The 144,179-nt window shown below is 40.2% G+C and overlaps 1 protein-coding gene across 2 annotated transcripts; it reads right to left on the bottom strand.

Annotated features, from left to right (window-relative positions):
• Positions 1-54,584: 54,584 nt before the first annotated feature.
• On the bottom strand, positions 54,585-136,604 carry sh3pxd2b (SH3 and PX domains 2B). 2 transcript variants are annotated; one of them, XM_084075148.1, is made up of 14 exons: positions 136,216-136,604; positions 129,953-130,033; positions 113,139-113,214; positions 102,403-102,479; positions 88,775-88,866; positions 76,968-76,993; positions 75,079-75,114; positions 72,140-72,271; positions 70,860-70,961; positions 65,422-65,539; positions 63,950-64,167; positions 62,477-62,523; positions 61,621-61,746; positions 54,585-61,058 (listed from the first exon to the last, which is right to left on the bottom strand). In XM_084075148.1, exons 1-14 carry the CDS (start codon positions 136,285-136,287, stop codon positions 59,535-59,537), a joined length of 2,727 nt encoding a protein of 908 aa, XP_083931274.1. In that variant the 5' UTR covers positions 136,288-136,604; the 3' UTR covers positions 54,585-59,534. The 2 variants fall into 2 exon arrangements, with proteins under 2 accessions (XP_083931274.1, XP_083931275.1); XM_084075149.1 differs by lacking the exon at positions 75,079-75,114.
• Between the last annotated feature and the right edge of the window lie 7,575 nt (positions 136,605-144,179).

Raw genomic sequence — 144,179 nt, 5'->3', positions numbered from 1 at the left:
TCGTCACCAGCATTTTTCGTCATTTTTCGTCACCAGCATTTTTTCGTCACCAGCATTTTTCGTCATTTTTCGTCACCAGCATTTTTCGTCATTTTTCGTCACCAGCATTTTTTCGTCACCAGCATTTTTTCGTCACCAGCATTTTTCGTCATTTTTTGGTGACATTTTTCGTCAGCAGCATTTTTTCGTCACAAGCATTTTTCGTCATTTTTCGTCACCAGCATTTTTTCGTCACCAGCATTTTTCGTCATTTTTCGTCACCAGCATTTTTCGTCATTTTTCGTCACCAGCATTTTTCGTCATTTTTCGTCACCAGCATTTTTTCGTCACCAGCATTTTTCGTCATTTTTCGTCACCAGCATTTTTTCGTCACCAGCATTTTTCGTCATTTTTCGTCACCAGCATTTTTTCGTCACCAGCATTTTTTCGTCACCAGCATTTTTCGTCATTTTTCGTCACCAGCATTTTTCGTCACTAGCATTTTTTCGTCACCAGCATTTTTCGTCATTTTTCGTCACCAGCATTTTTTCGTCACCAGCATTTTTCGTCACCAGCATTTTTCGTCATTTTTCGTCACCAGCATTTTTTCGTCACCAGCATTTTTCGTCATTTTTCGTCACCAGCATTTTTCGTCACCAGCATTTTTCGTCATTTTTCGTCACCAGCATTTTTTCGTCACCAGCATTTTTCGTCATTTTTCGTCACCAGCATTTTTCGTCATTATTCGTCACCAGCATTTTTTGTCATTTTTCGTCACCAGATTTTTTTCTTCACCAGCATTTTTCGTCATTTTTTGTCACCAGCATTTTTCGTCATTTTTCGTAACCAGCATTTTTTCGTCACCAGCATTTTTTCGTCACCAGCATTTTTCGTCATCTTTCGTCACCAGCATTTTTCGTCATTTTTCGTCACCAGCATTTTTCGTCATTTTTCGTCACCAGCATGTTTTCGTCACCAGCATTTTTCGTCATTTTTCGTCACCAGCATTTTTTCGTCACCAGCATTTTTCAACATTTTTCGTCACCAGCATTTTTTCGTCACCAGCATTTTTCGTCATTTTTCGTCACCAGCATTTTTCGTCATTTTTCGTCACCAGCATTTTTCGTCATTTTTCGTCAACAGCATTTTTCGTCATTTTTCGACATTTTTCGTCACCAGCCTTTTCTCATCACCAGCATTTTTCGTCATTTTTCGTCACCAGCATTTTTCGTCATTTTTTCGTCACCAGCATTTTTCGTCATTTTTCGTCACCAGCATTTTTCGTCATTTTTCGTCACCAGCATTTTTTCGTCACCAGCATTTTTTCGTCACCAGCATTTTTCGTAATTTTTTGGTGACATTTTTCGTCACCAGCATTTTTTCGTCACAAGCATTTTTCGTCATTTTTCGTCACCAGCATTTTTTCGTCACCAGCATTTTTCGTCATTTTTCGTCACCAGCATTTTTCGTCATTTTTCGTCACCAGCATTTTTCGTCATTTTTCGTCACCAGCATTTTTTCGTCACCAGCATTTTTCGTCATTTTTCGTCACCAGCATTTTTTCGTCACCAGCATTTTTCGTCATTTTTCGTCACCAGCATTTTTTCGTCACCAGCATTTTTTCGTCACCAGCATTTTTCGTCATTTTTCGTCACCAGCATTTTTCGTCACTAGCATTTTTTCGTCACCAGCATTTTTCGTCATTTTTTTGGTGACATTTTTCGTCACCAGCATTTTTTCGTCATTTTTCGTCACCAGCATTTTTCGTCAACAGCATTTTTCGTCATTTTTCGACATTTTTCGTCACCAGCCTTTTTTCGTCACCAGCATTTTTCGTCATTTTTCGTCACCAGCATTTTTTCGTCACCAGCATTTTTCGTCATTTTTCGTCACCAGCATTTTTTCGTCACCAGCATTTTTCGTCATTTTTCGTCACCAGCATTTTTCGTCATTTTTCGTCACCAGCATTTTTTCGTCACCAGCATTTTTCGTCATTTTTCGTCACCAGCATTTTTCGTCACCAGCATTTTTCGTCATTTTTCGTCACCAGCATTTTTTCGTCACCAGCATTTTTTCGTCACCAGCATTTTTCGTCATTTTTTGGTGACATTTTTCGTCAGCAGCATTTTTTCGTCACAAGCATTTTTCGTCATTTTTCGTCACCAGCATTTTTTCGTCACCAGCATTTTTCGTCATTTTTCGTCACCAGCATTTTTCGTCATTTTTCGTCACCAGCATTTTTCGTCATTTTTCGTCACCAGCATTTTTTCGTCACCAGCATTTTTCGTCATTTTTCGTCACCAGCATTTTTTCGTCACCAGCATTTTTCGTCATTTTTCGTCACCAGCATTTTTTCGTCACCAGCATTTTTTCGTCACCAGCATTTTTCGTCATTTTTCGTCACCAGCATTTTTCGTCACTAGCATTTTTTCGTCACCAGCATTTTTCGTCATTTTTCGTCACCAGCATTTTTTCGTCACCAGCATTTTTCGTCACCAGCATTTTTCGTCATTTTTCGTCACCAGCATTTTTTCGTCACCAGCATTTTTCGTCATTTTTCGTCACCAGCATTTTTCGTCACCAGCATTTTTCGTCATTTTTCGTCACCAGCATTTTTTCGTCACCAGCATTTTTCGTCATTTTTCGTCACCAGCATTTTTCGTCATTATTCGTCACCAGCATTTTTTGTCATTTTTCGTCACCAGAGTTTTTTTCTTCACCAGCATTTTTCGTCATTTTTTGTCACCAGCATTTTTCGTCATTTTTCGTAACCAGCATTTTTTCGTCACCAGCATTTTTTCGTCACCAGCATTTTTCGTCATCTTTCGTCACCAGCATTTTTCGTCATTTTTCGTCACCAGCATTTTTCGTCATTTTTCGTCACCAGCATGTTTTCGTCACCAGCATTTTTCGTCATTTTTCGTCACCAGCATTTTTTCGTCACCAGCATTTTTCAACATTTTTCGTCACCAGCATTTTTTCGTCACCAGCATTTTTCGTCATTTTTCGTCACCAGCATTTTTCGTCATTTTTCGTCACCAGCATTTTTCGTCATTTTTCGTCAACAGCATTTTTCGTCATTTTTCGACATTTTTCGTCACCAGCCTTTTCTCATCACCAGCATTTTTCGTCATTTTTCGTCACCAGCATTTTTCGTCATTTTTTCGTCACCAGCATTTTTCGTCATTTTTCGTCACCAGCATTTTTCGTCATTTTTCGTCACCAGCATTTTTTCGTCACCAGCATTTTTTCGTCACCAGCATTTTTCGTAATTTTTTGGTGACATTTTTCGTCACCAGCATTTTTTCGTCACAAGCATTTTTCGTCATTTTTCGTCACCAGCATTTTTTCGTCACCAGCATTTTTCGTCATTTTTCGTCACCAGCATTTTTTCGTCACCAGCATTTTTCGTCATTTTTCGTCACCAGCATTTTTTCGTCACCAGCATTTTTTCGTCACCAGCATTTTTCGTCATTTTTCGTCACCAGCATTTTTCGTCATTTTTCGTCACTAGCATTTTTTCGTCACCAGCATTTTTCGTCATTTTTCGTCACCAGCATTTTTTCGTCACCAGCATTTTTCGTCACCAGCATTTTTCGTCATTTTTCGTCACCAGCATTTTTTCGTCACCAGCATTTTTCGTCATTTTTTTGGTGACATTTTTCGTCACCAGCATTTTTTCGTCACCAGCATTTTTCGTCATTTTTCGTCACCAGCATTTTTTCGTCACCAGCATTTTTCGTCATTTTTCGTCACCAGCATTTTTCGTCATTTTTCGTCACTAGCATTTTTTCGTCACCAGCATTTTTCGTCATCTTTCGTCACCAGCATTTTTTCGTCACCAGCATTTTTCGTCACCAGCATTTTTCGTCATTTTTCGTCACCGGCATTTTTTCGTCTTTTTTCGTCACCAGCATTTTTCGTCACCAGCATTTTTCGTCATTTTTCGTCACCAGCATTTTTCGTCATTAGCATTTTTTCGTCACCAGCATTTTTCGTCATTTTTCGTCACCAGCATTTTTTCGTCACCAGCATTTTTCGTCATTTTTCGTCACCAGCATTTTTTCGTCACCAGCATTTTTCGTCATTTTTCGTCACCAGCATTTTTTCGTCACCAGCATTTTTCAACATTTTTCGTCACCAGCATTTTTTCGTCACCAGCATTTTTCGTCATTTTTCGTCACCAGCATTTTTCGTAATTTTTCGACATTTTTCGTCACCAGCCTTTTCTCATCACCAGCATTTTTCGTCATTTTTCGTCACCAGCATTTTTCGTCATTTTTTCGTCACCAGCATTTTTCGTCATTTTTCGTCACCAGCATTTTTCGTCATTTTTCGTCACCAGCATTTTTTCGTCACCAGCATTTTTCGTCACCAGCATTTTTCGTCATTTTTAGTCACCAGCATTTTTTCGTCACCAGCATTTTTCGTCATTTTTCGTCACCAGCATTTTTCGTCATTTTTCGTCACCACATTTTTTCGTCACCAGCATTTTTTCGTCACCAGCATTTTTCGTCACCAGCATTTTTCCTGTCCAGAGCTCGATGAATGTTAGGGACGAAAAAAAAAAGTCACTAAAAAGTACTACCAATCAACTCTAAATTGCCTGAAACGTACTCCTAACAGGTTTTTGGGGGGACGATTTTCCAAAACTTTCGTTTCGGCAAAACGTTTCGATAAAAAGAAAATTTTTCGTCACCAGCATTTTTTCGTCACCAGCATTTTTCGTCATTTTTCGTCACCAGCATTTTTTCGTCACCAGCATTTTTCGTCATTTTTCGTCACCAGCATTTTTGTCACCAGCATTTTTCGTCACCAGCATTTTTCGTCATTTTTCGTCACCAGCATTTTTCGTCATTTTTCGTCACCAGCATTTTTGTCACCAGCATTTTTCGTCACCAGCATTTTTCGTCATTTTTCGTCACCAGCATTTTTTCGTCACCAGCATTTTTCGTCACCAGCATTTTTTAGTCACCAGCATTTTTCGTCATTTTTCGTCACCAGCATTTTTCGTCATTTTTCGTCTCCAGCATTTTTTCGTCACCAGCATTTTTCGTCATTTTTCGTCACCAGCATTTTTCGTCATTTTTCGTCACCAGCATTTTTTCGTCACCAGCATTTTTCGTCATTTTTCGTCACCAGCATTTTTCGTCATTTTTCGTCACCACATTTTTTCGTCACCAGCATTTTTTCGTCACCAGCATTTTTCGTCACCAGCATTTTTCCTGTCCAGAGCTCGATGAATGTTAGGGACGAAAAAAAAAGTCACTAAAAAGTACTACCAATCAACTCTAAATTGCCTGAAACGTTCTCCTAACAGGTTTTTGGGGGGACGATTTTCCAAAACTTTCGTTTCGGCAAAACGTTTCGGTAAAAAGCATTTTTCGTCACCAGCATTTTTCGTCATTTTTCGTCAACAGCATTTTTCGTCATTTTTCGACATTTTTCGTCACCAGCCTTTTTTCGTCACCAGCATTTTTCGTCACCAGCATTTTTCGTCACCAGCATTTTTCGTCATTATTCGTCACCAGCATTTTTCGTCATTTTTCGTCACCAGCATTTTTGTCACCAGCATTTTTCGTCATTTTTCGTCACCAGCATTTTTCGTCATTTTTCGTCACCAGCATTTTTCGTCATTTTTCGTCACCAGCATTTTTTCGTCACCAGCATTTTTCGTCACCAGCATTTTTCGTCATTTTTCGTCACCAGCATTTTTTCGTCACCAGCATTTTTCGTCATTTTTCGTCACCAGCATTTTTCGTCATTTTTCGTCACTAGCATTTTTTCGTCACCAGCATTTTTCGTCATTTTTCGTCACCAGCATTTTTTCGTCACCAGCATTTTTCGTCACCAGCATTTTTCGTCATTTTTCGTCACCAGCATTTTTTCGTCACCAGCATTTTTCGTCATTTTTCGTCACCAGCATTTTTCGTCATTTTTCGTCACCAGCATTTTTCGTCATTTTTAGTCACTAGCATTTTTTCGTCACCAGCATTTTTTCGTCACCAGCATTTTTCGTCATTTTTTTGGTGACATTTTTCGTCACCAGCATTTTTTCGTCATTTTTCGTCACCAGCATTTTTCGTCAACAGCATTTTTCGTCATTTTTCGACATTTTTCGTCACCAGCCTTTTTTCGTCACCAGCATTTTTCGTCATTTTTCGTCACCAGCATTTTTTCGTCACCAGCATTTTTCGTCATTTTTCGTCACCAGCATTTTTTCGTCACCAGTATTTTTTCGTCACCAGCATTTTTCGTCATTTTTCGTCACCAGCATTTTTCGTCATTTTTCGTCACCAGCATTTTTTCGTCACCAGCATTTTTCGTCACCAGCATTTTTCGTAATTTTTCGTCACCAGCATTTTTTCGTCACCAGCATTTTTCGTCATTTTTTTGGTGACATTTTTCGTCACCAGCATTTTTCGTCATTTTTCGTCACCAGCATTTTTTCGTCACCAGCATTTTTCGTCATTTTTCGTCACCAGCATTTTTTCGTCACCAGCATTTTTCGTCATTTTTCGTCACCAGCATTTTTTCGTCACCAGCATTTTTCAACATTTTTCGTCACCAGCATTTTTTCGTCACCAGCATTTTTCGTCATTTTTCGTCACCAGCATTTTTCGTCATTTTTCGTCACCAGCATTTTTAGTCATTTATCGTCAACAGCATTTTTCGTCATTTTTCGACATTTTTCGTCACCAGCCTTTTCTCATCACCAGCATTTTTCGTCATTTTTCGTCACCAGCATTTTTCGTCATTTTTTCGTCACCAGCATTTTTCGTCATTTTTCGTCACCAGCATTTTTCGTCATTTTTCGTCACCAGCATTTTTTCGTCACCAGCATTTTTTCGTCACCAGCATTTTTCGTCATTTTTTGGTGACATTTTTCGTCAGCAGCATTTTTTCGTCACAAGCATTTTTCGTCATTTTTCGTCACCAGCATTTTTTCGTCACCAGCATTTTTCGTCATTTTTCGTCACCAGCATTTTTCGTCATTTTTCGTCACCAGCATTTTTCGTCATTTTTCGTCACCAGCATTTTTTCGTCACCAGCATTTTTCGTCATTTTTCGTCACCAGCATTTTTTCGTCACCAGCATTTTTCGTCATTTTTCGTCACCAGCATTTTTTCGTCACCAGCATTTTTTCGTCACCAGCATTTTTCGTCATTTTTCGTCACCAGCATTTTTCGTCACTAGCATTTTTTCGTCACCAGCATTTTTCGTCATTTTTCGTCACCAGCATTTTTTCGTCACCAGCATTTTTCGTCACCAGCATTTTTCGTCATTTTTCGTCACCAGCATTTTTTCGTCACCAGCATTTTTCGTCATTTTTCGTCACCAGCATTTTTCGTCACCAGCATTTTTCGTCATTTTTCGTCACCAGCATTTTTTCGTCACCAGCATTTTTCGTCATTTTTCGTCACCAGCATTTTTCGTCATTATTCGTCACCAGCATTTTTTGTCATTTTTCGTCACCAGATTTTTTTCTTCACCAGCATTTTTCGTCATTTTTTGTCACCAGCATTTTTCGTCATTTTTCGTAACCAGCATTTTTTCGTCACCAGCATTTTTTCGTCACCAGCATTTTTCGTCATCTTTCGTCACCAGCATTTTTCGTCATTTTTCGTCACCAGCATTTTTCGTCATTTTTCGTCACCAGCATGTTTTCGTCACCAGCATTTTTCGTCATTTTTCGTTACCAGCACTTTTTCGTCACCAGCATTTTTCAACATTTTTCGTCACCAGCATTTTTTCGTCACCAGCATTTTTCGTCATTTTTCGTCACCAGCATTTTTCGTCATTTTTCGTCACCAGCATTTTTCGTCATTTTTCGTCAACAGCATTTTTCGTCATTTTTCGACATTTTTCGTCACCAGCCTTTTCTCATCACCAGCATTTTTCGTCATTTTTCGTCACCAGCATTTTTCGTCATTTTTTCGTCACCAGCATTTTTCGTCATTTTTCGTCACCAGCATTTTTCGTCATTTTTCGTCACCAGCATTTTTTCGTCACCAGCATTTTTTCGTCACCAGCATTTTTCGTAATTTTTTGGTGACATTTTTCGTCACCAGCATTTTTTCGTCACAAGCATTTTTCGTCATTTTTCGTCACCAGCATTTTTTCGTCACCAGCATTTTTCGTCATTTTTCGTCACCAGCATTTTTCGTCATTTTTCGTCACCAGCATTTTTCGTCATTTTTCGTCACCAGCATTTTTTCGTCACCAGCATTTTTCGTCATTTTTCGTCACCAGCATTTTTTCGTCACCAGCATTTTTCGTCATTTTTCGTCACCAGCATTTTTTCGTCACCAGCATTTTTTCGTCACCAGCATTTTTCGTCATTTTTCGTCACCAGCATTTTTCGTCATTTTTCGTCACTAGCATTTTTTCGTCACCAGCATTTTTCGTCATTTTTCGTCACCAGCATTTTTTCGTCACCAGCATTTTTCGTCACCAGCATTTTTCGTCATTTTTCGTCACCAGCATTTTTTCGTCACCAGCATTTTTCGTCATTTTTTTGGTGACATTTTTCGTCACCAGCATTTTTTCGTCACCAGCATTTTTCGTCATTTTTCGTCACCAGCATTTTTTCGTCACCAGCATTTTTCGTCATTTTTCGTCACCAGCATCTTTCGTCATTTTTCGTCACTAGCATTTTTTCGTCACCAGCATTTTTCGTCATCTTTCGTCACCAGCATTTTTTCGTCACCAGCATTTTTCGTCACCAGCATTTTTCGTCATTTTTCGTCACCAGCATTTTTTCGTCTTTTTTCGTCACCAGCATTTTTCGTCACCAGCATTTTTCGTCATTTTTCGTCACCAGCATTTTTCGTCATTAGCATTTTTTCGTCACCAGCATTTTTCGTCATTTTTCGTCACCAGCATTTTTTCGTCACCAGCATTTTTCGTCATTTTTCGTCACCAGCATTTTTCGTCATTTTTCGTCACCAGCATTTTTTCGTCACCAGCATTTTTCTACATTTTTCGTCACCAGCATTTTTTCGTCACCAGCATTTTTCGTCATTTTTCGTCACCAGCATTTTTCGTCATTTTTCGTCGACAGCATTTTTCGTCATTTTTCGTCAACAGCATTTTTCGTCATTTTTCGACATTTTTCGTCACCAGCCTTTTCTCATCACCAGCATTTTTCGTCATTTTTCGTCACCAGCATTTTTCGTCATTTTTTCGTCACCAGCATTTTTCGTCATTTTTCGTCACCAGCATTTTTCGTCATTTTTCGTCACCAGCATTTTTTCGTCACCAGCATTTTTTCGTCACCAGCATTTTTCGTCATTTTTCGTCACCAGCATTTTTGTCACCAGCATTTTTCGTCATTTTTCGTCACCAGCATTTTTCGTCATTTTTCGTCACCAGCATTTTTTCGTCACCAGCATTTTTCGTCATTTTTCGTCACCAGCATTTTTTAGTCACCAGCATTTTTCGTCATTTTTCGTCACCAGCATTTTTCGTCATTTTTCGTCTCCAGCATTTTTTCGTCACCAGCATTTTTCGTCATTTTTCGTCACCAGCATTTTTCGTCATTTTTCGTCACCAGCATTTTTTCGTCACCAGCATTTTTCGTCATTTTTCGTCACCAGCATTTTTCGTCATTTTTCGTCACCACATTTTTTCGTCACCAGCATTTTTTCGTCACCAGCATTTTTCGTCACCAGCATTTTTCCTGTCCAGAGCTCGATGAATGTTAGGGACGAAAAAAAAAGTCACTAAAAAGTACTACCAATCAACTCTAAATTGCCTGAAACGTACTCCTAACAGGTTTTTGGGGGGACGATTTTCCAAAACTTTCGTTTCGGCAAAACGTTTCGGTAAAAAGCATTTTTCGTCACCAGCATTTTTCTTCATTTTTCGTCAACAGCATTTTTCGTCATTTTTCGACATTTTTCGTCACCAGCCTTTTTTCGTCACCAGCATTTTTCGTCACCAGCATTTTTTCGTCACCAGCATTTTTCGTCATTATTCGTCACCAGCATTTTTCGTCATTTTTCGTCACCAGCATTTTTCGTCATTTTTCGTCACCAGCATTTTTTCGTCACCAGCATTTTTCGTCATTTTTCGTCACCAGCATTTTTCGTCATTTTTCGTCACCACATTTTTTCGTCACCAGCATTTTTTCGTCACCAGCATTTTTCGTCACCAGCATTTTTCCTGTCCAGAGCTCGATGAATGTTAGGGACGAAAAAAAAAGTCACTAAAAAGTACTACCAATCAACTCTAAATTGCCTGAAACGTTCTCCTAACAGGTTTTTGGGGGGACGATTTTCCAAAACTTTCGTTTCGGCAAAACGTTTCGGTAAAAAGCATTTTTCGTCACCAGCATTTTTCGTCATTTTTCGTCAACAGCATTTTTCGTCATTTTTCGACATTTTTCGTCACCAGCCTTTTTTCGTCACCAGCATTTTTCGTCACCAGCATTTTTCGTCACCAGCATTTTTCGTCATTATTCGTCACCAGCATTTTTCGTCATTTTTCGTCACCAGCATTTTTGTCACCAGCATTTTTCGTCATTTTTCGTCACCAGCATTTTTCGTCATTTTTCGTCACCAGCATTTTTTCGTCACCAGCATTTTTCGTCATTTTTCGTCACCAGCATTTTTTCGTCACCAGCATTTTTCGTCACCAGCATTTTTCGTCATTTTTCGTCACCAGCATTTTTTCGTCACCAGCATTTTTCGTCATTTTTCGTCACCAGCATTTTTCGTCATTTTTCGTCACTAGCATTTTTTCGTCACCAGCATTTTTCGTCATTTTTCGTCACCAGCATTTTTTCGTCACCAGCATTTTTCGTCATTTTTCGTCACCAGCATTTTTCGTCATTTTTCGTCACCACATTTTTTCGTCACCAGCATTTTTCGTCATTTTTCGTCACCAGCATTTTTCGTCATTTTTCGTCACCAGCATTTTTTCGTCACCAGCATTTTTCGTCATTTTTCGTCACCAGCATTTTTCGTCATTTTTCGTCACCACATTTTTTCGTCACCAGCATTTTTTCGTCACCAGCATTTTTCGTCACCAGCATTTTTCCTGTCCAGAGCTCGATGAATGTTAGGGACGAAAAAAAAAGTCACTAAAAAGTACTACCAATCAACTCTAAATTGCCTGAAACGTACTCCTAACAGGTTTTTGGGGGGACGATTTTCCAAAACTTTCGTTTCGGCAAAACGTTTCGGTAAAAAGCATTTTTCGTCACCAGCATTTTTCTTCATTTTTCGTCAACAGCATTTTTCGTCATTTTTCGACATTTTTCGTCACCAGCCTTTTTTCGTCACCAGCATTTTTCGTCACCAGCATTTTTTCGTCACCAGCATTTTTCGTCATTATTCGTCACCAGCATTTTTCGTCATTTTTCGTCACCAGCATTTTTCGTCATTTTTCGTCACCAGCATTTTTTCGTCACCAGCATTTTTCGTCATTTTTCGTCACCAGCATTTTTCGTCATTTTTCGTCACCACATTTTTTCGTCACCAGCATTTTTTCGTCACCAGCATTTTTCGTCACCAGCATTTTTCCTGTCCAGAGCTCGATGAATGTTAGGGACGAAAAAAAAAGTCACTAAAAAGTACTACCAATCAACTCTAAATTGCCTGAAACGTTCTCCTAACAGGTTTTTGGGGGGACGATTTTCCAAAACTTTCGTTTCGGCAAAACGTTTCGGTAAAAAGCATTTTTCGTCACCAGCATTTTTCGTCATTTTTCGTCAACAGCATTTTTCGTCATTTTTCGACATTTTTCGTCACCAGCCTTTTTTCGTCACCAGCATTTTTCGTCACCAGCATTTTTCGTCACCAGCATTTTTCGTCATTATTCGTCACCAGCATTTTTCGTCATTTTTCGTCACCAGCATTTTTGTCACCAGCATTTTTCGTCATTTTTCGTCACCAGCATTTTTCGTCATTTTTCGTCACCAGCATTTTTTCGTCACCAGCATTTTTCGTCATTTTTCGTCACCAGCATTTTTTCGTCACCAGCATTTTTCGTCACCAGCATTTTTCGTCATTTTTCGTCACCAGCATTTTTTCGTCACCAGCATTTTTCGTCATTTTTCGTCACCAGCATTTTTCGTCATTTTTCGTCACTAGCATTTTTTCGTCACCAGCATTTTTCGTCATTTTTCGTCACCAGCATTTTTTCGTCACCAGCATTTTTCGTCATTTTTCGTCACCAGCATTTTTCGTCATTTTTCGTCACCACATTTTTTCGTCACCAGCATTTTTTCGTCACCAGCATTTTTCGTCACCAGCATTTTTCCTGTCCAGAGCTCGATGAATGTTAGGGACGAAAAAAAAAGTCACTAAAAAGTACTACCAATCAACTCTAAATTGCCTGAAACGTACTCCTAACAGGTTTTTGGGGGGACGATTTTCCAAAACTTTCGTTTCGGCAAAACGTTTCGGTAAAAAGCATTTTTCGTCACCAGCATTTTTCTTCATTTTTCGTCAACAGCATTTTTCGTCATTTTTCGACATTTTTCGTCACCAGCCTTTTTTCGTCACCAGCATTTTTCGTCACTAGCATTTTTTCGTCACCAGCATTTTTCGTCATTATTCGTCACCAGCATTTTTCGTCATTTTTCGTCACCAGCATTTTTCGTCACCAGCATTTTTTCGTCACCAGCATTTTTTCGTCACCAGCATTTTTCGTCATTTTTTGGTGACATTTTTCGTCAGCAGCATTTTTTCGTCACAAGCATTTTTCGTCATTTTTCGTCACCAGCATTTTTTCGTCACCAGCATTTTTCGTCATTTTTCGTCACCAGCATTTTTCGTCATTTTTCGTCACCAGCATTTTTCGTCATTTTTCGTCACCAGCATTTTTTCGTCACCAGCATTTTTCGTCATTTTTCGTCACCAGCATTTTTTCGTCACCAGCATTTTTCGTCATTTTTCGTCACCAGCATTTTTTCGTCACCAGCATTTTTTCGTCACCAGCATTTTTCGTCATTTTTCGTCACCAGCATTTTTCGTCACTAGCATTTTTTCGTCACCAGCATTTTTCGTCATTTTTCGTCACCAGCATTTTTTCGTCACCAGCATTTTTCGTCACCAGCATTTTTCGTCATTTTTCGTCACCAGCATTTTTTCGTCACCAGCATTTTTCGTCATTTTTCGTCACCAGCATTTTTCGTCACCAGCATTTTTCGTCATTTTTCGTCACCAGCATTTTTTCGTCACCAGCATTTTTCGTCATTTTTCGTCACCAGCATTTTTCGTCATTATTCGTCACCAGCATTTTTTGTCATTTTTCGTCACCAGATTTTTTTCTTCACCAGCATTTTTCGTCATTTTTTGTCACCAGCATTTTTCGTCATTTTTCGTAACCAGCATTTTTTCGTCACCAGCATTTTTTCGTCACCAGCATTTTTCGTCATCTTTCGTCACCAGCATTTTTTCGTCACCAGCATTTTTCAACATTTTTCGTCACCAGCATTTTTTCGTCACCAGCATTTTTCGTCATTTTTCGTCACCAGCATTTTTCGTCATTTTTCGTCACCAGCATTTTTCGTCATTTTTCGTCAACAGCATTTTTCGTCATTTTTCGACATTTTTCGTCACCAGCCTTTTCTCATCACCAGCATTTTTCGTCATTTTTCGTCACCAGCATTTTTCGTCATTTTTTCGTCACCAGCATTTTTCGTCATTTTTCGTCACCAGCATTTTTCGTCATTTTTCGTCACCAGCATTTTTTCGTCACCAGCATTTTTTCGTCACCAGCATTTTTCGTAATTTTTTGGTGACATTTTTCGTCACCAGCATTTTTTCGTCACAAGCATTTTTCGTCATTTTTCGTCACCAGCATTTTTTCGTCACCAGCATTTTTCGTCATTTTTCGTCACCAGCATTTTTCGTCATTTTTCGTCACCAGCATTTTTCGTCATTTTTCGTCACCAGCATTTTTTCGTCACCAGCATTTTTCGTCATTTTTCGTCACCAGCATTTTTTCGTCACCAGCATTTTTCGTCATTTTTCGTCACCAGCATTTTTTCGTCACCAGCATTTTTTCGTCACCAGCATTTTTCGTCATTTTTCGTCACCAGCATTTTTCGTCATTTTTCGTCACTAGCATTTTTTCGTCACCAGCATTTTTCGTCATTTTTCGTCACCAGCATTTTTTCGTCACCAGCATTTTTCGTCACCAGCATTTTTCGTCATTTTTCGTCACCAGCATTTTTTCGTCACCAGCATTTTTCGTCATTTTTTTGGTGACATTTTTCGTCACCAGCATTTTTTCGTCACCAGCATTTTTCGTCATTTTTCGTCACCAGCATTTTTTCGTCACCAGCATTTTTCGTCATTTTTCGTCACCAGCATTTTTCGTCATTTTTCGTCACTAGCATTTTTTCGTCACCAGCATTTTTCGTCATCTTTCGTCACCAGCATTTTTTCGTCACCAGCATTTTTCGTCACCAGCATTTTTCGTCATTTTTCGTCACCGGCATTTTTTCGTCTTTTTTCGTCACCAGCATTTTTCGTCACCAGCATTTTTCGTCATTTTTCGTCACCAGCATTTTTCGTCATTAGCATTTTTTCGTCACCAGCATTTTTCGTCATTTTTCGTCACCAGCATTTTTTCGTCACCAGCATTTTTCGTCATTTTTCGTCACCAGCATTTTTTCGTCACCAGCATTTTTCGTCATTTTTCGTCACCAGCATTTTTTCGTCACCAGCATTTTTCAACATTTTTCGTCACCAGCATTTTTTCGTCACCAGCATTTTTCGTCATTTTTCGTCACCAGCATTTTTCGTAATTTTTCGACATTTTTCGTCACCAGCCTTTTCTCATCACCAGCATTTTTCGTCATTTTTCGTCACCAGCATTTTTCGTCATTTTTTCGTCACCAGCATTTTTCGTCATTTTTCGTCACCAGCATTTTTCGTCATTTTTCGTCACCAGCATTTTTTCGTCACCAGCATTTTTCGTCACCAGCATTTTTCGTCATTTTTAGTCACCAGCATTTTTTCGTCACCAGCATTTTTCGTCATTTTTCGTCACCAGCATTTTTCGTCATTTTTCGTCACCACATTTTTTCGTCACCAGCATTTTTTCGTCACCAGCATTTTTCGTCACCAGCATTTTTCCTGTCCAGAGCTCGATGAATGTTAGGGACGAAAAAAAAAAGTCACTAAAAAGTACTACCAATCAACTCTAAATTGCCTGAAACGTACTCCTAACAGGTTTTTGGGGGGACGATTTTCCAAAACTTTCGTTTCGGCAAAACGTTTCGATAAAAAGAAAATTTTCGTCACCAGCATTTTTTCGTCACCAGCATTTTTCGTCATTTTTCGTCACCAGCATTTTTTCGTCACCAGCATTTTTCGTCATTTTTCGTCACCAGCATTTTTGTCACCAGCATTTTTCGTCACCAGCATTTTTCGTCATTTTTCGTCACCAGCATTTTTCGTCATTTTTCGTCACCAGCATTTTTGTCACCAGCATTTTTCGTCACCAGCATTTTTCGTCATTTTTCGTCACCAGCATTTTTTCGTCACCAGCATTTTTCGTCACCAGCATTTTTTAGTCACCAGCATTTTTCGTCATTTTTCGTCACCAGCATTTTTCGTCATTTTTCGTCACCAGCATTTTTTCGTCACCAGCATTTTTCGTCACCAGCATTTTTTAGTCACCAGCATTTTTCGTCATTTTTCGTCACCAGCATTTTTCGTCATTTTTCGTCTCCAGCATTTTTTCGTCACCAGCATTTTTCGTCATTTTTCGTCACCAGCATTTTTCGTCATTTTTCGTCACCAGCATTTTTTCGTCACCAGCATTTTTCGTCATTTTTCGTCACCAGCATTTTTCGTCATTTTTCGTCACCACATTTTTTCGTCACCAGCATTTTTTCGTCACCAGCATTTTTCGTCACCAGCATTTTTCCTGTCCAGAGCTCGATGAATGTTAGGGACGAAAAAAAAAGTCACTAAAAAGTACTACCAATCAACTCTAAATTGCCTGAAACGTTCTCCTAACAGGTTTTTGGGGGGACGATTTTCCAAAACTTTCGTTTCGGCAAAACGTTTCGGTAAAAAGCATTTTTCGTCACCAGCATTTTTCGTCATTTTTCGTCAACAGCATTTTTCGTCATTTTTCGACATTTTTCGTCACCAGCCTTTTTTCGTCACCAGCATTTTTCGTCACCAGCATTTTTCGTCACCAGCATTTTTCGTCATTATTCGTCACCAGCATTTTTCGTCATTTTTCGTCACCAGCATTTTTGTCACCAGCATTTTTCGTCATTTTTCGTCACCAGCATTTTTCGTCATTTTTCGTCACCAGCATTTTTCGTCATTTTTCGTCACCAGCATTTTTTCGTCACCAGCATTTTTCGTCACCAGCATTTTTCGTCATTTTTCGTCACCAGCATTTTTTCGTCACCAGCATTTTTCGTCATTTTTCGTCACCAGCATTTTTCGTCATTTTTCGTCACTAGCATTTTTTCGTCACCAGCATTTTTCGTCATTTTTCGTCACCAGCATTTTTTCGTCACCAGCATTTTTCGTCACCAGCATTTTTCGTCATTTTTCGTCACCAGCATTTTTTCGTCACCAGCATTTTTCGTCATTTTTCGTCACCAGCATTTTTCGTCATTTTTCGTCACCAGCATTTTTCGTCATTTTTAGTCACTAGCATTTTTTCGTCACCAGCATTTTTTCGTCACCAGCATTTTTCGTCATTTTTTTGGTGACATTTTTCGTCACCAGCATTTTTTCGTCATTTTTCGTCACCAGCATTTTTCGTCAACAGCATTTTTCGTCATTTTTCGACATTTTTCGTCACCAGCCTTTTTTCGTCACCAGCATTTTTCGTCATTTTTCGTCACCAGCATTTTTTCGTCACCAGCATTTTTCGTCATTTTTCGTCACCAGCATTTTTTCGTCACCAGTATTTTTTCGTCACCAGCATTTTTCGTCATTTTTCGTCACCAGCATTTTTCGTCATTTTTCGTCACCAGCATTTTTTCGTCACCAGCATTTTTCGTCACCAGCATTTTTCGTAATTTTTCGTCACCAGCATTTTTTCGTCACCAGCATTTTTCGTCATTTTTTTGGTGACATTTTTCGTCACCAGCATTTTTCGTCATTTTTCGTCACCAGCATTTTTTCGTCACCAGCATTTTTCGTCATTTTTCGTCACCAGCATTTTTTCGTCACCAGCATTTTTCGTCATTTTTCGTCACCAGCATTTTTTCGTCACCAGCATTTTTCAACATTTTTCGTCACCAGCATTTTTTCGTCACCAGCATTTTTCGTCATTTTTCGTCACCAGCATTTTTCGTCATTTTTCGTCACCAGCATTTTTAGTCATTTATCGTCAACAGCATTTTTCGTCATTTTTCGACATTTTTCGTCACCAGCCTTTTCTCATCACCAGCATTTTTCGTCATTTTTCGTCACCAGCATTTTTCGTCATTTTTTCGTCACCAGCATTTTTCGTCATTTTTCGTCACCAGCATTTTTCGTCATTTTTCGTCACCAGCATTTTTTCGTCACCAGCATTTTTTCGTCACCAGCATTTTTCGTCATTTTTTGGTGACATTTTTCGTCAGCAGCATTTTTTCGTCACAAGCATTTTTCGTCATTTTTCGTCACCAGCATTTTTTCGTCACCAGCATTTTTCGTCATTTTTCGTCACCAGCATTTTTCGTCATTTTTCGTCACCAGCATTTTTCGTCATTTTTCGTCACCAGCATTTTTTCGTCACCAGCATTTTTCGTCATTTTTCGTCACCAGCATTTTTTCGTCACCAGCATTTTTCGTCATTTTTCGTCACCAGCATTTTTTCGTCACCAGCATTTTTTCGTCACCAGCATTTTTCGTCATTTTTCGTCACCAGCATTTTTCGTCACTAGCATTTTTTCGTCACCAGCATTTTTCGTCATTTTTCGTCACCAGCATTTTTTCGTCACCAGCATTTTTCGTCACCAGCATTTTTCGTCATTTTTCGTCACCAGCATTTTTTCGTCACCAGCATTTTTCGTCATTTTTCGTCACCAGCATTTTTCGTCACCAGCATTTTTCGTCATTTTTCGTCACCAGCATTTTTTCGTCACCAGCATTTTTCGTCATTTTTCGTCACCAGCATTTTTCGTCATTATTCGTCACCAGCATTTTTTGTCATTTTTCGTCACCAGATTTTTTTCTTCACCAGCATTTTTCGTCATTTTTTGTCACCAGCATTTTTCGTCATTTTTCGTAACCAGCATTTTTTCGTCACCAGCATTTTTTCGTCACCAGCATTTTTCGTCATCTTTCGTCACCAGCATTTTTCGTCATTTTTCGTCACCAGCATTTTTCGTCATTTTTCGTCACCAGCATGTTTTCGTCACCAGCATTTTTCGTCATTTTTCGTTACCAGCACTTTTTCGTCACCAGCATTTTTCAACATTTTTCGTCACCAGCATTTTTTCGTCACCAGCATTTTTCGTCATTTTTCGTCACCAGCATTTTTCGTCATTTTTCGTCACCAGCATTTTTCGTCATTTTTCGTCAACAGCATTTTTCGTCATTTTTCGACATTTTTCGTCACCAGCCTTTTCTCATCACCAGCATTTTTCGTCATTTTTCGTCACCAGCATTTTTCGTCATTTTTTCGTCACCAGCATTTTTCGTCATTTTTCGTCACCAGCATTTTTCGTCATTTTTCGTCACCAGCATTTTTTCGTCACCAGCATTTTTTCGTCACCAGCATTTTTCGTAATTTTTTGGTGACATTTTTCGTCACCAGCATTTTTTCGTCACAAGCATTTTTCGTCATTTTTCGTCACCAGCATTTTTTCGTCACCAGCATTTTTCGTCATTTTTCGTCACCAGCATTTTTCGTCATTTTTCGTCACCAGCATTTTTCGTCATTTTTCGTCACCAGCATTTTTTCGTCACCAGCATTTTTCGTCATTTTTCGTCACCAGCATTTTTTCGTCACCAGCATTTTTCGTCATTTTTCGTCACCAGCATTTTTTCGTCACCAGCATTTTTTCGTCACCAGCATTTTTCGTCATTTTTCGTCACCAGCATTTTTCGTCATTTTTCGTCACTAGCATTTTTTCGTCACCAGCATTTTTCGTCATTTTTCGTCACCAGCATTTTTTCGTCACCAGCATTTTTCGTCACCAGCATTTTTCGTCATTTTTCGTCACCAGCATTTTTTCGTCACCAGCATTTTTCGTCATTTTTTTGGTGACATTTTTCGTCACCAGCATTTTTTCGTCACCAGCATTTTTCGTCATTTTTCGTCACCAGCATTTTTTCGTCACCAGCATTTTTCGTCATTTTTCGTCACCAGCATCTTTCGTCATTTTTCGTCACTAGCATTTTTTCGTCACCAGCATTTTTCGTCATCTTTCGTCACCAGCATTTTTTCGTCACCAGCATTTTTCGTCACCAGCATTTTTCGTCATTTTTCGTCACCAGCATTTTTTCGTCTTTTTTCGTCACCAGCATTTTTCGTCACCAGCATTTTTCGTCATTTTTCGTCACCAGCATTTTTCGTCATTAGCATTTTTTCGTCACCAGCATTTTTCGTCATTTTTCGTCACCAGCATTTTTTCGTCACCAGCATTTTTCGTCATTTTTCGTCACCAGCATTTTTCGTCATTTTTCGTCACCAGCATTTTTTCGTCACCAGCATTTTTCTACATTTTTCGTCACCAGCATTTTTTCGTCACCAGCATTTTTCGTCATTTTTCGTCACCAGCATTTTTCGTCATTTTTCGTCGACAGCATTTTTCGTCATTTTTCGTCAACAGCATTTTTCGTCATTTTTCGACATTTTTCGTCACCAGCCTTTTCTCATCACCAGCATTTTTCGTCATTTTTCGTCACCAGCATTTTTCGTCATTTTTTCGTCACCAGCATTTTTCGTCATTTTTCGTCACCAGCATTTTTCGTCATTTTTCGTCACCAGCATTTTTTCGTCACCAGCATTTTTTCGTCACCAGCATTTTTCGTCATTTTTCGTCACCAGCATTTTTGTCACCAGCATTTTTCGTCATTTTTCGTCACCAGCATTTTTCGTCATTTTTCGTCACCAGCATTTTTTCGTCACCAGCATTTTTCGTCATTTTTCGTCACCAGCATTTTTTAGTCACCAGCATTTTTCGTCATTTTTCGTCACCAGCATTTTTCGTCATTTTTCGTCTCCAGCATTTTTTCGTCACCAGCATTTTTCGTCATTTTTCGTCACCAGCATTTTTCGTCATTTTTCGTCACCAGCATTTTTTCGTCACCAGCATTTTTCGTCATTTTTCGTCACCAGCATTTTTCGTCATTTTTCGTCACCACATTTTTTCGTCACCAGCATTTTTTCGTCACCAGCATTTTTCGTCACCAGCATTTTTCCTGTCCAGAGCTCGATGAATGTTAGGGACGAAAAAAAAAGTCACTAAAAAGTACTACCAATCAACTCTAAATTGCCTGAAACGTACTCCTAACAGGTTTTTGGGGGGACGATTTTCCAAAACTTTCGTTTCGGCAAAACGTTTCGGTAAAAAGCATTTTTCGTCACCAGCATTTTTCTTCATTTTTCGTCAACAGCATTTTTCGTCATTTTTCGACATTTTTCGTCACCAGCCTTTTTTCGTCACCAGCATTTTTCGTCACCAGCATTTTTTCGTCACCAGCATTTTTCGTCATTATTCGTCACCAGCATTTTTCGTCATTTTTCGTCACCAGCATTTTTCGTCATTTTTCGTCACCAGCATTTTTTCGTCACCAGCATTTTTCGTCATTTTTCGTCACCAGCATTTTTCGTCATTTTTCGTCACCACATTTTTTCGTCACCAGCATTTTTTCGTCACCAGCATTTTTCGTCACCAGCATTTTTCCTGTCCAGAGCTCGATGAATGTTAGGGACGAAAAAAAAAGTCACTAAAAAGTACTACCAATCAACTCTAAATTGCCTGAAACGTTCTCCTAACAGGTTTTTGGGGGGACGATTTTCCAAAACTTTCGTTTCGGCAAAACGTTTCGGTAAAAAGCATTTTTCGTCACCAGCATTTTTCGTCATTTTTCGTCAACAGCATTTTTCGTCATTTTTCGACATTTTTCGTCACCAGCCTTTTTTCGTCACCAGCATTTTTCGTCACCAGCATTTTTCGTCACCAGCATTTTTCGTCATTATTCGTCACCAGCATTTTTCGTCATTTTTCGTCACCAGCATTTTTGTCACCAGCATTTTTCGTCATTTTTCGTCACCAGCATTTTTCGTCATTTTTCGTCACCAGCATTTTTTCGTCACCAGCATTTTTCGTCATTTTTCGTCACCAGCATTTTTTCGTCACCAGCATTTTTCGTCACCAGCATTTTTCGTCATTTTTCGTCACCAGCATTTTTTCGTCACCAGCATTTTTCGTCATTTTTCGTCACCAGCATTTTTCGTCATTTTTCGTCACTAGCATTTTTTCGTCACCAGCATTTTTCGTCATTTTTCGTCACCAGCATTTTTTCGTCACCAGCATTTTTCGTCATTTTTCGTCACCAGCATTTTTCGTCATTTTTCGTCACCACATTTTTTCGTCACCAGCATTTTTCGTCATTTTTCGTCACCAGCATTTTTCGTCATTTTTCGTCACCAGCATTTTTTCGTCACCAGCATTTTTCGTCATTTTTCGTCACCAGCATTTTTCGTCATTTTTCGTCACCACATTTTTTCGTCACCAGCATTTTTTCGTCACCAGCATTTTTCGTCACCAGCATTTTTCCTGTCCAGAGCTCGATGAATGTTAGGGACGAAAAAAAAAGTCACTAAAAAGTACTACCAATCAACTCTAAATTGCCTGAAACGTACTCCTAACAGGTTTTTGGGGGGACGATTTTCCAAAACTTTCGTTTCGGCAAAACGTTTCGGTAAAAAGCATTTTTCGTCACCAGCATTTTTCTTCATTTTTCGTCAACAGCATTTTTCGTCATTTTTCGACATTTTTCGTCACCAGCCTTTTTTCGTCACCAGCATTTTTCGTCACCAGCATTTTTTCGTCACCAGCATTTTTCGTCATTATTCGTCACCAGCATTTTTCGTCATTTTTCGTCACCAGCATTTTTCGTCATTTTTCGTCACCAGCATTTTTTCGTCACCAGCATTTTTCGTCATTTTTCGTCACCAGCATTTTTCGTCATTTTTCGTCACCACATTTTTTCGTCACCAGCATTTTTTCGTCACCAGCATTTTTCGTCACCAGCATTTTTCCTGTCCAGAGCTCGATGAATGTTAGGGACGAAAAAAAAAGTCACTAAAAAGTACTACCAATCAACTCTAAATTGCCTGAAACGTTCTCCTAACAGGTTTTTGGGGGGACGATTTTCCAAAACTTTCGTTTCGGCAAAACGTTTCGGTAAAAAGCATTTTTCGTCACCAGCATTTTTCGTCATTTTTCGTCAACAGCATTTTTCGTCATTTTTCGACATTTTTCGTCACCAGCCTTTTTTCGTCACCAGCATTTTTCGTCACCAGCATTTTTCGTCACCAGCATTTTTCGTCATTATTCGTCACCAGCATTTTTCGTCATTTTTCGTCACCAGCATTTTTGTCACCAGCATTTTTCGTCATTTTTCGTCACCAGCATTTTTCGTCATTTTTCGTCACCAGCATTTTTTCGTCACCAGCATTTTTCGTCATTTTTCGTCACCAGCATTTTTTCGTCACCAGCATTTTTCGTCACCAGCATTTTTCGTCATTTTTCGTCACCAGCATTTTTTCGTCACCAGCATTTTTCGTCATTTTTCGTCACCAGCATTTTTCGTCATTTTTCGTCACTAGCATTTTTTCGTCACCAGCATTTTTCGTCATTTTTCGTCACCAGCATTTTTTCGTCACCAGCATTTTTCGTCATTTTTCGTCACCAGCATTTTTCGTCATTTTTCGTCACCACATTTTTTCGTCACCAGCATTTTTTCGTCACCAGCATTTTTCGTCACCAGCATTTTTCCTGTCCAGAGCTCGATGAATGTTAGGGACGAAAAAAAAAGTCACTAAAAAGTACTACCAATCAACTCTAAATTGCCTGAAACGTACTCCTAACAGGTTTTTGGGGGGACGATTTTCCAAAACTTTCGTTTCGGCAAAACGTTTCGGTAAAAAGCATTTTTCGTCACCAGCATTTTTCTTCATTTTTCGTCAACAGCATTTTTCGTCATTTTTCGACATTTTTCGTCACCAGCCTTTTTTCGTCACCAGCATTTTTCGTCACTAGCATTTTTTCGTCACCAGCATTTTTCGTCATTATTCGTCACCAGCATTTTTCGTCATTTTTCGTCACCAGCATTTTTCGTCATTTTTCGTCACCAGCATTTTTTCGTCACCAGCATTTTTCGTCATTTTTCGTCACCAGCATTTTTCGTCATTTTTCGTCACCACATTTTTTCGTCACCAGCATTTTTTCGTCACCAGCATTTTTCGTCACCAGCATTTTTCCTGTCCAGAGCTCGATGAATGTTAGGGACGAAAAAAAAAGTCACTAAAAAGTACTACCAATCAACTCTAAATTGCCTGAAACGTTCTCCTAACAGGTTTTTGGGGGGACGATTTTCCAAAACTTTCGTTTCGGCAAAACGTTTCGGTAAAAAGCATTTTTCGTCACCAGCATTTTTCGTCATTTTTCGTCAACAGCATTTTTCGTCATTTTTCGACATTTTTCGTCACCAGCCTTTTTTCGTCACCAGCATTTTTCGTCACCAGCATTTTTCGTCACCAGCATTTTTCGTCATTATTCGTCACCAGCATTTTTCGTCATTTTTCGTCACCAGCATTTTTGTCACCAGCATTTTTCGTCATTTTTCGTCACCAGCATTTTTCGTCATTTTTCGTCACCAGCATTTTTTCGTCACCAGCATTTTTCGTCATTTTTCGTCACCAGCATTTTTTCGTCACCAGCATTTTTCGTCACCAGCATTTTTCGTCATTTTTCGTCACCAGCATTTTTTCGTCACCAGCATTTTTCGTCATTTTTCGTCACCAGCATTTTTCGTCATTTTTCGTCACTAGCATTTTTTCGTCACCAGCATTTTTCGTCATTTTTCGTCACCAGCATTTTTTCGTCACCAGCATTTTTCGTCACCAGCATTTTTCGTCATTTTTCGTCACCAGCATTTTTTCGTCACCAGCATTTTTCGTCATTTTTCGTCACCAGCATTTTTCGTCATTTTTCGTCACCACATTTTTTCGTCACCAGCATTTTTTCGTCACCAGCATTTTTCGTCACCAGCATTTTTCCTGTCCAGAGCTCGATGAATGTTAGGGACGAAAAAAAAAGTCACTAAAAAGTACTACCAATCAACTCTAAATTGCCTGAAACGTACTCCTAACAGGTTTTTGGGGGGACGATTTTCCAAAACTTTCGTTTCGGCAAAACGTTTCGGTAAAAAGCATTTTTCGTCACCAGCATTTTTCGTCATTTTTCGTCAACAGCATTTTTCGTCATTTTTCGACATTTTTCATCACCAGCCTTTTTTCGTCACCAGCATTTTTCGTCACCAGCATTTTTCGTCACCAGCATTTTTCGTCATTTTTCGTCACCAGCATTTTTCGTCATTTTTCGTCACCAGCATTTTTGTCACCAGCATTTTTCGTCATTTTTCGTCACCAGCATTTTTCGTCATTTTTCGTCACCAGCATTTTTTCGTCACCAGCATTTTTCGTCATTTTTCGTCACCAGCATTTTTTCGTCACCAGCATTTTTCGTCACCAGCATTTTTCGTCATTTTTCGTCACCAGCATTTTTTCGTCACCAGCATTTTTCGTCATTTTTCGTCACCAGCATTTTTCGTCATTTTTCGTCACTAGCATTTTTTCGTCACCAGCATTTTTCGTCATTTTTCGTCACCAGCATTTTTTCGTCACCAGCATTTTTCGTCACCAGCATTTTTCGTCATTTTTCGTCACCAGCATTTTTTCGTCACCAGCATTTTTCCTCATTTTTTTGGTGACATTTTTCGTCACCAGCATTTTTTCGTCACCAGCATTTTTCGTCATTTTTCGTCACCAGCATTTTTTCGTCACCAGCATTTTTCGTCATTTTTCGTCACCAGCATTTTTTCGTCACCAGCATTTTTCGTCATTTTTCGTCACCAGCATTTTTTCGTCACCAGCATTTTTCGTCATTTTTCGTCACCAGCATTTTTTCGTCACCAGCATTTTTCGTCATTTTTCGTCACCAGCATTTTTTCGTCACCAGCATTTTTCAACATTTTTCGTCACCAGCATTTTTTCGTCACCAGCATTTTTCGTCATTTTTCGTCACCAGCATTTTTCGTCATTTTTCGTCAGCAGCATTTTTCGTCATTTTTCGTCAACAGCATTTTTCGTCATTTTTCGACATTTTTCGTCACCAGCCTTTTCTCATCACCAGCATTTTTCGTCATTTTTCGTCACCAGCATTTTTCGTCATTTTTTCGTCACCAGCATTTTTCGTCATTTTTCGTCACCAGCATTTTTCGTCATTTTTCGTCACCAGCATTTTTTCGTCACCAGCATTTTTCGTCATTTTTTTGGTGACATTTTTCGTCACCAGCATTTTTTCGTCACAAGCATTTTTCGTCATTTTTCGTCACCAGCATTTTTTCGTCACCAGCATTTTTCGTCATTTTTCGTCACCAGCATTTTTCGTCATTTTTCGTCACCAGCATTTTTCGTCATTTTTCGTCACCAGCATTTTTTCGTCACCAGCATTTTTCGTCATTTTTCGTCACCAGCATTTTTTCGTCACCAGCATTTTTCAACATTTTTCGTCACCAGCATTTTTTCGTCACCAGCATTTTTCGTCATTTTTCGTCACCAGCATTTTTTCGTCACCAGCATTTTTCAACATTTTTCGTCACCAGCATTTTTTCGTCACCAGCATTTTTCGTCATTTTTCGTCACCAGCATTTTTCGTCATTTTTCGTCGACAGCATTTTTCGTCATTTTTCGTCAACAGCATTTTTCGTCATTTTTCGACATTTTTCGTCACCAGCCTTTTCTCATCACCAGCATTTTTCGTCATTTTTCGTCACCAGCATTTTTCGTCATTTTTTCGTCACCAGCATTTTTCGTCATTTTTCGTCACCAGCATTTTTCGTCATTTTTCGTCACCAGCATTTTTTCGTCACCAGCATTTTTCGTCATTTTTTTGGTGACATTTTTCGTCACCAGCATTTTTTCGTCACAAGCATTTTTCGTCATTTTTCGTCACCAGCATTTTTTCGTCACCAGCATTTTTCGTCATTTTTCGTCACCAGCATTTTTCGTCATTTTTCGTCACCAGCATTTTTTCGTCACCAGCATTTTTCGTCATTTTTCGTCACCAGCATTTTTTCGTCACCAGCATTTTTCGTCATTTTTCGTCACCAGCATTTTTTCGTCACCAGCATTTTTTCGTCACCAGCATTTTTCGTCATTTTTCGTCACCAGCATTTTTCGTCATTTTTAGTCACTAGCATTTTTTCGTCACCAGCATTTTTCGTCATTTTTCGTCACCAGCATTTTTTCGTCACCAGCATTTTTCGTCACCAGCATTTTTCGTCATTTTTCGTCACCAGCATTTTTTCGTCACCAGCATTTTTCGTCATTTTTTTGGTGACATTTTTCGTCACCAGCATTTTTTCGTCATTTTTCGTCACCAGCATTTTTCGTCAACAGCATTTTTCGTCATTTTTCGTCATTTTTCGTCACCAGCCTTTTTTCGTCACCAGCATTTTTCGTCATTTTTCGTCACCAGCATTTTTTCGTCACCAGCATTTTTCGTCATTTTTCGTCACCAGCATTTTTTCGTCACCAGCATTTTTCGTCATTTTTCGTCACCAGCATTTTTTCGTCACCAGCATTTTTTCGTCACCAGCATTTTTCGTCATTTTTCGTCACCAGCATTTTTCGTCATTTTTCGTCACTAGCATTTTTTCGTCATCAGCATTTTTCGTCATTTTTCGTCACCAGCATTTTTTCGTCACCAGCATTTTTCGTCACCAGCATTTTTCGTCATTTTTCGTCACCAGCATTTTTTCGTCACCAGCATTTTTCGTCATTTTTTTGGTGACATTTTTCGTCACCAGCATTTTTTCGTCATTTTTCGTCACCAGCATTTTTCGTCAACAGCATTTTTCGTCATTTTTCGACATTTTTCGTCACCAGCCTTTTTTCGTCACCAGCATTTTTCGTCATTTTTCGTCACCAGCATTTTTTCGTCACCAGCATTTTTCGTCATTTTTCGTCACCAGCATTTTTTCGTCACCAGTATTTTTTCGTCACCAGCATTTTTCGTCATTTTTCGTCACCAGCATTTTTCGTCATTTTTCGTCACCAGCATTTTTTCGTCACCAGCATTTTTCGTCACCAGCATTTTTCGTAATTTTTCGTCACCAGCATTTTTTCGTCACCAGCATTTTTCGTCATTTTTTTGGTGACATTTTTCGTCACCAGCATTTTTTCGTCACCAGCATTTTTCGTCATTTTTCGTCACCAGCATTTTTTCGTCACCAGCATTTTTCGTCATTTTTCGTCACCAGCATTTTTTCGTCACCAGCATTTTTCGTCATTTTTCGTCACCAGCATTTTTTCGTCACCAGCATTTTTCAACATTTTTCGTCACCAGCATTTTTTCGTCACCAGCATTTTTCGTCATTTTTCGTCACCAGCATTTTTCGTCATTTTTCGTCACCAGCATTTTTAGTCATTTATCGTCAACAGCATTTTTCGTCATTTTTCGACATTTTTCGTCACCAGCCTTTTCTCATCACCAGCATTTTTCGTCATTTTTCGTCACCAGCATTTTTCGTCATTTTTTCGTCACCAGCATTTTTCGTCACCAGCATTTTTCGTCATTTTTCGTCACCAGCATTTTTTCGTCACCAGCATTTTTTCGTCACCAGCATTTTTCGTCATTTTTTGGTGACATTTTTCGTCAGCAGCATTTTTTCGTCACAAGCATTTTTCGTCATTTTTCGTCACCAGCATTTTTTCGTCACCAGCATTTTTCGTCATTTTTCGTCACCAGCATTTTTCGTCATTTTTCGTCACCAGCATTTTTCGTCATTTTTCGTCACCAGCATTTTTTCGTCACCAGCATTTTTCGTCATTTTTCGTCACCAGCATTTTTTCGTCACCAGCATTTTTCGTCATTTTTCGTCACCAGCATTTTTTCGTCACCAGCATTTTTTCGTCACCAGCATTTTTCGTCATTTTTCGTCACCAGCATTTTTCGTCACTAGCATTTTTTCGTCACCAGCATTTTTCGTCATTTTTCGTCACCAGCATTTTTTCGTCACCAGCATTTTTCGTCACCAGCATTTTTCGTCATTTTTCGTCACCAGCATTTTTTCGTCACCAGCATTTTTCGTCATTTTTCGTCACCAGCATTTTTCGTCACCAGCATTTTTCGTCATTTTTCGTCACCAGCATTTTTTCGTCACCAGCATTTTTCGTCATTTTTCGTCACCAGCATTTTTCGTCATTATTCGTCACCAGCATTTTTTGTCATTTTTCGTCACCAGATTTTTTTCTTCACCAGCATTTTTCGTCATTTTTTGTCACCAGCATTTTTCGTCATTTTTCGTAACCAGCATTTTTTCGTCACCAGCATTTTTTCGTCACCAGCATTTTTCGTCATCTTTCGTCACCAGCATTTTTCGTCATTTTTCGTCACCAGCATTTTTCGTCATTTTTCGTCACCAGCATGTTTTCGTCACCAGCATTTTTCGTCATTTTTCGTCACCAGCATTTTTTCGTCACCAGCATTTTTCAACATTTTTCGTCACCAGCATTTTTTCGTCACCAGCATTTTTCGTCATTTTTCGTCACCAGCATTTTTCGTCATTTTTCGTCACCAGCATTTTTCGTCATTTTTCGTCAACAGCATTTTTCGTCATTTTTCGACATTTTTCGTCACCAGCCTTTTCTCATCACCAGCATTTTTCGTCATTTTTCGTCACCAGCATTTTTCGTCATTTTTTCGTCACCAGCATTTTTCGTCATTTTTCGTCACCAGCATTTTTCGTCATTTTTCGTCACCAGCATTTTTTCGTCACCAGCATTTTTTCGTCACCAGCATTTTTCGTAATTTTTTGGTGACATTTTTCGTCACCAGCATTTTTTCGTCACAAGCATTTTTCGTCATTTTTCGTCACCAGCATTTTTTCGTCACCAGCATTTTTCGTCATTTTTCGTCACCAGCATTTTTCGTCATTTTTCGTCACCAGCATTTTTCGTCATTTTTCGTCACCAGCATTTTTTCGTCACCAGCATTTTTCGTCATTTTTCGTCACCAGCATTTTTTCGTCACCAGCATTTTTCGTCATTTTTCGTCACCAGCATTTTTTCGTCACCAGCATTTTTTCGTCACCAGCATTTTTCGTCATTTTTCGTCACCAGCATTTTTCGTCATTTTTCGTCACCAGCATTTTTCGTCATTTTTCGTCACTAGCATTTTTTCGTCACCAGCATTTTTCGTCATTTTTCGTCACCAGCATTTTTTCGTCACCAGCATTTTTCGTCACCAGCATTTTTCGTCATTTTTCGTCACCAGCATTTTTTCGTCACCAGCATTTTTCGTCATTTTTTTGGTGACATTTTTCGTCACCAGCATTTTTTCGTCATTTTTCGTCACCAGCATTTTTCGTCAACAGCATTTTTCGTCATTTTTCGACATTTTTCGTCACCAGCCTTTTTTCGTCACCAGCATTTTTCGTCATTTTTCGTCACCAGCATTTTTTCGTCACCAGCATTTTTCGTCATTTTTCGTCACCAGCATTTTTTCGTCACCAGTATTTTTTCGTCACCAGCATTTTTCGTCATTTTTCGTCACCAGCATTTTTCGTCATTTTTCGTCACCAGCATTTTTTCGTCACCAGCATTTTTCGTCACCAGCATTTTTCGTAATTTTTCGTCACCAGCATTTTTTCGTCACCAGCATTTTTCGTCATTTTTTTGGTGACATTTTTCGTCACCAGCATTTTTTCGTCACCAGCATTTTTCGTCATTTTTCGTCACCAGCATTTTTTCGTCACCAGCATTTTTCGTCATTTTTCGTCACCAGCATTTTTTCGTCACCAGCATTTTTCGTCATTTTTCGTCACCAGCATTTTTTCGTCACCAGCATTTTTCAACATTTTTCGTCACCAGCATTTTTTCGTCACCAGCATTTTTCGTCATTTTTCGTCACCAGCATTTTTCGTCATTTTTCGTCACCAGCATTTTTAGTCATTTATCGTCAACAGCATTTTTCGTCATTTTTCGACATTTTTCGTCACCAGCCTTTTCTCATCACCAGCATTTTTCGTCATTTTTCGTCACCAGCATTTTTCGTCATTTTTTCGTCACCAGCATTTTTCGTCATTTTTCGTCACCAGCATTTTTCGTCATTTTTCGTCACCAGCATTTTTTCGTCACCAGCATTTTTTCGTCACCAGCATTTTTCGTCATTTTTTGGTGACATTTTTCGTCAGCAGCATTTTTTCGTCACAAGCATTTTTCGTCATTTTTCGTCACCAGCATTTTTTCGTCACCAGCATTTTTCGTCATTTTTCGTCACCAGCATTTTTCGTCATTTTTCGTCACCAGCATTTTTCGTCATTTTTCGTCACCAGCATTTTTTCGTCACCAGCATTTTTCGTCATTTTTCGTCACCAGCATTTTTTCGTCACCAGCATTTTTCGTCATTTTTCGTCACCAGCATTTTTTCGTCACCAGCATTTTTTCGTCACCAGCATTTTTCGTCATTTTTCGTCACCAGCATTTTTCGTCACTAGCATTTTTTCGTCACCAGCATTTTTCGTCATTTTTCGTCACCAGCATTTTTTCGTCACCAGCATTTTTCGTCACCAGCATTTTTCGTCATTTTTCGTCACCAGCATTTTTTCGTCACCAGCATTTTTCGTCATTTTTCGTCACCAGCATTTTTCGTCACCAGCATTTTTCGTCATTTTTCGTCACCAGCATTTTTTCGTCACCAGCATTTTTCGTCATTTTTCGTCACCAGCATTTTTCGTCATTATTCGTCACCAGCATTTTTTGTCATTTTTCGTCACCAGATTTTTTTCTTCACCAGCATTTTTCGTCATTTTTTGTCACCAGCATTTTTCGTCATTTTTCGTAACCAGCATTTTTTCGTCACCAGCATTTTTTCGTCACCAGCATTTTTCGTCATCTTTCGTCACCAGCATTTTTCGTCATTTTTCGTCACCAGCATTTTTCGTCATTTTTCGTCACCAGCATGTTTTCGTCACCAGCATTTTTCGTCATTTTTCGTCACCAGCATTTTTTCGTCACCAGCATTTTTCAACATTTTTCGTCACCAGCATTTTTTCGTCACCAGCATTTTTCGTCATTTTTCGTCACCAGCATTTTTCGTCATTTTTCGTCACCAGCATTTTTCGTCATTTTTCGTCAACAGCATTTTTCGTCATTTTTCGACATTTTTCGTCACCAGCCTTTTCTCATCACCAGCATTTTTCGTCATTTTTCGTCACCAGCATTTTTCGTCATTTTTTCGTCACCAGCATTTTTCGTCATTTTTCGTCACCAGCATTTTTCGTCATTTTTCGTCACCAGCATTTTTTCGTCACCAGCATTTTTTCGTCACCAGCATTTTTCGTAATTTTTTGGTGACATTTTTCGTCACCAGCATTTTTTCGTCACAAGCATTTTTCGTCATTTTTCGTCACCAGCATTTTTTCGTCACCAGCATTTTTCGTCATTTTTCGTCACCAGCATTTTTCGTCATTTTTCGTCACCAGCATTTTTCGTCATTTTTCGTCACCAGCATTTTTTCGTCACCAGCATTTTTCGTCATTTTTCGTCACCAGCATTTTTTCGTCACCAGCATTTTTCGTCATTTTTCGTCACCAGCATTTTTTCGTCACCAGCATTTTTTCGTCACCAGCATTTTTCGTCATTTTTCGTCACCAGCATTTTTCGTCATTTTTCGTCACTAGCATTTTTTCGTCACCAGCATTTTTCGTCATTTTTCGTCACCAGCATTTTTTCGTCACCAGCATTTTTCGTCACCAGCATTTTTCGTCATTTTTCGTCACCAGCATTTTTTCGTCACCAGCATTTTTCGTCATTTTTTTGGTGACATTTTTCGTCACCAGCATTTTTTCGTCACCAGCATTTTTCGTCATTTTTCGTCACCAGCATTTTTTCGTCACCAGCATTTTTCGTCATTTCTCGTCACCAGCATTTTTCGTCATTTTTCGTCACTAGCATTTTTTCGTCACCAGCATTTTTCGTCATCTTTCGTCACCAGCATTTTTTCGTCACCAGCATTTTTCGTCACCAGCATTTTTCGTCATTTTTCGTCACCAGCATTTTTTCGTCTTTTTTCGTCACCAGCATTTTTCGTCACCAGCATTTTTCGTCATTTTTTTGGTGACATTTTTCGTCACCAGCATTTTTTCGTCACCAGCATTTTTCGTCATTTTTCGTCACCAGCATTTTTTCGTCACCAGCATTTTTCGTCATTTTTCGTCACCAGCATTTTTTCGTCACCAGCATTTTTCGTCATTTTTCGTCACCAGCATTTTTTCGTCACCAGCATTTTTCAACATTTTTCGTCACCAGCATTTTTTCGTCACCAGCATTTTTCGTCATTTTTCGTCACCAGCATTTTTCGTCATTTTTCGACATTTTTCGTCACCAGCCTTTTCTCATCACCAGCATTTTTCGTCAGTTTTCGTCACCAGCATTTTTCGTCATTTTTTCGTCACCAGCATTTTTCGTCATTTTTCGTCACCAGCATTTTTCGTCATTTTTCGTCACCAGCATTTTTTCGTCACCAGCATTTTTCGTCACCAGCATTTTTCGTCATTTTTCGTCACCAGCATTTTTCGTCATTTTTCGTCACCACATTTTTTCGTCACCAGCATTTTTTCGTCACCAGCATTTTTCGTCACCAGCATTTTTCCTGTCCAGAGCTCGATGAATGTTAGGGACGAAAAAAAAAAGTCACTAAAAAGTACTACCAATCAACTCTAAATTGCCTGAAACGTACTCCTAACAGGTTTTTGGGGGGACGATTTTCCAAAACTTTCGTTTCGGCAAAACGTTTCGGTAAAAAGAAAATTTTCGTCACCAGCATTTTTTCGTCACCAGCATTTTTCGTCATTTTTCGTCACCAGCATTTTTTCGTCACCAGCATTTTTCGTCATTTTTCGTCACCAGCATTTTTCGTCATTTTTCGTCACCAGCATTTTTCGTCATTTTTCGTCACCAGCATTCTTCGTCATTTTTCGTCACCAGCATTTTTCGTCATTTTTCGTCACCAGCATTTTTTCGTCACCAGCATTTTTCGTCATTTTTCGTCACCAGCATTTTTCTTCATTTTTCGTCACCAGCATTTTTCGTCATTTTTCGTCACCACATTTTTTCGTCACCAGCATTTTTTCGTCACCAGCATTTTTCGTCACCAGCATTTTTCCTGTCCAGAGCTCGATGAATGTTAGGGACGAAAAAAAAAAGTCACTAAAAAGTACTACCAATCAACTCTAAATTGCCTGAAACGTACTCCTAACAGGTTTTTGGGGGGACGATTTTCCAAAACTTTCGTTTCGGCAAAACGTTTCGGTAAAAAGCATTTTTCGTCACCAGCATTTTTCTTCATTTTTCGTCAACAGCATTTTTCGTCATTTTTCGACATTTTTCGTCACCAGCCTTTTTTCGTCACCAGCATTTTTCGTCACCAGCATTTTTTCGTCACCAGCATTTTTCGTCATTTTTCGTCACCAGCATTTTTCGTCATTTTTCGTCACCAGCATTTTTTCGTCACCAGCATTTTTCGTCATTTTTCGTCACCAGCATTTTTCGTCATTTTTCGTCACTAGCATTTTTTCGTCACCAGCATTTTTCGTCATTTTTCGTCACCAGCATTTTTTCGTCACCAGCATTTTTCGTCACCAGCATTTTTCGTCATTTTTCGTCACCAGCATTTTTTCGTCACCAGCATTTTTCGTCATTTTTTTGGTGACATTTTTCGTCACCAGCATTTTTTCGTCACCAGCATTTTTCGTCATTTTTCGTCACCAGCATTTTTTCGTCACCAGCATTTTTCGTCATTTTTCGTCACCAGCATTTTTCGTCATTTTTCGTCACTAGCATTTTTTCGTCACCAGCATTTTTCGTCATCTTTCTTCACCAGCATTTTTTCGTCACCAGCATTTTTCGTCACCAGCATTTTTCGTCATTTTTCGTCACCAGCATTTTTTCGTCTTTTTTCGTCACCAGCATTTTTCGTCACCAGCATTTTTCGTCATTTTTCGTCACCAGCATTTTTCGTCATTAGCATTTTTTCGTCACCAGCATTTTTCGTCATTTTTCGTCACCAGCATTTTTTCGTCACCAGCATTTTTCGTCATTTTTCGTCACCAGCATTTTTTCGTCACCAGCATTTTTCGTCATTTTTCGTCACCAGCATTTTTTCGTCACCAGCATTTTTCAACATTTTTCGTCACCAGCATTTTTTCGTCACCAGCATTTTTCGTCATTTTTCGTCACCAGCATTTTTCGTCATTTTTCGACATTTTTCGTCACCAGCCTTTTCTCATCACCAGCATTTTTCGTCATTTTTCGTCACCAGCATTTTTCGTCATTTTTTCGTCACCAGCATTTTTCGTCATTTTTCGTCGCCAGCATTTTTCGTCATTTTTCGTCACCAGCATTTTTTCGTCACCAGCATTTTTCGTCACCAGCATTTTTCGTCATTTTTAGTCACCAGCATTTTTTCGTCACCAGCATTTTTCGTCATTTTTCGTCACCAGCATTTTTCGTCATTTTTCGTCACCAGCATTTTTTCGTCACCAGCATTTTTCGTCACCAGCATTTTTCGTCATTTTTCGTCACCAGCATTTTTTCGTCACCAGCATTTTTCGTCATTTTTTTGGTGACATTTTTCGTCACCAGCATTTTTTCGTCATTTTTCGTCACCAGCATTTTTCGTCAACAGCATTTTTCGTCATTTTTCGACATTTTTCGTCACCAGCCTTTTTTCGTCACCAGCATTTTTCGTCATTTTTCGTCACCAGCATTTTTTCGTCACCAGCATTTTTCGTCATTTTTCGTCACCAGCATTTTTTCGTCACCAGTATTTTTTCGTCACCAGCATTTTTCGTCATTTTTCGTCACCAGCATTTTTCGTCATTTTTCGTCACCAGCATTTTTTCGTCACCAGCATTTTTCGTCACCAGCATTTTTCGTAATTTTTCGTCACCAGCATTTTTTCGTCACCAGCATTTTTCGTCATTTTTTTGGTGACATTTTTCGTCACCAGCATTTTTTCGTCACCAGCATTTTTCGTCATTTTTCGTCACCAGCATTTTTTCGTCACCAGCATTTTTCGTCATTTTTCGTCACCAGCATTTTTTCGTCACCAGCATTTTTCGTCATTTTTCGTCACCAGCATTTTTTCGTCACCAGCATTTTTCAACATTTTTCGTCACCAGCATTTTTTCGTCACCAGCATTTTTCGTCATTTTTCGTCACCAGCATTTTTCGTCATTTTTCGTCACCAGCATTTTTAGTCATTTATCGTCAACAGCATTTTTCGTCATTTTTCGACATTTTTCGTCACCAGCCTTTTCTCATCACCAGCATTTTTCGTCATTTTTCGTCACCAGCATTTTTCGTCATTTTTTCGTCACCAGCATTTTTCGTCACCAGCATTTTTCGTCATTTTTCGTCACCAGCATTTTTTCGTCACCAGCATTTTTCGTCATTTTTCGTCACCAGCATTTTTCGTCATTTTTCGTCACCAGCATTTTTCGTCATTTTTCGTCACCAGCATTTTTTCGTCACCAGCATTTTTCGTCATTTTTCGTCACCAGCATTTTTTCGTCACCAGCATTTTTCGTCATTTTTCGTCACCAGCATTTTTTCGTCACCAGCATTTTTTCGTCACCAGCATTTTTCGTCATTTTTCGTCACCAGCATTTTTCGTCACTAGCATTTTTTCGTCACCAGCATTTTTCGTCATTTTTCGTCACCAGCATTTTTTCGTCACCAGCATTTTTCGTCACCAGCATTTTTCGTCATTTTTCGTCACCAGCATTTTTTCGTCACCAGCATTTTTCGTCATTTTTCGTCACCAGCATTTTTCGTCATTTTTCGTCACCAGCATTTTTAGTCATTTATCGTCAACAGCATTTTTCGTCATTTTTCGACATTTTTCGTCACCAGCCTTTTCTCATCACCAGCATTTTTCGTCATTTTTCGTCACCAGCATTTTTCGTCATTTTTTCGTCACCAGCATTTTTCGTCATTTTTCGTCACCAGCATTTTTCGTCATTTTTCGTCACCAGCATTTTTTCGTCACCAGCATTTTTTCGTCACCAGCATTTTTCGTCATTTTTTGGTGACATTTTTCGTCAGCAGCATTTTTTCGTCACAAGCATTTTTCGTCATTTTTCGTCACCAGCATTTTTTCGTCACCAGCATTTTTCGTCATTTTTCGTCACCAGCATTTTTCGTCATTTTTCGTCACCAGCATTTTTCGTCATTTTTCGTCACCAGCATTTTTTCGTCACCAGCATTTTTCGTCATTTTTCGTCACCAGCATTTTTTCGTCACCAGCATTTTTCGTCATTTTTCGTCACCAGCATTTTTTCGTCACCAGCATTTTTTCGTCACCAGCATTTTTCGTCATTTTTCGTCACCAGCATTTTTCGTCACTAGCATTTTTTCGTCACCAGCATTTTTCGTCATTTTTCGTCACCAGCATTTTTTCGTCACCAGCATTTTTCGTCACCAGCATTTTTCGTCATTTTTCGTCACCAGCATTTTTTCGTCACCAGCATTTTTCGTCATTTTTCGTCACCAGCATTTTTCGTCACCAGCATTTTTCGTCATTTTTCGTCACCAGCATTTTTTCGTCACCAGCATTTTTCGTCATTTTTCGTCACCAGCATTTTTCGTCATTATTCGTCACCAGCATTTTTTGTCATTTTTCGTCACCAGATTTTTTTCTTCACCAGCATTTTTCGTCATTTTTTGTCACCAGCATTTTTCGTCATTTTTCGTAACCAGCATTTTTTCGTCACCAGCATTTTTTCGTCACCAGCATTTTTCGTCATCTTTCGTCACCAGCATTTTTCGTCATTTTTCGTCACCAGCATTTTTCGTCATTTTTCGTCACCAGCATGTTTTCGTCACCAGCATTTTTCGTCATTTTTCGTCACCAGCATTTTTTCGTCACCAGCATTTTTCAACATTTTTCGTCACCAGCATTTTTTCGTCACCAGCATTTTTCGTCATTTTTCGTCACCAGCATTTTTCGTCATTTTTCGTCACCAGCATTTTTCGTCATTTTTCGTCAACAGCATTTTTCGTCATTTTTCGACATTTTTCGTCACCAGCCTTTTCTCATCACCAGCATTTTTCGTCATTTTTCGTCACCAGCATTTTTCGTCATTTTTTCGTCACCAGCATTTTTCGTCATTTTTCGTCACCAGCATTTTTCGTCATTTTTCGTCACCAGCATTTTTTCGTCACCAGCATTTTTTCGTCACCAGCATTTTTCGTAATTTTTTGGTGACATTTTTCGTCACCAGCATTTTTTCGTCACAAGCATTTTTCGTCATTTTTCGTCACCAGCATTTTTTCGTCACCAGCATTTTTCGTCATTTTTCGTCACCAGCATTTTTCGTCATTTTTCGTCACCAGCATTTTTCGTCATTTTTCGTCACCAGCATTTTTTCGTCACCAGCATTTTTCGTCATTTTTCGTCACCAGCATTTTTTCGTCACCAGCATTTTTCGTCATTTTTCGTCACCAGCATTTTTTCGTCACCAGCATTTTTTCGTCACCAGCATTTTTCGTCATTTTTCGTCACCAGCATTTTTCGTCATTTTTCGTCACTAGCATTTTTTCGTCACCAGCATTTTTCGTCATTTTTCGTCACCAGCATTTTTTCGTCACCAGCATTTTTCGTCACCAGCATTTTTCGTCATTTTTCGTCACCAGCATTTTTTCGTCACCAGCATTTTTCGTCATTTTTTTGGTGACATTTTTCGTCACCAGCATTTTTTCGTCACCAGCATTTTTCGTCATTTTTCGTCACCAGCATTTTTTCGTCACCAGCATTTTTCGTCATTTCTCGTCACCAGCATTTTTCGTCATTTTTCGTCACTAGCATTTTTTCGTCACCAGCATTTTTCGTCATCTTTCGTCACCAGCATTTTTTCGTCACCAGCATTTTTCGTCACCAGCATTTTTCGTCATTTTTCGTCACCAGCATTTTTTCGTCTTTTTTCGTCACCAGCATTTTTCGTCACCAGCATTTTTCGTCATTTTTTTGGTGACATTTTTCGTCACCAGCATTTTTTCGTCACCAGCATTTTTCGTCATTTTTCGTCACCAGCATTTTTTCGTCACCAGCATTTTTCGTCATTTTTCGTCACCAGCATTTTTTCGTCACCAGCATTTTTCGTCATTTTTCGTCACCAGCATTTTTTCGTCACCAGCATTTTTCAACATTTTTCGTCACCAGCATTTTTTCGTCACCAGCATTTTTCGTCATTTTTCGTCACCAGCATTTTTCGTCATTTTTCGACATTTTTCGTCACCAGCCTTTTCTCATCACCAGCATTTTTCGTCAGTTTTCGTCACCAGCATTTTTCGTCATTTTTTCGTCACCAGCATTTTTCGTCATTTTTCGTCACCAGCATTTTTCGTCATTTTTCGTCACCAGCATTTTTTCGTCACCAGCATTTTTCGTCACCAGCATTTTTCGTCATTTTTCGTCACCAGCATTTTTCGTCATTTTTCGTCACCACATTTTTTCGTCACCAGCATTTTTTCGTCACCAGCATTTTTCGTCACCAGCATTTTTCCTGTCCAGAGCTCGATGAATGTTAGGGACGAAAAAAAAAAGTCACTAAAAAGTACTACCAATCAACTCTAAATTGCCTGAAACGTACTCCTAACAGGTTTTTGGGGGGACGATTTTCCAAAACTTTCGTTTCGGCAAAACGTTTCGGTAAAAAGAAAATTTTCGTCACCAGCATTTTTTCGTCACCAGCATTTTTCGTCATTTTTCGTCACCAGCATTTTTTCGTCACCAGCATTTTTCGTCATTTTTCGTCACCAGCATTTTTCGTCATTTTTCGTCACCAGCATTTTTCGTCATTTTTCGTCACCAGCATTCTTCGTCATTTTTCGTCACCAGCATTTTTCGTCATTTTTCGTCACCAGCATTTTTTCGTCACCAGCATTTTTCGTCATTTTTCGTCACCAGCATTTTTCGTCATTTTTCGTCACCAGCATTTTTTCGTCACCAGCATTTTTCTTCATTTTTCGTCACCAGCATTTTTCGTCATTTTTCGTCACCACATTTTTTCGTCACCAGCATTTTTTCGTCACCAGCATTTTTCGTCACCAGCATTTTTCCTGTCCAGAGCTCGATGAATGTTAGGGACGAAAAAAAAAAGTCACTAAAAAGTACTACCAATCAACTCTAAATTGCCTGAAACGTACTCCTAACAGGTTTTTGGGGGGACGATTTTCCAAAACTTTCGTTTCGGCAAAACGTTTCGGTAAAAAGCATTTTTCGTCACCAGCATTTTTCTTCATTTTTCGTCAACAGCATTTTTCGTCATTTTTCGACATTTTTCGTCACCAGCCTTTTTTCGTCACCAGCATTTTTCGTCACCAGCATTTTTTCGTCACCAGCATTTTTCGTCATTTTTCGTCACCAGCATTTTTCGTCATTTTTCGTCACCAGCATTTTTTCGTCACCAGCATTTTTCGTCATTTTTCGTCACCAGCATTTTTCGTCATTTTTCGTCACTAGCATTTTTTCGTCACCAGCATTTTTCGTCATTTTTCGTCACCAGCATTTTTTCGTCACCAGCATTTTTCGTCACCAGCATTTTTCGTCATTTTTCGTCACCAGCATTTTTTCGTCACCAGCATTTTTCGTCATTTTTTTGGTGACATTTTTCGTCACCAGCATTTTTTCGTCACCAGCATTTTTCGTCATTTTTCGTCACCAGCATTTTTTCGTCACCAGCATTTTTCGTCATTTTTCGTCACCAGCATTTTTCGTCATTTTTCGTCACTAGCATTTTTTCGTCACCAGCATTTTTCGTCATCTTTCTTCACCAGCATTTTTTCGTCACCAGCATTTTTCGTCACCAGCATTTTTCGTCATTTTTCGTCACCAGCATTTTTTCGTCTTTTTTCGTCACCAGCATTTTTCGTCACCAGCATTTTTCGTCATTTTTCGTCACCAGCATTTTTCGTCATTAGCATTTTTTCGTCACCAGCATTTTTCGTCATTTTTCGTCACCAGCATTTTTTCGTCACCAGCATTTTTCGTCATTTTTCGTCACCAGCATTTTTTCGTCACCAGCATTTTTCGTCATTTTTCGTCACCAGCATTTTTTCGTCACCAGCATTTTTCAACATTTTTCGTCACCAGCATTTTTTCGTCACCAGCATTTTTCGTCATTTTTCGTCACCAGCATTTTTCGTCATTTTTCGACATTTTTCGTCACCAGCCTTTTCTCATCACCAGCATTTTTCGTCATTTTTCGTCACCAGCATTTTTCGTCATTTTTTCGTCACCAGCATTTTTCGTCATTTTTCGTCGCCAGCATTTTTCGTCATTTTTCGTCACCAGCATTTTTTCGTCACCAGCATTTTTCGTCACCAGCATTTTTCGTCATTTTTAGTCACCAGCATTTTTTCGTCACCAGCATTTTTCGTCATTTTTCGTCACCAGCATTTTTCGTCATTTTTCGTCACCAGCATTTTTTCGTCACCAGCATTTTTCGTCACCAGCATTTTTCGTCATTTTTCGTCACCAGCATTTTTTCGTCACCAGCATTTTTCGTCATTTTTTTGGTGACATTTTTCGTCACCAGCATTTTTTCGTCATTTTTCGTCACCAGCATTTTTCGTCAACAGCATTTTTCGTCATTTTTCGACATTTTTCGTCACCAGCCTTTTTTCGTCACCAGCATTTTTCGTCATTTTTCGTCACCAGCATTTTTTCGTCACCAGCATTTTTCGTCATTTTTCGTCACCAGCATTTTTTCGTCACCAGTATTTTTTCGTCACCAGCATTTTTCGTCATTTTTCGTCACCAGCATTTTTCGTCATTTTTCGTCACCAGCATTTTTTCGTCACCAGCATTTTTCGTCACCAGCATTTTTCGTAATTTTTCGTCACCAGCATTTTTTCGTCACCAGCATTTTTCGTCATTTTTTTGGTGACATTTTTCGTCACCAGCATTTTTTCGTCACCAGCATTTTTCGTCATTTTTCGTCACCAGCATTTTTTCGTCACCAGCATTTTTCGTCATTTTTCGTCACCAGCATTTTTTCGTCACCAGCATTTTTCGTCATTTTTCGTCACCAGCATTTTTTCGTCACCAGCATTTTTCAACATTTTTCGTCACCAGCATTTTTTCGTCACCAGCATTTTTCGTCATTTTTCGTCACCAGCATTTTTCGTCATTTTTCGTCACCAGCATTTTTAGTCATTTATCGTCAACAGCATTTTTCGTCATTTTTCGACATTTTTCGTCACCAGCCTTTTCTCATCACCAGCATTTTTCGTCATTTTTCGTCACCAGCATTTTTCGTCATTTTTTCGTCACCAGCATTTTTCGTCACCAGCATTTTTCGTCATTTTTCGTCACCAGCATTTTTTCGTCACCAGCATTTTTCGTCATTTTTCGTCACCAGCATTTTTCGTCATTTTTCGTCACCAGCATTTTTCGTCATTTTTCGTCACCAGCATTTTTTCGTCACCAGCATTTTTCGTCATTTTTCGTCACCAGCATTTTTTCGTCACCAGCATTTTTCGTCATTTTTCGTCACCAGCATTTTTTCGTCACCAGCATTTTTTCGTCACCAGCATTTTTCGTCATTTTTCGTCACCAGCATTTTTCGTCACTAGCATTTTTTCGTCACCAGCATTTTTCGTCATTTTTCGTCACCAGCATTTTTTCGTCACCAGCATTTTTCGTCACCAGCATTTTTCGTCATTTTTCGTCACCAGCATTTTTTCGTCACCAGCATTTTTCGTCATTTTTCGTCACCAGCATTTTTCGTCACCAGCATTTTTCGTCATTTTTCGTCACCAGCATTTTTTCGTCACCAGCATTTTTCGTCATTTTTCGTCACCAGCATTTTTCGTCATTATTCGTCACCAGCATTTTTTGTCATTTTTCGTCACCAGATTTTTTTCTTCACCAGCATTTTTCGTCATTTTTTGTCACCAGCATTTTTCGTCATTTTTCGTAACCAGCATTTTTTCGTCACCAGCATTTTTTCGTCACCAGCATTTTTCGTCATCTTTCGTCACCAGCATTTTTCGTCATTTTTCGTCACCAGCATTTTTCGTCATTTTTCGTCACCAGCATGTTTTCGTCACCAGCATTTTTCGTCATTTTTCGTCACCAGCATTTTTTCGTCACCAGCATTTTTCAACATTTTTCGTCACCAGCATTTTTTCGTCACCAGCATTTTTCGTCATTTTTCGTCACCAGCATTTTTCGTCATTTTTCGTCACCAGCATTTTTCGTCATTTTTCGTCAACAGCATTTTTCGTCATTTTTCGACATTTTTCGTCACCAGCCTTTTCTCATCACCAGCATTTTTCGTCATTTTTCGTCACCAGCATTTTTCGTCATTTTTTCGTCACCAGCATTTTTCGTCATTTTTCGTCACCAGCATTTTTCGTCATTTTTCGTCACCAGCATTTTTTCGTCACCAGCATTTTTTCGTCACCAGCATTTTTCGTAATTTTTTGGTGACATTTTTCGTCACCAGCATTTTTTCGTCACAAGCATTTTTCGTCATTTTTCGTCACCAGCATTTTTTCGTCACCAGCATTTTTCGTCATTTTTCGTCACCAGCATTTTTCGTCATTTTTCGTCACCAGCATTTTTCGTCATTTTTCGTCACCAGCATTTTTTCGTCACCAGCATTTTTCGTCATTTTTCGTCACCAGCATTTTTTCGTCACCAGCATTTTTCGTCATTTTTCGTCACCAGCATTTTTTCGTCACCAGCATTTTTTCGTCACCAGCATTTTTCGTCATTTTTCGTCACCAGCATTTTTCGTCATTTTTCGTCACCAGCATTTTTCGTCATTTTTCGTCACTAGCATTTTTTCGTCACCAGCATTTTTCGTCATTTTTCGTCACCAGCATTTTTTCGTCACCAGCATTTTTCGTCACCAGCATTTTTCGTCATTTTTCGTCACCAGCATTTTTTCGTCACCAGCATTTTTCGTCATTTTTTTGGTGACATTTTTCGTCACCAGCATTTTTTCGTCATTTTTCGTCACCAGCATTTTTCGTCAACAGCATTTTTCGTCATTTTTCGACATTTTTCGTCACCAGCCTTTTTTCGTCACCAGCATTTTTCGTCATTTTTCGTCACCAGCATTTTTTCGTCACCAGCATTTTTCGTCATTTTTCGTCACCAGCATTTTTTCGTCACCAGTATTTTTTCGTCACCAGCATTTTTCGTCATTTTTCGTCACCAGCATTTTTCGTCATTTTTCGTCACCAGCATTTTTTCGTCACCAGCATTTTTCGTCACCAGCATTTTTCGTAATTTTTCGTCACCAGCATTTTTTCGTCACCAGCATTTTTCGTCATTTTTTTGGTGACATTTTTCGTCACCAGCATTTTTTCGTCACCAGCATTTTTCGTCATTTTTCGTCACCAGCATTTTTTCGTCACCAGCATTTTTCGTCATTTTTCGTCACCAGCATTTTTTCGTCACCAGCATTTTTCGTCATTTTTCGTCACCAGCATTTTTTCGTCACCAGCATTTTTCAACATTTTTCGTCACCAGCATTTTTTCGTCACCAGCATTTTTCGTCATTTTTCGTCACCAGCATTTTTCGTCATTTTTCGTCACCAGCATTTTTAGTCATTTATCGTCAACAGCATTTTTCGTCATTTTTCGACATTTTTCGTCACCAGCCTTTTCTCATCACCAGCATTTTTCGTCATTTTTCGTCACCAGCATTTTTCGTCATTTTTTCGTCACCAGCATTTTTCGTCATTTTTCGTCACCAGCATTTTTCGTCATTTTTCGTCACCAGCATTTTTTCGTCACCAGCATTTTTTCGTCACCAGCATTTTTCGTCATTTTTTGGTGACATTTTTCGTCAGCAGCATTTTTTCGTCACAAGCATTTTTCGTCATTTTTCGTCACCAGCATTTTTTCGTCACCAGCATTTTTCGTCATTTTTCGTCACCAGCATTTTTCGTCATTTTTCGTCACCAGCATTTTTCGTCATTTTTCGTCACCAGCATTTTTTCGTCACCAGCATTTTTCGTCATTTTTCGTCACCAGCATTTTTTCGTCACCAGCATTTTTCGTCATTTTTCGTCACCAGCATTTTTTCGTCACCAGCATTTTTTCGTCACCAGCATTTTTCGTCATTTTTCGTCACCAGCATTTTTCGTCACTAGCATTTTTTCGTCACCAGCATTTTTCGTCATTTTTCGTCACCAGCATTTTTTCGTCACCAGCATTTTTCGTCACCAGCATTTTTCGTCATTTTTCGTCACCAGCATTTTTTCGTCACCAGCATTTTTCGTCATTTTTCGTCACCAGCATTTTTCGTCACCAGCATTTTTCGTCATTTTTCGTCACCAGCATTTTTTCGTCACCAGCATTTTTCGTCATTTTTCGTCACCAGCATTTTTCGTCATTATTCGTCACCAGCATTTTTTGTCATTTTTCGTCACCAGATTTTTTTCTTCACCAGCATTTTTCGTCATTTTTTGTCACCAGCATTTTTCGTCATTTTTCGTAACCAGCATTTTTTCGTCACCAGCATTTTTTCGTCACCAGCATTTTTCGTCATCTTTCGTCACCAGCATTTTTCGTCATTTTTCGTCACCAGCATTTTTCGTCATTTTTCGTCACCAGCATGTTTTCGTCACCAGCATTTTTCGTCATTTTTCGTCACCAGCATTTTTTCGTCACCAGCATTTTTCAACATTTTTCGTCACCAGCATTTTTTCGTCACCAGCATTTTTCGTCATTTTTCGTCACCAGCATTTTTCGTCATTTTTCGTCACCAGCATTTTTCGTCATTTTTCGTCAACAGCATTTTTCGTCATTTTTCGACATTTTTCGTCACCAGCCTTTTCTCATCACCAGCATTTTTCGTCATTTTTCGTCACCAGCATTTTTCGTCATTTTTTCGTCACCAGCATTTTTCGTCATTTTTCGTCACCAGCATTTTTCGTCATTTTTCGTCACCAGCATTTTTTCGTCACCAGCATTTTTTCGTCACCAGCATTTTTCGTAATTTTTTGGTGACATTTTTCGTCACCAGCATTTTTTCGTCACAAGCATTTTTCGTCATTTTTCGTCACCAGCATTTTTTCGTCACCAGCATTTTTCGTCATTTTTCGTCACCAGCATTTTTCGTCATTTTTCGTCACCAGCATTTTTCGTCATTTTTCGTCACCAGCATTTTTTCGTCACCAGCATTTTTCGTCATTTTTCGTCACCAGCATTTTTTCGTCACCAGCATTTTTCGTCATTTTTCGTCACCAGCATTTTTTCGTCACCAGCATTTTTTCGTCACCAGCATTTTTCGTCATTTTTCGTCACCAGCATTTTTCGTCATTTTTCGTCACTAGCATTTTTTCGTCACCAGCATTTTTCGTCATTTTTCGTCACCAGCATTTTTTCGTCACCAGCATTTTTCGTCACCAGCATTTTTCGTCATTTTTCGTCACCAGCATTTTTTCGTCACCAGCATTTTTCGTCATTTTTTTGGTGACATTTTTCGTCACCAGCATTTTTTCGTCACCAGCATTTTTCGTCATTTTTCGTCACCAGCATTTTTTCGTCACCAGCATTTTTCGTCATTTCTCGTCACCAGCATTTTTCGTCATTTTTCGTCACTAGCATTTTTTCGTCACCAGCATTTTTCGTCATCTTTCGTCACCAGCATTTTTTCGTCACCAGCATTTTTCGTCACCAGCATTTTTCGTCATTTTTCGTCACCAGCATTTTTTCGTCTTTTTTCGTCACCAGCATTTTTCGTCACCAGCATTTTTCGTCATTTTTTTGGTGACATTTTTCGTCACCAGCATTTTTTCGTCACCAGCATTTTTCGTCATTTTTCGTCACCAGCATTTTTTCGTCACCAGCATTTTTCGTCATTTTTCGTCACCAGCATTTTTTCGTCACCAGCATTTTTCGTCATTTTTCGTCACCAGCATTTTTTCGTCACCAGCATTTTTCAACATTTTTCGTCACCAGCATTTTTTCGTCACCAGCATTTTTCGTCATTTTTCGTCACCAGCATTTTTCGTCATTTTTCGACATTTTTCGTCACCAGCCTTTTCTCATCACCAGCATTTTTCGTCAGTTTTCGTCACCAGCATTTTTCGTCATTTTTTCGTCACCAGCATTTTTCGTCATTTTTCGTCACCAGCATTTTTCGTCATTTTTCGTCACCAGCATTTTTTCGTCACCAGCATTTTTCGTCACCAGCATTTTTCGTCATTTTTCGTCACCAGCATTTTTCGTCATTTTTCGTCACCACATTTTTTCGTCACCAGCATTTTTTCGTCACCAGCATTTTTCGTCACCAGCATTTTTCCTGTCCAGAGCTCGATGAATGTTAGGGACGAAAAAAAAAAGTCACTAAAAAGTACTACCAATCAACTCTAAATTGCCTGAAACGTACTCCTAACAGGTTTTTGGGGGGACGATTTTCCAAAACTTTCGTTTCGGCAAAACGTTTCGGTAAAAAGAAAATTTTCGTCACCAGCATTTTTTCGTCACCAGCATTTTTCGTCATTTTTCGTCACCAGCATTTTTTCGTCACCAGCATTTTTCGTCATTTTTCGTCACCAGCATTTTTCGTCATTTTTCGTCACCAGCATTTTTCGTCATTTTTCGTCACCAGCATTCTTCGTCATTTTTCGTCACCAGCATTTTTCGTCATTTTTCGTCACCAGCATTTTTTCGCCACCAGCATTTTTCGTCATTTTTCGTCACCAGCATTTTTCGTCATTTTTCGTCACCAGCATTTTTTCGTCACCAGCATTTTTCGTCATTTTTCGTCACCAGCATTTTTCGTCATTTTTCGTCACCAGCATTTTTTCGTCACCAGCATTTTTCTTCATTTTTCGTCACCAGCATTTTTCGTCATTTTTCGTCACCACATTTTTTCGTCACCAGCATTTTTTCGTCACCAGCATTTTTCGTCACCAGCATTTTTCCTGTCCAGAGCTCGATGAATGTTAGGGACGAAAAAAAAAAGTCACTAAAAAGTACTACCAATCAACTCTAAATTGCCTGAAACGTACTCCTAACAGGTTTTTGGGGGGACGATTTTCCAAAACTTTCGTTTCGGCAAAACGTTTCGGTAAAAAGCATTTTTCGTCACCAGCATTTTTCTTCATTTTTCGTCAACAGCATTTTTCGTCATTTTTCGACATTTTTCGTCACCAGCCTTTTTTCGTCACCAGCATTTTTCGTCACCAGCATTTTTTCGTCACCAGCATTTTTCGTCATTTTTCGTCACCAGCATTTTTCGTCATTTTTCGTCACCAGCATTTTTTCGTCACCAGCATTTTTCGTCATTTTTCGTCACCAGCATTTTTCGTCATTTTTCGTCACTAGCATTTTTTCGTCACCAGCATTTTTCGTCATTTTTCGTCACCAGCATTTTTTCGTCACCAGCATTTTTCGTCACCAGCATTTTTCGTCATTTTTCGTCACCAGCATTTTTTCGTCACCAGCATTTTTCGTCATTTTTTTGGTGACATTTTTCGTCACCAGCATTTTTTCGTCACCAGCATTTTTCGTCATTTTTCGTCACCAGCATTTTTTCGTCACCAGCATTTTTCGTCATTTTTCGTCACCAGCATTTTTCGTCATTTTTCGTCACTAGCATTTTTTCGTCACCAGCATTTTTCGTCATCTTTCTTCACCAGCATTTTTTCGTCACCAGCATTTTTCGTCACCAGCATTTTTCGTCATTTTTCGTCACCAGCATTTTTTCGTCTTTTTTCGTCACCAGCATTTTTCGTCACCAGCATTTTTCGTCATTTTTCGTCACCAGCATTTTTCGTCATTAGCATTTTTTCGTCACCAGCATTTTTCGTCATTTTTCGTCACCAGCATTTTTTCGTCACCAGCATTTTTCGTCATTTTTCGTCACCAGCATTTTTTCGTCACCAGCATTTTTCGTCATTTTTCGTCACCAGCATTTTTTCGTCACCAGCATTTTTCAACATTTTTCGTCACCAGCATTTTTTCGTCACCAGCATTTTTCGTCATTTTTCGTCACCAGCATTTTTCGTCATTTTTCGACATTTTTCGTCACCAGCCTTTTCTCATCACCAGCATTTTTCGTCATTTTTCGTCACCAGCATTTTTCGTCATTTTTTCGTCACCAGCATTTTTCGTCATTTTTCGTCGCCAGCATTTTTCGTCATTTTTCGTCACCAGCATTTTTTCGTCACCAGCATTTTTCGTCACCAGCATTTTTCGTCATTTTTAGTCACCAGCATTTTTTCGTCACCAGCATTTTTCGTCATTTTTCGTCACCAGCATTTTTCGTCATTTTTCGTCACCACATTTTTTCGTCACCAGCATTTTTTCGTCACCAGCATTTTTCGTCACCAGCATTTTTCCTGTCCAGAGCTCGATGAATGTTAGGGACGAAAAAAAAAAGTCACTAAAAAGTACTAAAGTAGTACCCTCATGTGCAGTTGGGGTGAAGAAACACAACCATTTCACTCCTAATAATACCTATTTGATTTGACATCCTGACTTGCTGCTGTAGCTGAGGCTTGAACCTGTTACCTGCGGCTCACTAGTCAGTGACTCTATCCATTCACCTACAGCTGTTTCCTTGGAATCTGTGGTTCTGAAACGTTTTGTTGTCAACCCCCCAAATTGACATGTATTTGGGCAGTGGACCCCAATGTGAAAAGATGTATATTTATGCTGTAACACATTTTTTTAAAAGTTATTTGTCTTGTTTGTTGTTCAAGTCAAAGCACCAGGAAGGCTGTACTTGTCAGCCATCTGTTAGCTCAATGGGTTGAGACGCAGTATTCATGATCCAGAGGCCATGAGTTCAAATCCCATTGATGTCTTTCCTATGATTCTTTCCTTTGCAGACTGGCTTCCAGAAGATCAAGTGAAAACTACCAGGAAGGCTATATTTGTCATCCAACTGTTAGCTCAATGGGTTGAGACGCAGTATACATGATCCAGAGGCCATGAGTTCAAATCACATTGATGTCTTTCCTATGATTCTTTCCTTTGCAGACTGGCTTCCAGAAGATCAACTGAAAACTACCAGGAAGGCTGTACTTGTCAGCCATCTGTTAGCTCAATGGGTTGAGACGCAGTATTCATGATCCAGAGGCCATGAGTTCAAATCCCATTGATGTCTTTCCTATGATTCTTTCCTTTGCAGACTGGCTTCCAGAGGATCAACTGAAAACTACCAGGAAGGCTGTACTTGTCAGCCATCTGTTAGCTCAATGGGTTGAGACGCAGTATTCATGATCCAGAGGCCATGAGTTCAAATCCCATTGATGTCTTTCCTATGATTCTTCCCTTTGCAGACTGGCTTCCAGAAGATCAACTGAAAACTACCAGGAAGGCTGTACTTGTCAGCCATCTGTTAGCTTAATGGATTGAGACGCAGTATACATGATCCAGAGGCCATGAGTTCAAATCCCACTGGTGTCTTTACTGTGATGCTTTCCTTTGCAGACTAACTTCTAGAAAAACAAGTTAAAACCACCAGGAAACCTGTAACTCTCAGCCAACAGCTTAGCTCAACTGGTAGAGCGTCTGTCCAATAACATGACTTGACCTGACTTGAGTGGGTTCGATTCCCACTCGAGTCAAGTGTCCCCGGTATCTTGGGGCAACGGATAAATTGACTGATATCCTTAGTGATGCTTCCCTTTGCAGACTAACTTCTAGAAAACAAGTTAAAACCACCAGGAAACCTGTAACTCTCAGCCAACAGCATAGCTCGACTGGTAGAGCGTCTGTCCAATAACATGACTTGACTTGACTTTAGTGGGTTCGATTCCCACTCGAGTCAAGTGTCCCCGGTAACTTGGGGCAACGGATAAATTGACTGATATCCTTAGTGATGCTTCCCTTTGCAGACTAACTTCTAGAAAAACAAGTTAAAACCACCAGGAAACCTGTAACTCTCAATCTACAGCATAGCTCGACTGGTAGAGCGTCTGTCCAATAACATGACTTGACTTGACTTGAGTGGGTTCGATTCCCACTCGAGTCAAGTGTCCCCGGTATCTTGGGGCAACGGATAAATTGACTGATATCCTTAGTGATGCTCCCCTTTGCAGACTAACTTCTAGAAAACAAGTTAAAACCACCAGGAAACCTGTAACTCTCAGCCAACAGCTTAGCTCGACTGGTAGAGCGTCTGTCCAATAACATGACTTGACTTGACTTGAGTGGGTTCGATTCCCACTCGAGTCAAGTGTCCCCGGTAACTTGGGGCAACGGATAAATTGACTGATATCCTTAGTGATGCTTCCCTTTGCAGACTAACTTCTATATAACAAGTTAAAACCACCAGGAAACCTGTAACTCTCAGCCAACAGCATAGCTCGACTGGTAGAGCGTCTGTCCAATAACATGACTTGACTTGAGTGGGTTCGATTCCCACTCGAGTCAAGTGTCCCAGGTAACTTGGGGCAACGGATAAATTGACTGACTCCTACGGATATCAGTCAATTTATCCGTTGCCCCAAGTTACCGGGGACACTTGACTCGAGTGGGAATGTAACCCACTCAAGTCAAGTCAAGTCATGGGACAGACGCTCTACCAGTCGAGCTATGCTGTCCGTTGCCCCAAGATACCGGGGACACTTGACTCGAGTGGGAATCGAACCCACTCAAGTCAGGTCAAGTCATGTTATTGGACAGACGCTCTACCAGTTGAGCTAAGCTGTTGGCTGAGAGTTACAGGTTTCCTGGTGGTTTTAACTTGTTTTTCTAGAAGTTAGTCTGCAAAGGAAAGCATCACAGTAAAGACACCAGTGGGATTTGAACTCATGGCCTCTGGATCATGCATACTGCGTCTCAATCCATTGAGCTAACAGATGGCTGACAAGTATAGCCTTCCTGGTAGTTTTCAGTTGATCTTCTGGAAGCCAGTCTGCAAAGGAAAGAATCATAGGAAAGACATCAATGGGATTTGAACTCATGGCCTCTGGATCATGAATACTGCGTCTCAACCCATTGAGCTAACAGTTGGCTGACAAGTACAGCCTTCCTGGTGCTTTGACTTGAACAACAAACAAGACAAATAACTTTTAAAAAAATGTGTTACAGCATAAATATAAATCTTTTTCATGGGGGAGCCTGACACTACATCTTTTCACATTGGGGTCCACTGCCCAAATACATGTCAATTTGGGGGGTTGACAACAAAACGTTTCAGAACCACAGATTGCAAGGAAACAGCTGTAGGTGAATGGATAGAGTCACTGACTAGAGAGCCGCAGGTAACAGGTTCAAGCCTCAGCTACAGCAGCAAGTCAGGATGTCAAATCAAATAGGTATTATTAGGAGTGAAATGGTTGTGTTTCTTCACCCCAACTGCACATGACAGCAGTTTTATATCAGTTTACATGTACGTTATTTTCAGTGATGAAGACAAACCGCACAGACGTTCACTGTACTTTAGTACATTTTGTAAACTTATGACTCTGAGTAGAGTATAGCCTGACTTAAACAAACAAATAACAACTTAGTATAGTCAGATTATTTTTTACACAACTTACATTTTGTAATCAAACTACCGAAACGAAAGTTGGTCACCACCGAAACGAAAGTTAAATCCGAAAAAATCACTAAGTGTGGAGGCCAAAATCGTCCCCCCAAAAACCTGTTAGGAGTACGTTTCAGGCAATTTAGAGTTGATTGGTAGTACTTTGTAGTGACTTTTTTGGTCCCTAACATTCATCGAGCTCTGGACTTAGTAAATTTATTTTTTCACCATTGTGTCACTACCGAAACGAAAGTTTGTCACTACCGAAACGAAAGTTAAATCCGAAAAAATCATTAAGTGTGGAGGCCAAAATCGTCCCCCCAAAAACCTGTTAGGAGTACGTTTCAGGCAATTTACGTTTCAGGCAATTTAGAGTTGGCAATGGACATTTAAAGGGGGAAAAGTACAAACTTTGGCTTTTATCTTTATCTAATCTTTCATTGAAGACCATGCAAGTGAACAGATTGAGTAAGAACCACTGTGGTGCAGTGGTTTAGATACAGGGCTTGTAACCAGAAGGTTCACAGTTCAGAACCAACTAGGACATTTTTCCAACTTTTACCTGACTCTTGCACCTTTATCTAATCTTTCACTGAAGAATGTGCAAGAGACCTAAAAAAGTATTAACCATGGTGGAGCAGTGGTTAAGATACAGGCCTTGCACACTTAAATTTCTCTTTTGGGCCTTGAGTCCCAAGACTCAAGGCCCAAAAGAGAAATTTGATGTCTCCGCGGGAGTAATTGGTTCGACTCAAGACCCAAAAGAAGGTGAACTGACTGTAATGATTCAAAATGTCACATATAGAATAGAAACCCCATTCAAACTTTAAAATGTTCATCCTAATATGGACATTTTTGCCTGAAAGGGGATCTTTGAAATGTTTCATTGTTTTAGAATAGTACTCCTTTAAAAGTTCAGAGATTTATAATGGAGGTCGATGGAAGATTTTGGGACCTCAAAAAAATACTTTCACCTAGAAACTCCATTCACAGTTCAAAAATTCCACCTTAGTGTGGGCATCCATCCTTGAGATGTTTTACTTGCTTCATTGCTAGAAAGAAACATTACAAGCACCACATGATGACAGAAATGTTGAATATTCAATTGTTCAATCATATATATATATATATATATATATATATATATATATATATATATATATATATATATATATATATATATATATACACACACACACACACACACACACACACACACACACACACACACACACACACACACACACACACACACACACACACACACACACACACACACACACACACACACAGTGCTGACGCCTTTGCGAATGTCATCCAGTCTTTCACTGATTCAACTGAAAAGTAAAAGCAGACATGCTATACACTAGATACCATGTTTACCATGAAGAAACTTTGGTTCTTTGAAAATCATTTATTTAAGACTGGTAGTAGCAGGTTAGCGAGTAGCTCAGCAACAGCATACAACATATCTCTCAGTCCATACTAGATCCACATTGTTTGTTGGGTGTGGCTTGTGTAGACTAGTAAATGGTTCCATCTAGTGGTCGTTATAAATCATCACATATCATAACAGTGCTCAGTAAGAAAAATATAGAGCAACATTATGTAGTATGCAACAAGATAGTTCATTGCTGCATGCCTTGAATATTCAACATTTCTGGCATTATGTGGTGCTTGTAATGTTTATTTCTAGCAATGAAGAAACTTTGGTTCTTTGAATATCATTTATTTAAGAATGGTAGCAGGTTAGCGAGTAGCTCAGCAACAGCATACAACATTTTGTTTGTTTGGGTGTGGCTTGTGTAGACTAGTAAATGGTGGCATCTAGTGGTCGTTATAAATCATCACATATAACAGTGCTCAGTAAGAAAAATATAGAGCAACATTATGTGGTATGCATACAATGATCTCTAAATATGAATACTATGTGATGCTGACCATTGCCAGTCATAGCCCTATATTGCACGATGCCTTACCCCATGCCATTTTTAGCCGCATGCGCCAGCGAGCGGCTCTGTAAACAGCACTAGTCCTAGTCGACACCCGAGTGAAAAGTGTCGACACCTGAGTGTCATTGGCTGTCCTGGCTGTCCATCACACTTCCCCCTTTTTAAGCCCCCCTTTTAAGCCAATGGGGAGACGAAAATGTAATGGACACGTTAGTCAACGAATTAGACAAGATGAAAATGTTAGGGCGGGACGAATGGAGAAGAGATCCAATCAGAATTACTCTTTTTGAGGGACTAGTTGGGAAGGGATCCAATCAGAACGATCCTCATTGTTAAGTTCGGTTGAACCACCCGGAAGCAGACCATATTAGGGGCCAGCATGGACGAACACACATCACCACAAGGCAACGCACGGAGTTACACAGCAGAGAGAGAGAGAAAGGGAGACGGCTTCAGCCAGGAGGGTTAGCCTAAATGCTAGCGTGCTTCATTAGACCTAGTTTGGCTATTAAGTTATTATTTGCCCATGTTCACACTGACTTCAATCTCAGCTATTGTTGGGAAGACCCGTGTGGTGTCACAAAATGTTGCCACCACTTATATAAAAAACATTCGAGCGTTAATCTGCGACGCTAAGGCTAATGTTGCCAGGTTTGGCGAGAGAAACAAGCAATCCAAAAAACAAGTAATCAGGTCTATGAAAAGATTGGGGCCAAAAAAGCCTGCCCCATGCGGCTTTATTATGACTTAGGTCATTCTTGTTTATTATTTTGAAAAACATTGTAGAATAGTTCAAATAGCTGATCTATCACTATTGTCAAATGTTTTTCAAAATAGAAAATAATGACAAAATAAAAAATAGCGTAGGTTAGATAGGGTCCTCACGGTGTTGTTTGGATAAAAGAAAATCATCATAAACTTGAAAAAATTGAAATGTTTATTCACTTTATATGAAAGTAAAGGAAGAATCAGAATCAGAGGAAAGTACATGAGCAAAAAAAGTATTACAAATAACACATAGTACTGAGGAAATTCTTCCAATAACCGTCCCATTTGTTTCATGCATTGTAGTGTCCACATGCCCCAATTTTGCCTCATTAAGCATTTAGTCCAGGGGCCAAGGCAGATTTTGGTACCACCTAAGGTGGCCGTACATTTTTGGTATTTTTGTATTCCTACATGTCTCTAGTTTATATTTTGATATGATATATCTTCCAATTCAGTAGCTTAATGACAGTAATCACTCTAAACCGGCTAATGTATCCGGTAGGAGACACAAAGTAGAATTTTTGTGTCTCCTACCGGAAATACACCCGGGCATCAAATTATTGCGACAAAAAAACAAAATATATCCATGTATTCAAGGCTTCATGGGGTGTGCAATTGACAGAAAATAATCATTTTTTGGGTGAACTCCTCCTTTAAGTTTCCCAGGGGGACTCTCTACCCATTCAGCTATGACCACCCTAGACCGAAGGAGGGTCAACTTTTACAAGCTTATGGAAAGCAGTCTTTTTGCATACACCAAAAATCTGAGAAGTTATCAATTGCACACCCCATGAAGCCTTGAATACATGGATATATTTAGTTTTTTGTCGCAATAATTTGATGCCCGGGTGTATTTCCGGTAGGAGACACAAAGATTCTACTTTGTGTCTCCTACCGGATACATTAGCCGGTAGATAGTGATAACTGCCATTAAGCTACTGAATTGGAAAATGTATCATACCAAAATATAAACTAGAGACATGTAGGAATACAAAAATACAAAAACTTTACGGCCACCTCAGGTGGTACCAATTTGTGAAAATATCAGTGTTGGCCCCTGGACTAATTATGCAAATAAGTCGATCAACATACATGTGTAGACGCACAAAAGTCAGCAAAAATGGGGCACCAAGGGGCATATTAAAATAGTTTTTTGTAGTTTGTGGAGGTTGATACAAAATTATAGCAACTGGGGGGCAGAAAATTAATCTTTGAGCAGTAACACCCAGCCTTGTCAATAACCCACTGAAGACATAGTTATTTTTAAAAATTCAATAAATATTAAATTTGAAAATAAAATTGTCTAAAATGCAGAAACCAATGTGGAGGATGAAAATCTAAGTATCGTCTCTGTCGGGTGGAAACCTCGTATGTCCAAAACTGTTACTTTTCAGGATTCAAATTCAAAAATAGCAAAAGTAGCAGCTCTACAAGCTCGAAAAAAAACCAAAAGTTAGAATATGGAGATAAGAGGTTTCTGCCTGATAGCAACGATATAAAATGGGTGTCCCAATACATTCTTCCAAATGCTTAATGCATTTCTGCAGTGGTGGACAAAGTACTCAACCACAGTACTTAAGTCAAAGTATACTGTACTCCTGATCCAATATTATTCAATTACAAGTGAAAGTTGCTCTGTCAAATTTGTACTTGCGTTTAAGTACTGGTGTGCTTGCTTTTACAAATACGTATGTATTAAAAAGAACATACTTTTAAAAATACTTAAAAAGTACACATTACAAAGTAACGTTTCTTTTTATTATCATATCATTATACATTATGTATTGAAAATTACATATTGTCCCCTCAAAATTGACAGATTTCAATTTCCAACTTTCAAAAAATACTGCTAATAGTGAAAATAGCCAATGTACATGCTCACAACGTGTCGGACCGTGATGCGTTGTGAGCTCACAGATCAGCTATTTTCAATATATTTGAAACTGGGCTTAAGTGGTCAATTAATAAAGTACTTTTTCCCGTCCTAGAAATGTAGTGGAGTCAAGAGTACACTATTTGTCTTTGACTGGAGTGATATTCAAAAAATAAATCATCTCTGTCGGGTGGAAACCTCATATGTCCAAAACGGTTACTGATCAAGATTCAAATTCAAAAGTATCAAAGTGCCGCGTTTCTAGCTGATGGATCTGCTACTGTTGTGTGACGCTGTAGTATTATTTACGAAACACAAAAAGTTAGAATATGGAGATAAGAGGTTGTACTTACTGTCCACCAGTGGTGGAAAGTAACTAAGTACATTTACTTAAGTACTGTACTTAAGTAAAATTTTGAGGTATTTTTACTTTACTTGAGTATTTCCAATTTCCAATACTTTTACTTCTACTCCACTACATCTCAGAGGCAAATATTGTACCTTTACTCCACTACATTTACTTGAAAACTTTAGTTACTAGTTACTTTTCAGATATAAACTATGATATAATGAAACCTACATTAACTACTTTAGCCCTATTTTATACCTAGGCTATTTGAAAATAGCAGATCTACAAGCTCACAACGCGTCGCAACGTGAGCTTGTAGATCGGCTATTTTCAAATATTTAGTACTTTTACTTTTGGTACTTTAAGTACATTTTGATGCCAATACTTTTGTACTTTTACTCAAGTAAATTTAGAATTCTGGACTTTTACTTGTAACAGAGTATTTTTATATTGCAGTATTGGTACTTTTACTTAAGTAAAGAATGTAAGTACTTTTTCCACCACTGCTGTCCACCACTGCATTTCTGAACAACGCACAAAGTGCGTTTATGAACAAGTCTCTTGGGAGACAAAACGTGTTTTCTCCAGTAAGCATTTTCCATTCAAACTTTCTTCCTGTACCTTTTCCCCATAATACCATCATCACAACACAATAAGACATAGTGGATGGGCCGTCACAACATTTATGATTGGAACCACACATTACTGTACAATTACAACTATTTTAGCTATAATGACCAAGCTTGAGACCAGTCAAGCCTTAATGTAAAATTTTTTTTTTTTTATACATTGGTCATATTCCGCTGTCATCAGAGCACCAAAATTCGGTTTGTAAAAAGCAGACTGTACACTTACAATACTGTAAATCATTGCACAAACCACCGTGTCTTACTCCAAGGTTAGATGTCTGCTGGAGTAGGCATGCAAATGTGCAAATCAAGATAATTGTGATTCGATTAGCAGTGTGAGAGCTTTGTGAAGGTCAAATATGTTGACAGCAAATGTTTCTTTACAATCCCTCCTTTTTTGTGTTTTTCTTAATCCTCACTTGGTATTAAGTGGTTCTCAAACTTTGTCCTGTCAAGTACCCCTAAATTAATATGTATTTGGCTGCAGACCCCCATTTTGTGCCAGGGACCCCCACACAAGATTTGTGTTGCTAGAATGTTTTGAAATTTCCCCACGATTTTCATATCTTTTCAAGATTCATCTACAAGCTCACAACGCATCGCAGCGCTGTGTGAGCTTGTAGATTGGCTATTTTCGAATAGCTGGTGTATATAGGGGCTAAAGTGGTTAAACAGATTTTGAAGCTATATCAACTCATTTTGCTGGGGACCCCCCGGAACTCCGTCAAGGACCCCTGGGGATCCCCCGGACCCCACTTTGAGAACCACTGTATTAGTGAATGCCTCTTGTATTGAGTCTACAAAACAAATGAACTGCTCCATGAAATTCTCCCACACTTCAAGCACATGCACACGTTAAACTCATAAACACCAACCTTAACAGTAATGACAGGAAAGAAGCACATCTGCAAAAAAATCACTGCAACATTATACATTTTAAGAATAGTAAAAAAAAACAAGAACATTGTGACGACATGAAAATACCAGTAAAAATGTTGCTCATTATATCAGCACTACAGTCGCGATTCTGTTAATGAAAACGTTCTCAAAACTTTGAAGAAGTTCTTTCGGTTTGTTGATGTGTCCAAAGAGACTAAATCTAATGGATTCCCTGGCTTTTTTTTTTTTTTTTGTGTATTATATTGACATGAACGCGAATATTCATTTTTAATTTGAGCACTATTTAGGATCCAAAACGGACAATCACATTGCAGATCTAAGCACTGAAGCAGTTTGCATATTATTACATTGAGGCACATTATCATAGAAGGCGATAGGCGTAGATAAGACGCTCTGCTGCTCGAGGCTTTTACTAAATGAATGTCAAAGGCTTTGTTCAGACGGCAGCCAAATCTGATTCGTTTCTCGAATGTGATCTTTAGTACTGACTGTCCTCACTGACATGTGCAAGTGATCAGATCCGATTTGTGTATTCAGACATCGTCGACATATCTGCATTGGTTGCTGTGGTAACGGCATAACAACGTATGTGTGAGTGATGCTTATCATCTCTGTCCAGGATTCAAATTCAAAAACAGTAAAAGCAGCAGATCCACAAGTTCGACAAACGCGTCGCTTTGTGCCGCGTTTCGAGCTTGCGGATCAGCTACTTTTGATGCTTTTGTGACACTGTAGTGTGATCAAGTAGGGTATTAATTTAGGAAAAAACACAAAACGAGATACTGCCCGACAACAACGTTATACTCTGTCATACGACGATATGACGACACTTGCTAAAAAATAACCAATCTAAAAGCTCACAATGCAAAGCGAAGCACTATAGTGTGTAGGTTGGCTATTGAGAGTCCAGTCTGAGGCACATCTTTAGAAATTGCATTTTAAACCACCTACGAATGTGGTTATAATCTGATTTGCAAAAAGTTGTTTCCATGTGTTTATTTATTTTTTTGGCTGTTCAGACTGGATGGGCCAAAAAATCGGATTTGGGCTGCCAGTCGGAACATGACAGGGGCCTAAATGACGGGGGTTTTGAGTAACATATGGCACGAAAAGTTTATGAAAACATCTGAATAAAATGCAAATGTAAACATTACAAAATAAACAAAACAGTGATATTGCTGGTTCATACTCTCTATAATACTATAAAAATGGAATGTAACAAAAATGCCTCAATTAAAAAAAGGGTACCTAAAAAAATTTAAATACAAAATAGCGATATTTATTTTTATAATCCTTTTTCTATTTTTATTTTTTTAAGGGCTACACCGTTGGGAAGACATTCAGTACCTAGGGTTTCTTACTCAGGTAATTGGAGGGGATCCAGCCCTCCATGTCTCGTCCTCCTACATTTTTACAGAACCACCAGCCACTGCTGTTTTTCTCCATCACCTCGAACACGGTGCCAATCTTGAAGCTGGACGTTTGTTCATCGCCCTCGAAGTCTGCCACCGCCAGGTACAGCTCATCCTTACTGGACTCCTTGATTAAAGGTGGAAGCTTGTCCCTAGGAGGTCCCGGCTTGTCGCTCTTTGGCTGGGGCTTGGGAGGGATGGGAACTTTATTGACCTTGGGTTCCTCTTTCTCCTTGTCCTTAGGTGGGGGCTGTGCGAAGGCTTTGGGTTTAGGGGGAGGGGGTCTGCTGAGCGGGGGCGGTGTGGGCTTGGGCGTGTCCTCTTTTAGAACCGGTGGGGGTTTGGTCTCGGTCGGGCTGGATGGGTCCGTCTTCTTGGGAGGGGGAGGTCTCTTTGGAATCATAGCTGGGGGTCTTTGGGGGGGCTCCTTGTGGGGAGGCACCGCTGGTTTTGGGGCCGAGTTCTCGTGACCGTTGAGCTGTTTTGGGGGGAGCTTTGGCTCATCTGCTGACTTGCCGTTGTTGAGGAAAGGGATGTGGATGGGGGGAGAGCTGGGAGGTGATCTGGGCCGGGAATTATTCGCCGCTGGGGAGGTATCGTTGTGGTGATTGGCTTCCGCAGCTTCCGCCGGCTTCGAAGGCCTCAGCTTGCTCCTCAGGTTTGTGATATCTAGTTTGTTCTCTGCGGGGGGGTCTGGTTTGGCAGCTGGGACGGGTTTTGGCCGGATCATGGGTTTGGGCTTCATGAACACTGCAGGTGCGACTGTCTCTGGTTTATCCTCGGGCTGGTCAGGTTTGGGCTTCGGCGGCTGCTTGGGCACGGGCTTCAGGTTGAACTTTTTCACCTCTTTGGCCGAGACTTTGTGGCCACACTCAAGACCCATCTCATTCTTCAGGTGCAGAGCCTTGTTCTTGTCATCCTTCTTGGGTTCAGGTGGTTTCTCTGGTTTGAAAGGAGCCACCTTCGGGGGCAGCATTGGCACAATGACCCCCGGAGCCGGTGGCTTGGGAGGCAACGGTTTGGAGGGATCGGATCTCGGTTTCTCTGCCACCTCTATGTCAATACTCTTATTGATGGATTCCCTACGAGGAGGCAGAGCCGGTTTCTCCTCCACCGGAGGGGCAGACGGAGCCGGAGGTAAGGGCCCTGCGAAAGTAGGAGGAACCTTACTAGCGCTGGACTTCCAGTCTCTTAGCTTGGGCCGGGCAGACGACTCTGAAGTGACGGTAGGCTCATCTGGCAAAGGCTTGGACCAGTTGTCGTCGGTTGCCGAGAGGCTGGATGAAGTATTGCCGTCCTCCAGCCTGAGCTTCTCCATCTCATTGGGCAGAGGGGCCAGGAAGTTGGGTCGCAGGGCGCTGCTGGTCTTCTTGTATTTGTCGATAAAAGTGACCGGGGCCCAGCCCTCCTTGTCCTCTATCTGGATGTACCACCAGCCGCTCGAATTCTTCTCGATCACCTGGCAACCATGAATTCACGAGTTTTATAGTAGTTAGCCATAAATATCGATAACATAAAATATAAGCATTTTTCAATTATCTAAAGCAGGGGTCTTAAACAGGAGGTCCGGGACTCCTAGGAGGGGGTCAGAGTTACTACAGGGTGGTTGCCAAATCTTTGTGTGATAGGAACGCCAAAACAAACCCCTCATAACATGGGGTCGTGGTATAAAAAAGAACCCCGGGTGTAGAGGGAAAAAAGAGCAGACCAAGTACAAAGTTTACTTAGTACTGAGGGTTTAAGTGGTTTAATGTCTGAAATAAACAAAAACATTAATTCACACAACACTGATAGTCAATGAAGCTATCTATGAAATCTACTAAAGTTTCATCTGCAACACAATTGTAGCGGGGGGGTCCCGGCTTCATCTCTCTCTCAGCTAAGGGGTCCTTGGTCTGAAAAACGTAGGAGACCCCTAATCTAGTCATTAAGAACACATTTTCTTTGATATGCTGAGTTAAACAAACCCATACCTGACACTAGCGTGGAGGCTCATTAATGCAAGGAAAACACATTCTCACCTCTACTTTAACTCCAGCCTGGAAGCTGATACCATCAGGGATTGTGGTCTGGAAGTCTGCTATGGTGTAGAATTCTTCCTCAACCTGGGGAGGGACGGGTGGCTTGGGCAGGTTCACACCGCGTGGCTATGGGGTGGGGGAGGGAGGGAGACATAGGAATATGAAGGACAGAGCGAGAAATGGAGAAAGGAAAGGATGGTGATAAAATAAGGACAGAGGGGAGGGAGGGAATGTTTGAACAAGAGGCACACATGAGGCCCCCACCTTCACTTAACGCAGCCCGCAGGTTAATATCTGAATATTGATATATTATTGATTTCAGCTGTTACAATTCCAAACATGCAAACATGACCCACTTTAATTACTTCACTCTATATTAGTAGCTTAATGACTAGCATTACAATTCTATTGTCTTTTTATGTCCAATGTATTTGTATTTAAGTTCATAAGGTTAACATAAGTATAACTAAATGCATTTGAAATTAAATTAAAATGTTACTTCCAATTCCAATTCAAAAGTAGCAAAAATAGCAGATCTAAAAGCTCAAAACGCGTCGCAGTGCGACGCGTTTTGAGCTTGTTGATCGGCATTTTTTGCTACTTTTGTGTGACATAGAATGGCGAAGTACGACATTCATTTACGAAAAAGGTTAAACTACGGAGATAAGAGGTTTCTGCCCGACAGTACATGCAATGTGGCCCTCTGGAGTGAGTGTGGAAATATAGTGGCCCTCTCCATAATCAAAGTTGCCCACCCCTGCTGTAGCCTGTAGTGGAGGGGGACTATAAGAGAGGGTCAGACAGGACCAACGTTGTCTTATGGAGGACAGTTAATGAACGTGCGATCAGTACTCACGATGGTGAGATCCCTGCGTGGTGGAAGTCTTTGTCTTAATCCTGCTTCTGTAGAAGGAAAGGATAGTGGTTAAAAAGATGAAGACTCTCTGTCCCCTGCTTTCTTAGAACTCAGCAATTCCTCAACCACAAAGTTTCATGGTGCTTATTCCGACCTTGCACTTTATAAAGTGCTTTGGAGCTGTTCATGGCTTGTGGTGAATGACATTAGCAAGACAGCTTGAATCATTGCCGTCTTGAATTCATCGTTGAATAAATTGAATTCCTGACTTATCGTTAGGAATTTACACAGGGCCGGATCATAGCTTGTGCACGTTGGAGCCAAGGGGGCCCTTGTTCTGCCACCTGAAAATCAACATTTCGATTAGTCAGTCCCCTCGTCCGTTTCATCTACTTCCACTAGGCAGATTTAAATAATAAAACCTGTGTTGTCTAATGACATTACACATTTCCAATTGTGTAAAATAAAATACACTCTTATTTTGAAAGCCTCCCAGTTGTAGGAGGAAATCCGATTTCTATTAAAGCCAATTGATAAGCAAAACAAGTTACAAAGGACCTGGATTAAACGCAAGCAGCATGTGGCAAAACGTAATATTTCCGATAAGAAAACCATGTGCTTGTGATTTACACAATGAAGACACTTTGGAAGTGCGTTCTCTTTTTTCGACCGCCTCTCCGTGGCAGCAGGTGAGTCTAATCATCTCATCTGGCTAACTTACAGTAGAGCCTAGACTTGTGCTCAGAACTACAGTCCACAATCTGCACACAGTCACAGATCTTGTGCACAGGGCCCATTTTCACTTTAACCCGTCTATGAATTTACAACAATACAGTCTTGACATTGAAAACAAAGAAGCTAGCCTTACTCTTTCCTGAAGCACAGTCTAGCATGGTGTAGTGTATCATGCATGATGTACAGTAGGTGGTGGGAAAAAAAAACTACATTTACTAAAGTACAATTTTGAGGTATTTGTACTTTCCAATTTCCAATACTTTTACTTCTACACCACTACATCTCAGAGACAAATATTGTACTTTTACTCCACTACAATTATTTGAAAACTTTAGTTACTAGTTACTTTTCAGATATAAATTATGATATTGTGAAACATACATTTACCACTTCAGTCCTATTTTATACGTAGGCTATTTGAAAATAGCAGATCTACGAGCTTGTAGATTGGCTATTTTCAAACATTTTTGTACCTTTACTTTTGGTACTTTAAGTACATTTTGATACCAATACTTTTGTACTTTTACTCAAGTAAATTTTGTCCGGACTTTTACTTGTAACGGAGTACTTCTACATTGCAGTATTGATACTTTTACTTAAGTAAAACATTTGAGTACTTTTTCCACCACTGAGTAGGCCTATAGCCTGCATTCAGTGCTCGGATTGTACACGATGTAATGATTCACTGATGAATTGATTAAATATGACTGTTGTGGAACTACCACGTCATACACCTACTGAGTCGCTTGTTGTTATCGGAGAAAGGTGTGAGTTTGTTCTCTCTCGGGCTGTTGTCTCGGTTGTCCTTGGCTGCGTTGTTCTGTTGGTTCTGTCTGGAGAAGCCGTCCAGGTCGTTGGTACTGGCGTGGGTAGCCGCACCCGCTGACTGTTTCTGGGCCAGGATGTCGGCCTTCTTCAGGTAGGATGCCGGGGCCCAGCCCTCACGGCCCTGGTACCTGGGTGAGTGGAGGAGAAATGTGACATCCAGAGCTTTGGTGAATACATACAGTAGAATATAAATACAATTGACTTAATAGAATGGAAAGGAACAGAGATATATAGCTATATAGTTCAATCAATTAAGTTATATACAGTCAAATCAACGAAGTCCCACACAGTCAAATCACTTAAATCCTTTGCATCAAATCAATTAAAGGGATATTTCACTTTCAAAAAAACTTTTGGTCATTTTATGGTCTACTCAGGCTTTTGTGAACCCCCCAGACCGTTTTTAAGTTGCTTGATTCAGTATTTAGATATTTGATATTAATTTTATCAGCCACGCCCCCTTCCCATACAAACCCATTATAACTTCAAACTCCATTTTTAACCCGTTTAACCATCAAAAACACCCGTCCTTGGTTCTGGTGACTCACCCTGCCCTCCTAATGCGTGAGAGGGCCGTGTTTTTTTTATAACTTTTTTCATTTATTTTTAATATTTCTTTTTGGAAAATGAAAAAATTAAATACAAAAAAGAATTATTAAAAATAAATGAAAAAAGTTATCAAAAAAACACGGCCCTCTCATGCATTAGGAGGGTAGGGTGAGTCACCAGAACCAAGGACGGGTGTTTTTGATGGTTAAACGGGTTAAAAATGGAGTTTGAAGTTATAATGGGTTTGTATAGGAAGGGGGCGTGGCTGATAAAATGAATATCAAATATCTAAATACTGAATCAAGCAACTTCAAAACAGTCTGGGGGGTTCACAAAAGCCTGACTAGACCATAAAATGACCAAAAGTTTTTTTGAAAGTGAAATATCCCTTTAAGTCTCACACAGTTCAATGAATTAAGTCCTATACAGTGAAATCAATTAGTCCCATGTAGTCAAATCAATGAAGTCTCACACAGTTAGTGAGTCAATTAGCCAAAGCAATACAATTATCTGTATCAGCAAATGTCCTCAAATTGATTTTGAAAACACATTTAAAACACACACACGCCCACTTAACCACTTAATGTGGTGGCCGAAAGGCACAGATAGGCTGATGTCATGGGCTGGGCTGGGTGGGTGAGCTGGGTCAGTGTTAAGTGGTCAGATGGGGTGGGGTGTTTTCAAGATTTTCAAGTGGGCCTTGATCTAGAAAATGTTGGGAACCACTGTTGTAACTATCCTCTGTAAGCATCCCAGCAGCAGGATATCCTGGGAGGAACGCCCAGCAAACTGAGAGAATAAACCCTGTGTGCTTTCCTGGATCCTTCATTTACCTGATCTTCCACCAGCCCTCCAGGTTCTTCTGAATCACCTCAACGATCATACCTCTCTCCAGGTCAATCTCGTCTTGGTCTCTAGCAGAGTACTGGTAGATCACCGTGTACTTCTCCTCTGAGACGGCACAAAACATAAAGAGTACTGGTTAACATGAGGTCCTAGCATTTGTGTTCCAGCTCACAGATACACATGGGGAGGCTGGTTTGCTATCGTTGCTGTCAGGCAGAAACCTCATATGTGCAAAACTGTGCATTTTCAGGGAATGAAAAAACAAACAAACAATGGATCCAATGTAGTCATTATTTAGTCACAAGCTCTTGTTAATACTTTTCATTGGTTAAATATTTATAAAACCCACAGACAGACACACTTTCAAAATGTTTCAAAAATAGGTGATCTACAAGCAGGGGTGCACATAACTTTTTAGGTCTAGTACTCAGAAGAGCACCTGGAGATGTGACTTGGTGCGCACCAAATAAATGGTCCCCCCCCGCCCCGCCGTTTTGTCAACGGGGGTGGGGGATGAACCCCCCAAGGTTGGTGCCCTGTGCTGCGCTGCTTTTATCCGCCAGATTGGGACGTTCACGGCATATTTGCGTGTCTGTGTGTCAGGATGCGAGGCAACACTCACACAATCACGTGCAGCATGCGTCCCCTCCCCCTGCGCCTAATGGCTGTACATGGGGCCGACGCGTGCTTTAGCGTGATTGTGTGAGTGTGGCTTCAGGAAGTAAATTCCTAGCCTCGATCTCCAGGCTTTTATTTTTTATTTTTGCTAAATAATAAAAGCTTGGAAATTCCTGTCCCAGCTGTTGGTACGCAAAAGCGCCTCGCGTCGTCTGATGTGCTGCGCATTATTTATTTTGGGTGCGCATGCGCACCTGCGCACCAGTTATGTGCACCCCTGTCTACAAGCTCATCAACGCCTTGCGATGCTACGCGTTGTGACCTTGCAGATCACCTATTTTTGCTACCTCTTGCGGGACACTCTTGTATGACAAAGTATAGGGCATGAATTTACGAAAAAAAACTAAAACATAATTAAAATATGGATATACAAGGTTTCTGCCTGACAGTGGCACTATGCTATGTGCCAGCTTATGCCCAGCTGGTCAACTCCTCTGAGATATGGAGCTTGTTGGCGAGCAAAATCGACATGCTTATTTTAAAATGCTGGTCAGCCTGTGATGATGACAGAGACTGTTTGGCTGCCTCTGCTGTCCAAGAGGCTGTGACGACCATTTTCAACCTATCTTCATATAATTGGTCCTCACTAATGCTCAAGATAAAATGGTACGATTCTTTTGTACTCGGTCTCTGTCTCATAGGACGGCTGTAGACACTTCAGAAACCCGTCTACTAGCGACATCATCGTTAGGCAGGTTTTCTTTTTTTAAACACAATTTCAAATTTCTTATTTAGATTTGTATTAACGCGAATACAAATCTCAGGAATAGAAAGCCTGACGTTTCTATTAGCTTGGAATCCCCATCGATGATGTCACTGGTAGGCAGGTTTCTGAACTGTCCACAGCCCTCCTCTGAGACACAGACCGAGTAGACAAAAATGGCACCATATTATAATAAGCATTATTGAGGACCAATTATATGAAGATAGGTTGAAAATGGGTGAAGTTGTCCTTTAATAATGTTGTAAGAGGCATGAAGGTAGTTTGATTTAGCAATGCTAGCGAGTTAGCTGTATCTCACAAGTGCCCAGTATCTGTCCATGTGTATCTAACGTATATACATTCACAACAACACTTCAGGGGTCCAAATGCAGCACATGTACATAGGAAACAGCTCGGCAGTCAAGGCACACAACAGCACGGTTAGATCCAGCTTTAGGCTCTTTGTTTTTCCTCTCCTAGTGCTTGATGTGCTCGGCATCTCTGAATAATAATCCTACAACTCTGACTGATCAAGATCTGAGTCATTGGGCGCTGCCCATTGCACATGTTGTTTTGGTTGACATCTGGGACAGGATTTGAACTATCGCATTTTCTGGAGTAAGAAAAAAAGTGGAATACTGTATCATGGGTGGGCAACATTTTTGGGCACACTACTTTAGTTTTTACACTTATAGAATAAGTCCATAATTAAAAACAAACAACCCAAAAAACAAATAACAAAACAGTAAATGGAAAAATTGCTAATATGAATAAAACAGGCAAGATAAATTCTGGAAAAAAGCGTTCAAGCAAATCAAATCAAACAATAATGCAAACACAATTTAGAGGACTTTTAAAATACTGAAGACAGCACTTCATGTACAGTAAATAATAAACCTATGGTTGAGATTTCAATTCTTTCCTTTTCTCAGTTCACTGTCGGCTGGACAAGTCTGCAGTTATGGCTCATGAGAAAAGAAAACACATGTTCCATTCAACATTATGAAAGACTAATCATCTTTCCATTCTGCGTGGACATTGTACGTCTTTTGTCTCATGGTGTCTCTTCCAGACCTCATTGCCAATACTGTCTCATCTCATCTCATCTCGTAGCTGTGGTTGAAAAGCCTAGTACTAAACAGGTTGGACCATTGATATGCTGCCACGGTCAATCCTGTGTTAACACACTCAATCTGGGAACGCAGATCCGTGTTATTTTAGATTTGAGTCATATTTTATACTTTGGCTATTAAAAAATATAGCAGATATACAAGCTATAGCGCAGCACTGAGTGCCACGCTACGAGCTTGTAGATCTGCGGCCAAATACATATAATTTTGGGGGTCCTTGACATGAAAATGTTTTGTTCCAGGGACCCCCAGAAGCAGAGATTTGAGTAAAAAAGCGAGAGGGTCTATCGATCCTTTTAGTAGTCACGAGTAGAGCAGTTTTCTGAAAAACAAAGTCCACTCTGCATGCAAGGGTTTTTAGATCAGTGGTTCTCAAAGTGCGGTCCAGCGACCCTCAGGGTTCCTTGAGGGCGTTCCACATGGACCATTTACAGGTCTGTAACTCTGAGAGTGCACATACGGGGTCCATTTGGTTCCATTTATACACCCTCTATCAGTGGTTTAAGTAACTAAGTACACGTACTCAAGTACTGTACTTAGGTACACTTTTGAGGTACTTCTACTCTCTCAGAGGGAAATATTGTACTTGTACTCCACGACAATTATTTGAAAACTTTAGTTAATAAAAACTTTGTAGATTATGATTATTATTACAAAACATGCATTAACCACTTCAGCCCTGTATTCATTTCAGCTATTTGAAAATAGCCGATCTACAAGCTCACAATGTGTCGCCTTGCAGCGCATTGTGAGCTTTTAGATCTGCTATTTTCAAAAGATTCTTATGCATTTGAAAACTTGAAATGGGACACTCTGCACTTTAAGTACATTTTGATACCAATACTTTTGTACTTTTACTCAAGTACATTTTGAATTCCAAACTTTTACTTTATTACTTTCTAGTATTTCTACAGTGCAGTATTGATACTTTTACTTAAGTAAACAAATTGAGTACTTTTTCCACCACTGACGTCTATGCGGGTCCTTGACATTAAAAAAAAAGATTTGAGAACCACTGGTTTAGTTCACAGGCTCAGGTCATGCAACAAGACATGCATATGATTACAAATGCAGGCACGCATTCACACAGTATAGGAAAGGGGGAGAAAAAAGGCGTGCTGTCCACCTTGCCCAAAACCCGTGCCGAACAGATCCCCTAAAGTTCTGCGACGACCCATGTGCCTCGGTAGCGACCAAAACCTCCGAGGCACTGGCGGCGCGGCAAAGTGGGCGGGGCAGGAAGTCATCAAACAGGGAGTGAACCATTACATTGTATTGATATATTGATCATATGACTGTTACCCTGTATTACATTTAGCATTCATTCATATATTCCTGAAAACACGTCATTTTTGTCAAGCTTACGTTTTGTGTGACATGATTTTTTGTTTTGTTGCAAAAGCATAAAATAGGTCACATTTTAACCCATTGAAACCGGGAACACGTGTCTGTCATTTTAGATTTCTTTGGCTATTCAAAAATAGCAGATATACAATCTCATAGCGCGGCACCGAGTGCCGCCCTATGAGATTGTAGATTGCTATTTTTGAAAAAAAATGTGAAAATATAGTTTTTTAACCCATTGCATGCCAATCACGTAGATCTACGTGAACCTATTTATAGCCGCCACGTGCCAATCGCGTAGATCTACGTGAAGTGAAAAAAAATTCAAAATATATATATATATTTTTTTTTTGGTCCAATTTGACCCAAAGACCAAGGATATATGATTTATCGAAGATATAGGGGTCTATCCACTTCCTTTTTAACTTAAAACTTAAAAAATATTCATCTCTGCTCCTAAGTACTTTTTTGTTTTTCAATGAAAAATCTCTGGCACTGGCTAGACATTTTCAGAAATAATCTCTGGCAGTTAAAGGGTTAAAGCGAACATTTGTAAAATATGTTGTTCCGGGGACACCCAGAAGCAAAGATTTGAGTTACAAATGTTCGCTTTAAAGAATATATAGGCCTACTCAAAAGATTTGCACAACTTTTCAAGGATTTTTTCAAAAATAGCAGATCTACAAGCTCATAGCGTGGCACTCATGCCGCACTATGAGCTTGTAGATCTGCTATTTTTGAATAGCCAATGAAATCTAAAATGACAGAGATGTGTTCCCGGACGGATTGAATGGGTTAAAGTTGGTGGCTATTACTGTGGCCCTGCACTGAAAGTGTTCTAATTTCATCAGCACTGAATAAAACATTTAATCAGTTATGTACCCTTGATGGCTATTGTTTTTTAAAAATCGTGTAGAGATTTAAAAAGGTTGCCATAGTTAGCTTAGTGATTAGAAATGATTGCTTAGGCAGAAGGTGACAGGTTTGATCCCTGCAAGAGCCAACATGTCCATTAATGGCCACATGTCCCATTAAAGCAAGCCAACACACTGGATCCCCAATAATGTTACACACTCACACTTTAGGCCACAGGGAAAAAAGCATAAGCTGAATCTAAGAGGAGATGATGTTGCATTTTTCTTACATTTCTACTTAGGTCTACAGAATTTAATCAACATAGATAAAAGACTACGTCAAGATTCCAGGCATTTCGTTGCTGTCGGGTGGAAACCTCTCCAAACATTTTTTTTTTTAATTATTATTTTAAAAACAGTTTAAAGAAGTGAAAATAGCCGATCTGCTAGCTCACGACGTGTCGCATCACGATGCGTTGTAGAGCTGCTATTTTCATTACTTGTGTGCGATACTCTGGTATGATGAAGTAGGGCACTATTTAAAAAAATATACAAAATATGGATATACGGTACGTGTCATATGGCGATACAATACGTTTCTGCCTGACAGCAAAGATTTCCTCGAAAAATGGCTTCCTAAAAGGCATCTAAAAATGTTGAACCTTTCCTTTCAGAAGTCCTCGCAATAAATAATAAGCCAGAAATCCATCACAAACCTTCTTCTCCAGGTAGAGAGAAATCGTCTGGGTCATCCTGAGCCTCCAGGCAGGTGGCAGGAACCCAGCCCTGGGCGTCCTCTGAGCTCACAAACCACCAACCTGAGCAAACCAAGAGGAAAAACAAGTGAAGGACATTACTTTTTTAAAGGTGGTACACAGATCCATTTAAACATTCATATCTCCCACGCATTACGATGATGCGTGTAAAACAACTCTTCTCTAAACGTGGGAAGGATATACAAAAGACAACTGTGTGACCAACAGTCTGCGTAGTTAGCAGTGGTGGAAAGTAACTAAGTACATTTACTCAAGTACTGTACTTAAGTACAATTTTGAGGCACACTTTAATGTATTTCCAATTTTCTACTTCACTACATCTCAGAGGCAAATATTGTACTTTTACTCCAGTACAATTATTTGAAACTTTTAGTTACTAGTTACTTTCTACTTGTGGTACCTTACGTACATTTTGATACCAATACTTTTGTACTTTTACCCAAGTACATTTTGAATACCAGACTTTTACTTGTAATTTCTACATTGCAGTATTGATACTTTTACTCAAGTAAAAATGTGAGTACTTTTTCCACCACTGATAGTTACTTAAGCCTAATTCTGAAATTATTTTCGGATATTTCTGGAAGATGCTTCTGAACATGTATTCTATTGCTAGTTTGACCACTTAAAATCTTGAAACGAATAACCGAAAATAGCCGATCTGCAAGCTCACAACGTGTCACTGCGCGACACGTTCTAAGTTTGTAGATCGGTTTGTAGACTCCAAAATTAGTGGTGGAGACTGAGAACTTTAATCCATGTGTGCGGCCTTACTAGGCCTGTCACAATTATTACATAATCATCTAATCACAATTATTTGAGAAAATCACAATTATTTTTGCATAATCGTCATAATTGTCAGCATGTTGAAGATTTTTCACACATTTTCAAATATAAAAAAATAGCAGAAATAGCTGTATCTACAAGCTTACAACGTGTCACTTGTGACGACTTTGTAAGCTTGTAGATCAGCTATTTCTGCTATTTTTACATGTATAAAATGTAAATACATATTAAATATGTTAATAATGTGTTAAGTTATGTCATATCTGCCTCTGTGATTTTCGATTACGAAGCCTAAAAGGCAAACAGAATTATTCATTGTATTAATATGTTCCAATGTGCAATGCCAAACACACAATTACATTGAATCGCAATTATTTGAGCGACAACTAATCGCCAACTTAAATTGGTAATCGTGACAGCCCTATAGGCCTTACCTGACTCGTTCTTCTCGATGACCTCCACCACTTGGCCAGCGTGCAGGCTGATCTCAGAGCTCTCCTGCTTCTCGTAGTCTGTGACCGCTACGTACTGCTCCAGGAGGAGAGGGTCCGCCGACGTGGAGTCTCCTGTCACCACAGCAGACCAGAGCACAGTCAACCTTTCTGGCCTTTAACTTGGCTTTTTGTCCCCGACCCTGGATCTCAATATTGTAAAAGAAAAGGCCTCCTCTCCCAATCAAAAGTATACTACTGCAACACTATTGTGGATGACTTGTTGCAATGGTGGAGGGGGGTGACTGTATAAGAATAGGCTCTATGCACAGCAGCCATATTATCACTTCCTTCACAGGTGTTACCAATGAGTGGTTTCCACGAGCCCCATAACTCTGAGAGTGTACAAATGGAACAAAATGGACCCTTACGGGTCCATTTGGTTCCATTTCGTACACTCTCAGAGTTACACACCTGTAAGGGGCCATTTGGAAGCCCATGAGGGTCCCTGGACCCCAACTGTAGACCCACTGGTGTAACAGAGTGTTTCCAGTGGGCCAACATGCACAACATCAGCACCCTGACTCTGTTTGACCAGAATGGAAAAGAGCCTTCATTAGTAGTATCATTGGTAACACCTGTGAATGTCTTCATAATATGGCTGCTGTGAATAGAGCCTATTAATGATAAAGTACCACCTGCTTTAAAGGAGAATTACGGCCAACGTTATTCTCACCTTTATTATGACGTTATGATATCCTAGGACAAGTGGTACAGTACAGAAATTCCATAACTCCATAACGGATCCGCCACAGTTAAAAACCCGCGCCTATAGGTCTTGCTTTAAATCGCATATGTTAATAGCTTTTTAAAAAGTGTTTTCTGGAGAGATCTCGTGTTTACAGTGAGAGAACGTTATGCAACCTGTTGTTCTTGAATGCGCTCGCGCCGCAAGCCGAGCTTTCACGACACGTCTGGCGCCTGACCGGATATGTCGCGAAAGCTCACCTTACGGTCGCGCCTTATAGGCGCGGGTTTTTAACGTCATAATAAAGGTAAGAATAATGTTGGCCGTAATTCTCCTTAAGAGTGGTCTCCAAATGACTCTCAAAATAGATTTACATCATCACAATGATCAAAGGGCAACCCCAGCGATTTTTAACCCGAGTTCTACACTGTCCTGCTATGTACAGTAAAACATAGGTAGGTTTGATGTGTTTTAAATAGGCTGGCAGAGATGACCATGCCTTCTGATTGGTGAAATGCATTGGGAAGTATTGTGTCAGAATTTAACCTGCTCTCTTGGCAACAGAACGATATGATTCAAGTGAAGAATTGGTGGCGTCGCAGCAGGTGATGAGAGGGGCCTTATCGACAGTATTGAGATTCAGCGAGCGGACGGGCAGAGGAAGAGGTGGCAGGCATGATTGAAGAAAAATGGTGAGCAGAAAGAAAGGAATGGATTGATGGCACATTGGAAGTGGATGGCAGGTGTTAGCAAAGAGGACAGGAAATGGAACGAAAAAAGAAAAAAAAAAAAGTTATGTCAATCATCAACATGGCTGTGACATCAGCATAGAGGACAAACCAGCACCCATAGAGCCCACCACCAATGTTAGCACCAAGCTAGCAATACAAACAATTAAACAACAATCCGGAGACTAAACTAATAGAACTGATTGACACTGATGACTATAGAAGATGACGTCTTGCTGATTTCTCTACGTGTGAATATAACTAAACATTCTCCCTTGTCATTCTACTGTGGGATTTCTTATACAAATCAAAAAAGAGGAAAAATCAACAGGACAGTGTCAACCCAAGGCCACTAAAACAGCATGAGCATTGCATTTATCACATTTCTGGTTGAAGAGCTAAGCTGAAAGATACTGAGGAACCCATGTTGTGAAGGTCGAGCTACAGGGACTGGGAAGGGGGGGAGTTATGGGTCCAAGCCAAACCATCACTCAAGGTAGTGATGGATTAATGGTCCACCATCACTCAGCTGCATGCACCGCAGCACACAGTGACATCACACCTGTCTTATGCTACATAGCTTGAGGAACCATTCCATGGAGTTCAATGGACAGGTGGCGCCATCTTGAGAGGTTTTCGCTATTCCATTCAATGTGATGACGTCACGTTCTCTTTCTAGATACTAGGACACTGGTTCTCAAAGTGGGGACCTCCAGGGGTACTTGGGTAGGTCCAGGGGGTTCCTCAGCTAAATGAATGATAGTTAGGAACCAAATGGATCGTTACGGGTCTGTAACTCTGCCAGAGTATTTGGTGGCAGAGGTTCCATTTAGTTAAATACAAATTTGGAAGTGCACGGAGAAGTCATAAAAAGTGACTATAAAAAAAGTGGTATAAAAAATAAGTGAGTCAACATCGCGACACGTTGTGAACTTATCAGCTATTTTAGCTATAGAACAAATCATCACCACAACCCAAAAAAACTTTTCCTGGTAGATAACACCGGCAGCCTCACAGTGGAGCATTGACTCTTATTTCTGGAAGAACAGGACACTTATGATAATGTTATTGAATATTAGAGACATATATTATTTTGATCTAAATATACACAGGTTGACAAACAAGACATAGCTAGTGTTCTGGATACTTTATTTTATAAAGTGTAAATATCCATAGACATTCTACACTGGAAATACCGCCCTAAACACGTTTGTTTACAAACATTCTGAGTATACAGGATTTAAGTGGTTGAGCTCACAAACGGTCTAATATTGTCTGTGTTTCTCTTAAGTACCAAAGCAAGCCACCCAAGACTTCCACAGAGCCGCATCCCACCTGCCCAGGTCAGGGGAGAAGGGGGGGAGGGGATTGGGGGCGGGGCAGGGCGGGGAATCTGGCCGCTAGCAAACCCAGGGGTCTTACACACACAGCATGAGGGCCAAAAGCATGACATCGTCTGTTACTACCTCGCTTTAGGAAAGAAGTCGCTCTCTCCACAAGGCCTGGTGGGAGGGAAAAAAATGAATGGAGAAGAGAAGAAGTGAAAAGAAAGAAAGAAAAAAACTAAATGACATGGGTGAAACTTAAGGATGTTAGACGAATAGAGTAGGCAGGGGGGAATAAAAACATGAAGGAAACTGTGAAACAACAGGAACTGGGGGTTTGTTCCTGTGTTGCTGCTGGTGTGAAAGTCTCAGCACCACCAGCATAAAGCATCATCAACACAAATCATCCAAGGTTTAAGAGAAAAGAACAAATAAATACATTTTTAATCATAACATTTAACCCTGTTATTTAGTTACAAAACAAAACATAACAGCCACAGACGTACATTACTGTCGGAGCTATACAAAATAAAAACAAAATAAAAAATGTATTTGGCTTTACCAGACGTTTTATAGCAATAAGGAGTACATGAGCAATGCAATGTTACCACTAGATGGGGACGAAGTGAACCTTTTTGAGATTTTTGAGCAGAGTAATGACAGAGCTGTTGTGTACAACTAAGCCTATGGCCCAAATATAACTTCAGAAGCTTTTTTTTAATAGACTGCCTTAGCCTACTTAAAAGTCAAAAGGAGGAGCCAGGACACATAATCTGTGTTCCTAATGTTCTGGGGCCACAGCAAAAGTTAAAACTGGCATAGAACAATGTGCCACACCACCCGATATGCGATAGATATTTAATAAGCAAATATTTTGACTTAGGACACCATGCATACTTATGGTGCCAAATGTGGGGATCATGGCACATAGTTCAAAGCGATGAATTAAGTTTGGACAATCACAACTGTTTGAGTGGTACCGAAACGTTTTGGAATATTGCTCATTAGTATCTGTAGGGTTCAGATTTTGAAAATAATGTAAAGTCCCTGCCCACCACCACAGAGGTTGTGGGTTCGAATCCACCGGCTTTGTCGGGTGTCTACTACGCGAACACAATTGGCCCGTGTTCGGGGGAGGGAAGACAGGCGGGGAGGGTGATATTGGTCATTGCACGTACTCCTACGGGCTGGGGGCGGCACCTGTCAGCGGGGAGTGTTGGGCGGGAGGAGTAGGACGAAGGCCAGTGAGGGGGCTTCTCACTGACAGGTGAGTCAGTAGGATACAACAGCAGTGACAACACAGAAATGTGTGTGGGGCGGAATAAAAAGGCTCTATTCACAGCAGCCATATTATGAAGAAATGCACAGGTGTTACCAATGATACTAATGAAGGCTCTGTTCCATTCTGGTCAAACAGAGTCAGGGTGCTGATATTGTGCATGTTGGCTCACTGGAAACACTCTGTTACACCAGTGGGTCTACAGTTGGGGTCCAGGGACCCTCATGGGCTTCCAAATGACCCCTTACATGTGTGCAACTCTGAGAGTGTACAAATGGAACCAAATGGACCCGTAAGGGTCCATTTGGTTCCATTTGTGCACTCTCAGAGTTATGGGGGTCCTGGAAACCACTGTGCTACACTAAATGGAACAGAGCCTTCATTAGTATCATTGGTAACACCTGTGAAGGAAGTGATAATATGGCTGCTGTGCATAGAGCCTATTGGCACTATGACTAAATTGGGGATAAAAAATAATTAGCAACTAAATTGAAAATATATAAATAAAGAAAATATGCACCAAGTTGATACTGTGTAGGCAGGTTAAAATTCCTACACATGGTGATGCCTATACCAGCGTTCTCTGAATAGATTACTAGTATTGGTAAAACAGCAATTGACTTAATAGCACGTCTCAGTGTCTTTCTCTTCAGTTGTTAACCTTTTATTTCAAAGACAAACTACAATTGTGAGCCACGGCAATCACCACCTCCCCTCATATTAAGTTTAAACACATACACACAGCTCTTACCTGATTTCTTCTTTCCAATCGGTTCCCTGGGAAAGAAAGAAAATGACCACATTTAAATTCATTCTGCAGAGCTGAAGAAAATGTTCCATCCTGACCTAAAAAAACCCTCTCTTTTGAGGATCTTCAGTGACTTAATTATGAGCATTTACTTATAGGCAGTGGTGGAAAAAGTACTCAAATGTTTTACTTAAGTAAAAGCATCAATACTGCAATATAGAAGTACTCTGTTACAAGTAAAAGTCCGGAATTAAAAATTTACTTGAGTAAAAGTACAAAAGTATTGGTATCAAAATGTACTTAAAGTAAACGTACAAAAATGTTTGAAAATAGCCTAGGTATAAAATGGGACTAAAGTGGTTAATATATGTTTCATAATATCATAATTTATATGAAAGTAACTAAAGTTTTTAAATAATTGTAGTGGAGTAAAAGTACACTATTTGCCTCTGAGATGTAGTGGAGTAGAAGTAAAAGTATTGGAAATTGGAAATACTCAAGTAAAGTACAAATACCTCAAAATTGTACTTAAGTACAGTACTTGAGTAAATGTACTTAGTTACTTTACACCACTGATCATAGGTGAATAAGTGGTATATATTTCCGCCGCAGTGTTTTACAAACATGTTTACATGCGTACTTTTAACACGTTAGGGCACTCACTGTCAAATATCAATAATGGCGCGACTCCTGTACAGTAAAATCCTCTGAAGAGTGCATAAATGTACACTGGTATTTCACTGTGTGGTTATTCTATAGCCAGGCACTTAAGATAATGGTAGGTAATGTGTAAGATCTATTACAATGAATGATACAATGCAAATGAGTTATGGCCTGATCATTTTCTTTCTCTCTCTGTCTTCCCTTTCTCTCTCACACACACACACACACACACACACACACACACACACACACACACACACACACACACACACACACACACACACACACACACACACACACACACACACACACACACACACACACACACACACACACGATAGATAACTGCTCTCTGAAAATTGAGTCTGCTGTTAAATGGGTGATCCAGCATCTGCCGTGTCTGGTTTGGACATTAGCAAGACAAATGCTCCATCAGCTCCAAGCAGCAGCCAGGAGCTGATTCCATGTCCAGATGCATAAAGAAGCAATGACGGCTAGCATAAGGCATTTCGCTCTTTCAATCACAACAGTACACATGCATACAGTATTCATCATCTCAGTCTCTCTCTCTCTGCCTATCTTTCTCTGTAACTCTATCCCTTTTCCACATCTTACACATTCCTTCCCTACCGTAAGCACTTAAACCGCAGCATCCGTATTTAGCTTTAGCAGAAAATAGCAGATCGACAAGCTCACAACGTGTCGCGACACGTTGTGAGCTTGTCAATCGGCTATTTTCAGCGAAAGCTTTCCCCACAATAACAGAAAAAACTGAAAAGACACTACCATAGACTCCACTCGACCATATGTGGTTTGAAAGGCCCTTAATACACACCGGGGGTATGGCGAATAAACAATCAGAATATTTCACAGCAGACTATTCGGTAACACTTTACTTAAAGGTTGGGTCTATAATGCATTGTGATCGTGTTTATAAGGTATTATAACACACATTATAAAGGCTTATAATTATGCATAACAACGTTTATAACGTATTATAAGTGCTGCTCATAATGCATTATTATGCTCAATGGAACAGCACATTATAACTTCGCCTGGTAAACCCCTCCCTCCGGAAAACTAATTTCCATTCGTTTTCAGAAGTGAGTCTGGCCTACAGGCCTGTCTGGGACGTTTCTCCGGAGTTCATAACATGAACTCTCCTATCAGCGTCCTCGCTCAATGTTCTGTGATTGACAACGAAGGTTGGCCAATCAGGTGGCGAGTTCGAGTGAAACCGAATAGAACCGAGTCCAGCCTGAGTGCACCCGACCAAAAACTGAGCGGCAGCCATCTTGTCTCTCCGCTATTTTTTGTTTCGGTTTTAAAAACTTAAAACGCTCTCAAACTTCTTTATAGAGGCACAGAATTTACTTTTCAGATATCGTTTGGATAGAATTTAGTTGTTTAACTTAATATATGTGGTCAATTAATCATGACAGAGCCTATTTAAAAATAAAAATTCAGAGAACCGGCAGGGGCGAGCAGTGGCACGTACATGTATGCATCCGAATAAAGCAACCTATTTCCAGCATAGCCCCTTCAAAAGTCCCCTTGGGTCATACTTGGCTGGGGATGGGGAAAATGAGCTGCTGATTGGCTGAAGGGGAACCAACTGCTGATTGGCTGAAGGGGTTGTCAGTCAACTGTACTAATCCAGCCCAGCTCCCAAATTGCCCATGCAGGCAGACGCGTCGCTAGGTCTCTACTAGGTCGGGGGCTTAGCCCCGCAGGCAACGGGCACATGCACGCGCGCGCAGCGCGCGTGCATGTGCCCCTCCTCCCGCGCGCGCGCGCAATTTTTTTCGCGTATTTAGCGGATTAGGGTGCTTTTTTCCCCGTTTTTTGTTACTTTATTTCGGTTTTAGGGTTAGGGGTAGGGTTAGGTTAGGGTGATAGATATATAATTAAAAAAAAAAAATAATAATAATATTTTTTTAATTTTAATTTTTTTTTAATTGGTGGCTTTGGACAAAACATTGGTGGCTATAGCCACCGAAGCCCACCCCTAACGACGCCACTGCATGCAGGCCTGTAGACCAGACTCCTTCCTGAAATCAAATGCAAATGAGATTTCCAGAGGGAGGGGGGTTTACCAGGCTTATTATAACTACCATACCGTAGTTATTTATAAAGTGTCTTTGTTATAAGTTGTTATGCATACTTATAAACATTTATAACAAGTGTTATGAAGCCTTATAAGTGCATTATATGCATTATAGACCCGACCTTTAAGTAAAGTGTTACCTGGTAGTTATAATGTGCTGTTCCACTGAGTTTATAATGCATTATGACCAGCACTTATAAATTATATTATTATAAGTTATAATACTTCATAAACCTTGTTATAAGTTGTCATGCATAATTATAAACAGTGTTATAATGCCTTATAAGTGCATTATTTTGGCCGAAAAACCACGGCCCCCTCGCGTATTAGGAGGGCAGGGTGAGTCACCCGAACCAAGGATGGGTGTTTTTGATGAATCTAACATGTTAAAAATGGATAAGGATAAGGATAAGGATAATTCCTTTTAACAGGTCGTTCATGAAAGTCCTTGCGGTCTTGTTTCCAATGAGAACCTGTGAGCAATTTGGGGTTAAGAGTCTTGCTCAGGGACAAATTTCATTTCATCGACACATATGCTGGCCTGGCCGGGAATCGAACCTGCGGCAACTAGGGCCTCTGGCTCCTTAGGCGGACTCACTAACCACTCAGCTATGGCCGCTATGGCCGGAGTTTGAAGTTATAATGGGTTTGTATAGGAAGGGGGCGTGTCTGATAAAATGAATATCAAATATCTAAATACTGAATAAAGCAACTTAAAAACGGTCTGGGGGGCTCACAAAAGCCTGAGTAGATGATAAAATTACCAAAAGTTTTTTTTAAAGTGAAATATCCCTTTAAGCCCTACAGTTCACCCCCTTGCACTCATCTGAATCGCCATATGCTGGGCAAAGCAGTAAACGCAAGCGTTTCAGTGCTGATTTGACCATGTTACATAGTCAAGTGCAACAGAGCCATATGAATATCTTTTTGCGCATTAAACATTTATAAATCCATTAAGACAAGTACATATGACGGCAGATGCTTTATTCTACTTGTACACAATACATCAGATTGTGTGTGTATTGTAGTATTCTAGCAATGCTACTGTAGCCAGCATGAGATAATCAACGACTCACATACCACTATAGAGCACCAAAGTCTGACGTCACTGCCACTAGAGGGCGCTGTTCCACTGGTTTGTGGCTTTATTTTTTGTGTTGAAATCCCCATTGGGGGATCATGTCATATAAGAACTGTGTTCCAAACATAAGCACACCACCCTGGCGTTTCTGTCAGGGGGATGGCTCTGCATTAGGGATGTCCGATATTATCGGCCTCCCGATATTATCGGCCGATATTAGCATAAAAATTGATATCGGGAAAATATCGGTATCGGTTTTTGAAAACAAAAAAAAAAAAATTTTTTTTTTGCTTTATAAATAAGTTACAGGAGTTCTTACTGTATATGGTGTGTGTGATATGAAATTTGAGCTTACCCTAATCACAATAATCCCCGCATATATCGGTATCGGTTGATATCGGTATCGGTAATTAAGAGTTGGACAATATCGGTATATCGGTTATCGGTAAAAAAGCCAATATCGGACAACCCTACTCTGCATCATTTATGATTAAATGATTAATTAAAAGTCTTAAGAACTACTACTTCTGGGTCTGAAATCACTGTCCCTACAGCAGCCGCGTTCATGGGAAATGTAGTCTTTGGGTTGTTTGACTCGTTTCTAGTGTTTATATTGTGTTACTCATTGGGTAAATGTGTACATTTACCCCTTCAGTCGATGCTTCATATCCATATGAGTAAAATCGCTGGGGTGGTATTTATTTTTGGAACACAGTTCTTATATGAGGCGATCTAAGATTCCCCAATGAGGATATCAACACAAAAAGTAAAGCCACGAACCAGCGGAACAGCGCCCTCTACTGGCAGTGACGTCAGGACTTCGGTGCTCTATGGAGGTGGAAACTAGAGAACGCACTTCCAAAGTGTGTACATTGTGTAGGTCACAAGAGCATGGTTTTCATACTGTAAATATGACATTTTGCCAAAATCTTGCATTTAATCCATGTCCTTTGTTTTGTTTACTTATGAAGTCAAGATGGCTTCAAGCAATAATGATAGAGAAAGACAATTCAAAATATTACAGACTCCATTATACACCTCTACAAGTGTTTTGGAACGAGGTGAAGAATGAGCTGAATACCTTGATTGGATATAATTTGGACTTGTGACCTCTCCAGTGTGTACTGCCAGCTAAGGTGTCCAGTGCAAGGAACAGTCACAACGTTAAATTGATCTGAATACTCTTATATAGCAAGAAATACCATAAGGAGGTAATGAGCGTGGTACCTCTGGAAAAACGGACTTATGTCCTCCGTGACAACATGGAAGGGTTCACAAGGGTATTAGGCAGCTAGTCTTGTCCAATGTACCTTATTGAACAGTATATGTACAAAAGGAAAAAAGACGTAGAATATGCAATCATGTCAAACCGGTGGTGTACTTGTTTGACAAATTTATTTTACTTTATATTAAATAAATTGTTGTTGTTGTTGTTGTTGTCTAACATAATGTCTGTGTATTGTGGTGCCTGCTATATTCTTTGTGTTTGTTATGATTAAGGTAGTCAAGCTGCCAAGAAAATGGGTGGTTGTACACAAATTGTATATTACAACAAATGTGAACTGTCAGAATCTTAATAAAAAAACATTGAAAAAGAAAAGATGGCTTCAAAAGAAATCAATGTCCTCAAAAACTGGCCGGATTTCAAATGAATCAAGAGCCACTTTTATTTACACTATTGGAAACTTGTAATGTGATTAGTGAACACAGGTTTTACTAATCAATTCAATGGATTAGTAAAAAGTCTATGTGAAGGATGTGGATAAACTAACTTAAAATTAGGTGAAACTAACTTGAGGGGTCTTCGTCTTAGCAATCACATCATCTCGTTCTCGTGACATCGGCCAAACTCTGTTTTCCGCAAGAAGCTACGCTACAACCTTTATGGGCCCTCATCTCCTGCCTCATTTCCTCTATGTCTCTCATTTCCTTCGCAAGACTTTCTCTTCCTCTCACTCCCTCGCAATTAGTCGCCCCTGTTCATTTTGCCTTGGCAGCCGTTCACTTAATTTTCCCACGTCGACATGAATGCTCTCCATCACACAACGCATTGTTCCATTGGCAGAGTCTCAAAACGGCGTAGGCCACCCATAAATCTTTATTCATAAGTGCACCCATTAACGCGCTATAAATAGAAGCCCTGACTTGGCCAGTGGTCGCCCCACCAGTGAGCTGGACTATCAAAGGGAAGCAGTGTGTGTGTGCGTGCGTGTGTCTCCATAGGTGTGTCTGTGTAAATGTTTTACAACTTAGTGAGGACCATGCATGAATGTAGTTAATTGCTAGTCCTCATAAGTATGGTGAATATGAGAGAGAGAGAGAGAGAGACCAAAGCAAGTTAGTGACATTGAGCTCTCCTCTCCTCTCCTCTCCTCTCCTCTCCTCTCCTCCCCTCTCCCAGGGAGACAGGCAGAGATGCCGGCTGCCCCTCTCTGGGGCAGTAGATATACAGCCCATGATAAATCTTGTGTGTCTGAGGACCGGCCCTCGCTGTCAGTCAGCCAACCAACGGGCCCCCCTGCTGTCAGTCAGCCAACCAACCAACAGGCCGCATTAGCAAGAGTAGCCGTAATCCAATTTCAATAAAGACAAACCAAGGTCTTCTGTGTATTCATCTCATCTGCCTCCAGTAAGCGCTCTCTCTCTCCCTCTCCTTGGAGCGGCTCAAGGCTCAGTATGGGAGCTAATGAGGTATGTGCCCTTGGCAGGGATCTCTCAGGGACGAGGGAAGGCTGCATGTGTGCGTGTGCCTTTACAGATACCTGTCTAGCTTCTTATGGCCTCGAACCTCAAACTTGCTCACAGCCACAGACTGGGGAGGAATGAGAGGAACACCTCGTCGTTACCTTTGTCCAAAACGGTTACTTTTCAGGACATGGAAATAATAACATAACCTGTGTTCCAATGAATCCAGTGTAGTTATTCATTAGTCCTTAACTCTTCTTAACACTTATCATTGGTTAAAAAAAAAACGAACAGGCAGACTTTTCAATCTTGCTTCCCTATTTTGATCATGACATGTCATCTAAAAATATGGGAGATCTTCAAGCCCACAACGTGTCAATGATGTGACGTGTTGTGAGCTTGTAGAGTGGCTACTTTGGCTGACACTGTCATTCAACGAAGTGTAAATCAGGGCATTAATTTATGGGAAAAAAACATACAAAACCATAAGTATGGGGATACAAGGTTTCTGCCCGACAACGACTACCATACATACTAATTCCTAAGGAATTCCTCTAACTGCAACTGCTGTTGACTTGGCTATGGTGAATTTGGTATCAGTTGTAAGTTAGTGCCATAAAAACCTCTCCACAAATCACACCGTTGTGGAATTGTGTGTTTGGCCGGCTAACTGTAACTGTAGAGCCACCAGCTGCCAAGCAGGAAGGAAACAAGTTGTTTCTCCTTTACTTTAAAGGGACACACAGTGAATGGTGGACTGTCAGCCATGTTAAATGGAGACACTATGAGATGTTAACGCTGTTGTTAACAAGGGCAGCACAATATATTGCAGTTATATTGTCAGACTTGCTATATTGACCGATATATCCATGCTGCATAATTTCTTCTTTTTCGTTTTACCACTTTCAACCTGGTGTCCTTTGGTCATAATTGTTATAGACGGATATTTTCAAACGTTTTTTTTATTTGAAATAAAAATAGCAGAGCGGCTATTTTCACTGTGCAACATTATCATACGACAAATTATAAACAGGGCTTTCGGTGGCAAAAGAAAGGAAAACGTCCATTTCCTAATTTAATTTCAGTTGTGACAACTCATGTATTGACATTCATTCATGATTTTGATATGACAACAGGCTTGATTTGTGTAAACTAGCTTTATGACTCTTTGCTGAATGTGTGTGCATAGACGTTTGTTAGGAGTAATATAATCCTAACAATGGGTTGATGACACACAGAGGGGCTCCATCAGGAGAGCAACCTGATGACTGGGGTTGAGTACATCATATAAACATTGACATTCGGGTGGGTGACTGATGACTGGTCTTCTTGTAAATGCACACTATTGAGTGTAGAGACCAGGCCTGGAATTTCGTCAGGGCAGGAAGGCCATCAAATAAAACAAGAGTTTAGTCAATTGAAATAATTGATTGAATTTAAGGGTTAAGGAAGATTTTTAATTATATATGTAGACTATCTGCAGTGAAATAAATACATTATGGTATTTACAATCTGATCCATGCTCAGCCTGCACCATTTAAAGTCACTGGATTGGTTTAAATATGAGAACTCAGGGGAGTTAATCATTAAGAATCTCAGCAAAAGACACTGGTGTCTACATATTGACAAGAAATAGACACTGGTGTCTACATGACAAGAAAGAGACACTGGTGTCTAAAAATAAGCAAACACATGAATAAAACTAAACACAAATACCTTTTTTGATAGATACAAATATAAACAACAAACTACATTTCTTCACACTGCTTGTTGAGCCTCTATTCTTTTAATGTTTGGAAACATTTTGAAATGTTTTGCCTATGATGACATGCCCAAAATAGGGATGCAATGTAAAAAGAAAAGAAAAAAGGCTGATATCTGGTCTGGCTTTAGTTTCCTAACTGACCTTGTATTGCTCATTCACTTTAAGAAACTTGACACATCAATACTGCTTAAAGGGAAATGACACACTCGGCCGATTTTGTGGTTTGTTTTCTTGTACAGGTTAAAAATGACTTAAGGGTAAACACATGGCCTTTAGTACAGCGTGAGGTAAGCAATGCAGCTGCAGCTAATAAAATGAATTGACTACTGTCAATGCTTACACATTGGCACACCTAAATCTAACACACCCATTATGTAATGTATTAGCTGCAGCTGTGTTGCTTACAGTTGCTTAAAGCACACCATGAATTAAAGTATGAGGTGCATATCGTTGCTGTCGGGCAGAAACCAGCTAACTCTATTTTGATGCTTTTGCATTTTTTCCCCATAAATCAGTGCTATTGAACACCCTTTACGTCTGTGTGTTGGTAAAAACAAATATTGAACGAACGAAAAGTATTAAAAAGCGCTTCCAAAGGGGGGTGGAGACTCCAGGCTCCACCCCCTTTTGACCTCCAACCTCATTGTGAGCTTAGAGGTCCATTCAGCTGTTCTTATCAATGATGAACAAAACCTCCTAACTTTTTTTTTCATTTCCTGACAAATTAGCAGGAGTTAGCTGGTTTCTGACCAACAGCAGAGATATATAATATAATGGCATGCCCAAAATATGTATGCACGCACAAATGCACACACACACACACACACACACACACACACACACACACACACACACACACACACACACACACACACACACACACACACACACACACACACACACACACACACACACACACACACACACACACACACACACACACACCTTCATATCCTTAAGTATTGTTCATCATTTGCCACTTCTAATAATATTAAAATTATATGATTTTCCACTTTAGCCTAACCCTAGGTAAAAATAGCCAATGTACACGGCTGTAGAATACTATTTCTACTATTTCTGAAATCATCATTTAATAATGACATTCCCCAAAAAAGGGATGTCAGGGTTAATGTGGTTAGAATGCCCTCGCTCAAGGGCTCACCAATTAACAAAGTTGACGGGAGATATGTGTGCCTTTTAAAGCTCAATCTTCAAAACTCAAGCCCCCGGCCTCCCCCTGACCTTACGTGCACTCATGGGCGTATACGTCACAGAGCGCAATGTAACTCAATTTCCTGTCAAGTGACCTGACCTCTCGGAGAATGGGAAGCCACACATCATCAGCGTGCGATGACAGACTGGTTAAGGTCAACACACTTTACTGTGACAGACCCTGGTGTTGGAAAACATCTCAGGGGTCAGAGTGAAAAGAAGTTATGAGCAATGAAAGCAGCCACGCGTAACCTCCGCTGCCCTGAAGGTGACGCTAACCTTAAAAAACAACACATTCATACATATGTCTGCCTGCGTGTGCAGTCATGTGCCCGTGCGCCTCTATATTGTGTACGTTGGCAGGCCGCTTGGTCATGGCCACTTTTATGACTCCGTCTTGACACGTTGTAACTGTCAGCGCCGGATAGAAACTATAATGTGTTGCGTGAGATTTTACAACAGAATAGCGGCCAGGCAGGTGCTGTGTACTTAGGGCTGTCACGATCATTACATTCTAGTTGACGATTAACCCATTAAGACCTGAGGCGATTCTTAAAAATGTTTTCTAAATCTAATAGTTTTTTGAAAATTTTGAATTATTTTTTTCAAGATTTTCAAAAATAGCAGATCTACAAGCTCATAGCGCGGCACTCGGTGCCGCGCTATGAGCTTGTAGATCTGCTATTTTTGGATAGCCAAAGAAATCTAAAGTGACACAGATTTCAGGTCGTTCCAGGTCTTAATGGGTTAAGATATGTGATTAATGATTTAATTGTGTTTTTATTGCCATTGAACATTGGTAATATAAATACAAATTACATTTATGTTTGTCTTCATGGCCCAAAATGATGTACTAGCCAAAACTAGCCAAAAATGTTCAGCCGATCTACAAGCTCGCAACGTGTTGCATCGTGACACATTGCGAGCTTGTAGATCTGCTATTTTCGCTATTCTCTGAGCAAGTGTTTTTTTTAAATGACACCAGGTTGAAAGTGGTTGAAAGAGCATGCACAGCGGAAATAATAACGATGGAAATATGACATTCCTGTTTCATTTCATCCAGCTGTTTTTATACAGACGAACGCTAACGGTGCTAACGATAATGCAAAAAAAAATGATTGCGATTAGCTGAAATATTATGATCTGGCGATTATGTCACAACCGCGACAGGCCTACACGTGCCCCCGGGAGAGGCCATTGTGCAGCCTCAGCAGAAAGGAGGCTTGAACAGCGAAACGGAATGGCTGCCGCTACATGTTATAACTGCACACTCAGGCATCTAACAACTCGTTAAATGCCCTTTTCTCTAAGCAGGCGTTCCCTGGGGGAAGTACGGAGAGGGAGTGACATCATAGCCATTAGAGGGTGTAATGATCGTGGCAGTGATTGCTGATGGGCCTCTGCTAACTTGCTGCTGGAATGTGACACAGCATGACATCAGGGTCCAGCGTCTCCTTGTGAAGCATGGGTTTGGTTGGTGGCGTTAGCAGTAAGCCTGAGGATTGTGATTGAATTGACTGAAAGCTCAACTTCTGTACCTTAGTTCTGTACTTAATCCTTTATAAGACCGGGAATGCATCTGTGTCATTTTAGATTTCTTTGGCTATTTTAGAAAAATCTTGAAAATGTGTGCAAATCTTTGAATACATATATTTTTAAAGCAAACATCTGTAACTCAAATCTTTGCTTCTGGGGGTCCCTGGAACAAAAAAAAAATGAGATGGGGGTCCGCGGCCAATACATATCTAAAAAATGTTTTCTAAATCCTAACAGTATATGTTGTTCCAGGGACCCTCAGAAGCACAGATCGGAGTTAAAAATGTTCGCTTTAAAATATATTTATATATTCAAAGATTTGCACCAATTTGCACGATTTTTCAAAAAATAGCAGATCTACAAGTTCATAGCGCGGCACTTGGTGCCGCGCTATGAGCTTGTAGATCTGCTGTTTTTAAATAGCCAAAGCAATCTCAAAATGACACAGATGCGTTCCCGGTCTTAAAGGATTAAGTTCAGTTTTCAGGTACACCTACTTTACTTGAGAGATGGCAATACTTTTTGGACTTTTACTCAAGTCCATTTTTTGAACACAGGCCTTTTAGTTGTGTGTCTCTCTTCCACCACTGGTTGTGGGGGTATAATTTAGCTCCGGAGGGATAGTGTGTGTGTGTGTGTGTGTGTGTGTGTGTGTGTGTGTGTGTGTGTGTGTGTGTGTGTGTGTGTGTGTGTGTGTGTGTGTGTGTGTGTGTGTGTGTGTGTGTGCTGCTGCTGCAGAGACGTTTGTATTGTATACTCACTCCTTGGGTGGGTTGAGGTCTTCAGGTCTGGTCTCAAAGAACACTCTGACCTCCTCACACTGTGAGATGTAGACTGGCAGCTGAATGAGGGCCTGCGGGCACACAGGAGCACATAGAATAAATACACACACGCTGACAAGACACACTAACAAATGCAACAAGACCAATATGGTTGGGAGAAGGGGTTTCACGACTGCCGACTTTGTGCTTAGCTGCCTCGTTTTTCACGATAGTTGTCAAATAGTTGACACGTTGCCTTTCACCTTTCCGACTTTTTAATTTCAAGGACCCCCATAACTCTGAGAGTGCATTCTCAGAGTTACAGACCTGTAAGGGTCCATTTAGAACCCCTTCAAGGAACCCCCGAGGGTCCCTGGACCCCACTTTCAGATCCAATGCCGTAGTGTTACTATGATAATAATCTCTCAAGGACAGAACGCTGGGGGGGCGCTGTTTTTCCTTTTTATTTGACCATGGGTTCCGAGATCGCTATAATAATAGCCTCGATCTCCAGGCTTCTATTGTTTTGTTTTGCTAAAAAAATAAAAGCCTGGACCAGCACGTCGGTGTACCCGGTATAGGAAGTGTTTCATTTCCCCAACCAACCAGAGTGCAGTGGGCGTCGCTCGTAATGTTGTGTTGACGGGGCGGGGGCTGACGGACAGATCGGTGAACCAATGGGATCAGGCGCATTCTCTCCACGCTGATTTTAAACCCGCCCCTCTATACACGAAAGCAGGAGCGCTAGTGCAGCCTACTATAATAAGGACACAGTGAGAGTTCTGAGTAACAATGACGATTGTATTTCCAAAGCAGGAAGCATTCTGATGCAGCAAGACAGGACCACAGTTTATAAACTTAAAAAGAAAATGCATAGTCATTTTGGTTACTCTAAACACAAGATAAACAAAAATAAGCAGTTGTCATCGAGAGATGTATGTTCTGTTTGTAATAATGTATGTATTTTAAAAGGGGGGGAAATGTACACGGTGACTGTAATCTAATACTTATCTTGTGACAGTGGTTCTCAAAGTGGGGTCCAGGGACCCTCAGGGTTCCTTTACAGGTCTGTAACTCTGAGAGTGTACACATGTGTACACTCTCAGAGTTACGGGGGTCCTTGACATTAAAACGTTTGAGAACCACTGCTGTAGCACATCATTAGAAAAAAGGAACAGTGTCGAATTGTATAAGTTATAGTAGTCTAGTATTGAGTATCATCAAAGCACACAATAGACCTATTCACAGTATTCAGCGACATCTGATGTCCTCGTTATTCTAGATTTTGTTTTAAGAAAAGATGTAGTCTTTTAAACCTGCTCCAATTGACTTTTAATGATTTTATCAACATTTCGATCCCCTAAGGATCTTTGCGTGTGCGTGTGTTTCTATTCTAGGTATTGTTGTTGTTTGTATGGAAGACAACGGCTCACACATCAGCATGTGATGTGAATGGTTCACAAGTAAACAGCCCACACTGGCAACAAGTCAAGCTAATAAGATCACCAAGCCCTTAGAAAAAAACACTCAATTCATTCATCATCTGGCACTCGGCTCCTTTACGATTCAAGCTCAGTTCATCGGTCCCCTTCCCTCCCTCCCTCCCTCCCTCCTTCCCTCTCTCCCTCCTTCCCTCTTCCTCCCTCATCTCATCTCATTGCTCTCTCTCTGGGGGTCTGTCGATCATCACAAGGGAGCGGGGGATACGAGCTCGGAAGATGAAAGACAAAAAAAAAAACACACCACCATGCTCAGTTCTCTCTTTAGTGGTCTGAAAGTCGGTGTGTGCAAAGGGCAGTCGAGAGGCAGATAATCATCTCTGCAAACTGACGGCTCCAACGAGGCGAGACGGAATGACTGACGCCGGGCCCGGTCCGTTTTGTTTGGACCACACGGCGATTATCACTCCGAGGAGCAAGGGGACTAGGGAGCGAGGGAGCACCCTCCCTCCCTTTTCAGGCTGCCAGCAGGCGTAGCACGGCGCTATCCATCAAGGCCCCGCTACCTCCAACCTTATGTCTCTGACTTTAACCCTTTCAATCCGGGGTACGCATCCGTGTCATTTTAAGATGTCTTTGGGCTATTAAAAAATAGCAGATATACAAGTTCATAGCGCGGCACCGAGTGCCGCGCTATGAACTTGTAGATCTGCTATTTTTGAAAAATCGCGAACATTTGTGCAAATCTTTGAATCTATATATATTTTTAAGCGAATTCCTTTAACTCAAATCTTTGCTTCTGGGGGGGCTCCCTGGAACAGAATCTTTTAAGATGGGGGTCCGCGGCCAAATACATATCATACATATCACTGTTAGGATTTAGAAGACGTTTGTGGAATCGCCAGAAGCAAAGATTTGAGTTACAAATGTATACATATTCAAAGATTTGCACACATTTTCAATTTTTTTTCAAAAAATAGCAGATCTACAAGCTCATAGCGCGGCACTCGGTGCCACGCTATGAGCTTGCAGATCTGCTATTTTTGAATAGCCCAAAGAAATCCTAAAATGACACAGATGCGTTCCCGGTCTAAATGGGTTAATAATCCTAAGTGCTTCAATACTGTCCTCGGAGAGAAAGGGAGTCTCCCTCCTCCCTTCTCTCTCTCTCTCTCTCTCTCTCTCTCTCTCTCCTTCTCTGTCCTTCCTCCGCTCTCTCCTTCTTTCCATCACAAGCTGAACAGATATCAGATATGACATCAGGGCTCGACAGCTCGGGAGCCATCATCGTTGCTCTCGTCTCCATACTGGGAACCGCCGTGGCTCCGTGCCAACAGAGCAGTGGGCCCGCTGCCACGTCCAGAGCCCCGCCGTTCTCCTCCCGTCGAAAGACAAGGTCAAGGAGAGTGACGTGCGTGCTGCGTACCCCTCCCATTATGTGTTTTGTTGATCTGTGTATGCGCGTACGATCTCCTCCAGCGATCAATTCCCATGATTGAAACTGCACTTTTAAGAACCTCCACGTTTTCCAGGTAAATTCCACACAGCTACAGTATATTGCTCTCGTCCCTAGGTAATTATAAAATGTTTAAACTGGTGACCTTAACCGGAGACCCCCCCCACACACACACACACACACACACACACACCCCCCAACCCCATCTGACGCTGACATGATTCGGTTCAGTGGTGGAAAAAGTAATCACATTTTCTTTTTCTACTTAAGTAAAAGTATTAATACTGCAATGTAGAAATACTACATTGGCCCGTGTAAAGTAAAAGGCCCGTGTTCAAAATGTTACTTGAGTAAAGGTACAAAAGTATTGGCTTCAAAATATACTTAAAGTAAAAGTACTAAGATGTTTGAAAATAGCAGATCTACAAGTGTGAGCTTGTAGATCGTCTATTTTCAAATAGCCTATGTATAAAATAGGGCTAAAGTGGTTAATGTATGTTTCATAATATCATTTTGAAGCGGACTAAGAAAGGGGAGGAGCCAAACCGAGTTGCTGTTTCTACACAAAAAAAGGAGGCCAAAACAAATGGGTTGCTAGACCAGTGGTTCTCAAAGTGGGGTCCAGGGACCCTCAGGGGTCTTTGCGGGGGTTCCAGGTGCTCTCCAACAAAATGAGAAAAAAAACACCATATTTTATACTTAAGCTATTCGAAAATAGCCGATGTACAAACTCATAATGTGACGCATTGTAAGCTTGTAGATCGCTAAAATCTGATTGTTTTTGAAACATTTTGGAATACTAAACAAATCTTCTCTTATGGGGGTCACCTGGCATGAAATATTGTCTGATGGGGGTCCGCGGCCAATTACATATCAAGTTGGTGGGTCCTTCACGTGAAAATGTAAGAAAAATCACTGCGCTAGACGTATCGGTGGGCAGAGATCCCTGATGGCTCGGCTACATGAGACTAGAGTGGTCCCAGCCATGAATTCAGCAGTCAGCTTGTGACCTGTTCACTCATTAGAATTCTCCCCAGGGACGAGACAAGAGACCTCCTCCAGGGCCCATTACAGCAAATGGACTTTATGGGTGTTCTTTACTGCACACAGCATTAAGGTAATTGGCGTGTGTGTGTGTGTGTGTGTGTGTGTGTGTGTGTGTGTGTGTGTGTGTGTGTGTGTGTGTGTGTGTGTGTGTGTGTGTGTGTGTGTGTGTGTGTGCGTTTCAGACAGAGGACAAATATGTCAGGAACAGAATAGAACTGTTTGTACATTCCCATAAGCATAAGGCACAGGGGGACCAAGCCCAAACGTGACTGTACTGTATTTGCCCGCAACAACACAGTGCGTCTTCCAAAACCAACCTCTTTCCAAACAAAAAACGGGCGTTATTTTGTTTTGTGGCTAGACAATATTGCCAAATGAGAAGATTTGAGATTTGTCCCCCCCCCCCATGTCTGATGACTCAACATATCGACCTTTCCCTGACTAACCTAGAGAGAGAGAGAGAGAGAGAGAGAGAGAGAGAGAGAGAGAGAGAGAGAGGGTGTGTGTACGCATAAACTCTCTTAGAAATGGAGAACTTATCTTGAACTAATTTGCAACTCAAGTCTGTTGTGGTTTAGATTGCAGATATTTGTCCTTATCTATCTGTGGAGTCCATGTATGGGCTCAGCATCTAGCAACAAACAACACGTTGACAGTATGATGCTGTGGGCATCAGACCTGTGTCCCTTCAGTAACAGGACAGGATTGGAATGAAAACTGAAAACATATATTTGAGTGACCTGACTATAGTGATTCTAGTCCAGGAACCACTCTTCCTTACTACACACAGTGCAGGGCCTCCATATTGTTTCAGATTGTGTTTCCTGGTTTGAATAAAAAACATCAGATTTCACAACCCGGGGGGGGGGGGGGGGGGGAATTCCATATGAGTCAGGCTGAGGCCTCAGCTGTTTGACAGAAGGGCTGACACAGCTTTCCTCTGAGGACATTTTGCAAAACATCAAAAGGACCAAAAGAACTCTCCGGTTTCACCGTGTCAACCTGACTGTGCACAGGAGGTGAGTGAAACCCACCACCTAGTCAGCTCCGGCAGAACCACATTGGCTTTGAACATGTGGCTAAAGGGTCCTGGAGGAGTATGGTTGCTAACCTAGAGTCCCCCCCCCCCCCCCATGAGGCCTCGTCTGTTTGGAGGTATAGGCCAAATTGTTGTAACACAGGGGTCTTCAACGTTTTTCAGGCCAAGGATCCCTTAGCTGAGAGAGAGAGAGAGATGAAGCAGGGACCCCCACTACATATTGAAACAAAAACGTTTTCATAGATTTCATAGACAGCTTCGTAGACTTGTTTGGTGTATTTTCAGACATTTAAACTCTCAGCACTTAGTAAACTTGACCTTAGGCTCTGTACTTGGTCTGCTTTTTTCCCCTCTACAGTCTACAGCAAACCTCTTTGCCGAAAATAGCCGATCTACAAAGTTTGAGCAAGTAGATTGGCTATTTTCGGCTAATGTTCCACTCAGAATATAGGGATGCTAGTGTTCAAGTGGTTAATGTAAATAAAAGAAAACATTCCTAAGGAACAAAGATTTGGAGAACCCCCTGTAGTAACTCTGAGGACCCCCTAGGGCTCCCGGACCCCCTGTTGGAGACCCATTGTTTATCATTTTGCACTAAATAATAACTTGCTTTCATCCACTGTCTGCCTGTATGTTCTCAATGTGATATCAATCCACACAGCTTTTGTCAGGTGTAATAAAATTGTGGGGGCTCTGAGGAAACGGTTGAGGCAGTGGTGGTGAGGGGGCACGGAGATTGACCTGACCCCAGGACGCTGTGTTGTTGACCTGTTAATCAGCGGGATGTGTCATCCAGTGAACAGTGAGAGGAACTTTCACCTGCCTGAACCAGGGGGGCAAAGCCACGAGGATGGATCATAGACCATATTCACACGGCGGCCATTTTGCTATTAAGTTAATGAAATGCCACCCCGTTGCCACCCCGTTTTTTCAATGTAAAGTGCCAACATGGCCGCCATGTGTATATGGTCCATGGCACAGTGCACACATAGTAAAGCCAGGAGTTAGTTTTACATTCAACAGTAGTGTTTCATAGCACCTTAAAACAGTGGTCCATTTGGTTCCATTTGTAAACTCTCAGAGTTACAGACCCGTAAGGGTCAGGTGGTCGGGACTATGAGAAACAGTGCCTCGAAGGGTTCATCTGTTTTATTATTTGAGTTTGATATACTGGTGAGCGGACCCCATTTGTTCCCATTAGCATTTCTGCAAAATTCTAAGCAAGTTTACATTGAACATTTCTCAGTAACCATAATGCTGAAATTATGAATTTGAAAGAACCTTGGGATGTGCCACATCCCTTAAATATAATAGAATGCCATTAGTTTGAAGAACGCAATGAATATCATTGAAACATGGATGTATTCTAGCCAATGTCTTGTCCCTGCCTGTCTGCACATGTAAGCTGTGTTACTTTGTTATGTGTATATGGGGATGCCACTTTCACCACACTTAAAACACACAGTTTTTCATCCTACTAGTGTTGCGTGCCTCTTACACGGTACAACATTTCTCAAATGTCAAAAGAGTTTAAGCCCACACAAAGAAATGACAATCCTGAAGGCACTACAAATGGTGGCATGAGGTCAGGGAGGAATGACATCTCAAGCACTTCGACAACATGCAACGCCAGGCTGAAACAACCCCTGCTGACTGCATCCATTCCACACCCACAGTGGTGTACTGTATAAAGTAACTAAGTATGTTTACTCAAGTCCTGTGCAATTTCACGGTACCGTTACCGTACTTGAGTATTTCCATTTCTTTAAACTTTAAACTTTGTACTACTCCACTACATCGCAGTACTTTTTACTCCACTACATGTTTGAGGCAAATACTGCACTTTTTACTCCATTACATCTCAGAGGCAAATACAGTTATTTTTACTCCATTACGTCTCAGAAGCAAATACTGTTCTTTTTTACTCCATTACAATTATTCGACAGCTTTAGTTACTAGTTACTTTTCATATTTAGATTAGTTTACAAAACTTACGTTCACAACTATTAAGCCCTATTTTATACTTCTTTCACCACTGCACACCCACACAGACGCAAACCCAACAACACAACTCCTCCTCCCACCCCTGAACTCCTAGTTTTCACATAAGTGGTAAAAGATGTTGCCTACACCAGCTGTACATTCCTCTAACCCCACACGACCCTCCGAGACACACAGGAGGCAAAAAAACACTCCCACAGCCAATGTCATGCACTTATTTCACCCCTAAAGCCTCAGAAATGCTTAGTTGTGTGCCGGTTTTGGTCTCAGTAAATAGCAGATCTACAAGCTCACAACGCGTCACGTTCGTGATGCGTTGTGAGCTTGTAGATCTGCTATTTATGGCATGCAACACCAACGTGAAACTAAGTATAAATCAAGCTTAAATGTCACACACATAAACACATGCTCTCGCTCATTTACTCAAGTACTGAACATTAGTGCAGTTTTAAGGTATGTTTAGTTTACTTGAGAATTCCCATTTTGATATACTTAAAACTTCCACTCCAGTACATCTCAGAGGAAAAATATTGTACTTTTTACTTCACTACAATTATCTGACAACCCTATTTTATCTATAAGCTCAAAACGCATCACATCATGACATGTTGCGAGTGTTGTAGATTGACAAATGTTTGTATTTTTACTTTGGTACTGTAAGTATATATTTTGATGCTATATATATTTTGAATACTTGAGTACATTCACTCAAGTCACATTTTGAAAACAGGCCTTTTACTTCCGTAAAACATCCGAGTGCTTCTTCCACCAATGGTCTCGCTTAATGGCAACAAACCTTGAGATACTTTGTTTTCTTTAGTTGAGGAGGTCAGAAGTGACAACAACATCTTTCAGCAAGTGTTTTACTTGGCTGTACAGTCATTTTGAACTGCATTGTTTTAATGACTTGTTCTCTCTCTCTCGTCTTGGATGAAAACATCTGCTCAAATGCAAACAACGAGTGAACACAAAAGGAGGCATGTTGGAACTACCTTCCAACAAACAAGCTCAATCCCCCCACGTCAGTCAGGCTGAGAGACGAATGTTTTACAGGCCCTTAAGGAGGGGCCTTTAAAAACAAACAACAACACGGGCTGTGGGCTGTGGACATTATGCTGACTGGAGCAAGCTCAGCACTAAGCAAGTTCTTTGCCTTTGGCCAAGCTCATGGAGAACCAGATAGTCAAATCACAGCATGACAAACCAACTGAGACAAGGCCCCTAACCAGTGTTGATTTTGACAGCAAATTTTGATTTAGTTTAAGTCATAGTCTTTTGAATAAAAGTCCATTTCCTTTTTGTCATATTTGAGTCATCTGAAATGTTTTACTGTTAGTCTACTTTTAGTCGACTAAATATCATAAGATTTTAGTTGACTAAATCTATAGTTGATTTAGTCGACAAAAATGTATTTTGGCGATGCCTTGATGGCGTTGTAATGGTTGATTTTACACTTGGTTGTATGCTTAAAATAGACAATATACAAGCTCACAACGCGTCGCACAAAATCAACACTGCCCGTAACCTCTGCAGATGTAGCACCCAAAAACAAAGAAGCATCTAAGACCTGTTGAGGTGGATGCACAGATTACACATAAATATATATATATAAATATATATATGTATAAATGTAATATGTATATAAATAACACAATGATCTTGAAAAAACAAAAAAACAATGGGATTGTACATTCCCGGAAATCTTACAGCAGAGCTACTGCAGACCTCAGTCAGCAAATTCCGGGCACAAAATTAAGTCTACTTTGCTCATTATCCAGAGCACATTCTGAGGTGGTCAAGCTTATATGATTTGGATTGTACAGTGTGCATGTAACCCTGTCAGAATATGATTGGAGATGGAGAGGAAGACCAGAAAAAAAATAATGCAGACAAAGACTTAAACCATGCTTAGTCTATACTGGTGACTTTCCGGTTTTCGTTACATTAAATATTTGCTTCTGGGAGAACTTTCCCCAGATTACCGATGCTGGGGTTTAAGTGGTTACGCCGTTTTATACTTCGTCACACGACAGTGTCACGGGCCGATACTAGCCGATCTACAAGCTCACGACGTGTCACGGATGTGCCACATTGTGAGGTTGTAGATGAGATAATGTTTTTCTGCTATCCACAGATCATTAAAAAAAGAAAAATCATTGTATTTTCAGGCAAGCTCTTGATCAAATATCAGTTATCAAAAATCACAGTATACCAAAGTTAGTTCCGAGAGGCTTTCTAAAGAGTGCTAATATCTCATGATAACTGCACTCCAACACATCCATTATTTAGCTTACCCGTGCCCTATGCACAGCCACCTAAAACTGTAATGAAGTGGTTTTGGTTGTTTAAATTTTGATAACACACAACTGTGACTCTTCTCCCTCCTAAACTGCCCATTGCAGTCAGAACTGGAGGAGATTCACTCCAACTCTTCCGCCGTAATCTGAAGACTGACTTCTTCAGACTCCACCTGACCCCCTGCAGTGGTGTAAAGTAACTAGGTACATTTACTCAAGTACTGTACTTAAGTACAATTTTGAGATACTTTTACTTCACTGGAGTATTTCCAATTGTCTATACTTTTACTTCTACTCCACTACATCTCAGAGGCAAATATTGTACTTTTACTCCACTACAATTTTATACCTAGGCTATTTGAAAATAGCCGATCTACAAGCTCACAACGCGTCGCATCGCGACGCGTTGTGAGCTTGTAGATCTGCTATTTTCAAACATTTTAGCACTTTTACTTTTCGTACTTTAAATACATTTTGATACCAATACTTTTACTCAAGTAAATTTTGAATTCTGAACTTTCACTTGTAACAGAGTACTTCTACATTGCATTATTGATACTTTTACTTAAGTAAAACATTTGAATACTTTTTCCACCACTGACCCCCTGGCACTTCACTCTCCCTGTACCTCTTCCTACCACCTTCTGCCTTCATTCATGCTAGCGACTGACCAAGATACCGCTACTATGCAGACATTGGTGACTTGTTCTCGTGTTTTTGTTTAGGTTTGTTTTCTTGACCTGTTAAGCATGTAATTTAGATAGCATGATATTTAGACAGAAGCCAGGTTCCTTGTTTACCTGGTATCCTATATGTTCAATGTACAGCTTGTTACTCAGATATCTTATTGTTAAGACAGATGCTAGGTTCATGGTTTACCTCTATACTATCCTAGTTTCTTGGAGCACTACACTGTTCTCTCTGCATTCTATGTGATTATTTACCTTGTTGTCACTCTGGATAAGAGCATCTGTTAAAGACCCACTAAATTGTGGGTTATCTGCCTGCATCACAACGGTGGCAATATCTCATGCTATGCATGTACCGCTCTCTCTCATACAGGTTACTGTTGCCTAATTGAACTGTCAAAGTGATAACATATTACAGAGCATACGCACAGTAAAGTATGGTTTCATTTCCACACGCAGTACAACTCGTGGAACTTCAAGTCCATTCTTTCGCCACGACGGCATTAACCCATTAAGACCTGAAGCCGATTCTACAAATGTCTTCTAAGTTCCAACAGTTTTCTGAAAAACGTATGTTTCTATATCAGTGGTGCTCAAACCTTTTCATGTCAAGGACCCCCTAAATGATATGTATTTGGCCGCTGACCCCCATCTCAAAATATTTTGTTCCAGGGACCCCCAGAAGCAAAGATTTGAGTTAAAAATGTTCGCTTGAAAACAATATATATTCAAAGATTTGCACACATTTTCACGATTTTTCAAAAATAGCAGATATTGTACATCTGCTATGTTTGAATAGCCAAAGTGTAAAATAATGCTTTTTAGCTCAAATCAAGAAGTGACACAGATGCGTTCCAGGTCTTAATGGGTTAAAAATATATATACAAACAATGGGCAAGAAATATATTGTAGGATGCTCTTATAAGGGAAGGCCAAAATATACCTGAAGTATATGTGCAGACAGGAATTTTCCAAAGCCATTTTCAACCAAAATGTGTATATTTTAAAACATACAAATGAAATTATATTTCACTCGGCTATAATATGGTGAAACATGGTGAAAATAGCCGATCTACAAGCGCACACCGCGACCCGTTGGAGCTTGTAGATCGGCTATTTTTGTACATTTTTGGTAAATTTGTGCTTAGAATGACATGCCCCGCTTGAAACAGACGTGAGACCCTTTGATCTTGCAGAGCCTGTGGAACTTGAAACAAGGCTAACTGAATGTCTCTGTTTGACAGATATAATATCTGTGAGGAGAAGCAGAGCAGGTGATGTCTGCCGTTCACTGAGACGGGGCAATGGACACATCTAGAATAGACACAGCTCAATGCGTGCAGCAGTGGTGGTTACCAGATTTTCCTGGTCACTCTCAATTTAACTTATCGTGCTCTCAATGGCCACAGTTACATGGACAGTTGTATTCGGAATGAATACACTTCTATTCGGAATGGATGAATGGATGAATTCATTCCGAATAGATTTGCTCATGTAAACACCCCAATTGGAATAGAATATTCCATTCCAGTCTGACCCGAATGCATTTTCATTCGGAATAGGAGGGGTGGTATAGACCGTTTGAATCGGGTTAAATCAATCGGAATTGACCATGTAAACACTTTATTCCAAACGCTCCTGTCCGTTTGGAATACATGCATTCCTTTGCGCATGTCTGTGCTTAGTAGGGCTGTCAGAATTGTCCAAAAATGACCTATCAAATCTCTAATTCAGCCACGGTTGGTGCTGAGAAGCGCTCGCTCCTGCGGGATAAAATTAATGATTCTAATAGCGTCATTTAATAAGCCTGTAATGGTTAAGCCCAGACTTGTCCAGGAGAACGGACGCTCTGAGGATTGCTGGGATCTTTTTCTAAACAGGTATTTTAGTCCTCAGTTTTTAAAAAGAATCCCTGGCCACATGACAAAGATTTTTGTTTTAAAATCCCTATCCACACGTAAACGCAGAAACGCATTGATCATAGACTGTAGTGTTTCTCTCTCTCTCTCTCTCTCTCTCTCTCTCTCTCTCTCTCTCTCTCTCTCTCTCTCTCTCTCTCTCTCTCTCTCTCTCTCTCTCTCTCTCTCTCTCTCTCTCTCTCTCTCTCTCTCTCTCTCTCTCTCTCTCTCTCTCTCTCTCTCTCTCTCTCTCTCTCTCTCTCTCTCTCTCTCTCTCTCTCTCTCTCTCTCTCTCTCTCTCTCTCTCTCTCTCTCTCTCTCTCTCTCTCTCTCTCATTATAATGACCATGTGCGAATGCGCGATGACATCATCGTACGGTACCTACATGAGAAATGTGACAAATACTATAGGCTAGCCTACGTTTTACCGTGTCTGGTACCAATACAAAAAAAGAAACTGGTCTGAACTTGTAGATCTGCTACTTTTGCATTAAAACGGCGATGACAAAGGAACACGGGCTTGCACCGCATACAACGCTGCCTGGCCAGGAGTCGGTGCGTTGCTTACCGGCCTGCCTACGACCGATAGACCTCCGCCGCCGCGGAGGCAAAAGGGGGCTATTGCCTCCTCCCATGCCCACCAGGGGAAGCTCTGCTCCGGGTAGTGGCCCCTGGTCCATGCCCGGGCGTAGGCGGGAACCACTTTGCGCATGTCAAAAGTTATATTCTGAATGAATGCTTTGGTCGTGTAAACGAGGAATACTTTTATTCAGGTCCCATGTAAACAGGTGAGTGGATCAGATTCCTCCATTCAGAATGAGTTCATTCGGAATGAATTCATTCTGAATGAATACATGAGTGTCCATGTAACTGTGGCCAATGAGAAACAGCCAAACAGGGGTCATTTTTTCCATTTCCCTACGCAATACAAAGCTAGAATTGGATCACTGGATGCTATACGTAACTGTCGCTTTTCCAGCGAGATCAGCAGCACTGTGTTTCTCGTGTTCCTTTACTTCTAGTAGCTGATCATGTAATAGGCTCTATTCACAGCAGCCATATTATGAAGACATTCACAGGTGTTACCAATGATACTAATGAAGGCTCTGTTCCATTCTGGTCAAACAGAGTCAGGGTGCTGATATTGTGCATGTTGGCCCACTGGAAACACTCTGCTACACCAGTGGGTCTACAGTTGGGGTCCAGGGACCCTCATGGGCTTCCAAATGGCCCCTTACAGGTGTGTAACTCTGAGAGTGTACGAAATCACAGGGAGTCACAGGGACTTACCCCCAAATGCAACCCTTGATGCAGACTCTTGCAGAATGCCAAGCAGGGAGACATTGGGTCCCAATTTTATAGTCTTTAGTACATTGGTTCTCAAAGTGGGGTCCGGGGACCCCAAGGGGTACTTGAGGGGGTTCCAGGGGGTCCCCAGCTAAATGATGGACAGGAACCAAATGGACCCTTATGGGACTGTAACTCTGAGAGTGTACAAATGGAACCAAATGGACCTAACCTGACGCTACCAGATCCAAACAGCTTGCTCCACACATTGTTTCACAGCTTGAGGAACCTGGTTACTCAATACCGCCACCTCTGGCATGGTCAGGTTAAAATGGACCCTAACGGGTCCACAAATGTAACCAAAAACGTGGTCCGTTCGGTTACATTTGCAGACACCCAGTTGATTAACACTGAGTTTTTTCATTCCAATCTACTCTGCAGTACCCATTGATTAATTTCAGTGTACTCTACTCACCCCGCAGTACTCATTGATGGGCCTCAGCCGTTTCATGGCGACATCCCTGATGTGGCTCCTTCTGAAAAGGATTTTTCCTGGAATAAAATCAGGGACAAAAGTCATTAGGTACTGTACTGTACTATAGGCCTATGCATGCAGGAACATAGCAGCCATTCTTATAAGCAGTTTCAGCTGTCAATACAGTTGCTTTTCGTTGGGCTTTTTGAAAATAAATATATAATGGGAACCCACGCGATCATAATCTGCTCATAAGGGGTTCATTGTTTGTAATATTGCCTCACGAATAACAATTTTTGTGAACAAGCGTTCACAAAAATATCTATAAAAGTCAAACGACACATCACGTCATTACAATGCAAAAAAGAATTACAGCTTTGGCATTTGGCTGACGCTCTCCCTCATCCAGAGCTTCTTAATGCGTTGCGAGAACTTCCAACGGGGGGTCGATGAGGGCACGATGCCGGTCCTGGACAACATCAGTCCATTAGAATGCAGACAGAGGCTGATACGGTATAGGCCCATCAATAATGTCAGTCTGACAGCGCCGAGAGCTGTGGGAGACGCTGGCCTTTTCTCGCTTATGAATAAATGATTTTGGGAACCCAAATTATGGCCATTATGTGTGACTATCTAAAAACCACTTCCCCGCCATGCTTATCTTCAGTCGCATACAAGCGCTGGTATGTGGGGGTTCTGGGGCAGCCATAACAATAACAAGAAATGACTACAAATAGGCCTCTTAAAAAGAAAAGGGGATAACTTTTTTTTTTGTGTTACTTTTATGGTCAAGCAGGAAGTTACAACAGCCAGCATACCATTTTCTACTTGGTTTGTAGCTGGTGAGGGATCTCTCGAGCGGTCAGACAGCCACAATGTACGCTTGTGAACTCGACATTAAGTCGAGGCTGTAAAACATTGATTCCCGACCTGCGGGGCGGGGCCGACTGGTGGGCTGTGAGGGTATGCCAAATGGGCCCCCAAATAATTGGCGACACATTAAGATTGTAATGACAATATAACATTAATATTTAAAAAAAACATATGAAAAAAAAATTATGGTATTTTTTCTTAAAAAACTTGAAAAATACGTTTTTTCTTTGTGATGGATGCCGATAAATATGAACTGAAAGTATACTACGTTAGTTCCACTGATCCAAGCCGGAACACACTCGATTGATTGATCATTCAAATAAACATGCTCTTGTAAAATGCACTGATGGCCGAAAGGCTGCCTTTCTGAGTGGTCAGGCGGTTGGGTTAGCAAACGCTTTTGGGATTTTCAAGCAGGCCCCGATCTAGGAAAAAGGTTGGGAACCACTGCTGTAAAAAGAACAAAAGGGCACAAAAGGTGACATGGTTTTTCAGAGGTTACGGTACCAACGGGCTTATGGTATTTGTTAAGAGAGCCTTTAAGGCGGACTAAGTGAAACATGACTATCACTGTGGAGATCTCATTGGAGAGGTCTCTCTCTCTCTCTTTCTCTCTCTCCAGGCCCTCCTCCTTAGAATCCATGCTGCCTGAAATGGCTTCTTCTCTGCAGACTTGGCTCGGCTCTCAGGGCTCCCAAACCGCAGGATACACGTGTCTGCTTTGTGTGTGTGCACCGTAAGTGTGTTTGTGTGCGTATTTGTGCATGCTAGTTAGAGAGAGAGGGGGAGGGGGAGAGAGAGAGAGGGAAAGAGAGAAACAGTCATGATGCATCTGATCCAAAATGAACTGCTGGAAAGTAAGTATATTTACTCAGGTACTGTACTTAAGTATAGATTATTTTTGGCATACTTTTACTTTGCTTCAGCAAGTCCATGTTTCAATTCTTTAAACTTCTACTCCATTACATCTCAGTGGCAAAAAAAAACAACTTCTCACTCCACTAAAATGGTTTGACAGCTTTAGTTACTAGTTACTTTTACTTTAGATTATTATTTCAGAACTCGCATTAACCAATTCAGCACTATTTTATACTTCAGCTATATAAAAAAAAACGCTGATTTACAAGCTCACAAAGTGTCACATCGCAGCGCGTTGTGAACTTGTAGAATAAGCTATTTTCAAAAAAGCTTTCACTTTGGTACTTTAATTATATTTTGATACCTATAGGCTACTTTTGTACTTTTTCTCAAGTAAAATTGCAAATACAATACTTTTGCTTGTGACAGAGTATTGCTACATTGCAGCATTACTTTCACTTAAGTAAAGAATCATAGTTTCACTTAAGTAAAGAATCATAGTATGTCTTCCACCACACAATCGCTGCACACACACACACACACACACACAAACGCACACACAAGTCCAGTCCGCCTCCAAAACCCCAGACATCCTCACCACGACCACATCTATTAGCTGACTCAGGTGGGGGAGAAGGTGGGTGGGTGAGGGGGTGGGGGAACAGTGAAGCGGAAATCCCATTCATCTGCATTTCCTTCACTTGAAGCAGCTCACTCTGTTTATTCTTAGTAGGACAGACGTTTCATACATGTAACTCATGCCTACTAGTACCAACACGGCACACTTGTCAGCGTTACGGCTGCAATCTGTGTAAATTGTATGCCCTACCCAGGATTCTAACCCTGCGAGTATAGAGCTTCAGGCGGTACTACTTGTCAACCAGGTGGTGTCCTCCCCGACACCGGGGTCTACATTTCTCTATGGAAGAGCACAGAGACCACCTCCAACCATTGCAAATGCACTCATTTAGTTATTGTATTCAAACAACCTCTATCATACAAATTGGTTAAAATAACATTTTATTCATTCAAATAATAATAAACGTTGATTATAATGTGTTTATGAGTGGCACAAATACAGTCAGAAGGCATACAGGTTCAGAAAATGATGATGAGAACAGATGAATGACCGTTTCAACCATAAATCCTAAAGACGTTTCTACACAAGAGGAAAAAGGAGAATCGTGCCTATAAAGTGGACAGAATTACATAGCAGACACACTCTGTGTCATTGAAGGTGCCGGTGACGTGTCGTCGATGACAGAATACCTAAAGTTAGACTGTTTATTCTCTTCCTCCGCCTCTTGTAAGACTTTGAAGAGCTCAGAGACTTGAAAGTCAAACCCTCCCCCCTTCCCCCACCCTCCCTTTCTTCCTCTGTCTCTTGCGTTCTCGTCACTTCTCTAAAAAAAGAGAAAAGTGCTCTTGACAGTCTTTCCCAAAAGTTCTCTGGGGGTCAGAACGCAGAACGTTGACTCAACACTGGCCCACTCTGTATGCGCGGTGGAGGCAGTGGTGGGGCTCATGGGTGCAGCAGCAGCAGCAGCATGCAGCCCCGATGAAAAGGCCCTGTTCTGGTATAAAAAAAAAAGCAAGGATAAACAGACACCGCCGCTTTTTGGAGCCCAGGGGCTGCTTGAAGACGGGTGGGGTGGGTCCTGAGAGGAGTTAGGGAGATGGGGTGGGGGTGGGGAGAGGGAATAAAAGGCCTTTCTTTCCCGCTACCTTCTTAAGTCAGCTCTACAGTGAGTCTCTGTGTGTCACTGTGTGTACCAGACTTTTTAACCCGTTAAGACCGGGAACGCATCGTGTGTCATTTTTAAGATTTCTTTGGGCTATTAAAAAATAGCCGGAGATACAAGCTCATGAGCTTGTAGATCTACAATTTTTTTGTTAATCGTGAAAAATTATTTGAGCAAACATTTGTAAAATATTTTGTTCCAGGGACCCCCAGAAGCATTCGGTGCCGCGCTATGAGCTTGTAGATCTGCTATTTATGAATAGCTAAAAAAAATCTTAAGATGACACAGATGCGTTCCCGGTCGTAATGGGTTAATATGTTGTGCCTCCCTCCCCTCGTGCTACTCGAGTCTCGAGGGGGATTTGGGACTAACTATTTTCAAATGATCCATCTGATGCATATCAAATTGGAGCCCTTGAAATGAAAAAAGGACCACTAGCCTAAAACGCCCTTATTTCCGCTAAAATCAATGTTTGTAGTGCACGTGTGCGGAGGTCAGAACTGAAGCATGAGCATGTGTGTACTTGTGTATGTGGTAATTACAGGTATGCCCAACACACTCCGACTGGACAAAGACAATTATTGCTTTCGCCAACGCTGAGGGGGAAGCGAGACCTTGAGAAAGGCATGTGCATGATGCATACGTTATTTTTCTTTGATCTTGCCACTTGCCAGTAATTCAGGACAAACCTTTTTCATTTCAAGGACCCCCACTTTGATTATGCATTAGACCAAGTTATTAGACCAGTTATTCCCAAATAGTCTGCTGCCAATGAAACAAGTCCAGGTGTACCTTGATATTTTTTTGACAATCATGCATTTTATTGCAGTATAACTAAATACAAAAAGCTATGAATTTACTATTACATCAGTCATTTGTGCGCACTCATATGCCAATACCAACCATTAGACAAATGTGTTTACCACTTTCAACCTGGCGTCACTATTTTGTGCATCTCAATATAGGCGGAAATGTTAATTTAATGTATTTAATTGTTTATTTATTTTCAAAAACTCTTTGAAAATAGCAGATTTACAATCTACACCTCAGAATGTGTCACAATGTGTTGCGTTGTGAGCTTGTAGGTAGGCTATTTTCACTATAAATACAGATATCTGCTTGAGATTATGACTTGTGCATTGGGCACAAAAGGTTTGAAAACCACTGCGTGAGGCCACGGACCCCATTTGATGGGGTTTTGATCTCTGAGACCCCAATCTACACTGTAAAACCCTGAGCATTTATTTAACTCTGAGTGGGTACAAAATGGAGCCAAATACTGTAGACCGTCCATTTGGCCCCATTTGTTACATTTAGCTAGGGACCCTCTAGAACCAACTCAAGGACCCTTTGGAGTCCCCAGACCATGTTCAAGTTCAAGTTCCTCGTCATTCATAACTTTACATCAGAGATGCACAGCAGAACAATCTTACGTTACAATGGCTATGTCAAAAACACCACAATTCATAACCTTAACTAGAATAAACTCAGCAATGTTTCAAATGAATATCATAATTAACACTAAAATAATTGGCCAAACCATTTAAAATATTAAAATGTACGTATCACACAAATATCCCGATTCTATTTCACATGAAACCCTAGACCCATAGGATTCCACATAAATGAATATTGCACATACTATTAAAGTGCATGTGTATTTCCAATGTGAATATATCACATCTCAATGTCTCTTGAGAACCAGTGTTCCAGTACAACAGGTAGGTCTGTACGTCTGCCTGGAGATCTGGCTTGAGGAGCAGAAGGGGTGAGTGGAAGTTGGCTTGTGTCATGAATACATCAACCTCTGAAGGTCTGGGTCTCTTACAGTGCCAGGAACAGACGTATGCAGCCAGAGAAGTATACAGTTTGGATATTTATTTACGTTGTTATTTTATAACACGGGTTGTTAAATGTTCCAGCAACAAATAACAAAACTGAAGAGTTCATTTCCAAAATACTATAAACCAGTGCCTTAAAATGATCGTTCAGTCCCTCTAGACTAGTATAGTTAGAGGATCCAGTGTGTAAAAGTGTTATCATTCATTAGTGGACGATGTACGTTTTTTTTACACAGAGCAAATGGAATAGTTTGTCAAAAAAGCATTCTGCAGAGAAGACATTTATATTATCTGCAGTCGTTGCCAAGGAAAGCCCTTGAGTGCTGCATCAAGAACAGTATCTTCCAGGACTCAGTCAAGAATTGTCAAAACACGGCTCCAAAAGGTCAAGTATGGTGCGTGAAGATGATAAACTAGACTTTGGTGAGGAAACTTGGCAGGAAAGTCCAGCAGACGTACATCGCTGTAGACACAGCGCCGTGGCAGACAGACTACTTTGCTGATGTGACTATACTACAGGAGTAAAAATACAGCTCGGGGCCTTGAACAAACCAACTCCTGACAGGAAAACCGCTTCCGCACCTTGTTAGTTTGGTCTGAGTTCTCACACCAGACTTTGGCCCTGTCGATGAAAGACTTTTGACCATCGTATACAATGGAAAAATAAATAAATGTATTTATTCAGGTGGCGCACCCATTTAACTGAAGTGTCATTACTATTAACAAACATTGCTCGCTATTCTAACCCAACGTAATTTACGTACCTGCCTCCCATTAGGTGATCCAATTTTGAGGCTATTTGAGCTCAAACGTTTCAACTGAGGAAACCTAAGACAAGTTCCTAAACAAACCAGACCCATGCTGTTCACCTCGTGCTTCTTGAGGGAAATCTGTAATAAGGCAATACTCAAGGCAATATCGTGTTTAACAAGGGCAGTCTAGAGGTGTACATCGTCTAGCTGTGTGATTCACTGTCAGTGTCCTTGGCATTTGAGCACCAAATTGTCATTACGGACAGAGTGACATACGTAACAGGACAGCCTTGTGACAATAATTTTGTTATCACTTAGATGTTTTCTTTTGTTTTTGTTTGTTCTTTTCTTACTTGGATTAGGAAACATATTTATCAATTGTTTTTCAGTTGTGTTAATTCAAATTATGAAACTATGTTCATTGATCTGTTTTAATATTTGATTTTGTATTTAAATGGGGTAGGCAAAATAAGCTATAGCTTCAGCCTACACCTTTTTGGACCATTTTAATGTGCATTACTGATATGTGCTGTACTATACTTGTTTGTCTAAAAAGGTCAGAAATAAACTAACCTAACTAACTAACCGCTGATCTAATGAACAAAGAGATCCTATACATAAATACCAGCCTTACAAAAGGCATTTGGCTGCGTCTACTGTTCTCATGAATGATGACATGTCATGTGTTAGCCCTAGTGGGCATTAAAAGAGGAGGACTGTATTGTCACCGAGCGGAGCATCCCAGTTGGCCTCTGCGTGTATCTACGGACAGTGATCGATCGCCTTGGCAGACTGTGAATTTGCAATGCCGGCAGCCCAGAGGAAATGCAGAGAGCACATAAGAGAGAATGTATTTCCTGTCACTCTCTGACAGACATGTGGGCGGGGTGGGGGGTGGGGGTTTGGGGGGCATAGACATCTGACAAGGGGAGAGACATGGAGTGGAAGAGTTAAATGAAACCACCTGAACAAACGTCACCCAGTTCACCGTCAAAAGAAAGGCAACATAAAAAGTTCAAACTGCAGGAGGGCAACGTAGCGTGTATAGCGAGAGTCGGTACTGCAAAGCTTGCTGGACAGACACATGGACAAAGACAGCGGGTGGGCAGTGTTGATTTCGTTGACTAAAACTATGACAAAAATGTTCGTTGACTATACCCTTTTTCACTGACGAAAACGCAATAAAACCGAAATAAAAACTAAGCTATGATGACTACAACTAAAACTAAATATATTGACAATTTCGTCAACAAATAAAAACTAGACTAAAATGTTGGTGAGGGACTAGTGGAGAAGAGATCCAGTAGAACTAAAAGACAAGTCATTGTAAGTTTGGTTGCGCTCGGGTGTTGCGCTCTGAAAATAGCAGATCTACTGTACAAGCTCACAACGCGTCGTGCTGCGACGCGTTGTGAGCTTGTAGATCGGCTATTTTCAGCATGCAACCAAGTGTAAAATCAGCCATTACGATGCCATCAAGGCACCGCCAACATACATTTTAGACGACTAAATCAACTGTAGATTTAGTCGACTAAAATCTTATGATATTTAGTCGACTAAAACTAGACAAAAACTAAAACATTTCAGATGACTAAAATATGACTGAAATATGACTAAAACTAAATAGAATTTTATTCAAAAGATTATGACTAAAACTGAATCACAATTTGCTGTCAAAATCAGCACTGCAGGTGGGTTAACCACTTAAGCCCTGTTTTCGCTATTTGTAATGTATTATTGTTGTTTAGTTTTAGTTTTTTACATTTTCCCCTATAGGGACGCCAGGTTGAAAGTGGTGCATGGGAAGCTGAGCGTATACCTTAAGAGAAAGTCAATATTCCATCCCCAACTGTAAAGGGCAACTAAAGGACAGAGAGGACTTAAAGGGGGAAACTATGACTAACAGTCACCATGGTTTTTATAACTGTATTTCCATCTAACTACAGCTCTGCCGTGCTTCCTTCCTCTCTCCCTCATCCCTTTCTCTATTGCTTTCCCTCCCTCAGACTCTCTGTACATGTGCTATGTGCACATGCATCATGTGTGTGTGTGTGTGTGTGTGTGTGTGTGTGTGTGTGTGTGTGTGTGTGTGTGTGTGTGTGTGTGTGTGTGTGTGTGTGTGTGTGTGTGTGTGTGTGTGTGTGTGTGTGTGTGTGTGTGTGTGTGTGTGTGTGTGTGTGTGCGCCTACATGCATGCACGGCACGCATATCATGTGTTTTGAGTGTGCGATCCCCTCAATGAGTTCCAGACCCCCGAAACACACCTCAACCTCCACCCACACCTCCTAAGGGGTGGGGGAGTGGGTGGGGATCCACTGTGGGACCTTTAAGGGCGAGGCGTTCTCTCCCCAAAACTACAAAAACAAAAACAACTCTATCTATCCATCTATAAGATATCATTCTCACCACTTACAAACTCAGTTCGCTAATACACCAACTTAAGTGAAACCAAAGCTCTTGTTGAAAACTAAACTTCGGCTCTCTTGTATTTTGTAGCACTAGCCCTGCAGTACAGCGCTGAGAAACGCCCAGACAGAGAGGCAATTTAGACCACTACACATCAGGGTTTATTTTTTTTAAGATGGAAAAACACAATTGTGCTTGGTTTACGGAAACAGTGAGATCACGAGAAAGTGTGTATTCTGGTAGGTTATTCAGCCTGGTTCCTTGCGATGGGCAAACCAGGCCACACACACACACACACCCCGATCAGCTCTGCTGTTTTCACAACCTGCAGTATGGTATGGGTCTTCAACAGGAGGTCCAGGACCCCTAGGGAGTCCTCCAAAGTTACAGGGGGGGCCGCACATTTTTGTGTGATAGGAACTTAACCAGTTGAACCCTAGCATTACTATTCTACTATTCTGGGGGGGGGGACATTCGACCGAAAATAGGCGATCTGCGACGCATTGTGAGCTTGTAGATCGCCTATTTTCGGCAATGAGGTTTGGTGTTGAGGCGAGGGGGGAAAAACGACTCCATGTGTATTCCAACAAATTAATAGAAAAGATCATGTATAAACAAACCAACAAAAAGATGTATTCACACAAACACTATGGAAGAGTTTTATCTGCCACACAATTTTATACAATATGTAGTGGGAGGTCCCTGCTTCATCTCTCTCTCAGCTAAGGGGTCCTTGGCCTGAAAAACGTTGAAGACCCCTGACCTACAGTACCAGGCAGACTTTGTAACAAATTCCATTATTTCCTATCCTGCGTGAGGTCTTGACTTTTGTCTTTCCCTTCCCTACGACACACTGGCCAACACTATCCAAGCTTCCCAGACTCTGCAGCCAAGCCGTGGAATGCAGCAGTGTAAAGTAACTAAGTAAATGTACTTAAGTACTGTACTTAAGTACAATTTTTGAGGTATTTTTACTTCAGTGGAGCATTTCCAATTTTCAATACTTGTACTTCTACTCCACTACATCTCTGAGGAAAACATTGTACTTTTACTCCACTATACACTCATTTGAAAACTGTAGTTACTAATTACTTTTTAGATTTAGATTTGTATTACTGAATTACATTTACCACTTAAGCTCCATATATATTTCAGTTATTTTAAAATAGCCGTTCTACAAGCTCCGATCTACAAGCTCACAACGCGTCGCGGTGCGGCGGGTTGTGAGCTTGTAGAACGTCTATTTTGAAAAGATTTGTATACATTTTGAAAACGTGAAATATGGAGTACCTTTACCGTTGGTTCATTTTGACGCCAAAACTTTTGTACTTTCGCTCAAGTAAATTTAGAATTACGGACTTTTATTTGGAACAGAGAATTTCTACATTGCAGTATTGATACTTTTACTTAAGTAAAACATTTTTGTAATTTTTCAACCACTGGTGGAATGATCCCCCCACCCAGTCAGGGCTAACAGACTCACTCCCCATTTTCCACCACCTCTGCACCTCACCCCCTAGCATTCCTCATTCCTTGTATCACTGCTTGATTTAGATAGATGCTAGCCATGTCATCCAGATGTATGTTGTTTTCTGAGTTAACATATCTCTGCTGTCCGGCAGGAACCAGCTAACTCCAAAATGCTCCTTTTTCAGGAAATGAAAAAAGTGGAGTTAGGAGGTTTTGTTCATCATTGATAAGAACAGCTGAATGGACCTCCAAGCTCACAATGAGGTCAAAATGGAGTGTTCTGGTTCCTGTCGGACAGCAACATGCAATATGCAATATGCTATATGCATGTTATTCAGATAGACGTATGCTCTTTGCTTGTCCAAAGATGCTAATTATGCTACTTAGATTAGCATTGTTGTTTTGACAGATGGTAGTTGTGATGTTTACTTTGTATCCGAGTTACTTTGTAGCACTTAATAGTTTTCTTTGCACTCTCTTTACTTGACCATTAGCCTGTCATGTGTTGGCTAGGGTTCATGCCATTTACTCCACTTTGTAAGTCACTCTGGATAAGAGCATCTGCTAAATGCCTACATTGTAAATGTGATTTTAATTGTCTTGAGAGACTAAGTCAGAGGAGAGACAGAGAGATGAATGGAGAACAGATAGAGGAAAAGAGAAGCGATAGGGTAGGAACAAAGAGGGTATGTGTGTGTGTGTGTGTGTGTGTGTGTGTGTGTGTGTGTGTGTGTGTGTGTGTGTGTGTGTGTGCGCGCGCATGTCAAGGGGCATCCAAGACGTATAACTCTTACCTGGTAGAAATGGAATAATTCTGCGTTTGGGGTCTTTCTGACCTCCCTCCACCGGGAATTTATCCAGCAACTCCATCTGAAAACACCACAATACGTCCATTAACACTGATAATCACACAATACGCTACATACAAATAAAACCCAGACACTGAAATACATTAAAATCAGACAGATGCAAATAGAAACAAACACACACTTCCCATTACACACATCTGCATGGCTGGGGCTTTGCATTTTTTACAATTCAGCAGTTCCTAAAAGGAATTCTGCCAGTAAAGGAGGCCTGCCAGTGATTAGGAATGCACTGAGCAGATGGTATGGCTTTTCCCATTGCCGGTACATATGCTGTGCTGCTATGGGCCCTGTTAGCAACAACGCACCAACGCTGACATAGTGGAACAATCCTGTCTCTCCACTTTAAAAAGGACAGAGAGAAGTGGTTACTTCTCTCTCTCTCTCTCTCTCTCTCTCAGCTGGTATCTCTGTCTCTCTCACTCATGAGTGTGTCCTACTTTCTCTCACCATTTTTCTGATCCTCTGTCCAACTATTCATCTGTACCAGTGGTGTAAACTAAGTAACTAAGTACATTTACTCAAGTACTGTACTTTTGAGGAACAATTTTGAGGTACTTTTACTCTACTGGAGTATTCCCAATTGTCTATACTTTTACTTCTACTCCACTACATCTCAGAGGCCAATATTGTACTTTTACTCCACTACAATTATTTGAAAACTTTAGTTACTAGTTACTGTGCAGATATACATTATTACATTATAAAACATACATTAACCACTTTAGCCCTATTTTATACCTTGGCTATTTGAAAATAGCAGATCTACAAGCTCACAACGTGTTGCATCGCGACAGCTTGTAGATCGGCTATTTTCAAACATTTTAGTACTTTTACTTTTGGTACTGTAAGTACATTTTGATACCAATGCTTTTTACTTTTACTCAAGTACATTTTGAATTCCGGACTTTTAGTGCAGTATTTGTAATTGCAGTATTGATACCTTTACTTAAGTACAACATTTGAGTACTTTTCCCACCACTGATCTGTACCATCAATTTCTTATTTGGATCTTTCTCCCCCCGCCCACTCTGACCATAAAGATTATTTTCCATTGTCTTGGTGCCGTAAAGTCTCGCCTTTTCACTTCTAGCTGATGAAGTAAGTGTGTGTGTGTGTGTGTGTGTGTGTGTGTGTGTGTGTGTGTGTGTGTGTGTGTGTGTGTGTGTGTGTGTGTGTGTGTGTGTGTGTGTGTGTGTGTGTGTGTGTGTGTGTGTGTGTGTGTGTGTGTGTGTGTGTGCATCCTAGGCTCCAGCTGTGCACATCCAGGGAGGCCCATGAAATGACACCTGGATGTATGGACGTAGTAGAGTAGTAGAAGTGGAGTGTAAACCCGCCCCTTCGTCTTCTCAGCAGAAACACATTGCATCCATAAGCATTCTGTCACTCAGTACAGCTGAGCAGACCATTACAGTACCAAGAAACAGGTGGCTAAATTGTGCATGTGTGTGCAGATCTGTGCTTGGTCTTTAACGTTAAGGATCCCTGTGTGGAAAATAAAACTTCCTGCCATACATGGCTTGAAAAGAATGTACAAATTTCAAAATACTTTTCTGAGAATTATTTAAATTATTACTTTGTCGCAGAGCGACGTGTTGTGAGCTTGTAGATCTGCTATTTTCAAACATTTAGTACTTTTACTTTTGGTACATTTCAAGTACATTTTGATACCAATACTTTTGTACTTTTACTCAAGTAAATTTTGAATTCCGGACTTTTACTTGTAACAGAGTACTTCTACATTGCTGTAATGATACTTTTACTTAAGTAAAACATTTCAGTACTTTTTCCACCACTGATACAGTGTATACAAAGTATTTATATACTTACGGTAAGTATATATAAACACGTAGGATACCCACAGTTTGCCTTAGTCCAAGGTCAGCCAGTTCTGGACCTTAGCTGGGGTTAGACAACTTTGGACTGTGCCAGTGTGAGACCATAGTTAACTCAAAGCCAAGAGGTCCAGGTGGTCTTACTTAGGGCATAAAAGGTGCTATGAAAGCGTGAAAAGAGTGAACATGCAGTGAAAGTAAAAAACCCATCTCTGGCTGTGTTCCGTTCAACGTGAATCTGTCACATTGGTTCCTGTCTTTGAGGGGTCAAAACAAATGAACAGTCTATCTTCCTGATAAACCAGGAATGTTTGCCATTCCCTTCAATGTTCAAAGTGTTCAGGAATGTAAGATTTAGTCAAAGGCAGCTTTTATGACCAGGAATAAGGGCACAGAGCAACATTGACCAGGAATAACGGCATAGGGCAAGATGGGGGATTTTCCTAGCTCACATTTAGTGTGTGTGTGTGTGTGTGTGTGTGTGTGTGTGTGTGTGTGTGTGTGTGTGTGTGTGTGTGTGTGTGTGTGTGTGTGTGTGTGTGTGTGTGTGTGTGTGTGTGTGTGTGTGTGTGTGTGTGTGTGTGTGTGCGTGCGTGTGCGTGTGCGTGTGTGTGTGTGTGTGGCTATGCGCGTGCGAGCTCTCTGTCAACCATCAAACTGTCTGAAGGCAACTTCAGCTGGCTGCTAATGAGGATCAGTATGTAGAGTTTTCTAGTGGCGGTATAGGCTCATTACTCATTACATGAATGAAATATATTAGAAACACCTTCGTTGTAGTATACTATGTCCTGCTGAGAGTGTTATTTTTTGTTTAATATTCCATAACTACAGTTTCCACAGTCAGCTGCAGCGCTATGCTGCTATACTGCAGCGCTATGCTGCACCCAATGAGATGTAAAGCTATAATATATAAAATAGCCTTTGGGCAAACCTCAAAGAAACAATAACAGTTTAAAAAAGTCTACTTGAGAATGCCGCCAAAACCAGCAAAGAAGACAAGGCAGAGGTGTGGCATGATGAAGAGTGTTCACAGTAAAGGAACAGTTCCAAATAGTATTTTCAAATGTTTTTTTTATTGTATTCTTTGATGCCTCAGGTGCCAGATGTGTGGGGTTTGCCACTAGTGTCAGAACATTAAGGGGTATTGCAATGCCAATGTTGTCATATCTGTGACAGTATACACAATAGACACCAACCATCTGGTCCTCCTAGCAGGCTTAAGCAGCAGCCAGGTGTAATGTGTAAGCATTATATTTGAACCAATTCTGGAAAGGACTAGCCACTCCAACAGCTTTTGGCTGGGAAGGGGGCAGGCAGAATGCCATAGAACTGACTCTGAGGCTGAAACATGACAGACATTCAAGAAAACTGGATAAGAGTGCTTTACATGTGAAGGCATCTTCAGATCTGCACATCTCTTGACTTTAGCGGTATTGTGGAATTATTCTACAACCAACATTGTTTGCAGTCTGTAATGGTGTGGCCTTGAGCACACAATACTTTCTCCTTGACTCCTCTCTTTCCCCCCCAATTCTTCAGTGCTACAGTAATTTAACCATGAGAGCATGAATATGAACCTGTAATTTCAACACTCTCAGGGCTGAATTCACAAAGGTATTGTGCAGCTGTTGTAGCCGCTAAACCCGTGCAAATAAGATAAAACTGTCTAATTCTCAAAGCACCCGCCAAGGGGGAAATGCAACCCTAAATGTACTGCCAAGCGCCTCGGTGCTATTTCCATGCATTTAAAAGAGGTAATATGCAAACATTTGGCACAAGATTTGGCCATTTCTATGGAAATGAGCCTCACTGCAAATAAAGTCCAATTCACAAACACCAGCGTTAATAGCCACATAGACAGAGATATTAGCATCTTCAGAGAGCTGGTGGTAACTGAGGCACACTTATAAGGGATGTCATGCCCAGACCTTCCAGTGATCAAGGCAGCAGTGATTGCAGCCAGGTGAAGGTCTCGACATGCCAGGCGTACTTGTGAGCAGAGTTTTGACCCACTAAACGGGAATCTGTGTAACTTCTTTTTTTTTTGCATTGCATGCTTTGTTATGTGCATAGTATGTATATGTAATTATACAGCTTTCAGCTTGCAGTGTCCAAGCATCAAACTGCCTTTCAGCGCACCTGTGTAAGCATGTTCTGTGATGCAGCGAGTGTGCTCATGATGCTATTAATAGGTTATACTATTCAACAGCCAGGTCTATGAACACAGGATGCTGTCACTTTTTCATTTCTTCATTTTTGGTTTCTTCCTTTTCTTGAATGTAAAGCAACTTTGGGTACTTAAAATTCTGAGTAGAAGCCACGACAGTTATAATTACCCACACATTTCCAACAAATATACACTATATTCTCTACTACATACAACTAATTAATTTGATAAAATAAATGATGAATCCGACTATGTTTGTGGCTATATAAATGCACTAGGGATGTCCGATATTATCGGCCTCCCGATATTATCGGCCGATATTAGCATAAAAATTGATATCGGGAAAATATCGGTATCGGTTTTTGAAAAAAAAAAAAAATGTTTTTTTTTTTTTTTTTTTTTGCTTTATAAATAAGTTACAGGAGTTCTTACTGTATATGGTGTGTGTGATATGAAATTTGAGCTTACCCTAATCACAATAATCCCCGCATATATCGGTATCGGTTGATATCGGTATCGGTAATTAAGAGTTGGACAATATCGGTATATCGGTTATCGGTAAAAAAGCCAATATCGGACAACCCTAAAATGCACCATTTATCATTTTAAAGGTTATCAGGTGGGCAAAGGTCAGCAGAACTGGTACTCTGTGAGTACCAACACAATTCAAGCACTGTCGTCCATTGTACTTCATGAGTAGTCCATACAGACTGAACTTATTTTAACCTAAGACCTCTTCTAAAAATGTCTTCTAAATCCAAACAGTTTTCTGAAAACCTTTTCATGTCAAGGACTCCAAACATTATATGTATTATATTGGCCACAGACCCCCATCTGAAAATGTTTTCTTCCAGTGACCCCAAGGAGCAAAGATTTAAGTTAAACATTTTCGCTTAAAAAATATATATATATTCAAAGATTCGCAAAAATCAATTTTTCAAAAATAGCAGATCTACAAGCTCATAGCACGGCACGAAGTGAAGCGCTATGAGCTTGTATATTTGCTATTTTTTAATAGCCAACCAATGTGCTATATATATAGCTAAAATCGAAAATACACAGATGCTTTCCCGGTTTAAATGGGTTAAAGTAATGTTCGAGCACACACAGCACAGCCTGTCTGCTTAATCAGCGGGCGCAATCCATTCTTTGTGAATTCGCCCCTCAGATTTAAATTAGCCTGACACTCAACATTTTGCTGTGCACTATCTCAGTTTATGTTCTCATTCTCAACGCATGCTTTCAAATCCCCTGCATGATCTGTTTGATCGTTTTATATACAGTAAAAGGATCATTTCTTAGAAAGGGGTATTCAACATGTGCATTTAATCAACAGCCAATACGAGGCCATATAGAAAAATCAGTAAATCACAAAGCAGGCCATAAAATGTAGTTAATATGACTCCATTGTTAATCTAAATGTACTTCTTCAGCATTGTTTGAATCTATATATCTACACTCCCATCCCACAGGACCTGTGATAAAGTATCAGTGGTACTGTTCTGAACAGTGCCGTTCGGAACAATGTGAAATAGCAGTACATCATGATAAGCCTCCAGTAGAGAACTGCGACCATTACTGATAAGGGCTAAATTAGGCCAGGGGCCTCATTTATAAAATAACGCCCTTGTACATCAGGGTCTGTCTGAAACACTATTCCTCACGATGAACAACCCGACCATTTCTCAGCTCAACAAAGACGCAGAGAAAACACAATCAAAACCTCAGAAGATTAAGAAAAGCCCAGAATCATCTTTCTCCTGTCACAGCACTGGTTAAAGCAGAGAGAGGAGAATAATTAGGACCTCTGTCCCAGTCTAGCAAGTGAAGAAAGGAAGAGATAGGGGACAAGAAACGAGAAATCACCTCGAATCCACATAAACGCCATCTGTTTGTATAGCTGCCTTGTTATAGAGACACAAATTTGATTTAAAGGGTCTACACCATGAATTTTAACTTTTTCTTCATTTTTGTGTGTTTTTGGTCTCCCCCACCTCTCTTCTGTTCCAACAAATACCCGACTTCGAGCATGCAGGCTTTCATAGGCTATCTGTGGTTTTCATGTAAATTGGTCTGAAAACAGTCCGTCAGATTTGTTCCCCCACCCTACGTCACGTATGGGAACAATTCCTCCCGTTTTTCAGTTCTAACCAAAAAAAAAAAAATCCCCAATTTTTTTATAATTTTTTTCTTATTTGTTTTTTTTACTTTTTCCACACAGAACCAGGACATGACATGCATACAAACTGGCTCAATAGCGCCCCGTGCCAAACAGGACAATGTGGTATTGCAGGTGAAAGTGCTTTATAAGCCAGAGAGAAGTTAGTTGGAATGAGTATATCTGAGGCTTGATTTAGGCTCAAACCTTTTGAAAAACGTTTGAGGGACATAAACAATATGATATCAAATATTATTATTATTTTTTAAATTCATGGTGTAGCTCCTTTAAGAGAGCTGGAACCATGACAGAGTAGTTTATTTATTAATTTTTGTTGATAAAACTGATGATGGTTTCGATGTTTTAAATCGAAACCTAGTTCCTATGAGACTGTTTAGGTTGTTGAAGCAGCGATAGATTTGGACACTTTGGCGACATCTAGACTATGTTGGCATGTGATACCTTATGTATCAAAGGAGAGAACAGAGAGAAACAAAGAGGAAGGCTCCACGCGCTGTAATTGTTCCCCTGCGTCTGACAAATGAGTGACACACGCCCTCGTCTGACCATCTCTACTCCAAACCCTGAGTGTACTCTGTAATCACTGCCACTCAAACGAGCAAAGGCATCTGGATGGAGTAAAGTATCTGGGTGAGTAAATACATACTGAAACTGGATGGAGTAAATACAGTGCATGCTGTATCTGGATGAAGCAAAGAGGTATCTGGAGGGAGTATCTCCCTTGCTTCAAGATGACAATTACATCATGTACACAACATGAAATATGCATGCTTTACAGGCGGGATGTCAGTCTGGGTGGAGCAGTAGCTCATCGCTTCACATGAACGCCTCGCCTATAGATTAGAAGACCATCCCAAGGACAGTATGTTAGGAAGCACGCCCTGCTGGGTACTGATCAGCTGGAAGTTAACGCAAGCTTGCCGTATTAGGACGTGACAGCAGATTGATATAGATATTTGGACTACACAGACACATACGGAGACCACATGTTCATCCATTAGTGTGGAACTATTGTGATAATTCTTTCAACATCTAAATTAAAGAGGCTTCCGTTTGTGAAAGTGTCACTATTTTGTCAACCAAGTACTTAAATCAGCAGATATCCTGTGAGAAAGTGTAATGAAATAAAATTGCATTATGATACCATATCCCGTACGTAATCTACGTGTATCATTCTATTAGTATTATTAATATGGTAAAAACACAATGAAATAAATATTTTGTCAAGTGCTTCCAGACGATTAAAGTGATAATGATGACAATCATTTAGCAAAGCAGCCTCCAGAAAAACACAGCTGTCAATCAATGTGTATAGCCCCAGGTGTGAGGTCTGTTTGGTGGTAGAACGGTGTCACAGGAAGCGGAAGAGAACTGGCCATTGTTGCTGAGTCACATAGCCAGTCCATTACTACTCCCAAAAGCACATGTATGCAGTAATGGTGTTAGCCTTTCAAATGCTGTCATTTCGTTTGACAAATTCTTACGGGGTCAAAGACTAATGTCATTTTCCGGGAGGCTATTATTTGTCTAGCCCATATCCTCTGTGATCACATCAACCAGACATCCACAAAAGCATTAAAAAAAAAGACGATCCGAGGGGCACGGGACTCTTATGAATGAAAGCGTGCAATGCCCGGGCACAATGGCTGGTCTCTTTGCAATACCAATGGTAGTCTGAATGGATGTCTACTTCTGACACTCAAATCTACTGCACATTCTGATAGAGCTACACATTTAATACACGAGGCTGCAACTAGAGATTCATTTCTTAGCAATTGTTCTATCGGTAACTTTTCCATTTAATCGAATATTAGCCTCTTAAACCCTATAATATACTTTGTCGCACAACGGTTTCGTGCAAGAATGGTTAAAATAGCTGATCTACAAGCTATTTTTACTTTTTTGACATTTTCGGGAACGTTTCGCCTATAACACCATGCCCCCCCAAAAAAAAGGATTGACTACTAATAGATTAAATTGGTTAGTTTGATTAACGCTCCCCTGTTGCGCCCCCGATACATTTTTGTGGACAATTCCACTGCATGACAACTTTAAGATACACAAAAATAAGTGCAGTCCTGCAGAAACGCACTAGTATGATGATCAGCGTGAAAGCTCTGTCATCAGTTTTTTTTCCCCCGGTGGCGTTAACTGCATTAAAAGCGAGGATCATGAACATTTGCCAGAGGCACAGGGCCAGCGGCGCTAAATCTGAAGGGTTCTACATGATTCCGTTTTTTTGACTGGTCTCACATTCATTGACCATGATGACAGGGCCCAGTGGGTTTCCAAACACTCTCATGTTGCTGGGAGATGAGCCAAATTCCAACACGCCCGGTCAGCTGCCGGTTGCTTCATATTATTTTGTGGTTAGCATTATGCTAACCACAAAATAGCATCAACCAGGTTTGTGTAACGCGACTTTTTGTAGGCTAACCCGGAAGTTACCTCCACCCCACTGCAGATTACCTGTCCTATGGAATCTCTGCACTGGTTTAAGAAAATAACATAAAATAATGTATTAAAGCCTTTTTTATGATTTGTGAGCCACGTGTTTTAAAACAAAATGGTAAAACAGCTTAAAAACTGAGATATCAATAGGTAAAGATTGGAAAAAATAATTGGAAATCTAGCGCGAGAACCCATTGCTTTTGGGTTTTAGGACATCAGCGAACATAATTTCATATGGGCTGGAATTCTGCTATTGTTATTCCCAACACAGCATCTATAGGCTAATAGGAAATGCTCAACTAAAGTTTATTTTTCTGCAGCCTTGTCAGTTCATCTCGAGACCCACTTACAGTATGGATCCCAGTTTACAAGTTGAGAAACACTGGCGTAGATCATTGGTTCTCAAGGTGTGGTCCAGGGACCCCCAGGGGTCCTTGAGGGGGTCTCCAACTAAATGGACACTTGGGGGTCGAATATTCCAAGAGTGTACAAATGGAACCAAAATGGACCCGATTTGACCACCCCAGCATCCATATTCTGGAGGGAACAACAGCCCAAAATAGCCAATCTGCAAGCTCACAACGCATTGCGACGCATTGTGAGCATGTAGATCGGCTATTTTTGGTGAAGAGATTTGGTGTAGGTGAAAAAAGCGGTCCAAGTACAGAACCAACTCAGGTCCAGTTTACTAAGTATAGGATTTAAGTGGTTAAATTAACACTGAGGAATGTCGATTGCAGTCCAAGGGATTACATATTTGTTGTCATTTCAAATGGGGGTCCATGGCCTACTAATGCACATCAAACTGGGGGTCCTTGAAATTAAAACATTGAGAAACACTAGTGTAGATTAAGGGGACTAGTAGCTAGCATATCATCAGGCTAACGGGAGAACATGCAGCCTCTGTTGGGCTGTGTCAACATGCCAAGAGGAGACTGGGGTTTAGACATGCGTTTCCTGACTGCCCTGTCTGCCTTCCTCCTAGCTATGCTCTCTCTCAGCATACGGCCTCCAGTCCAAACGGCTCATTATTTCAAGGGGGAGAAATAAAGGGCTTCATTCCAGAATCTTGCACATCTATTTTGGTCATGGAAAAGGTACCTGGTGTTTATCGTTAAAAAAATTAAATGCCCTATTAATTAGGAAATAGTTGATCCTCTCAAATTTTGCTCTTTGTACATGCTCTTTGTAACAAGTGGTAGCCTAGTTAATGACTTACAGTAAATGAGCTTAGAGCAGAACAGCTCAAGAATAAATAGAGAAAATAGAAGAAAAGTACTAGAAATACAAGAGGGCTTTCAAGTGGCAAAGAAAAGATCTCCCATTTCAAGTTTGGCATTGTGAAAGTTTGAGAGTTGATGCCTGGAACCACTTCCAATCCCAACAGTTATAAACTAAAGGAAACAAGATTGAAACTGCTTGTAATACTTACGTTTATTACGGCAATCTTTGCTAGCAGTTTCCTGCAGCCCAAAGTCAGATAAGATACATGGCAGATAGAAATTGAGTTTTTCCCAAAGATAAATGTATTAGATGTGGGTGACACATCTTGACAATTTCCTAAACAAAGGATTCTTTCTGAGTACCACATTAGTTCCAGAAGCAAGTCCATCACTCAAATCCACAACTACTAAATCTCCTAAAAAACACATTTATCACATAGCTCATATTCACAGCATTCACTTATTATCTGCTGTATCAAAGTACATATATCTTCCTTTCAGCGTTTTTCTAAGTGATAGCACATGTTACAAGAAATTGTTCCCAGACCAAAGTGCATTGCACTGATGTAGATGAGGTTTACTGCACAAATGCAATAGCTTGTTGTGCACTAGCACCAAATGGGCACATTTTTCACTGCAAAGCACTCACAACAGGCAGCCCCCTGTGCTCGCAGCAAGGAATTGTACAGCATATATACGCCCCCGTCTTTTATGAAGCTTTGTTACTACATTACTGCACATGGAAAATATGTGACAGAGCTGTTTGATTCTGGAGGGCAAAGCACAGCAGCAATATATTTGGATTTTATATAACTTTACAGCACTTCAAGGTCTGCGTTCACAATAGGGCTAGGGTAACTATTTATATATATTTTTTGTGATTATTCTATTGATAAATGTTTTGATTCATTGAATAATTGAGACACACACGTAACAACAAACCTTCTCAAAATGAATCAATACCACACATAGAATGAGATTGAGCTGACAGTTACATTTGTTTCTCTAAGTAAGATATTCAATTAATCAATCAGTCAGATTTAGATGCAAACTGATGCAAACTGCTAGCCTAGCCGCTTAGCATAGTGCTACTGAAGCAGCTTTGCCAAGACTCCGTCTGAACAGCACAGCTGAAATGTTATGTTGTATTAATTTTCATTTACAAACGGCTAGGTGTGCTGTCATGCTCATTTAAGCACGGCTGGAGAGCCCATTTCAACAAACCAGATTGCTTGGTCGGAACTACCTGTTGTATGATAATAATTATTATCATAAATAGTATTATAATTAGTTTGGTTATTTGGTTATTATGGTTATTATGTTGCACCCCTATTCAAAACATATTGGAGAAGCTAAGGCTGGGCTGGTGTGCAGAGACACGTGTACAGCATGGAAACAGTGCTTGGTGGCATGGAAATCAAATTAAAAAGCCACTAGAATGACCCCTTTTCCCTCTCCGTCGCATTGCGACGTGTTGTGAGCTTGTAGATCTACTATTTTTCTGCCAAAGTGTTCCCTAGAATACGGATGCTGGGTTAGCCGTGATGACAAAACACAGACAACATGTCATGGTGATTTATGGTATGATTAAAGACGTTAATTGATTTATCGTTTCTTCATTTCCAGCTTGCTGATTAGTTCTCAGAAAGACTTGCACAACGGCTAGACAGCAGTGGTGGAAACTAACATACATCAAGTACTGTACTTGAGTACAAATTTGAAATACTTGTACTTAACTTGAGTAATTCCATTTTTCAATACTTTATACTTATATTTCACTACATCTCAGAGGCAGCTGTTGTACTTTTCACTCCACTACATTTAATTGACAGCTATATTACAATGTTACAATAATATTACAAAACATATAAACCACATACGTCCTATTTTATACTTAGGCTATTTGAGAATAGCTGATCTACAAGAGCGCCAATTTTTTTAAATGTATTTTACAAATGTTGAAAAAGTTTAGTTCTTTAACTTTGGTTCTGAAAGTATATTTCGATGACAATACTTTTGTACTTTTACTCAAGACACATTTTTAATACAGGACGTTTACTTGGAGTACTTCTTCCACCACTGTTAGACAGTGGGATATTGTCCCTGCCCCTTTCCATGCCAGAAGAGGTCTCTGGAGGTTAACACAGTTATATTAACTTGTAGCATTGACTCTCAGGACATGTGTAATGCAAGACAAACAGCATATCAATAATTAGAGAGAAGTAAACACATCAACAACATCCAAATACAGGTCCAGTTCACAAGACTTGTATTTGATGTGGCAGAGTTAATGCTATGGCATTGTTTTTATCACCTTCATCAACAGGTAAACACTTTAATCCAAGGAGGAAGGGGAGGCGTTACCGGGCTTGCTAATATGACAAAACCACTACTTTTAAAAGCCGAAGGAATGCGAGTTAGCGTCAGGGCTATGGTTATCTAATGATAACGTCTCCATCTTTGTGTTGCTTTGTTGCCAAGCACCGCTTAGCTGCTCAATTGAAATACCTGGTCTAGAGTTTGGTTTGCCTCACCCAGTTGGAAGTGAAGTGCACACAGCATGAAAAATAGTTGTGTGAGAAGAGAGAGAAAGAGAGGGGGGGTGGCTGCAGACTATAGAATGATGCCATACACAAGCTTTCTAAATGAATCAGCTCCAGCCTGTGGCCAGTGATCGAACAAGAATCCATTGTAGTCTGATGTTTACACAGGCCGACCACCTGGACAGGACATGATGAATACTGTAAGATTTCCCGTCCTGCTTTGAAGTTGTTTAGGACGGAGCCACGACCGATACCAGTTTTGGGTCTGATGCCGATTGATCTGCCAATTGATCTGATTTTGGAGACTCAGTCCACAGTTTGACAGATATTTTGTCAAAAAAGTGCCAAATAAATTCTAATAAATTTGAAATACTTAGATGATAATGTTTTTCAACAATAGACAATCTACAAGTTCACAACATGTCACAACGTGTCATGTTGTTGGCTTGTAGATCTGCTGTTTTTGCTACTTTTTGACAAATCAGCTGTATGGACAAATCAGCTGTATATAGCCATTATTTAAACAAGTTAAATAATGGCTGATATATCGGCCAGACTGATGTATCTGTCTGGCTCTAGTTTAGGTGTGAGCGGTGACAGAGCGGTTCATTTAATTTCATTCGCAGCCAGTCTTTCATTAATTTCTGTCATAGGGAGCAGCATATTAGAAGATGACATACAGTGATAAAGGGAGGATATGCGTGAGAGAATGAGAGAATGAGAGAGAGAGAGAGAGAGAGAGAGAGAGGTGTGTGCGTCAAAAAGATGAGAGGAAAAGGAGACCAGAGGGAGGGAGACAAAGGAAGATACATGTGGTTGGGTGGGAGTTAGTGCAAGGCTGGATGATTCAGATATCACTAACCAACCTTTTGCTGTCAGGGCTCCAAGGCTCTGGAACAACTTTGCTGAAGAATCCAGCCTTACACAAAACTGAGTGTTCTCTTGCAAATCACTTCTTAAACATTCCTTTAGTATCTTGCAGTTTCCTTTTATTTTAGTTGGTTAGCTCTTTTACTCTGTTACAGTAAGGCTACTCCTGATTGTTGGTTGCTCTTTTTCCTCTCCGTCTTAATTAGTTAGTATATTGTATTTTATTTTATTTTATTATATTTTAGTTTCTGTCTTAATGATGCGTAGCTTATGAGCTAGTTCAGGCAGATAATCTCGAGAGGTCTCACACATGTGAATTACTATGTGGGTGTACACAGATGTTGAAGCTGACTGTGTATGATTCTCTGTTTAGTTCAGGGAACTTAGATTCTTCTTCTATATGTGACAGGTATTTTGTATGGACACTCTATGTCTGTGGTTATGTGGGTTTGTATTATATATATATATACACTAGTATGTTCCTGATGGCCATATAGGAACAAAAGCTTCTGACGCAAACTACATGTGTCTGATCTGTGATCGGTTCCATTGAGTCCCCGGGTGTCTCCATTCACAAACTGATGTGAGCTCTGTCTACTATCCCCTAATATATACATGCATTTGTACGCATAGTTCAGTACACCTGGCAAAGGCCAGAGAGGCTGAAAAAAAAATTGTTTTACCGCTCTGTTAATACATTATTTTGGAAGCATTAAGACGGTGTGCGGACCTTCTTCTTTTTCTTTACGGTGTATACAGATGTGTCATAGATGTGTCATACACAGACATGGCAATCAGCTGACCAATTTGGCAGGTTATTTAAACACACCTCAGTCACTGGTTCTTCCTCCTGCTGTCTGTGTCCCTGGACTGTTGGTATGCGCCCGTTAACCCGTTTGCTACCACCGCAATCCCAGCGCCACCAGTGGGCTCTGCAAATAGTTCTATTCCTCCATGGGGGGGTTGCTATTGTATATTTATCTCCCTGCTCTTAATGGTTAATGATGGTTGTCTAACTGTGCTAAGCAGGGAGACAAATTTAGCAGAGCCTGAGCGCCAAGATAAAATATAAAATTCACACTTGTATTTACATTCTATAAATAAAATATTGGTTTCGATCTATTCGTGAGTTATCTGACAGAACTTGTAAAAGCTGCAAGCTAGAAAAACGCTCACAGTCTGTTGATTTCAAGTGCAAACCGAGTTAGCTGCAGCTCATCATGGATTATATGGACCTAAGATCCTCAGGCAAGGCTCTGTTGGTCGCTCCTACAGCAAACCTTATTACCCGGGGTGAGCGGGCTTTTTCGATCCGGACCCCAGGGCTCTGGAACGCCCTCCCCGAGAAGCTGAGGCTGGCACAATCGGTGCTTTCTTTTAAATCTCTCCTGAAAACACAATTGTATGCTAAATGTTTTTCTTAAGTCTATTTGCTTTAACTGGCACTTTTAATTCTATTGCTGTATATTGTTGTTGTTTCATGTTGTCACTATTGCTTGGTTGTTTTTATTACTTGTTTTGACATGTCTGTAAAGCACTTTGGAACATTGTTTAGAAAAGCGCTATACAAATAAATTCATTATCCTTATCATTATCATTATGTGCTTGTTTGTTTATTTATAAGTGCTTAATAAACAAACAGGCACATAATTCATGATGAGCTGAAGCTAACTCGGTTTTTAAAAGTGCTATAACACTAAAGAATATTACTGTTCTTACTATTCTGGTCAGGTTTGTGATTATGATATCGAAAGGTCAAGTCCTTAAAATCCCAATCAAGGAACAGACCTTTGGATCACAGGGGCTCGCCTCAAAATACAAATTAAAAAAACATGTTGAGGTCACTAATCTTACAAAGTTACAACAACATAGCATGAAACATAATGGTGACACCATGTTTACAACATCCCCCAAAGAATCTCTCTCCCAGTCAGCAATACAACAGCCATAAGGCCATAAGGCTCATACCTTAATGCCAAACCTAACAAAAGATAACAGAAGATAACAGCAGATAAGAGATCGGCCTGTATTCAATCGAACTGGGCTTATCGTCATCTCCCTCACCGTTGAGAGCCCACCCACAGCCTAGCAGGAAGCAGCTGAATCTGTTTCAAAAATGCCTCTGGGCTGATAGCTTCTCCATGAAGTCACTGGATCTTTTCACCACTGTGGCATCTTTGTTGATAATGACACACTTTCCACGTGGTACAGTTTTTGTACCGAGAAACGGAATCTCCAACCGCAAGTTCAACTCCTTCTGATGAAGTGGTCCATACACAATCCTAGGCTTGGGCGATCCTTTCTATTTTCATACCGTGAGTCCTGGCCATTACAAATCACTGATACACCATAAAGTCGCCTGGGGCAGCAAGAGTAGGTGGGATGGGGATGTCATATACAGTAAAGATTTACCATGCACAAATGTTAGAGGAATTACGATAATGGGAGTTGTGGAAGGGATTGCATGTGTCTTGGTTTTAAGATGGAGAGTTGTACGTTTGCTGGGTGCGACGCAGCATCACGTTCCGTTTAACAATTTGACAATATTAAATGATCTAATCTCCGATATCACAATCTTAATCATATCCATACATCAACTACTCTTTATGGGGTGCAGAGCAATGTCTTGGTGAGCAGGCATATGAAGAACGGAGATGCCTAGTGTCTCCACGGAGCTACACAAGCCAAAATGCCACTCCAACAGAAACATCTCTAAATGCACAGTACGGTGACAGAGAAAGGTGCTAAGTCTCAAAACTGCAGTAAATTATAAGGGAAATGGCTAATCTCTAGCACGCTACTTGGCAGCTTTTCCAGCCTTAAATGAATGTAATGGAATAAGCGTTGGAATAGAGTTTGTGTCTCTTGTGTTAACACTGTATTCACAACCTCGCAAATCCTGGACACATCAATATTATTCAGTAACCAACGTGCTGTATTCCATTACACTGGCACAGACTATTCAGTTATCCCGATCAATTAAAAGCAGCAAATGGATCAAAGTGATCCAATTAGAGTGGTCAGTGAGCTGCCACCAAATTGAGTTTACGCTCCCAGAAAGAGGTTGTTCTCAGGGGTAATATGAAGCGACTTTTGCCTAGAGAGATTGCATTGGGGGGAAAAAGAAACAGGAAGTGGTACTAGGACACTGATGAGATTCCCTCCTTGTGCAACGAGTGCCCAGTCTGACGTTGAAGCTTGATTCAGACATTTCTGTGGTCATCAGAGAGAGAGAGAGAGAGAGAGAGAGAGAGATCCACATTCATTACTCTTCTCTATTAACTCTGTCGGGGCATTTGCTGGCTCTGCTCGCACACACTATAATTATCCGTGGGAGGAACGAGGAGGGCTTGGTCACAAGCGCTGGGCCTCCAAGTTGACTTCAGATTTTGAGCTCACACACACACACACACACACACACACACACACACACACACACACACACACACACACACACCCCCCAACAAAACTCACCTGCAAGTCAAAGAACTTGCTGTAGCGTCTGAAAATGATCTCGGTGCTGCCATCGCTCCAACACACTTTGATGATGTAAACCTGAAACACAAAGACAAAAATAGAAGTTAACATTTTATCTGCCGCACCACCATAATTGTCAAGAATCCGATAATCAAACTCCCAGGGGACCTCAGTCCTGACTCACAGTCACTCTAATTAACAGTGGCGTGACTTGGATTGGCCGTGGCATGGGAACGCACGCAGAAGGAGCATATGTCTGACAAAATCAGGTGGTTGTCACAGACAAGACAGTCATCTGCATTATCATCATCAAGTCATCCGCTTCCAGGAATACCCCAGGGATGTCTATGATTTCACTTCCCACTCCATGTAGGCCTACATCATCACTTCACGTAACACAGGAAATCACCAAGCCAAGGGAGCTGATGTCATCAGTTTCATCACTTCTTTAGAAACAATAATAAAGGGCTGACGCAACAGCTAATGATTATCTGTTGCACCCCTATATTATCGTTTGACTAATGACATTTAAATCAATTTACATTTTTATTTGTTATAATTGATCATTTATAATCATCCCTATTTTGGGCATGTCAATATGTCAAAAAAAAAGCTTACGTTGTTCATCGACATTGATATATAAGAAAACGTAAATAATAAAACCCACTTCTCACTTATTCGATTAATCAAAAAAGTAATCGACAGAATAGTCGTTAGAATAATCCATAGTTGCATACCTTCAATAATATGCCTTCTATATAGTAAAAAGATATATGAGTAACGTATTTGTGTAACCTTCCAACAATAATAATAAAAATAATAATAATAAAAACTAAATTAGATCGTCACACTAAAATAATTATCAACAAACACAACCAAGACCAGGCAACAAGAAGTCCAACGTGCTTCAGCCAGTAGAAGGTAGAAGGGCTTGTCGGTGCTCAACAGGGACAACTTGCATCAGAAAACATAATAATGCCTGGGCACTTCAGGAGAGAGTCCGAGAGACTACCCAAATAAAATATACTGGCGCACTCGACTGGTTTGCACGTGTTTTATTGTTTTGCGGGGGGCAACCAAGACCGGCTTTGTGAAATGTACAGCACTAACGGAAGTTACACGTCGGTAGTTTTATATGTAGGCTCTGTGTGACTGTCCACCAGCCCCTCCTCCACACCAGCTACGGATCAAAGACTTTAATTAAGGAGTCAATAAGCAAGCATCTATGATACTGTCGTCATCTCGCCTAATCATCACAGTCTGTTGGCCAGGCTTCAACTCCAACAAACACTTGGCTTTTTTCCCCTAAAGGAGGAGATGAGGAGAGGCAGGGAGGTGATCGGAAACTCCCTGGTGGGTAGCTGTGTCTGGATGAATGCTTCTGTTGGCCTGGATCCCAGACCTTCTCTGGCCTCTCTCTCTCTCTCTCTGTCTGTCTGTCTCTCTATCTCTCTCTCTCAGTGTCAGGGCTCTTGAAGTTAAATCTGGCCATGAGCTCGTCCACTGTAGGCTAATGCCCAATGTATGCTCCGTCATATAATGGTGTCGCATGCTGAAAACAGCCGATCTACAAGCTCACAGCGTATCGCATATGTGATGCATTGTGAGCTTGTAGATCGGCTATTTTCTGTCTAATTTCGCTCCAAAGCCGGGTCTCAGACCAACACCAAGGCTTAGTCAAATAAATAGGACAATGATTATTATATTATTCTACCTATTGTATTGTCTTGTCTAGTTTACTATAAAAGTTAGTGTATAATGATTAATGAATGCATGTTCTACAATGCACTGTTGCATTATATGCAATTCCTGTCCATGTACATTTTCAGCATTATTAGGAATTGCTTGGCTTCAATTCTTGCACTCAAGTGACAAAACAGTCCTTGTATGAACTGAGTTCTGAGTTTATAATAGCTATCCAAAAAAAAAAGTCTTAATCCTCAGAGGACTGTGCTTGTACTGGGCAACTCCTGGGTGCTTGTTCTGGGCAACTCCAGGGTTTCTTTTGTTTGTTTGTTTGTTTATTAGCACATAAAAAATGTTAATTACAGGTGGGGGAAAAAAAGAATACAAGTTAGAAGCCCAAAAGGATTTATGAAAAGAACCTCCCTTCAGGGTATGAATGTGAATGTAAATTAGGTCATTGTTGAGAAACAAAGATTTATTATTTGTTCCATTATAAAACAATGGTTACAAAGGCTCTTGGGAGAGTGTTTAGAAGGGTTTTAAGATCTGCCCTCATGTGTGTATGCAAGTGCACTGTATAATCCAGACAGACTATGGAACTCTGAAAGTGGGAAAATCTACCTTTACAGACTCATTTATACTTGAATAGTTAAAATCTCCGGATTGTACGGTGGAGAGAGGACCATAGGGATAAAGTCCAACGCGGACTGAACCAGTAAACACAGGGACAGATGGAGGAGACATGGGACCCCTAGAACCCTCTGTCCTTCAACAAACACTCACAGCATTGAGGTCTGTTGACCAGCACACCCACCCCGTCATCATGTTGCACACACATACATGGATGTAAGGAGGGACACACGCCATGCATGGACCTTCACAGATTGCGAAGGCAATGAAAGCCAACTCTTACACCTGCTATGCCTTTGGCAGCGGCCCTCGCTGCTTCCTACACGCAATGATGTCATGTTTGCTGCTTAAAATTAACTTCCATCTGAGCTTCGCAGGCAAAAAAAAAATCACCCACACTTTCCTCCTACTGTTTTACCACTCGCCAAGGATGAATAGCTCTCTACTGTTTTTCAGTTGCGTGAAAAAGTGCCTTTTAATCGACTCCCGTTATTCTTGAATCCCTCACATGCCCTGCATACTGTATCCAACAGGGAAGGGCTGTTGTAATTTGGTGGGAAAAACACCCTTCCATCGGCCTCAAGCCACATTTTTCTTTATCTCCTTTTTCTTTCCTCTCCCCCTGCAATGAAGGTACTAATTCAAAACAGAAGCCCTGAGGTGGCAGAGATTGTGTCAAAGAAGACATTGTGGTGGTAATGGGCCGATTGCGGCATTATCATCTAATGGCACTCCATACCGCATTAGCCAGTGTGCCTTTATCCAACCAGTCAGAAGCACTTCAGAAGCTGTGTTAACTCCAGACAGAGGGTTGGTTCAAAGTGCAATTTAGAGAGATAATGGGAGGAAAAAAAGCCTTTCTTCTTGCACAAAGTCAATTCATGATGAGAAAAGTAATGAATAAACTTAATCTGTTCCCTCAGGGTACCTTGAGGGGGTACTAAATGGACCCTTACAGGTCTGTGGGCTAACTCTGAATGTTATGGGGTTCCTTGAAATTAATACCACTGTTTTGTTTTCTTATTCTGTTTTGTATTCTGTATTTCTATTCATTGTGTTGTGCTTTTATTGTGATATGGATCTCCCCTGAGTCTGAATTTAAGATTCAATTGTATTGAATATATATGCTGTCCCCTGTGGTACATGCCACGTGCAGTCTGAAAATAAAACGGCAAGCTATTCCCTGTGCAAATACTTCTCCAAGGCTTTGTGTACACACTACATGAAAATGACCTCAGACAGAAACTGTCCCATGTGGAGAACTTCCTGGACAACAATGTCCTAGGCCTAACTTATATCTGTATAAGCTAATCAGCCTGTTCCCAGGTGGGTTCTGGCCTGGGTACAAACTCACAGGTTATTGGGTACCAGTGGTGGAAAGTAACTAAATACATTTACTCAAGTACACTTTTACTTCTACTCCACTACATTTCAGAGGTAAATATTGTACTTTTACCTCCACTACAATAATTTGAAAACTTTAGTTACTAGTTACTTTGTAGAATTTGATTATTATTACAAAACATTCAATAACCACTTTAGCCTTATATATACTTCAGCTATTTGAAAATAGTCGATCTACAAGCTCACAACCCGTCGCATCTGCAATTTTCAAAAGATGTGTATACATATTGAACTTGTGAAATGGGACATTCAGCAAAATGAGTACTTTTACTTTTGGTACTTTAAGTACATTTTGATACCAATACTTTTATACTTTTACTCAAGTAAATGTTTAATTCCGGACATTTACTTGTAACAGAGTATTTCTACTTTGCAGTATTGATACTTTTACTTACGTAAAAAAAAAATACTTTTCCCACCACTGTTGGAAACTAACCATAGGACCACAAGGACTGGGACTGGTGGACCGACAACTGGACTGACTGAACATTTTAACAGAAAAAGACAGTAGCTATAGAAGCATGGTTTGCCCACTTAAAAGTGAACTTTGAGTTTTAGTCATATAGATATATATGTTGCATGCTCTTATTTCTTAATTCAATAAGGATTTACAGTTTTCGATTTTAAATAAGTCTGAAGTCATTTTTCATTGTTATGGGCAGTGGTCTAAAGTAACTAAGTACCTCTACTCAAGTACTGTACTTAAGTACAGTTTTGAGTTATTTTTTACTTTACTGGAGTATTTCCAATTGTCAATACTCCACTACATCTCAGAGGCAAATATTGTACTTTTTACTCCACAACAATTATTTGACAACTTTAGTTATGTTGTAACTTTGATTATTATAACATAACATAACCTAGTCTACATTAACCACTTCAGCCCTACATACATACATTTTATACTTTGAAAACTTGTGAAATGGGACATTTTACATGAGTACTTTCTGTTTTTGGTACTGTAAGTACATTTTGATTACCAATAATTGTGTACTTTTACTCAAGTAGATTTAAAATTCCGGACTCTTACTTGTAACAGAGTATTTCTACATAGCAATATTGATACTTTTACTTAAGTAAAAAAATGTTAGGACTTTTTCCACCACTACATGTGGCTGCCTAACGTTACTGTACTAAAGAGTGAATGGAGGTTTTTCAGCTGTATTGCAAAAGGCTGTAACTTGATACTCCCTTTGTTTTTACCCGGGTCACTCAGCACACCAATAAAGAAACAGAACACACAGTAAGTTCTATGGGTAAAACACAACCACAGCTCCGTTGCTATGTCTTGAAAAAATAAAATAAAATCACAGTTTCGATCACCAGAATCATACTTGATTTAATAGCAGAGTGGTCATGCCGAAAACGGACAGATCTGCAAGCCCGCGACGATGCAACGCCTTGTGGGTAGTGTTGCCAGATCCAGTGTGTGAGAGAGAAATAAGCAACCAGGTCTATGAAAACAAGCCGAAAAGAAGCAACTAGATAGGCCTCGTGAGCACTTTAAACAAACCTATATACATTGTCTATTTGAAAATAACCGATCCACAAGCTCACAACTACTATTTTCAAAAAAGTCTTGAAATAAAATGTGGAATATTTGGAAGATTTCTGAGACATTTCAACAACACAAATCTGGTAGGGGCTCCCTGGCACAAAACATTTTAGGGACAAAACCACTCGTTTAAATAATAATAAAACAAATGTGTAAACAAGCTCAAATATCTAGTACACATTAGAAACAAGCCCAAATAAACAATTACACTTTAGAAACAAGCCCAAATAAGCAACTACACTTTAGAAACCACCCCAAATAAGCAATTACACTTTAGAAACAAGCCCAAATAAGCAACTACACTTTATAAACAAGCCCAAATAAGCAACTACACTTTAGAAACAAGCCCAAATAAGCAACTACACTTTAGAAACAAGCCCAAATAAGCAACTACACTTTAGAAACCACCCCAAATAAGCAATTACACTTTAGAAACAAGCCCAAATAAGCAACTACACTTTAGAAACAAGCCCAAATAAGCAACTACAATTTATAAACAAGCCCAAATAAGCAACTACACTTTATAAACAAGCCCAAATAAGCAACTATACTTTAGAAACAAGCCCAAATAAGCAACTACACCTTAGAAACAAGCCCAAATAAGCAACTACACTTTAGAAACAAGCCCAAATAAGCAACTACACTTTAGAAACAAGCCCAAATAAGCAATTACACTTTAGAAACAAGCCCAAATAAGCAACTATACTTTCAAAACAAGCCCAAATAAGCTTTAGAAACAAGCCCAAATAAGCAACTACACTTTATAAACAAGCCCAAATAAGCAACTACACTTTAGAAACAAGCCCAAAACTAATATTTACAAGCAACATTACAGAAAAACAAGCGACATGGCAACACTGCTTGAGGGTGCCCGTAGAGCGGGGTCGGCGCTACAAGTACTTTCTCCGCGCGACACCGTCTTGACGACGAAGTTTATGGTATAAATCAGAGGCGACGTGTTGTGTGTCGTGTTGTGTTGACTCACGTAGTGTTTGTTGGGGTTCCTGCGCTTCTGGACGTCCTGCACGGTGACATCTTGCACGGTCCTCCGTGGCATGATGATGATGATGGTGATGCCCTGATGATCCTCCTGTGAGATCTCCTCCGACCCCGGGTCAAAAACACTCCCTAAAACAAAGTCCCTGCTTATGGCTGGCTGGGTGGGTGGGTTTATTGTAGATGCAAAGCGATCAAACCCGATAACGGAGAAGAAAGTTTACACACACACGACCACCGTCCGCTTTGTCATCCGTGGACTTCTTGATCAACGCAACCACCGCTGGCCCGATGTTGTGTGTGCGTGTGTGTGCGTGTGTCAGATTTCCTGTCCCACATCCAGTGGGTCGGTTCGGTTGGGGTTACTGTTCCTGCTCCTCCGGCCCACTGCTCCTGACGGCTCCTCTCCGCTGCTCCGCTAAACCCGAACAAAACTCCCAGCCTATCCTAGATCACCTACTCCCACTTTAGCCGACTGGGACGGTTCCACGTGTTGCCAGGTTCTGCGAGAGAAACGGGCCCCAAAAGAAGCAACTATATATAGGCCACATGCATGAGCACTTTAAATCAGTGGTTTTCAACCTTTTTCATGCCAAGGACCTGCCAAGGATGAGAAATTTGGCCGTGGACCCCATCTGAATTTATTTTTGTGCCAGGGCCCAGGGGACACCCAGAAGCAAAGCAAAAATTTGCTGAAATATTTATATATTCAAAGATATGCGCAGATTTTCAAGATTTTTCAAAAATAGCAGATCTACAAGCTCATTATCTGCTATTTTTGAATAGCCAGAGCTAAGCCATTCAAAACTATAACAGCTATGTTAACTAATTTCGCTGGGGACCCCCTGGTACCCTCTCAGGGACCACTGGTGGTCACCGGACCACTGCTTTAAATGCATTCATTCATTGGCTATTTGAAAATAGCCGGTCTACACTTGTAGATCTGCTATTTTCAAAGAAAGATCGTGGGATGTTGCAGAGGTGGGGAAAAAAGTCAAAATGTAGGAATATTTCCAAATCCACAAAATCTTGTCTGGCACAACATATTTTCAGAAGGTTGTGTGACGGTCTACAAATAAATAATACATAGTAATTTGGGGGGGTTTGAAAATGATTTAGCACCACTGGTTTAAACAACATTTGGAAACAAGCCCAAAATACGCAACGACACTTTAGAAACAACTAACAAGCCCCAAAAAAAACAACCTGCAACTACCAATATTTACAAGAAACTTTACAGAAAAACTAGCCCAAAGTCGCCTATAATAAAGCGGACATGGCAACACTGTGGGACGGTCCATGGAAGTCCTGCCGAGACGAGACTCTCTCCCCTCTGCACAGTACACGAACACTACGGCTTGATCATGAACGCCATCTGCTGGCGTTAATAAAGAATAACGTGGAATGCCAAAGTTTATCTTATTTCATTTCATTTCATTTCATTTTATTTTATTTTATTGACAAACTTATAGTAGGCTACAAATAATTCAAGTAATCAACCAGCACATACTTGAACTGAACTGAAATGAAATATACGAACAGTAGGCCTACAGAATGAAAACAGAAACAACTAAAACAATCAACAGCAATACAATATAACAATAACATTAACTAGAGGATTCAGGGGAAACAGAGTCATACACATGTAACAGCTTTTCGTTTTTTTGTTAAATGTATGTTTCCTCTGCGTGGACAACTGACGCGAGCTAAAGTCTATTTATGTGAGAACACACCAAGTCTCATCTGGGAGACTGCAGCTGGACCCTTCTCCATCTCCATTAATTACAACCACCCATGTTAAAGGCTAGGCGTATGCTATGGAACTTTGACTCACAGGGTTTTATACCAAATTACAGCTAAAACGTTGAAATATTGCTATTTTGTTCCAAAAAGCTTTAGGAAAGTTACCCCTAGCACAATTCTCCTGGTTTTGTAAGCTTTTCTAATGCAAATTGTGACACAGCTCTTGTTTTCACATCTCTTTATTCCCTTAATATTGATTTTATTGTATTATTGTTTTAAAAGTTGTTGTTGTTGCTGTTGTTGTTGTTGTTACATTTATAAATGTATGTAGGCTACCAAAAATAATAATAGTCTTGATTTATGTTTGTTTTTTCATCTTTCCTTTGGCAATGTATGTTTTTCTCATGCCCCTTTGAATTACGTCCCAGTAGCTACCCACGGTCAGTCCTCTTAGGGCAAGACAGGGCCACTCAATCCGCTTCTCCGGAACTACTCTGCCGGGGCTTGGGGAGAGGAGAGGCTCTGGCACGTGGAGGGACTAGGCTCTGCGGATGGCCTGCTGGCCGGGATCCTCCTTCGTCTCACCAGGTCCTGGACTTGAGAGTTGCACCAGACTCCCCGGTTCCAAACATTTCATTCTGGCGTGATGGTTTCTTGGGCCATGGTGGTACTGCAGGCTTCACTTGCGGCTTGCTTGAATGGCCCTCCTTAAAGGTCTCACAATGGATTTGTTGGGCTTCTTCCTCACGGAAGACACAGGCTGGGGCGCTTCCTATTTCCTGTGCTACTCTCTAGATGGAACTCCAGTAAAGTATACTATAATCACATGTCCTGTGTCCTGACTGACACCCCATACTGGTGAAATCACCCAAGTCCAAAGCCCTGAATGACTTTGACCTGTAGCTTCAACCTGTTCTGGCTAAGTGCTTGGATAAGTCCTCATCCATAGCAGAAATTAATCATTTACAGTTTGTGTCAAGTCAAGTTTATAGAGCAGTGATTGTCAATGTGTGGGCCCTAATAATTAGCAAAACGCTAAAGATTTCCATGATAATAATAACAATATTAAAAGATTTAGCCTATATGTACATATGACTGGTATTTTAATCTTTATTCTTTAGTCTCAATTGATTGGTCATTAAAGTATACACGCTATGAGGCATTCCTACAACACAGTAGTCAGAGAGACTAAAGACATGTGCATTGATTTTAGACAATCTCCACCAGCTCCTCAGAGTAGTGCCATAAATGACCAGACAGTGGATTTGGTAACCGCTTATAAATATCTTCGTTCCATTATTGACAATAGTCTGAAACTTGATTTAAATACTGAAATAGTGTGAGGTCAGCAGCGCCTCTTGTGTTTAAGGAAGCTAGCCAAATTTCAGACTTTGATGATTTTGTTTTATGGCTTTTATAGAGTCCTTTGCTGTCATTTGCTGGTGTGGTAACCTTATTGGTCTTAGACAGAAAAATGCCCTTTAACATGTACATTTCTGTTTGGCTTTGCGGCCTTGAAGTTGCACAGGGCAGATATGACAAAAAAACTAAATATACAAAGAAATGACTGACATATTTAATAACTTTATACTTAAAAATAAATAGTGTACGATCGGCAATGTTTGCTATCTTTGACAAAGAGAAGAGATAGGGACATTTTCTCTATGAGTTTAGTTTAGTTCATTTTGTAAACACAATACAGTTTCAGTTATCTTTTATTGTAATAAAGCCTTGTTTTCGACTAGGGAATCATGTCCATATTTGGACATGATTGATCTGCAGTGGTCGAAAGTAACCAAGTAAATTTGCTTAAGTACTGTACTTAAGTACAATTATGAGGTATTTGCTCACTTTACTGGAATATTTCCAATTTTCAATACTTTTACTTCTACTCCACTACATCTCAGAGGTAAATATTGTTCTTTTACTCCACTACAATTATTTGAAAACTTTAATTACTAGTTACTTTTTTGTTTTTTATTATTATTACAAAAGATACATTAACCACTTCAACCCTATACATTTCGGCCATTTGAAAATAGACGATCTACAAGCTCACAATGCGCCACGATGTGACGCATTGTGAGCTTGTAGATCTACTATTTTCGAATGAACTTGTGAAATTGGACATTCTGCATAATGAGTACTTTCTACTTTTGTACTTTAAGTATATTTTAATACCAATACTTTTGTACTTTTAATGTAATTCTACATTGCAGTATTGAAAGCACCTTGCAGGTCCCTGAGCAAGGAAACAACTTGTAGTCCTTTTGAAGTTTCATAGACATACAAATGTTGTTTCCTGTGAAGTTATTTGTTGTTGATTTGTATTCATATGGGGACCTAGAAGAAATTTAGCTTATTTTCCAAAACTGCAACTGTAACAGTTTATCTGCGTTGTGTTGTGTGAATGAATGAAGTTCCAGACCCTCTCTTTGTTGACAGTTTATTCTTGGCCAAATCTGGTAAGAATAGACACACTTTTCTGGTCAGACACCTCTTTTGGTGTAACACACGCCTCAGCAGCACGTCTTGGGCAAATCTAATCAAGACTGGCATATTCTAACAATCAATAAACATACAACACAATACAATACAATGAAATAAAACAAAACAATATGTACCTGGTAAGAATAGACACAATTTTCTGGTCAGACACCTCTTTTGGTAACACACGCCTCAGCAGCACATCTACAACAGAATTAACAGCAGTTTGTTGTAGACAATATACTGTTTGATATGTCAAAATGACTAACTGAAAACATGTACAAAGCATCACAACTTCATGTAGGTACATTTAGCATGTTTAGAATGACCAGTATACATCACAGTATCACAGTAAACTCTTATTGAAAATATAGTGTGCTGAGGAACACATCTTACCTTGGGCAAATCTAATCAAGACTGGCACCCCTCAAACATGGACACCTGTGTTACTCAATAAGGTGCCGCCCACTAACCAATAAGAAATGCCCTTACTTAGGGAGCAAGTGGAACCCACTAATCTCTGTTACACAACTCTGTAATTTCTATAAACCAAGATTCCACTGAATACCATGGTGAAAATGTAACTTTAGCCACCGGACAGAATGCCCCCGCCCACTGTAAAAAAAGATCACGAAAATTGCAAAAACTATAGAAAGCAGTAAATGAAAAAAAAAATACACTCATCTTTTATTTACTTTAATTACAAGCTAAAATATAAACCATGGTTGTGAAAAACCAAAGTTGTCCTTTAAGCACTGGAAATAATGCATGTGGTTGCAGCATACATTGGGGGGGGGGGGGGGGGGGACACATTTTCTCAGACTTACTGTTATATATAGGTCAATAGCACTCTGGAACTATCTGCCTTATCTTATCTACAATTCACAACAAATTTACTTCAAAAACGTAACTGTAATTTATGTATTTGTTTGATATGACTGGACTTTTTGATTTTATTTTATGTAATTATAGTTTTTGTTCAAAATCATTTGTTTATTATTTGTATACTTTAATGTATTTATTTTATTGTATGCATGTCTGTATTGTATGTGCTTTGTTCGGGAAAGCAGGGGTCTCTAATGGGGATCCTTTAATAAATGTTTTTTTTTTTTCCATTTTTGCTTTGTTTTTATCATATGTCATTTTTCTAATGTGCAATAAACTAAACTAAACTAATACACCCTACACTTCTCATCCACATAAACCTAACCTCTCTCATGGAGAACATGTTGAAATACCTTTTTCCTGCTGGACGTGTGCAGTACGCTCGATATCCAACCCAGTACCTGCTGAAGATGCATGCGCTCCATGCCACATAAAGGCAGCCTGGTCGTGTCTGTCAGTACCATGATGGATTCTGGAACACTGTTTGGGGAGTAGACTGCCATACAGATCAGGAAAGATGCTCTCATGGGCATGACACTGTCTGCTAAGCTTGTGTGTGAGTGGACTGACACCTTCCCCAAAACGGAATAGTGTTGTATATTTGTATATTTCTGCTGATTATTGGTGGTGTTGCATTGAATGTGATGTATTTTCTCTACCGTGCTGTATCTACTTTTCTTCTTGTCCTGTAATCTGTATTGGTTCTGTACTGGTTCTGGACAACCACTGATGATGACAGACAGACAGACAGACAGACAGACAGACAGACAGACAGACAGACAGACAGACAGACAGACAGACAGACAGACAGAGACACATATTTTCGGCCTTGCATCCTGGCATCAAAGACAATAATAAACTAGATATACTCAGTGCCAGTGGTCTAAAGTAATAATTTTTTTGATTGATTGATTGATTGGTTGATTGAATACTGTATGAAGAGGTTTGCAGAGAAAAAAGCACATGGAAGTACAGTTCAAAATAAAAGGTCAACTAAATAGGATTGAAAAGCCCCCAAAAAAACACTGGCTTGTTTCAATTGGGGTCCTCACATACTCAATTCATGGAGACACTAAATGACAGACAGATAGACACTACTATGCAGAACATCATATAAACAGTTTAAAGGTAAGAAAAACAGAAAAGCCCCCTGAAGGTGATCTTCTAGGGCAGTTTTGAAAGCGAGTAGGGTTTTACACTCCTTCAATATTTTTCGTAGGGCATTCCACATTTTTGTTGCATAGCAGAAGAACGAATTCAACCCCTTGTTTGTGCCAAATCTGGGTTGGACGTGATCAGTGGAGCTACCTCTGGTGTTGTGATTGTGGACTTCATTTACGCTTTTTGAAGTACTTTGACAGATATACATGGGTATCTTAATGTTGTGGTGTATCTTGTAGACCAGGCCCATTGCAAGCTGCTGTACTCTGTCCACAACCCTAGCAAAATGAGCAGGGGTTAGATGAGTTGTAGGTTTAAGGCCAAGAAGTAGCCTTACCAGTTGTGTGTGAGTGGACTGACACCTTCCCCAAAACGGATACCAGTTTGTTTTGGGATGCCTGGAGGTGCAAGCATAGTTGAAGTGACCTTGGATGAGGGCCCCTGTAAGAATCCTCAAAGTATTCTTACTGACTAGAGGAAATCCTGTACAAAATACTTTTTTGATGACTCTTGTTTCCATTTTATCACCGGAAAGGTTTGCCTCCAAAATGGAACATAGGTAATTTCTTCTTTTCTTGTGATAACATCATCACCCACTTTGATTGTGAAGCGGTCGGCCTTGCCGAGGTTAAAACTAGACCCAAAGAGAATGGATTCAGTTTTACTCAGGTGTAATGATGTTTGTTATCAGTGAGCCAGATGCGGATATTTTTTACTTTTTACTTACTTATTTCCAGTTATTAGTACTTTTACTTCAAATCTACATCTCAGAGGCAGATATTGTACTTTTACTCAATTATTTAAAAACTTTAGTTAGCCTACTAGTTACTTTGCAGATATAAATATATTACATTATAAAACATACATTAACCACTTTAGCCCTATTTTATACCTGGGCTATTTGAAAATAGCCGATACGACGTGTTGTGAGCTTGTAGATCTGCTATTTTCGAACATTTTAGTACTTTTAATTTTGGTACTTTAAGTACATTTTGATACCAATACTTTTGTACTTTTACTCAAGTAAACGTAGAATTCCGGACTTTTACTTGTAACAGAGTATTCACCCTTTTCATTTCATCCTTTTGAAAAGGCCCAAGACTAGCAATCTTGTGGGGATGCAGCACCATCCTCTGGTTCACAATGTGCATTACATCTGACCAACCAATGTCATTCACTCTTGGTAGGCAACTATTGTTAAGCAAGTAATGCTTTGACAGTGGGATTAGGTGCAAATTATATCAATTATATTTGTATAGCTACGATGTCCAAACATTATCCTGAAATTGAATGGCTGCACATTATATGAACGGTGATAATTGGGTGTTTTGAAGTAAGTTTATAGTTACTAAAATTGCATTTCTTTAGACCTCTGTCAATTTGTAAAATCTAATGCTAACTGCTTTAGGGTTCAGTGGCAGTGTATTATTGCGGCCTTATGACGAATATAAGTAATCAATGCATTTGCTTAAGTCCAAGGCAAGCATGGTTTGCCACAAAGGATAATACAAAGGCAAAGGAAGTTGGACAACATTTATTGTAATGTTAATAAACTTTCCTTTGATTGACAATTTACTATTCACTATTTTAAAAATGTTTAACCCATTCAAATCCGGCCAAGAACACATCTCTGTCTTTCTAGATTTCTTTGGCTATTAAAAAATAGCAGATATACAA

Source organism: Gymnoscopelus microlampas, assembly GCF_963454915.1.
Source record: "Gymnoscopelus microlampas genome assembly, chromosome: 12".
Classification (NCBI taxonomy): domain Eukaryota; kingdom Metazoa; phylum Chordata; class Actinopteri; order Myctophiformes; family Myctophidae; genus Gymnoscopelus; species Gymnoscopelus microlampas.
This window is presented reverse-complemented; position numbering and strand designations above follow the sequence as displayed.

Coding starts and splice junctions, on each gene's coding strand:
- sh3pxd2b (XM_084075148.1), bottom strand. CDS start 136,287: ATGCCACGGAGGACCGTGCAAGATGTCACCGTGCAGGACGTCCAGAAG. Junction 76,994..88,774: donor GACCTCAACCCACCCAAGGA/GTGAGTATACAA, acceptor TTTCTTTCCCAG/GGAACCGATTGGAAAGAAGA. Junction 70,962..72,139: donor CATCGAGAAGAACGAGTCAG/GTAAGGCCTATA, acceptor TGGTTTGCTCAG/GTTGGTGGTTTGTGAGCTCA.